This window comes from Tachyglossus aculeatus, chromosome 8 (assembly GCF_015852505.1).
Source record: "Tachyglossus aculeatus isolate mTacAcu1 chromosome 8, mTacAcu1.pri, whole genome shotgun sequence".
In the NCBI taxonomy this organism is placed as follows: domain Eukaryota; kingdom Metazoa; phylum Chordata; class Mammalia; order Monotremata; family Tachyglossidae; genus Tachyglossus; species Tachyglossus aculeatus.
The window spans coordinates 4,729,347-4,873,525 of NC_052073.1; the positions used below are offsets into that span (position 1 = coordinate 4,729,347).

Here is a 144,179-nt window from a genome sequence, read left to right on the forward strand (position 1 = left end):
ATGTGGGATTATGCATCCTTCCCTCCCCCGTCCACCGGGGTTTCATATAAACGTTTATTCATATAAATATCTGTCTCCCCTTCTAGACTGTAAGCTCTTTGTGGTGAGGGAATGTGTCTGTTATGTTCATTCAATTGCATTTATAGAGCACTTACTGCGTGCAAAGTGCTGTACTAAGTACTTGGGAGAGCCCAATGTAACAGTAAACAGACACATTCCCTGTGCACAATGAACTACAATCTACAGGATGAGCGTACAGTCTAGAAGCTGTGTCGTACTCCCAAGTGCTTAGTACAGTGCTGTGCACACAGTAAGCGCTCAGTAAGTATGAATGATTGATTGACTGACTCAGCAGATATGACTGACTGATTGATTTTGGGGGTGGCTCGTGTTGGTCGCATTTCTCACCCTTGATGCGGGCTGAAAGGTGGCGAAGGATGACGCGTCTCGCAGGAGGAAGCAGCCCGTCTCCGTTCAGTCTGGCTCTTTGTCTGGGAACCTGGGACTTCCTGAAAACTGTGTAAATAGAAACCACACTTCTTCATGTTTTGCTAATGTCTGCCTTCTGGCCTATGCTAATTTCTCCATTACTAATGCAGGCGGCGATCGCTCAGAACAGGATTACGGCATGATTATGATTATTAGTTAACATTTACGGGCTTCTTCACTGTACTCTTGGAGAGGCAGGAAGGACCCGGGGGAATGCTCTGTGTACCCTGGCCTGTTCATTCAGTCGGACTTACTGAGCGCTTATTGTGTGCAAAACACTGTTCTGGCCTGTTGTAGTGTTCAGATAGGCTGGGATGAAATGGGGGTAGACACGTCTCTTGGTATCAATCATTCGTATTTTTTGAGGATTTACTGTGTGCTGAGCACTGTAATAATAATAATGGCATTTATTAAGCGCTTACTATGTGCAAAGCGCTGTTCTAAGCGCTGGGAAGGTTACAAGGTGATCAGGTTGTCCCACGTGGGGCTCACAGTCTCAATCCCCATTTTACAGATGAGGGAACTGAGGCCCAGAGAAGTGAAGTAACTTGCCCAAAGTCACACAGCTGACAACTGGCAGAGTCGGGATTTGAACCCATGACTCCTGACTCCAAAGCCCGTGCTCTTTCCACTGTGCCACGCTGCTTCCATTATAATAATAATAATAATAATAATGGTGTTTGTTAAGTGTGTATTATGTGTCAAACAGTGGTCTAAGCGCTGGAGTGAATACAAGCTAATCAGGCACAGTCCCTGTCCCACATGGTGTTCCCAGTCTTAATCCCCATTTTCCAGCTGAGGTAACTGAGGCTCAGAGAAGTGAAATGACTTGCCCATGGTCACGCAGCAGACATGTGGTGGAGCCAGCATTAGAAACCAGGTCCTACTGACTCCCAAGCCATCTCTATCCATTAGGCCATGCTGTGCTAAGTTCTTGGAAGAGTACTCTAGACTGTAAACTCATCTCTAGACTGTAAACTCACCTCTAGACTGTAAACTAATTGTGGGCAGGGGATGTGTCTGTTTATTATTCTATTGTCCTCTCCCAAGTGCTTAGTACAGTGCTTTGCAAACAATAAGCACTCAGTAAATACAATCGAATGCAATATAATGGAGTTGGAAGACACTTCCCTGCCCACAATGAGCTTGCTAGAGTTGTAAGGGAGCTTTCGTAGGGAAAAAGACACCCAACCCAGCCCTAAGAGAGACCTCCCCCAGCCCTGCTTGAACGCGATGTAAGGGAAAGCTCGGGTTGTCCCCTCCGAGGGATTTATTTGAGGGAGGCTGGCCTGCTGGGGATCAGGGGCTGAGTAAGGGAGAACAAGGACCGGCGTCTGATGCTGAGGGGGAGAGACGGATGTCCTATTTTCCCCCTCATATCATTTTTTTCCTTGTCCTTCTTTGGGACCTCTCTAATTTCTCCACATCGCTCTTAAAATAACCTGATAAGGTTTTGGCCATTGCTGATTATGATTATGACTCCTCACCCTCGGCTTCAAGGCTGTCCATCACCTCACCCCCTCCTACCTCACCTCCCTACTCTCCTTCTCCAGCCCAGCCTGTACCCTCCGCTCCTCTGCCACTAACCTCCTCACGGTTAGGCCTCGTTCTCGCCTGTCCACCATTGACCCCCAGCCCACGTCATCCCCCTGGCCTGGAATGCCCTCCCTCCCCACATCCACCAAGCTAGCTCTCTTCCTCCCTTCAAGGCCCTACTGAGAGCTCACCTCCTCCAGGAGGCCTTCCCAGACTGAATCCCTCCTTCCTCTCCCCCTTGACCCGCTCTCCATCCCCCCGCCTTACCTCCTTCCCTTCCCCACAGCACCTGTATATATGTATATATGTTTGTACGTATTTATTACTCTATTTATTTTACTTGTATATAATCTATTTATTTATTTTATTTTGTTAATGTGTTTTGTTCTCTGTCTCCCCCTTCTAGACTGTAAACCCACTGTTGGGTAGGGACCATCTCTATATGTTGCCAACTTGTACTTCCCAAGCACTTAGTACAGTGCTCTGCACACAGTAAGCGCTCAATAAATACGATTGAATGAATGAAAGAATGAATGCTGAGAACGGTGGAAGCATTACATCCTAACCTTCCTTTCTCATCCATCCTCTCTCCACCCGAGCTAGGAGGGGGACCCAGCCCCTCCGGAGCAGTGAGGGAGAGCCGGTGATGGAGCCCTCTGGAAAACGGCTCCTGGGTCGGGCAGACTACCGTATGACATCATTATGTTAGGCGAGCAGAGCTTAACAGAATGACGTCACATGGAACAGCAAACAGGAAGCAAAATGGCCTAGTGGCCTGGGAATCAGAAGGTTCTAATCCCAGCTCCGCCACTTGTCTGCCGTATGACCTTGGACAAGTCACTTCACTTCTCTGGGCCTCAGTTACTTCATATTTAAAACGGGGATTAAGATTGGAGCCCCATGTGGGACAGGGACCCAATTATCTTGCATCTACCCCAGTGCTTAGTTCAGTGCCTGGCACATAATAAGCGCCTAACAGATACCATAAAAAAAAATCTGTTTGCCACAAAAGTGGAGTCATTCATTCATTCATTCAATCGTGTTTATTGAGCGCTTATTCATTCATTCTTTCAATCGTATTTATTGAGTGCTTACTGTGTGCAGAGAACTCTTCTAAGCACTTGGGAAATACAAGTAGGCAACATGTAGAGACAGTCCCTACCCAACAACAGCTCACAGTCTAGAAGGGGGAGACAGACAACAAAACAAAACATGTAGACAGGTGTCAAAATCGTCAGATCAAATAGAATTAAAGTTATATGCACATCATTAACCAAATAGAATAGTAAATATGTACAAGTAAAATAGAGTAATAAAACTGTACAGATATATACAAGTGCTGTGGGGAGGGGAAGGAGGTAGAGTGGGGGGGATGGGGAGGAGGAGAGGAAAAAGGGGGCTCAGTCTGGGAAGGCCTCCTGGAGGAGGTGAGCTCTCAGCCTTTGAAGGGAGGATGAGAGCTATCTTGGTGGATGTGAGGAGGGAGGGCATTCCAGGCCAGGGGAAGGACGTGGGCCGGGGGTCGACGGCGGGACAGGCGAGAACCAGGTACAGTGAGGAGGTTAGTGGTGGCAGAGGAGCGGAGGGTGCGGGCTGGGCTGGAGAAGGAGAGAAGGGAGGTGAGGTAGGAGGGGGCGAGGGGATGGATGGACAGCCTTGAAGCCGAGAGTGAGGAGTTTTTGCTTGATTCTTAGCTCGACAGGCGGCCACTGGAGATTTTTGAGGAGGAGAATAACATGCCCAGAGCGTTTCTGCACAAGATAATTCTGCACAAAGATAAAGCTAATCTGCACAAAGATAATCTGCTTACTGTGTGCAGAGCACTGTACTAAGCACTTGGAAAGTACAATTCAGCAATAAAGAGGGACAATCCATGCCCACGAAGTTTTGCGTGTGCAATGCAGTCGGCTAAGCTAATATGGCATGTGATGGGGGTGCAGAAGGTAAGCACCTTCGCAAGGGCAAGAGAACTGGAGAGAGGAAACCGATTAAATAGCCAGCTGCTATTCCAACTGGATTAGCTCGTCTCTACCCCAGCGCTTAGTACAGTGTCTGACACATAGTAAGCTCTTAACAGATACCATTAAAAAAGTCAGCAACAACAAAAAAACCTGCCTCAGCCTCTACAAAAGAGTTGATCTTGGGATCAACTTTACATAGAAATTGTTTTGCCTCTGCTTCCTGGATCTAGGTTAGGCTGGGCCCTGAAGTCAACTTTTTTAGTAGGAAAAGAAGTATTTCTGGGCTGAATTTCTTTATTAAGTCATTAATTCATTTTCATATTATTTGTGTATCAATTTAATTTATTCATATTAATGACAGTCTCCCCCTCTGAATGGTAAGCTCGTTGTGGATAGGGAAAGTGTCTTCCTACTCTGTTATATTGTACAAGGGCTTAGTGCTGTGCTCTTAAGCGTTCACTAAATACCACTGATTGATTGATGAATATTCAGGCGTCAAGAAGGGCCAGGGTTAGGACGTAATCCTTCCACTGTTCCCAGCAATAACCAAAACCTTATCAGAGTATTTTAAGAGCAATGTGGAGAAATTAGAGAGAGTCCAGGGAAGGACAAGAAAAAAATGATTTAGGGAGGAAAATAGGGCCTCTGAAGAACGATGAAAGAAAGTGGGATTGGCTAGCCTTAAGAAGGGAAAGCTAAAACATAATAGCCAACTTCAAGTCTGTAAAGTACTACTATAAAAAGAATGCGGATCCTAGAAAATAGGCTTATTACATCAAGAGAAACTCTGATTAGACATATGACAGAACTTCCTGGCTGTTGGGAATGATCCAATCCTAGGACAGGAGTGGGGAAAAGGGGAATCTCTGTTCCCAGAAAACTTAAAAACAGAATTGACACATCCTTCTTCTTGAATGGGAGACTTGCCTGAAGCAGTGGGCTGGACCTAATGACCCCTAAAGTATCATCTGTTCTAATCCCGGGTCCGCCACTTGTCAGCTGTGTGACTTTGGGCAAATCACTTCACTTCTCTGTGCCTCAGTTGCCTTGTCTGTAAAATGGGGATGAAGACTGTGAGCCCCACGTGGGACAACCTGATTACCTTGTATCTACCCGAGCACTTAGAACAGTGCTTGGCACATAGTACGTGCTTAACAAATACCATTATTATTTGTTGGATTCCACCAGAGGCAGGAGTAATTCTGCAAGTATGGAATTGTCGGAAAAGACAGCACGGCAAGAGGCTTCTGAGGAGAGGGAGGCCCAAGTCAGGGATCAGTTGTTTGAAAATAACGCTCGTCACTGGAACTTTTTACAGTAATGGTATTTACTGAGTGTTCACAGGAGGCAAAATGTTTGGTTTGGTTCAGACTGGTTCCAGGTAGTGGTTTGTGTCTGCTTTCACCTCCTTGGAATATTCCGAGGAGACCGGAGGAATGTAATCTTAGATGCAGATTCATTTCCATCAGGTAAGCACTGAGAACAGTAATACCCAAATTGGATTTTATCTGCAATAGCATAATTCAGGCAACATGACAGATGGTGAGATGAGAAAAACCTAAATGATAACCGTCAGGTCAAGTACTTCAACTCCATCATTCTAGGACTCACAACTCTTAATTAATACGACAAGGCCATCTGTCTGAGCCTCACCCGGAAAAGTTTTAATTGATCATTGGCGACTCTGGTTTTCCTCAAACTGAAGGAGCGCAGCAAACTCCCACATTTCCCAAACAGAAATTAGAAGTAAGCATAAAGGGTTTCCCCGATGTATAAACCTTTCCCCATACCAGGATTTCTCTGGGACTTCTCTGGTTTGATGATAAAATAACGATGGTATTTGTTAAGCAATTACTGAGTGCCAGGCTCTGTACTAAGCGCTGGGGTGGATACAAGCAAATCGGGTTGGACTCAGTCCCTGCCCCATGTGGGGCTCACAGTCTTAATTCCTGTTTTACGGATGAGGTAACTGAGGCACAGAGAAGTGAAGTGACTTGCTCAAGGTCACACAGCAGACACATGGCAGAGCTGAGATTAGAACCCATGACCTTCTGACTCGCAGGCCCACGCTTTATCCATTGCACTAAGTACTTGAAGAGAGCACAGTGTGGCTCAGTGGAAAGAGCACACAGATTAAGACTGTGAGCCCCATGTGGGACAACCTGATTACCTTGTATCCCCCCCCCCCCCAGCGCTTTGAACAGTGCTTGGCACATAGTAAGCACTTAACAAACACCATCATTATTATTATTATTTTCTGCCTCGGCTTAACCGTACAGAACTTAGCATTTCCTTGAGTTTTTGCCACTTGGCTAATTTACTGTATTAAATGCTTTAACGACTGCAAGGGGGTAAACGATTGTGTTAGTGGTGGAACCAAAAATAATACATACATTAGTATCCCAAAAAGGTCAGAGTGATCTCTTCAGACCTATTAAATTCCCACTGAAGAAGTGGTTTCCAGAGCATGATTGTTCCAGCCCATTTGGTGTGGTGTGTTGTATTGAGCCCTTGGGAAGCTGAGAATCAATCAATCAATCAATCAGTCGCATTTATTGAGCACTTACTGTGTGCAGAGCACTGTACTAAGCACTTGGGAAGTACAAGAGAATCAACGGACTGAAACTGGGCGGGTTTGCTAAAGATTCGGTAGTGCCTCTGCAGGCAGTGTGGCCTAGTAGATAGGGCCTGGAAGAACCTGGGCTCTGATCCTGGCTCCACCACTCATCTGCTGTGTGACCTTGGCCAAGTCATTTAACTTCTTTGTGCGTCAGTTACCTCACCTCTAAAATGGGGATAAGACTCGTGAGCCTCACGTGGGATCTGTTCTGCCTCCAACCTGATTAGCTTGTATCTATCCCAGAGCTTAGTACAGAGCCTGGCTCTTAGTAAGCTAAGGTTAACAAAGACCGCACACAGAAAGGAGGATTTGAGGGGCACCGAAGAAACAATGTCATAGACTTGAGTTTGCCCTAGGAGAAACTGAAAAATTAATAAAGGGTGGAGACAGAATTCAGTTTTCACTCCCCTCTTCACACCTCCCCTCTCTGAAAATGTGCCAAGTTCCAAGGGGGTTCTGACAAAGCCCCAGATACAGAATCTTTGCCATTGGGAATCAATTATTTTGCACCCGAGTAGCAGGAAATCTTCTTTTATATCTAAAAATTTCCTTTTACCATTCTCCTAGCTAAATGGTTGCTCTACTCCCATCCATGTCCTTCTGGCCCATGTACCTCGAAGACTTCCTGCTACTCAGGGGGAAATTTCCTTTGACCATTCTCCCGGCGAACAAATCTCCCTCTCTTTTTCCTATATATGTCAATTTCAATTATCCTGGTATTTGATGCATTCAAAAAATGGAGGAAAATCTAAGTAAAAACAAGACAAAATCAGGTGGGGTTTGGGAGATCTGATTGTTTATTTTGGGGGAGGAGAGAGAGAGAGATTATATACAATGAAACCATTAAACTCGGATTTGCCATAAGGCAAGATGGTAATGCTCCAACATTATGAAGAGCAAAACTCCACAAACACATTATATTTTAAACACTTCATCTACTTAACAAACTATGTACATTCTTCTGCTAAATAAGATGAATTGGGATTCAAGAAGGAGCACATCCTGACAAATCTCCTCCTAAAGGCATCCATTAATATAAATCAACAGTAGCAATTTTGTTTGATCATTTATTTGCAAGAATCATTAAGGTTTATTAGCATAATTATTCCCTGTGGGATTTCATGTCACGCAAATGAAAAATGGCATTATCAATATTTAAAAGATAAGTGTGTAATGTTCGGAGTACTTAAACCGTCATCTGCAGGTGCTGACCAGCTGCAGCAAATTAGATTAGATTTGGGTATTTTCCCCGAACCAAAGGAAAATGGTTCGGTTGCAACTGCTTCCGTTTTGCCAAACGATAAAAATGCCATTTTGTAAACTAGCTTCCACCAAACAGTCCAACTAGCTCTTGTGGTTCTGTGTGACAGCGGATACTTTCATGGCTTGTTTCTTTGCTGTCAAAAATAGACCACCAGTCCCATCAGCAACTGGGATTAATCCGAGGGTTTATCCCTGGAAATTCTTGTCTTCCCTCCTCCTTTCCAACTCCTTCCTGTCCCGGGTAGTTTGACCTTCTGGCTCTAGGCTTGGGTGGCAGCAAAGCAGTCGGTTTTTCCTTAACTCAAGTGGGGATCACCAGTCCCTCCTTAACAATGAAACATTGTTTGTCATGGTAACTGATCAAGGGTAGACATGTTCTTCAAATTAAGTGACAGACCATCGGAGACAACTGCAGGCAAGATCCGGTTAATTGATAGCAGAGGCCTTGTTACCTGACGATGATAATCCTTCGATAACACCCAAGGGCCCGGTGGAGATTTCAGTGGTTAATCTTGGGCACTGAGGGATCAGTATATATAATGGTAACAGTGCCAAGCACTGTTCTAAACGCTGCGGTAGATACAAGTCAATCAGGTTGGACACAGTCCCTGTCCCACATGGGGCTCTCACTCTTAACCCCCATTTTACAGATGAGGGAACTGAGGCCTGGTAGAATCGACTTGCCCAATGTCACACAGCAGACATGTGGCACAGCCAGGATTAGAACCTAGGTCCTTCTGATTCCCAGGGCCGTGCTCTATCCCCTAAACTACGCTGTTCCTCTAGTCAGGTGGTTGTACAGTGCCTCAGTGCTTGGTACATTCATTCATTCATTCATGAACCAACCCCCGTTCATTCAATTATATTGAGCGCTTACTGTGTGCAGAGCACTGTATTAAGCGCTTGGAAAGTACATTTCAGCAAGAGAGACAACCCCTGCCCACAATGGGCTCACAGTCTAGAAGGGGGGAGACAGACGTCAAAACAAGTAAGCAGGCATCAACAGGAGTGCCTCGGCGCTTAGTACAGTGCCTCAACACTTAGTGCAGTGTCTGGCACATACTAAGCGCTCAACAAATACAAAAAAAAAAGAAAAGAGGGGCTTGTAATGAAAATCCCCTATCCTGACAAGTTAGAAGCTTTCTCCAGGCACCCTCCCAACTCAGGCTTTTGCTTCCCCTCCCACCTCTCTCACCCTGCCTTCCTATTCCTCTCCCTGCCATGCGGAAGAAAAACCACCTAAATGACATTGGAAACACGAGAGATGCCCAAAGGACTTGGATTGAGGCAGTCAGTCAGTCGATTATATTTACTGAGCGCTCACTGGGTGCAAAGCACAATAGAACAATGTAACAGACACATTCCCTGCCCACAACAGGCTTATAGTATAAAGGAGGAGACTGATATCAATGACAGATATGTACGCAAGTGCTGCGGGGCTGGGAGGGGGATGTTGAAAGGGAGGAAGTCAGGGTGATGCAAAAGGAAGGGAGAGGGAGAAGAGGATAGGAGGGCTTAGGGAAGACGGGCCTTCAGTAAGGTTTTGAAGGGAGGGGAGAGTCGTTCGTCTGTTGGATATGAAGAGGGAGGGTGTTCCAGGCCAGAAGCAGGACGTGGGTGAGGGGTGGTGGACTGGAGCAGTGAGAAAGAGAGGCAGCCACCTTAGGGTGCACCATGAAGTGGGGGCAGTGGCTGAAAGTGGGGAAAATTCACCAGCCCGGAGATTTTCTTCTGCGAGGTCAGGGACGGCAATCTTTCCCTGCCACTCTGAATCCTGAAGCTGGCCCTGATGCTGAGGAGACCACGAATGAATTTATTAATTTCTCTAACTATTACCGGTTCTGACTTCCTCCTCAGTTCCGAGAGACAATTACCTTCCTCCCTTCAAAGCCTTGTTGAAGGCCCATCTCCTCTAAGAGGCCTTCCCTGACTAAGCCCTCCTTTTTTCTTCTCCCACTCCCTTCTGCTTTGCCCTGACTTGCTCCCTTTCTTCATCCCTCACTCACAGCCTCAGAGCACTTATGTTCACATCTGTCATTTATTCATTTCTATGATTGTCTGTCTCCCCGTCTAAATTGTAAGCTTGTTGTGGGGAGGGAATGTGTCTGTTATATTGTTAGAATGTGTTCTCCCAAGCGCTTAGTACAGAGCTCTGCACACAGTAAGCGCTCAGTAAAGACGACTGACTGATTGAGATCATGTAGCTAGCAGCTTCTCCCTGTGTGTCTGGCAAACCCCTACCTCTTAGACTGGGAGCCCGTGGTGGGATGGAACCATGTCTGAGTTATTGTCAACGTATTCTCGCCAGGGCCTAGTACAGGATCGCCCACACTGTAGATACTGAATAAATGTCATTAAAAGATAGTACTCCTGAATTCCTCAGAAGTCTTCTAGTTCAGAAAAGAACACTTTGGCCTCTTTCAAATGCCTTCATTATTAGAAATGAACACATTACCTACTAATACCCCATTTAAGAGCACTGTAGTTTTTAAATAGCGCTGGGGGGAGATACAAGGTAATCAGGTTGTCCCACGTGGGGCTCACAGTTTTAATCCCCATTTTACAGATGAGGTAACTGAGGCACAGAGAAGTTAAGTGACTCGCCCAAAGTCACATAGCTGACAAGTGGCGGAGGCAGGATTAGAACCCATGACCTCTGACTCCCAAGTCTGGGCTATTTCCACTGAGCTATGCTGCTTATAATTGACAGTATAATTGAATGTACGTATATACACTACGTAAGTGTTGGCGTGACTGTATCTATGGAAGACACACAGGTGCTAAGCTTTTTTTAAAAATAGTATTTACTAAGCGCTTACTATGTGCCAGGCACTATATTAAGCACTGGGGTAGATACAAGCTTATCAGGTTGGATACCTGTTCCACGTGTGGCTCACAGTCTTAATCCCCATTTCACAGATGAGGCAACTGAGGCCCAGAGAAGTGAAGTGACTTGCCCAAGGTCACACAGCAGACAAGGAATGGAGCCGGGATTAGCAGCCAGGTCCTTCTGACTTCCAGGCATGTGCTCTAACCATTAGGCCACGCCGCTTCAGCCTTGAGCCGAAAGGCTTATTATAATGGTATTAGTGAAGCGTTTACTATGTGCCAGGAGCTGTTCTAAGCACCTTGACACCAAGTCCAGGCTTTGCAACAGGTTGCAAATGTTCAGGGAGTTTTCTGGGTGATGGGGAGGGGCTACTTTTGGGGCAGGAAACATGAATTCAGTGACATCTGCTCCCCTTTCTCCTAGCCCCTCTTCAACCCACCAGCCCATTTCAAAATACGTTTGGATTTCACCTTTACTACAAACTACTCGGTTTTCACTGGAATCTTCATGGGAAGAGCATCTGGCAAGACAAAACAAAATGATCTTTCCTTGACTCCCTTAAACGTGTTCCTTGGCGTTTCCTCGAGTTATGGAGTTGGAGAGTGTCTAGGTGCTGTGCGTTGTGGATCTGTGGGAGATGAGCCGTTTTGCATTTTTATAAGTATTAAAGAACAGTAATGTACCCATTCTGTCCCTATTTAAGGGGAAACACCCGTGCATATGCCACCCTCCAATGTTGCCACTTCATCCCATTAATATTCATGCGATGCAAAGCTTTACAAAGAAAGACAGTTGTGTTAAAGGCTGGAGGTATCAGGGAGAGATACTGGCTTGTGATGTTAATTGCTGGACATAGATTTCTTGGCCTTCTCTCTACATCCTCCCTCAATCATATTTATTGAGCACTTACTGTGTGCAGAGCATTGTACTAACTGCTGGGAAGTACAAGTCGGCAACATATAGAGATGGTCCCTACCCAACAACGGGCTCACATTTATGTACAAAAGTTCTGTGGGGCTGAAGGAGGGGAGATTAAAGGATGCAAATCCAAGTGCGAAGGCGACTCAGGAGGGAGTGGGAGAAGAGGAAATGATAAACGTCTATCTTCTCCAGAACAATGGAGCCTTTCTGTTCGAGTTCTCCCACAGAGTTGGAACGAGTAATCGGCCCCGTCTTTCCGGGCAGATGTTTTAAAGCTGTCTTTGCAGGGTGAGCATCGCTTGGAAAGTCTCTCACTTTGAGTCAGCCGGATTTGATGTGGAAGACTGAAATGGAGCCCGCAAGTGTTTGACTCAGATCATACCATCCACCAATTCCCTGGAGCTGTGAAGGCGCAGGTCAAATTGAGCAACAGATTTGTGAATCAGCATGGTCTGTGCTGCCTTGGGGCAGGGTTCTTCATGTTGTAATAATAATAATTGTGGTATTTAAGTCTGGGTGAGTCCTGCAATGTGAGTTTTCCTCAGATCCCTCATGTGAGGGATTTTTTTTATGGTATTTGTTAAGCATTTATTATGTGCCAGGCACTGTACTAAGTGCTAAGGTAGATACAAGCTAATTAGGTTGGACACAGTCCATGTCCTACATAGGAATTCCCAGTTTTAATCACCATTTTACAGTTGAGGAAACAGAGATCTAGAGAAGTGAAGTGACTTGTCCAAGGTCACAAAGCAGGCAAGCGGGAGTCGGAAGGACCCAGGTTCTAATTCTGACTCTGCTACTTGCCTGCTGTGTGACCTGTGGCAAATCACTTTTCTTCTCTGGGCCTCAGTTTCCTCATCTGGAAAATGGGGATTCAATATCCATTCTACTTAGATTTTGAGCCCTGTATGGGACGGGGACTGTGCCTGTCCTGATTATCTCGTATCTTCCCCAGTGCTTAAAACAGTGGTTGACACATAGTAAGGGCTTAACAAATACCAGAATTATTATTATTACTACATGCCAAGCCCTGTCTAAGTACAATGATAGGTACAAGATAATCAGGCCAGACCCAGTCCCTGCCTACTCAGTCTAAGTAGGAGGGAGAACAGGTATTAAATCCTCATTTTACAGATGAGGAAACTGAGGCCCAGAGAAGTGAAGTCACCTGCCCAAGGTCACACAGCAGGCAAGTGGCAGAGCTGGGATTAGAACCTAGGGCCTCTGACTCATTCATTCAATTTGTATTTAGAGAAGCAGCATGGCTCAGTGGAAAGAGCCCGGGCTTTGGAGTCAGAGGTCATGGGTTCGAATCCTGGCTCCGCCACTTGTCCGCTGTGTGACTTTGGGCAAGTCACTTCACTTCTCTGGGCCTCAGTTCCCTCATCTGTAAAATGGGGATGAAGACTGTGAGCCCACGTGGGACAACCTGATCATCTTGTATCCCCCCCAGCGCTTAGAACAGTGCTGCGCACATAGTAAGCGCTTAATAAATGCCATTATTATTATTATTATTATTTATCGAGCACTTGCTACAGCAGAAGCAGCGTGGCTCAGTGGAAAGAGCATGGGCGTTGGAGTCAGAGGTCATGGGTTCAAATTCCAGCTCCACCAATTGTCAGCTGTGTGACTTTGGGCAAGTCACTTCACTTCTCTGTGCCCCAGTTACCTCATCTGTATAATGGGGAATAAGACGGTGAACCCACCGTGGGACAACCTGATGACCTTGTAACCTCCCCAGCGCTTACAACAGTGCTTTGCACATAGTAAGTGCTTAAGAAATACCATCATTATTATTATTATTATGTGCAGAGCACTGTACCAAGACTCCCAGTCCTTCGCCAGGCCACTAAGCCACACAACTTCTCTTACCTCCGGCCACGACTCCCCTCACCCTTCTCTCCCTCTGAAATGGAAAGCTGGCTCTTGGAAGTTTGTGGAGCCCTTTGGAGATCGAGGACTGCTTCGGAAGATACTTACTGGATCTCTGAGAAACAAAAACAGTTTCACACGGGACTGTCCAGTTTTCAGCTTCACATGTCTGCCTTCCTCCGTGAGATCCAGATAGTTCAAGTCTTCCTGGAATCAATTAATCACTCAGTATTAATTGAGCACCTACCATTTGCATAGCATTGCACTAAGTGCTCGGGAGAGCTCAGCGAGGAATCCTGGAGGCTAGAACCGGATTTTCTAGGCAGAAACCAATCCACTTTTTGTTGAGTCGACTGAAAAGGGTTGAGTTTTTGTCTTTTTTTTTGCCCGCAGTCTGTGGCTTTGTTACTAAAAGGGCCTGCCTATAAATTGTTGCCCGGGGACACATTTTTTCTTGCACTAAAGAACAATTAAGTCTTCCTTTTTCTGCCTTAATTCTATGAGTTCAGTGACACTGCTGGTCCCTTGGTTACCAAGACTGCCACTTCATCCATTTCCAACATCCAGAAGAAGCAGGCCAGTTTTTCTTTGAGAGATCTAGGTCCTTTGCAGATCGATAAACCTGTTCAGGCGTTTGACTTTTTCTTGTTAGTCCACATTCATCTTTTCATCCAAAGGCGGCAAATAACCTCACAGGGAAGACCTGTGTGCCTGCCTCACTATGGCTTATAGAGTTGTCAACCCATGGCAGTCCAAAACCTTCAGCTCATCTGGAGAGAGCGTGAGTCTGCTCCAAGGATCAGGAAACAAAGATAACCACGTGATGCTTTCTTTCTGAACGCCTTTCATCATCATCATCAATCGTATTTATTGAGCGCTTACTGTGTGCAGGGCACTGTACTAAGCGCTTGGGAAGTACAAATTGGCAACATATAGAGACAGTCCCTACCCAACAGTGGGCTCACAGTCTAAAAGGGGGATACAAAACCAAACATACTAACAAAATAAAATAAATAGAATAGATATGTACAAGTAAAATAAATAAATAAATAGAGTAATAAATATGTACAAACATATATACATATATACAGGTGCTGTGGGGAAGGGAAGGAGGCAAGATGGAGGGGATGGATAGGGGGACGAGGGGGAGAGGAAGGAAGGGGCTCAGTCTGGGAAGACCTCCTTCTGCTGCCTTTTTCCACTGATGGTAATAATAACAACAACAATAACAATAATTGTGGTATTTAAGTGCTCACTATGTGCCAAGAACTGTCCTAAGCACTGGGGTTGATACAAGGCCATCACAGCGACCCTGTCCCACATAGGGTTCAAAATCTAATTAATTGAGTAAAATAATTATTTTCCTCCAGATTGGGAAGGAGACAATGTGGCCTAGTAGAAAGGCCACAGGCTGGGAGTCAGGAGATTTTTTGGGGCAACCGTTTTTGTTTGTGTGTTTCATTGTTTTTTGTTTTTAACGGTACTTGTTCAGCATTTACTATGAGGACTCTAATCTCGGCTCCTCCCCCAGCAAGCTGTGTAAGCACTTAGTACAGTGCTCTGCACACAGTAAGTGCTTAATGAATATGATTGAATGAATGAAGCTGTGGGATGTTGGGCAAAGCCCTAAACCTTTCTGGGCCTCTGTTGCCTTGTCAGTAAAATGGGAATAAGATACTTGCTCACCCATCTTAGATTGTGAGCCTTAGTCTGGCTTCTCTGGCTTCAATGGCTTTCCCTAGATTACTCTGGAGGGGGTGTCTCAAGGCAGCCTGGATACCCTGAGATTTTTCAGGTAGATGGGAAGAGAGCAAATTAAAAAAAAAAACAACAAAAATAAACTGAAGTCCTATTTTTTAATGATATTAAGTGCTTACTTTGTGCCAGACACTGTACTAAGCGCTGGGTAGATTCAAGCTAATCGGGTTGGATACAGTCCATGTCCTACACGGGGCTCACAGTCTGAATCTCCATTTTACGGATGAGGTAACTGAGGCCCAGGGAAGTGAAGTGACTTGCCCAAAGTCACCCAGCAGACAAGTGGTGGAGCCAGGATGACAGCCCAGGTCCTCTGACTCCCAAGCCTGGGCTCTTTCCACCAGGCCACACTGCTTCTCATGTTAAAGCAGCATGGCCCAGTGGAAAGAGCGCGGGCTCTGGAGTCAGGGGTCATGGGTTTGAATCCCGGCTCTGCCAATTTCCAGCTGGGTGACTCTGGGCAAGTCACTTAACTTCTCTGTGCCTCAGTTCCCTCATCTGTAAAATGGGGATGAAGACTGTGAGCCCCCCGTGGGACAACCTGATCTCCTTGTAACCTCCCCAGTGCTTAGAACAGTGCTTTGCACATAGTAAGTGCTTAATAAATGCCATTATTATTATTAAAGTGGCTTCTCCTTCTGCTGGACAACCGCTCTGAAGCCAAAGCAGAAAACAGCCTCCAACCCATGGATTTTACCTGAATATAGAGAGATGTTTTTCCTCATTTAATTAATTCAGGCCAACAAAGGGAACGGAAACATCTTTTGCTAAAGGGTTTTTGTTCCATCCCCCAGCTCAGGTCCCAGATCTCTCTCTTAACTAAAGAGGATGGGAATCTACAAACTCAATCAGTCATATTTATGGAGTGCTCACTGTCTGCAGAGCACTTGGTAGAGGCCAATAGAACAGTTGAACTCCAACTGTGAGGTCTGGTAGGGTGAACTGGAGTCTTAAGGTACTGTCTCAGAGCGAGGAGCACCATGAGTAACTTCCCAAAGTCCTTCCTGGGGGCATAGGTTGCTTTCTTATCCCCTTTGAGTAACACATATCCCTCAGAGAGAGTGGACTGGAATAAAATGTAAGGCCAGGCTGTCCACTTCAGGTGAAGGGTTACTTGAATGTGCTTGAGAATCTGCACACGTGCCATGTTTGCTGAAATGTCCCTGTGGCTTAATTTATGCTGGTAAAACTAGCAGGGCATTAAAAGTAAGAGTTTTTGAACATAAAGTGCCATAAGGTGTGGGGATAAAAAAAATCCCTGGTTGCAAAATATTTTTCGCGTTATAAACACACTGCAGCAAATTTGAAGTTTATGGGAATATAGGCTGTAATGAGACCCCAAAGACGGGAAACCTGGAAAACGTTCTCCAGCGGGAGGTAATCCGAGTGTTTTTCCTACACGTTATCCCATGAGGGAAAAGTGGGGAAAAAAGGATTTTTAGATTTACTCTATGTCTGCTGCAGTTTTCCAGTAGGGAACAAATGCTGCTTTAGCAGTATTTTGGATTGTGAATTGGTTTTCTATTTGTGCCTTGCACATTCAGGTTTTATTGGTGAATAGAGAGAGAGACAGAGAGAAAGAAAGAAAGAGAAAGAAAGAAAGGAAAGAGAGAGAAAGAGAGAGAGATAAAGGAAAGAGAGAAAGAAAGAGAAAGGAGAGAGAAAGGAGAGAGAAAGAGAAAGAAAGGAAAGAGAGAGAAAGGAAAGAGAGAGAAAGAGAGAGAGAGAAAGGAAAGAGGAGAAAGAAATAAAGGAGTGAGAGAAAGAAAGGAAAAAGAAAGGAAAGAGAAAGAAAGAAAGGAAAGAGAGAAAGAAAGTAAGGAAAGAGAGGGAAAGAAAGAAAGAGAGGACAGAGAGAGAGAAAGGAAAGAGAGAAAGAGAAAGAAAGAAAGGAAAGAGAAAGAAAGAAAGGAGAAAGAAAGAGAGGAAAGAGAGAGAAAGAAAGGAAAGAAAGGAAACAGAGAAAGAAAGAAAGAAAAAAGAAAGAAAGGAAGGAAAGAGAGAAAGAAAGGAGAGAAAGAAAAATAAAGAAGAAAAGAAAAAAAAAGACACAAGGTACCATACTTTAGGAGTCAAGTGTTCAAGGATGTCACTATTGAAGCTATGATTTTGTCTGTTTGCCAGAGTGTAGCTAACTGGTGTGCTGCGTGTGATCGACAACCCATTTTATATTGTACACCTCCAGTTTTCTGTTTGTTCTGCTGTAGTATTCAGGCAAAAAGGATCACAGTCCTTTACCCTGGAGCCTCAGTTGGAAGAGTCCCATCACTCTACTTTTTTTTTTTTTACTGGATGGCAGGCAGGTTGGTTTTCACCTGCTGCTGCTACTTTCTCCCAACTAGCCCCCACCTTAGCCTATCACTGTGGTTTCACTTTGTTTTTTCCCTTGAAATATTTCTTTTGGCCTCCCATGGTTACCCCACTTGAGACCCAAACAGCCCTTATTATCATCAGTATTTACTGAGCGTCTCTGTGTTCACATCTTTTTCACCAGACCACATTGCCTCATAAAAAACTTACAGTCTGATGGGGAAGACACACTAGCATGAATGATAAACATACAATAGGTACTGGAACGAAAGCAAGTATACAAATCAGAAAAACAAAATTAAGCCATGGCTGTCGTATTCTGCCACTATTCACGCTCCTCTCAGATCTTGTCTAGTGAAGTTATGCTCCATCAGGAATATTTATTGAGCACATGTTATGTGCAGAACATGGTAATAAATGCTGAAGGAAAGTTATATTGTCTCTGCCCACCACAAGAACTAAAAATCAAAAAATAAAGGGGGGCATGGGGAGGACTGAGCTCGAGCCTGGGAGTCGGAAGGTCATGGGTTCTAATCCCGGCTCTGGTACTTGTCTGTTGGGTGACCTTGGGCAAGTCGCTTCACTTTTCTGTGCCTCAGTTACCTCATCTGTAAAGTGAGGATTGAGACTGTGAGCCCAGGTGGGACAGGGACTGTATCCAACCTGATTTGCTTGTGTCCACCCCAGCACATAGCACAGTGTCTGGCACATAGTAAATGCTCAACAAATACCACAATTATTATTATTATTATTCTTCTTTGGTGATGGTGGACTGGATTTCTGGATTTCCCTATTTCTGAACTTGTCCTGCCTTTTGTTGTATAGTGTCCCACCGTTTAGGTGGGGTTTGTGGAACTGCCATAGAAACCCGATGTGGCACCTGTGATTATCCCAGGTGTCACAGCTGCATTAATTCATTCAATCATATTTATTGAGTGCTTACTGTGTGCAGAGCACTGTACTAAGCGCTTGGAAAGTACAATTTGGCAACAGAGACAATCCCTACCCAACAACGGGCTCACAGTCTAGAAATAAGTTAGACACTGGACCTGAGCTATAGTCAGTTTGGTCTGTAGTTCAAGAGTAGAGTTCTAGTGAGATCTCTGATAGTTCCTTTCTATATTCTCATTCCATGACTGACATTTTCAAGCCTGGAAGAGTGAGTCTAAAACGGCTTTTGTTTTCACCAGTCAGTCACAAACATTTACCGAGTACTTACTGTAAGCAGCACTCTTAACAAAGAATTTGGGAGGGTGCAGTAGAATTAATCTATCAGTCAATCATTGCTATCTAGACTCTGAGCTCAGTTGTCTAGACTGTGAGCCCCTTGTTGGGTGGGGATTGTCTCTATTTATATAATTTATATAATTTACATAATTGCTAGCAGACCATCCTTTTCCTCAGGTTTACAATCTAGTGAGGGAAGTCAGGGCCTGACATTAAATTTTAGTTGGCATCAGTTTATCGAACATATCTCTTGATCAATCCCTGGAAATAACTATACCGGAAAGGAAATTAAATGTGGGAGAGTAAAAAAACTGGAGGGCCTCCATTGGATAATAATAATAATGATGGCATTTGTTAAACGCTTACTATGTGCCAAGCACTGTTCTAAGCACTGGGATAATAATAATAACAATAATAATAATAACAATAACAATAATATTGGCATTTATTAAGTGCTTACTATAATAATAAGAATGGCATTTATTAAGCACTTACTATGTGCAAAGCACTGTTCTAAGCGCTGGGGGGGGTTACATGGTGATCCGGTTCTCCCATGTGGGGCTCACAGTCTTCATCCCCATTTTACAGTTGAGGTAACTGAGGCACAGAAAAGTCAAGTTACTTGCCCAAAGTCACACAGCAGACATGTGGTGGAGCTGGGATTCGAACCCACGACTTCCGACTCCAAAGCCCGTGCTCTTTCCACTGAGCCATGCTGCTTCTCTATGGATAAAGAACTTTGATCTGTGATTATTCATCTTTATTTTCATTATTAATATTATTATTCATTATTCTTCATCTTCATTTTATTAGTGATGTGTAAATAGCTATAATTCTATTCCAACTTGTACTTCCCAAGTGCTTAGTATAGTGCTCTGCACACAGTAAGCGCTCAATAAATTCGATTGAATGAATGAATCTTAAAGTCTTCCCGGAAAATCAAGGAGAATTGAGAAGCTGTTGAATCCATTTTTTTTTTTATCCTTGGTGTTTAAAACACTAAAATATCACAAGGGCAGTAAAAGGAAATTCTGGGATCCTTTAGAGGGACATGGTTGCTATGGAAACCACTTCCTCACCATCACCAGTGATATCCAGTATGTCTTTCTCTGATTTGTTATTGTGCCATGTGTGAATATGAATGGAGACAGAGAGGAAGGCACTAAAAGAGTTTAAAATGTTGTGAAGAATGTTTTATCCAATTCTGTTAATTTTCCAGCTGTAATAGCGGTCGTTGTGATACAGCATTTATTGAGCTCACTCTTCGTATGAGGCCCAGTACTAGATGTTTAGGAAGTACACAATAATAGAGTAACACATTCCCTGCCTGCAAGAAATTTACACTTTAACAAACAGGGGAAGTGAATATAAAAAATTTGCCACACTATCAAAATATATGAATTGAGGAGACATATAATAATAATAATAATGGTATTTGTTAAGCACTTACTACGTGCCCTGTTCTAAGCGCTGGGGAGGTTACAAGGTGATCAGGTTGTCCCACGGGGGGCTCACAGTTTTAATCCCCATTTTACAGATGAGGTAACTGAGGCCCAGAGAAGTTAAGTGACTTGCCCAAAGTCACACAGCTGACAAGTGGCGGAGCTGGGATTTGAACTCATGACCTCTGATTCCAAAGCCTGGGCTCTTTCCACTGAGCAACGCTGCTTCAAAGACTGTGGCAGCGGTGGGACATGAGTGCCAAGGAGGGAGTCATGGCCTAGTGGGTAGATAAGAAGGACCTGGGTTCTAGTTCAAACTCTGCCGCCTGTCTTCTGTGTGACCTTGGGCAAATCACTTTCCCCTCCCCACAGCACTTGTATATGTTTGTACAGATTTATTACTCCATATATTTTACTTGTACATATTTACTATTCTATTTTTGTTAACGATGTGCATATAGCTATAATTCTATTTATTCTGATGGTATTGACACCTGTTTACTTGTTTTGTTTTGTTAATAATAATAATAATAATGTTGGCATTTGTTAAGCGCTTACTATGTGCAAAGCACTGTTCTAAGCACTTGGGGGAATACAAAGTGATCAGGTTGTCCCAGGTGGGGCTCACAGTCTTAATCCCCATTTTACAGATGAGGTAACTGAGGCTCAGAGAAGTTAAGTGACTTGCCCAAAGTCACACAGCTGACAATTGGCAGAGCTGGGATTTGAACCCATGACCTCTGACTCCAAAGCCCGGGCTCTTTCCGGTGAGCCACGCTGCTTCACGCTGTTTTGTTGTCTGTCTCCCCCTTCTAGACTGTGAGCCCGTTGTTGGGTAGGGATCATCTCTATATGTTGCTGACTTGTACTTCCTAAGTGCTTAGTACAGTGCTCTGCACACACTAAGCGATCCATAAATATGATTGAATTAATGAATACAAGATAATCAGGTTGTCCCACATGGGCCTCACAGTCTTAATCCCCATTTTACAAATGAGGTAACTGAGGCACAGAGAAGTTAAGTGGCTTGCCCAAGGTCACACAGAAGACAAGTAGCAGAGCCGGGATTAGAACCCATGTCCTCTGACTCCCAAGCCCATTCTCTTTCCACTAAGCCACGTTGCTTCTCTTTGTATTGATGTCTGTCTCCCTTCTAGACTGTAAACTCGTTAAGAGCAGGAAATCAATCAATCGTATTTATTGAGCGTTTACTGTGTGCAGAGCACTGTACTAAGCGCTTGGGAAGTACAAGTTGGCAACATATAGAGACAGTCCCTACCCAACAGTGGGCTCACAGTCTAAAAGGGGGGAGACAGAGAACAAAACCAAACATACTAACAAAATAAAATAAATAGAATAGATATGTACAAGTAAAATAAATAAATAAATAAATAGAGTAATAAATATGTACAAACATATATACATATATACGGGTGCTGTGGGGAAGGGAAGGAGGTAAGATGGGGAGATGGAGGGGGGGCGAGGGGGAGAGGAATGAAGGGGCTCAGTGTGGGAAGGCCTCCTGGAGGAGGTGAGCTCTCAGTAGGGCCTTGAAGGGAGGAAGAGAGCTAGCTTGGCGGATGGGCAGAGGGGGGGCAATGTCAATTTATTATTGTATTGTACCTTTCCCAAACCCTTAGTAGAGTGCTCTGTTTAGAGTGCTCTAAAAGGTATATATGTATATATGTTTGTACATATTTATTACTCTATTTATCTATCTATCTATTTACTTATTTATTTTACTTGTACATATCTATTCTATTTATTTTATTTTGTTGGTATGTTTGGTTTTGTTCTCTGTCTCCCCCTTTTAGACTGTGAGCCCACTGTTGGGGGGTGACTGTCTCTATGTGTTGCCAACTTGTACTTCCCAAGCGCTTAGTGCAGTGCTCTGCACATAGTAAGCGCTCAGTAAATACGATTGATGATGATGATGATGATGATGCTCTGCCCACAGTAAAGTGCTCGATAAATACAGGAGCAGCACGGCATAATGGATAGAGCATTGGGACTGGAAGTCAGAAGGTCATGGAGTCTAATCCCAGCTCCTCTACTTGCCAGCTGTGCGACCTTGGGCAAATCATTTCACTTCTCAGGGCCTCAGTTCCCTCACCTGTACAATGGGGATGGAGACTGAGCCCCGTGAGGGACAGGGACTGTGTCCAACCCAATCTGCTTGTAATAATGATGCTAATAACTATGGTATTTGTTAAGCGCTTACTATGTGCCAAGCACTGTTCTAAGCACTGGGGGAGATTCAGGGTAATCAGGTTGTGCCACTTGGGGCTCATAGTCTTCATCCCCACTTTACAGATGAGGTAACTTATCCAACCCAGTGCTTAATACAGTGCCTGGCACAGAGGAAGTGCTTAACAATTACCACCATTATGATTAAATATGATTGAATGAACACCTTGCCCCCTCCTACCTCACCTCCCTTCTGTCCTTCTCCAGCCCAGGCCGCACCCTTCGCTCCTCTGCTGCCGCTAACCTCCTCACTGGGCCTCGTCCTCTCCTGTCCCGCCATCGACTCCCGGCCCACGTCCTTCCCCTGGCCCGGAATGCCCTCCCTCCTCACATCCGCCATACTAGCTCTATTCCTCCCTTCAAAGCCCTACTGAGAGCTCACCTCCTCCAGGAGGCCTTCCCAGACTGAGCCCCCCTTTTCCTCTGCTCCTCCTCCCCTCCCCATCGCTCCCACTCCCTCCCTCTGCCCTCCCCCCCTCCCCACAACACTTGTGTAGCAGCGTGGCTCAGTGGAAAGAGCCCAGGCTTGGGAGTCAGAGGTCATAGGTTCAAATCCCGGCTCCACCAATTGTCAGCTGTGTGACTTTGGGCAAGTCACTTCACTTCTCTGGGCCTCAGTTCCCTCATCTGCAAAATGGGGATTAAGACTGTGAGCCCCCAGTGGGACAACCTGATCATCTTGTAACTTCCCCGGTGCTTAGAACAGTGCTTTGTACATGGTAAACGCTTAATAAACACCATTATTATTATTTTGTACACATTTAATACTCTATTTTATTTATTTTATTAATGATGTGTATAGATCTATAATTCTATTTATCTATTCTGATGGCATTGACCCCTGTCTACTTGTTTTATTTTGTTGCCTGTCTCCCCCATCCTAGACTGTGAGCCCGTTGTTGGGTAGGGACCATCCCTATCTGTTGCCTACTGAGAGCTCACCTCCTCCAGGAGGCCTTCCCAGACTGAGCCCCTTCCTTCCTCTCCCCCTTGTCCCCCTCTCCATCCCCCCATCTTACCTCCTTCCCTTCCCCACAGCACCTGTATATATGTATATGTGTTTGTACATATTTATTACTCTATTTATTTTACTTGTACCCATCTATTCTATTTTATTTTGTTAGTATGTTTGGTTTTGTTGTCTGTCTCCCCCTTCTAGACTGTGAGCCCACTGTTGGGTAGGGACTGTCTCTATATGTTGCCAGCTTGTACTTCCCAAGCGCTTAGTACAGTGCTCTGCACACAATAAGTGCTCAATAAATATGATTGATTGATTGATTGATTGGAGTCAGAGGTCATAGGTTCAAATCCTGGCTCCACCAATTGTCAGCTGTGTGACTTTGGGCAAGTCACTTAACTTCCCTGTGCCTCAGTTACCTCATCTGCAAAATGGGGATTAAGACTGTGAGCCCCCAGTGGGACAACCTGATCACCTTGTAACTTCCCCGGCGCTTAGAACAGTGCTTTGCACATAGTACGTACTTAATAAACACCGTTATTATTATTTGTACACATTTAATACTCTATTTTATTTATTTTATTAATGATGTGTATAGACTGTGAGCCCACTGTTGGGTAGGGACTGTCTCTATATGTTGCCAACTTGTACTTCCCAAGCACTTAGTACAGTGCTCTGCACACAGTAAGCGCTCAATAAATACGATTGATTGATATCTATAATTCTATTTATTCTGATGGCACTGACCCCTGTCTACTTGTTTTGTTTTGTTGCCTGTCTCCCCCTTCTAGACTGTGAGCCCATTGTTGGGTAGGGACCATACCTACCTGTTGCCAACTTCTACTTCCCAAGCGCTGAGTACAGCGTTCTGCACACAGTGCTCAATAAATATGAATGAACTGATGAATGAATCAATCAATCGTATTTATTGAGCGCTTACTGTGTGCAGAGCACTGTACTCAGCGCTTGGGAAGTACAAGTTGGCAACATATACAGACAGTCCCTACCCAACAGTGGGCTCACAATCTAAAAGTGAATGAATGAATGAGTGAAGGGGGGGCGGTTCACAGTCTCAATCCCCATTTTTCAGCTGAGGTAAATGAGGCCCAGAGAGGTGAACTTGCCCAAGGTCACACTGCGCAGGCGCGACCCGGCTGAGGGAGGGCAGCGCGCCCAGCTTTTTCATCCGGGTCCTTCCCGCCGAGCCCGCGTTGCTAGGATACGAGCAGCCGGAGGAGGGAAGGGGCGGGCGGAAGACGCGCCCGCGGATTGGTCCGTTTGGCCGGCCAATGAGAGGCCGGGCATCCGGGCTTTTGCGGAGGACGGTCTCTCGTTGCCAGGGCAACGGAGCATCAACAGGACCGAGCGCGGGAGGCCCGGAGAGGAAGGCGCTCCATCCCGCCCGCGATGGTCAGTGGGGCCGGAGAGCCCTCCATCCTTCCCTCACACTTTCCCCCGGGAAAAACGCCCTTCCTTGCTCCTTAATAATGATGGCGTTTGTTAAGCGCTTACTATGTGTGCGAACCACTGTTCTAAGCGCTGGGGGGGATACAAGTTGGTCAGGTTGTCCCACGGGGGGCTCCCCATTTTACAGAAGAGGTAACTGAGGCACAGAGAAGTGGACTGTGAGCCCACTGTTGGGGAAGGACTGTCTCTATATGTTGCCAACTTGGACTTCCCAAGCGCTTAGTACAGTGCTCTGCACACAGTAAGCGCTCAATAAATTTGATTGATTGATTGAAGTGACTTCCCCAAAGTCACACAGCCGAGAAGTGGCGGAGCCGGGATTAGAGCCCATGACCTCGGGTTCCCAAACCCGTGCTCTTTCATCGTCATCGATCGTATTTATTGAGCGCTTACTATGTGCAGAGCACTGTACTAAGCGCTTGGGAAGTACAGATTGGCAACATCTAGAGACAGTCCCTACCCAACAGTGGGCTCACAGTCTAAAAGGGGGAGACAGAGAACAAAACCAAACATACTCACAAAATAAAATAAATAGAATAGATATGTACTGAACCGTGCTGCTGCTTGTAGATAATAGTAATAATCGGGGGATTTGTTAAGCGCCCACCATGTTCGTGACAACCTGATTACCTTGTATCTACCCCAGCGCTTAGAACAGTGCTTGTTCCATAGTAAGTGCTTAACAAATGCCATTATTATTATTGTATTGTATCCTCCCAAGCGCTTAGGACAGTGCTCTGCACACAGTAAGTGCTTAAGAAATACAATTGAATGAATGAATGAATGTGAGCTTGTTGTGGGCAGAAATGTGTCGGTAGTTGTAGTGTGTTCTCCCAAGCGCTTAGTACAGTGCTTTGCACACCGTAAGAGCTCAATAAATACGACTAAAAAAACCCCACCCAATCAACCGATCAGTGGTATTTATTGAGCGCATATGGTGTGCGGAGCACTGGGCTAAGCGGTTGGGAGAGTGCGGTGCAACAGAGCTGAAGGGGCCGAAACCCTCCTTCGCCCTTTTCCTCCATCCTCGTTTTAGGAGGAAAATCCTCCACTGAAATACAAGGGAATCTTAGCTCCAGAATGCAGGAAGGCCGGGACCCCGTAGGAAGGTGGGGTGGGGGGGCCGGGGTCGCGTCTATTGATCGTGATATCACTTGGCCTGACTTTTTCTGACATAATAATAATAATTGGCATTTGTTAAGCACTTACTATGTGCAAAACACTGTTCTAAGTGCTGGGGAGGATTCAGGTTGTCCCATGTGGGGCTCACAGTCTTAATCCCCATTTTACAGATGTGGTAACTGAGGCCCAGAGAAGTTAAGTGACTTGCCCAAGATCACACAGCAGACATGTGGTGGAGTCGGGATTCAAACCCATGACTTCTGACTCCAAAGCCCATGCTCTTTCCACTGAGCCACGCTGCTTCTCTATGGGGAGGGAATCCAACAGTTCCCCCATCCTTGCTTCTAATGGTAGCATCCGATCATTTTTTTCAAAACTAGTGAAATTTAGCCAAAGTAATGCCATTTTTTGACCTGAAGATACAGGTCAGGTTTGAACAAAGACTTGGAGGCTAGCGTCCCAGATCACTGAGGTCTTCAGCCTGGGGCTGTGACTTCCGTGAGTGCTATCTGTGGAAAAAAATAAAATATCTGTAATTTATTTATTTGTATTGATGTCTGTCCACCCCCACCGTCTAGACCGTAAGCTTGTTGTGGGCAGGGAATGTGTCTGTTTACTGTTGTCCTCTCCCAAGCGTTTAGTGAAGTGGTCTGCACACAGTAAGCGCTCAATAAATACGATTGAATGAATGAATGAATGGAAAGGATCCATCAGTCATATTAATTGAGCACTTGCTGTGGTGTATGGCACTCTCCCAAGCGTTTAGTACAGTGCTCTGCACACAGTAAGTGCTCAATAAATACAATTGCATGAATGAATGAATGGAAAGGATCCAACAGTCGTATTAATTGAGCACTTACTGTGTTATATGCTCCCAGGGGTTTAGTACAGTGTTCTGCACACAGTAAGAGCTCAATAAATACAATTGAATGAATGAATGAGTGGGAAAGATCCATCAGTCGTATTAATTGAGCACTTAGTGTTGTACCCTCCCAAGCACTTAGTACAGAGCTCTGCACACAGTAAGCGCTCAATAAATACGAATGAATCATCATCATCGATCGTATTTATTGAGCGCTTACTGTGTGCAGAGCACTGTACTAAGCGCTTGGGAAGTCCAAGTTGGCAACATATAGAGACAGTCCCTACCCAACAGTGGGCTCACAGTCTAAAAGGGGGAGACAGAGAACAAAACCAGACATACTAACAAAATAAAATAAATAGAATAGATATGTACAAGTAAAATAAATAAATAAATAAATAGAGTCAGAAGGACCTAGGTTCTAATCCCATCTCCGCCACATGTCTGCTGCATGATCTTGGGCAAGTCACTTAACTTCTCTGTGCCTCAGTTACCACATTGGTAAAGTGTATCAAAGTTATTCTTATTCATCATCATCAATCGTATTTATTGAGCGCTTACTATGTGCAGAGCACTGTACTAAGCGCTTGGGAAGTCCAAATTGGCAACATATAGAGACAGTCCCTACCCAACAGTGGGCTCACAGTCGAAAAGGGGGAGACAGAGAACAAAACCAAACATACTAACCAAATAAAATAAATAGAATAGATATGTACAAGTAAAATAAATAAATAAAAAATAGAGTAATAAATATGTACAAACATATATACATATATACAGGTGCTGTGGGGAATGAATGAATGGAAGGGATTCATCAATCATATTGAGCACTTACTGTGTGCAGAGCACTGTGCTAGGTGCTTGGGAGAGTACAATATCACAGAAGTGATAGAAACGTGAGCGTACAATGAGCTTACAGCCTAGAGGAATAATTGGGAGCCTTGGAGAGTTTCCCGTAGGACCTTTTGAGGGCTTTTGAGGAATTGGCTTATTAAGGATGAAACCGCCTCCCTTAAATACCATTGTTTTCGCATTTTAGGCTTTCTCAGGAAAGATGCAGCCACTGACCTCCATTCAGCAGCATAAGAAAGCAATGATAGAAGAACATCAGAGAATCTTGGACAGCCAAGCACAGGAGAAGCTGGAGAAAAAAATGAAGGAGCTGAAAGCGGCGATTTTAAATGAAGAACGCGTTGAACGGAAGCGAGTCCTCAGATCCCTCCAGAAAGAGCAGTGCGAAATGGAAATGGAAGAAGCCATTCAAAAGGTGAGTTCTTCAGGCAGTGGGCAGGATCACCTTTACAACCTTCCCCTGCTGAGGAGGCAGGCACGTCCGCAGTGTGGCTCAGTGGAAAGAGCACGGTTTTAGGAGTCAGAGGTCATGGGTTCTAATCCCGGCTCCGCCGCTTGTCTCCTGTGTGACTTTGGGCAAGTCACTTCACTTCTCTGTGCCTCAGTTGCCTCATCTGGAAAATGGGGATTAAGACTGTTAGCCCCAGGTGGGCCAACCTGATTACTTTGTATCCCCCCCAGTGCTTAGAACAGTGCTTGGCACATAGTAAGTGCTTAACAAATGCCGCCATCATCATTATTATTATTATTATCCACAGAACGTTCACATTGGACTTCGTATAGATTATACACTTGGACTTCATTTATTTTATTTTGTTAGTATGTTTGGTTTTGTTCTCTGTCTCCCCCTTTTAGACTGCGAGCCCACTGTTGGGTAGGGGCTGTCTCTATATGTTGCCAAATTGTACTTCCCAAGCACTTAGTACAGTGCTGTGCACACAGTAAGCGCTCAATAAATACGATTGATGATGATGATGATGATTTAGATTATACACTGAAGTCCTCCATGTGTAGTTGGCCAGTTGTATTGAGTGCTCACTGTGTGCAGAGCACTGTGACTGAGCACTTGGGAGAGTACAGTACAACAAACTAATAGCTCAGCTCTATGTGTGTATCATTTATATCCCACAGCATTTACTTTAAATTCTAATAATAGAACAGAAGTAGAAGTTGTTGTTGTTCCAATAGTATTTAGTGAATGCCTACCAAGTGCAATGCAGTGTACTAAACACTTGAGAAGTACAAATGAATAATAATAATTGTGGTATTTGTTAAGCGCTGACTATATGCCAGGGACTGTACTAAGCGCTGGGTTGGATACGAGCAAATCAAATTGGACACAGTCCCCTTGTCACTTATTAAATTCTAATAATAATAGAACAGAAGTAGAAGTTGTTGTTGTTCCAATAGTATTTATTGAATGCCTACCAAGTGCAATGCAGTGTACTACACACTTGAGAAGTACAAATGAATGATAATAATTGTGGTATTTGTTAAGCACTGACTATATGCCAGGGACTGTACTAAGCGCTGGGTTGGATACGAGCAAATCAAATTGGACACAGTCCCCTTGTCACTTATTAAGTTCTAATAATAATAGAACAGAAGTAGAAGTTGTTGTTGTTCCAATAGTATTTATTGAATGCCTACCAAGTGCAATGCAGTGTACTACACACTTGAGAAGTACAAATGAATGATAATAATTGTGGTATTTGTTAAGCACTGACTATATGCCAGGGACTGTACTAAGCGCTGGGTTGGATACGAGCAAATCAAATTGGACACAGTCCCCTTGTCACTTATTAAGTTCTAATAATAATAGAACAGAAGTAGAAGTTGTTGTTGTTCCAGTAGTATTTAGTGAATGCCTACCAAGTGCAATGCAGTGTACTAAACCCTTGAGAAGTACAAATGAATAATAATAATCGTGGTATTTGTTCAGCGCTGACTATATGCCAGGGACTGTACTAAGCACTGGGTTGGATACGAGCAAATCAAATTGGACACAGTCCCCTTGTCACTTATTAAGTTCTAATAATAATAGAACAGAAGTAGAAGTTGTTGTTGTTCCAGTAGTATTTAGTGAATGCCTACCAAGTGCAATGCAGTGTACTAAACCCTTGAGAAGTACAAATGAATAATAATAATTGTGGTATTTGTTAAGCGCTGACTATATGCCAGGCACTGTACTAAGCGCTGGGTTGGATACGAGCAAATCAAATTGGACACAGTCCCCTTGTCACTTGGAGCTCACAGTCTCAATCCCTATTTTCTACTGCATCCCTACTGTTCCTATTATTATTATTATTATTAAGTTCTGGGGTGTAGGAACTGCCAGGTGTTTGGGTTAGGGATGTGCAGAGGCTGAAGATGAGGGATAAAATAGTCTTAATAATAATAATAATAATGGCATTTGTTAAGCGCTTACTATGTGCGAAGCAGTGTTCTAAGCGCTGGGGAGGATACAACGTGATCACGTTGTCCCATGTTTGGCTCACAGTCATAATCCCCATTTTCCAGATGAGGTCACTGAGGCTCAGAAAAGTGAAGTGACTTGCCCAAGGTCACATAGCAGACACGTGGGGGAGCCGGGATTAGAACCCATGACCTCTGACTCCCGAGCCCTAGCTCTTTCCACTGAGCCACGCTGCATTCATTCAATAGTCTTTATTGAGCGCTTATTACAGTGTGCAGAGCACTGGACTAAGCACTTGGGAAGGACTAGTTGGCTTGAAGAGTCCAGTCCCGGGTGTCGGGGGGAGGATGAGGTCTGGGATTAAGAATTTGGAGTAGGGGGGTCCCTACAAGTCTTGGCCTTGATTGTCTGATAAGGAGAGGAAGAAACGTCCTACTGCTTTTTTATTTTCTTTTTTTATTGATATTTGTTCATTCATTCATTCAGTCTATTTATTGAGCACTTACTGTGTGCAGAGCACTGTACTAAGCGCTTGGGAAGTACAAGTTGGCAACATATAGAGATGGTCCCTACCCAACAGCAGGCTCACAGTCTAGAAGGGGGAGACAGACAAAACGAAACATGTGGACAGGTGTCAAGTCATCAGAATAAATAGAAGTAAAGCTAGATGCACATCATTAACAAAATAAATAGAATAGTAAATATGTGCAAGTAAAATAGAGTAATAAATCTGTACAAACATATATACAGGTACTGTGGGGAGGGGAAGGAGGTAGGGCGGGGGGGATGGGGAGGGGGAGAGGAAGGAGGGGGCTCAGTCTGAGCACTCACTGTGTGCTAGGCACTATACTAAACTCTGGGGTAGATAATAATAATAATAATAATGGCATTTATTAAGCGCTTACTATGTGCAAAGCACTGTTCTAAGCGCTGGGGAGGTTACAAGGTGATCAGGTTGTCCCACATGGGGCTTACAGTCTTAATCCCCATTTTCCAGATGAGGTCACTGAGGCACAGAGAAGTTAAGTGACTTGCCCAAAGTCACACAGCTGACAAGCAGCGGAGCTGGGATTAGAACCCGGGACCTCTGACTCCCAAGCCTGTGCTCTTTCCACTGAGCCACGATAATCCGGTTGGACACAGTCCCTGCCCCACAAAGGGCTCACAATCTTAATACCGTTTTACGGATGAGGAAACTGAGGCCCAGAGAAGTGAAGTGATTTGCCCAAGGTCGCAAAGCAGACAAGTGGCAGAGCTGAGATTAGAACCTAGGTCCTGCCAACTCTCAGGCCCGGGCTGTATCCACTATAGGCCACGCTGATTCTCCCCAATGGAGAGAGGGGAGAACTATTCATTGTGTGTCTGTTTATTGCTATATTGTACGCTCCCAAGTGCTTAGTACAGTGCTTTGCACACAGTAAGCGCACGATAAATGATTGAATTCATTCATTCATTCAATCGTATTTATTGAGCGCTTACTGTGTGCAGAGCACTGTACTAAGCACTTGGGAAGTCCAAGTTGGCAACATCTAGAGACGGTCCCTACCCAACAGCGGGCTCACAGTCTAGAAGGGGGAGACAGACAACAAAACATATTAACAAAATAAAATAAATAGAATAAACATGTACAAATAAAATAGAGTAATAAATATGTACAAACATATATACATATATACAGGTGCTGTGGGGAGGGGAAGGAGGTAAAGTGGGGGGGATGGGGAGGAGGGGGAGAGTGAATGCCTAAGAGGTGTGTGGATTTGGAGTCGGTAGACAACGGCTCAGTGAAAGGGGATTAGCAGTAATAACTGTGGTATTTGTTAAGCGCTTACTATGTGCCAAGCACTGTTCTAAGCACTGGGATAGATACAAGGAAATCAGGTTGGACACAATCCCCTGCCACATGGGGTTCACAGTCTCAATCCCCATTTTTCAGTTGAGGTAACGTAGGCCCAGAGAAGTGAAGCAACTTGCCCAAGGTCACACAGCAGACAAGTCGCAGAGCCGGGATTAAAACCCATGACCTCCAGATTCCCAGGCCTGTGCTCTATCCACTAAGCCCTGCTGCTGTGATACTTGTGAAGCATTTACCATGTATCGAGCACTCAAGTGCTGAAACAGAAGCAAAATAATCAGATCAGACACAGTCCTTGCCCCACAATCCCGGGGCTCACAATTTAGGCGCTGATACAGTTTCCACCTTGGTTTTTCTGGGCATCTGCTTATCCAGTAGTTTAAAGGGCTTGTTCTAAATTTTTAAGTGGAAACATCATTTGGGTAGAGTTGAAAAGTTCTGTTAAAGCTTTACTAGAACAGCTAGCGCAATGAAACCGTCTGCAAAAAAAGTCCGCTTTGGGGAAAAGTAGTCTAAAATCGTTTCTGGGGGTTTTCTCAGGCAGAGGAAAACAAAAGGCTAAAGGAGCGCCAGCTGGAACAGGAAGAAAAGTTGGCTACGGAATTGGCCAGATTAAAGCACGAGAGTCTCAAGGATGAGAAAATGCGGCAGCAAGTCAGAGAAAACAGGTATTTTTTCGGGTCAAAAGCAAATCCTTTGAAATTGTATTTTCAGAAGAGCGTCACATAGAGATTTTTCATCAAGAGAACTAGGTGGGGTTATGAATTCAAGCCCCAGATGTGAAAGGGAGGGTAAAGAAAGTATTTTAAATAGTTGCGCCTGAGTATATTCCACATTTAAAAAGTAAGTCTTTTGCTTTAGGCAGGTACAAATCTTTGCTAGTTGCATTCTTTAGCTTGTGGGAATTGGGCAAAGCATCAGTCTTGTGCCACAGCTCTATCATCATCATCATCATCATCATCATCATCAATCGTATTTATTGAGCGCTTACTATGTGCAGAGCACTGTACTAAGCACTTGGGAAGTACAAATTGGCAACATATAGAGACAGTCCCTACCCAACAGTGGGCTCACAGTCTAAAAGGGGGAGACAGAGAACAAAACCAAACATACTAACAAAATAAAATAAATAGGATAGATATGTACAAGTAAAATAAATAAATAAATAAATAGAGTAATAAATATGTATGTAATTATTTTGAATATTTTGAATATCGAAGTGTTCTGAAGGGGGACGCGGTGAAAACGAAAAGTATGTTGGGCAAGAAACATGCTACCAACTTAAAAGGAAAAGTATTAGATTTCACTGTTTTTCTTTTAATAGCACCGAATTAAGAGAACTGGAGAGAAAATTGAAGGCGGCTTACATGAATAAAGAAAGAGCGGCCCAGATTGCTGAAAAAGAAGCCATAAAACTTGAAAGAATAGTAAGCTCATTTTTTTTTTTGCTCTGCTGAGACTTCTCACAAAAAAAAAAGAACTGCATTCCCAGAAGAACTCCCTAGTTAGATGGCTCTGGGGATTCTCTGCTTATTCTCTGCGTAGCTTCTTAGATTCTCTGCTTAGAGAAGCAGCGTGGCTCAGTGGAAAAGAGCCCGGGCTTTGGAGTCAGAGGTCATGGGTTCAAATCCCGGCTCTGCCACTTGTCAGCTGTGTGACTTTGGGCAAGTCACTTCACTTCTCCGGGCCTCAGTTCCCTCATCTGTAAAATGGGGATTAAGACTGTGAGCCCCCTGTGGGACAACCTGATCACCTTGTAACCTCCCCAGCGCTTAGAACAGTGCTTTGTACACAGTAAGCGCTTAATAAATGCCATTATTATTATTATTATTGTCTCTGTGTTCCGACGGTCTGCAAGAAAATTGTTGATTGTGCATTAAGCCGCCCCACTTGAAGGCAGAAAGTTGTCCTTGGCATTGGAAGACGGCTGTAATAATTGTGAAATGGCCCCTCATCATCATCATCAATCGTATTTATTGAGCGCTTACTATGTGCAGAGCACTGTACTAAGCTCTTGGGAAGTACAAATTGGCAACACATAGAGACAGTCCCTACCCAACAAGTGGGCTCACAGCCTAAAAGGGGGAGACAGAGAACAAAACCAAGCATACCAACAAAACAAAATAAATAGAATAGATATGTACAAATAAAATAAATAAATGAATAAATAGAGTAATAAAGATCATATTCTGTATGATCTTGGGCAAGTCACTTAGCCTTTCTCGGCCTCAGTTTTCTCCTCTGTAAAATGGGGATAAGATGCCTGCTCTCTCCACCTCTTAGATTGCAAGCCTCATGTGAGTTAGGGACCGTGACTGATCAGATTATCTTGTTTCTACCCCAGGGCTTGACCCAAAGTACCTACTTACTCAATTCATTCATTCAATAGCATTTATTGAGTACGTGCATGTGGCTGAAAAGAGTTCTTACCAGTCGTGCGGACCCCCAGGCCGCCTGTCCCGGGTTTGGGCTGCTGTGATGGCTGTCGGCAGCATCTTTTTTGTTTTCGCCTCTCAGCGTCGTGATCCTGTCCAAGCTTCTGCTCGAAAAGCACTCGTCCTTTCGGGATTTCAGCGGGCCAGCCTGCTGATCCTTCCACCGGTCCTCCTACTTGCCCATCGCCAGTACACCGCCTTTCTTTCAGGTGTGATGGCGCATTGCCTTTTCACCGCCCCCTTAGAGGGTTTTCTTGGTCACCCGAGTTCAGCTCCTGAGACAGCGGTTTTTTTAAAAATAGTATTTGTTAATAATAATAATAATAATAATTGTGGTTTTTCTTAAGCGCTTACTATGTGCCAGGCCCTGTATCCACTAGGCCATGCACGCTAGGTAATAATAATAAATAATGATGGCACTTATTAAGCGCTTACTATGTGCAAAGCACTGTGCTAAGCGCTGGGGGGTTACAAGGTGATCAGGTTGTCCCACAGGGGGGCTCACAGTCTTCATCCCCATTTTACAGATGAGGGAACTGAGGCACAGAGAAGTTAAGTTCCCTTCAAGGCCCTACTGAGAGCTCACCTCCTCCAGGAGACCTTCCCAGACTGAGCCCCCTCCTTTCTCTCCCCCTCGTCCCCCTCTCCATCCCCCGCCTTACCTCCTTCCCTTCCCCACAGCACCTGTATATATGTATATATGTTTGTACATATTTATTACTCTATTTATTTATTTTACTTGTACATATGTATTCTATTTATTTTATTTTGTTAATATGTTTTGTTTTGTTCTCTGTCTCCCCCTTCTAGACTGTGAGCCCACTGTTGGGTAGGGACCGTCTCTGTATGTTGCCAACTTGTACTTCCCAAGCGCTTAGTACAGTGCTCTGCACACAGTAAGCGCTCAATAAATACGATTGATTGATTGATTGATTAAGTGAGTTGCCCAAAGTCACACAGCTGACAGTTGGCGGAGCCGGGATTTGAACCCATGACCTCTGACTCCAAAGCCCAGGCTCTTTTCCACTGAGCCACGCTGCTTCTCATATTATTATTGTTAATAATAATAATAATAATAATTGTGGTATTTCTTAAGCGCTTACTATGTGCCAGGCCCTGTATCCACTAGGCCATGCACGCTAGGTAATAATAATAAATAATGATGGCATTTATTAAGCGCTTACTATGTGCAAAGCACTGTTCTAAGCGCTGGGGGGTTACAAGGTGATCAGGTTGTCCCACAGGGGGCTCACAGTCTTCATCCCCATTTTACAGATGAGGGAACAGAGGCCCAGAGAAGTTAAGTGACTTGCCCAAAGTCACACAGCTGACAGTTGGCAGAGCCGAGATTTGAACCCATCACCTCTGACTCCAAAGCCCAGGCTCTTTTCCACTGAGCCACACTGCTTCTCATATTATTATTGTTAATAATTATAATAATAATAATTGTGGTATTTATTAAGCGCTTACTATGTGCCAGGCCCTGTATCCACTAGGCCATGCATGCTAGGTAATAATAATAAATAATGATGGCACTTGTTAAGCGCTTACTATGTGCAAAGCGCTGTTCTAAGCGCCGGGGAGGTTACAAGGTGATCAGGTTGTCCCACGGGGGGCTCACAGTCTTCATCCCCATTTTACAGATGAGGGAACTGAGGCCCAGAGAAGTGAAGTGACGTGCCCAAAGTCACACAGCTGGCAAGTGGCGGAGCCGGGTTCGGACCCGTGACCTCTGACTCCAAAGCCCGGGCTCTTTCCACTGAGCCACGCTGCTTCTCTTGAGCATTGGGGGTAGATAGAAAATGATCGGGTTGGACACAGTCCCCTTCCCACAGACCCTATCTCCGTTTTACAGGTGAGGGAACTGAGGCACAGAGAAGTGAAGCGACTTGCCCGGGGTCACACAGCAGAGAAGTGGCGGTGCTGGGATTAGAAGCCGGGTCCTTCCGACTCACGGGCCTCAGTTTGCTCTACGAGGCCACGCCGCTTCTCACTTGCCTTTTGGCTATCTACTCCAGAGGTGGGGTAGTCTAACCCATCTCCCCGAGGATTAGACTAGACTGAGAGCCCGTCTTCTAGATTGTGAGCCCGTTGTTAGTCTCTATATGTTGCCAACCTGTACTTCCCGAGCGCTTAGTCCAGTGCTCTGCACACGGTAAGCGCTCAATAAATACGATTGAATGAATGAATGAATTAGACATTATTCAGTCCCAGGCTGTCTCCACTAAGCCAAGCTCAGCTTCCTTCTGTAATAATATTGGCATTTGTTAAGCGCTTACTATGTGCCAAGCACTGTTCTGAACGCTAGGGTAAATACAAGGTAATCAGGTTGTCCCACGGGGGGCTCACAGTATTCATCCCCATTTTACAGATGAAGGAACTGAGGCACAGAGAAGTTAAGAGACTTGCCCACAGTCACCCAACTGACATATGAGGGAGCCAGGATTAGAATCCATGACCTCTGACTCCCTCTTACCACTAAGCCACGCTGCTTTTCTAGACCATAAGCTCTTTAGGCAGGGAACGTGTCTACCAAGTCTGTTCTATTCTAATCAATCAATCAATCAATCGTATTTATTGAGCGCTTACTGTGTGCAGAGCACTGTACTAAGCGCTTGGGAAGTACAAGTTGGCAACATATATAGTCCCTACCCAACAGTGGGCTCACAGTCTAAAAGTGCTTAGTACAGTGCACTGCACACAGTAAGCGCTTAGTAAATACCAATGATCGATTCATTGAGGGGAAAGGATGGGCTAAAGCCAAGATCAGCATTACAGGAAAGTGAGAGCGCTTTAAATCAACTTGGCATTAAAATTAAATTAATTTTAATTAAAATAGCACCAAAGTGTTCTAAAGAGACGGTAGTCCTCTAGATTGTAAAGCTCATTGTGGGCAGGGAATGTATTTGCTTATTGTTATATTTTACTGCCTCAAGAGCTTAGGATAGTGCTCGACACACAATAATCGCTCAATAAATACAATTGAATGAGTGAATGAATGAAACCAGTCTCAATTACTCAAATTGCTCAAGCTAAGAATGTAGGTAGCCCACTGAAAGTAGGCTGTTGAACCCTGGATAACTTCAACTTTGAAAACCTGACTTCTCACCAGTGTTTTAATTATTAACAATCCATCAGTTGTATTAGTTACTGTGCGCAGAGCACTGTACTAAGCGCTTGGGAGAGAACAGTGTTACAGAGTTGGTGAACACAGTCCCTGCTCACAACAAGCTTAGAATCTAGAGGGCTTGTACAAATGAAGATATTCTACAGAAATGTGAGAATATTCCTGGTTATCAAATTAGTTATCCAGCTAATTATGAGTAAATAGTACTTTCATATGTAGGGTTAACACTCTAAAGCTGGCTGAAATTTTAAAAGAGTGATTAGTTACACCTGTCATCAATCAGTCATATTTATTGAAAGCTTACTGAGTACAGAGTACGCGCTTGGGAGGATACAGTGTGGCTCAGGGGAAAGAGCACGGGCTTTGGAGTCATAGGTCATGGGTTCAAATCCTGGCTCCGCCAGTTGTCAGCTGTGTGACTTTGGGCAGGTCACTTCACTTCTCTGTGCCTCAGTTCCCTCATCCGTAAAATGGGGATTGAGCCTGTGAGCCCCCCGTGGGACAACCTGATCACCTTGTAACCTCCCCAGCGCTTAGAACGGTGCTCTGCACATAGTAAGCGCTTAATAAATGCCATTATTATTATTATTATTATAGAATACATACACATTCCCTGCCCACAGTGAGCTTATGGTTTAGAGGGGGAGACAGACATTAATATAAATAAATAAATAAATAAACAAACAAATAAATAAATAAATAAATGGCAGATATGGGCATAAGTGCTGTGGGGCTGGGAGGGGGGATAAATAAAGGGAGCAAGTCAGGGCGATGCAGAAAGGAGTGGGAGAAGAAGAAAGGAGGGTTTAGTTAAGGCTTCTTGGAGGAGATGTGCCTTCAATAAGGTTTGAAGCACGGGAGAATAATTGTTGGAGGGATGGCGTTCCTGGCCAGTGGCAGGATGTGAGCAAGAGGTCGGTGAGAGAGACGAGATCGGGGTACAGTGAAAAGGTTGGCATTTGAAGAACAAAGTGTGAGGGCTACGTTGGAGGAGGCGAGTAACGAGGCGAGGCAGGAGGGGGCAAGGTGATCGAGTGTTTTGAAGCCAATGGTGAGGAGATTTTGTTTGACGCGGAAGTGGACGGGCAACCACTAGAGTTTCTTGAAGAGTGGGGAAACGTGGCCTGAACGTTTTTGTAGAAAAGTGATCCGGGCAGCAGAGTGAAGTATGGACAGGGGTGGGAGGTCAGCAAGGAGGCTGATACAGTAATCAAGGCGGGATAGGAAAAGTGATTATTGAATAAACGTGGTAGCAGTTTGGACGGAGAGGAAAGGGAAGATTTTAGTGATGTTGCGAAGGTGGAACTGACAGGATTTAGCGATGGATTGAATATGGGCCATGTGCCATGTGAATATGTGCCAACTTGTACTTCCCAAGCGCTTAGTTCAGTGCTCTGCACACAGTAAGCACTCAATAAATACGATTGATTGATATGTGGGTTGAAGGAAAGAGAGGAGTCAAGGAGAACGCCAAGGATACAGGCTTGTGAGACAGGAAGGGTGGTGGTTCCATCTACAGTGATGGGAAAGTCAGGGGGCATTTGTCTATTAGCTTAAGTCGGGGAGTTCACAACTCAACTCATTCTTTAGCCTCTAATGTCTTTCTTTTAAGTGTACGTGTTCTCGATTGGGAGATCCAAAAGCGAATTCTGTTTCTATCCCAGAAGGACGATGCTATAATGGCCCGGAAGATGAAGGAGGAGCATGAGAGGTTGGTGATGGAAGAAAGCTTGGCAGAGTGTAGACGGAACAGGGAGAAAATACTGTATCACCAAGAATTAGAAAAGCAGCTTGAAGAGCGGGAAAGAAAGAAGCAGGAGGCCTACGAGGAGTACCTCCAAGAGAAACTAATGATTGACGAAATTGTGAGAAAAATTTATGAAGAAGACCAGATGTAAGTTTTGTTTTTATACCAACGTCCCCCCACCTCAATTCTTCCATAATACCTGCTGTCACTGTGTGAGCCGACTAGACTGCTCTGAGAAAATTAGGGAACATTCTCCGGACGACGCTAGTCTGTTGGGAAACCGTCCAACTTGAGGTTGGAAGAAATGGTTGTTGCATATGTGCGTGAGTACTCTAATGCAAGATTTCCTTCGCACGGGGTTTTCTTTTTTTAATGGTATTTATTCATCACTTACGACATGTCAGGCCCCGTCCTTTTGTATGAAAGCAACCCCTGGGCTCTAGAAGAATTGGGTGTATTCAGTAGTTGGATCGAATCTTACGGCTAATAATCATCAACCAGTGGTATTCGTTGAGTGTTTACTGGGTATCGAGCATGGTAAGCTCGTTACGGGCAGGGAATGTGTCTGATTATTGTTGTTTTGTACTCTGCCAAGCGCTTAGTACAGTGCTCTGCACACAGCAAGCGCTCAATAAATATGACCGACTGATTGACTTAAGTGTATGGGAAAGTACAGTACAGTAGGGTTGGTAGGCATGATCCCTGCCCACAATCTGACCTTCAGGCCTGTGTTCGGATCTTCCCCAGCATAGGGTACAACACAGTAAGAGGTTAACAAATACCACAATTATAATCAATATTATTATTAGTAGTAGTAGTAGTGAGGCTCAGGCCTCCCCATTAGAAGAGTGAATACTTGTCAAGGGATGACTAGGTAAATTAAGTTCTTGAAACTTCATGGCCCTCTGAAAACCAGAGGAAATGATTTTTATGTCAGTCCTCACTAGGCATTTATGTTATCATTTGTGTCACCGACACACATTTAACACCTGCATTGGCCTGTTCTTAAAGGGAAAGACAACTGAGGCTGGAGAAAATGAATGCCACCCAGAGATATAAAGAAGAGTTTCAGAAACAACAGGCTCTCTGGAGAAAAAAGAAACGTGAAGAAATGGAAGAGGAAAACAGGAAGATCGTAGAATTTGCTAACCTGAAGCAGCAGAGAGAAGAAGATCGGATGGCGAAAATGCTGGAGAACGAGGAGAAGAGGAAACATCTCCAGAATTTGGTACAAAAAATCAACAGCAAACAAATCTTTAGAGCTTGGGTGTTTGAATCCATCAATCAGTCATATTTATTGAGTGCTTACTGTGTGCAGAGCACTGTACTAAGTGCGCGAGACAGTACAACACAATCACGTTGGTAGACAATCTCCCCGCCCACAATGAATTTACAGTCTAGAGGGGTGTGACAGACATTAATATAACTTATATAACTCTCTCTCCCTCTCATCCCCTTCTCCATCCCCCCCATCTTACCTCCTTCCCTTCCCCCCAGCACCTGTATATATGTATATATGTTTGTATATATTTATTACTCTATTTATTTATCTTACTTGTACATATCTATTCTATTTATTTTATTTTGTTAGTATGTTTGGTTTTGTTCTCTGTCTCCCCCTTCTAGACTGTGAGCCTGCTGTTGGGTAGGGACTGTCTCTATGTGTTGCCGACTTGTACTTCCCAAGCGCTTAGTACAGTGCTCTGCACACAGTAAGCGCTCAATAAATACGATTGATTGATTGATTGATAACTAAATTAATTGCAGATATGGACATAAGTGCTTTGGGACTGAGGGAAGGTGAATAAGGATGCAAATCCAAGTGCAAGGGTGACACAGAAGGGAGTGGGCGAAGAGGAAATGAGGACTTAGCTGGGGAAGGCCTCTTGGAGGGGATGTGATTTTTGAGGGTCTGGGGGCCATGTGGAAACTTTCTTCCTTTTTCCTTCCCAGATTGCCGAGAACCTGGAAAAGACCCAGCAGCACCAGGACGATATGGAACAGATACGCCTCGACTTGTATCAGGAGGAGCAAGCCGAAATCGACCGGCAAAAAATGAAAGTGAGTGCCGGGCTGTGGCAGGGCAGTGACTGCTCACCTGTGGTAACGAACAGTGTAATCAGTTCCTACAAGGCAGGACTACCAACTTTTCACTATTTTTTTGTACAAGCTCTGAATATGTGCCGGCACTGTACTAAGCGGAGTGCTCTGCACCCGGTAAGCGCTCAATAAATACGATTGATTGATTGATTGGAGCAGATACAAGCTAGTCAGGTTGGACACAGTTCACGTCCCCCAGGGGGATCGCCGTCTTAAACCACGTTTTGCAGAAGGGGTAACTGGGGCACAGAGAAGTGAAATGACTTGGCCAAGGTCACACAACAGACAGGTGACGGAGCCGGGAATAGAAGCCAGGTCCTTCTAATTCCCAGGCCCGGGCATTCTCCACTAGCCATGCTCCTTCTCAAAGTCACCCAGCAGGCCAGTGGCAGAGCCGGGATTACCACCCCAGTTCCCTGGCTCTCTGGCCCGTGCTTTTTCCATGAGGCCGTGCCGCTTCCCTTCCTCGGAAAATGTAACCTAAGCCCGTTGTGGGCAGGGAATGCATCTGTTTAGTGTTATACTGTGCTCTCCCAGGCGTTTAATACAGTGCTCTGCACACAGTAAGCGCTCAATAAATACGATCGAACGAATGTACCCCATTCATGACGGTGAAAGGGGCTGAATTTTCCACTTGGCCTGATGTCGGTCCTTGGCTTTGAACAGCGCCTTGTAGGAGATCGGTTTTGCTCATCCTAACTGTGTCTTCTTAGTCCGAAGTGGAAGACAAGATCAGACAGCGCCTGGAGCTGCAGAAAAGTTTCGAAGAGCAATTAGCCTTCAAACGGCTAGTGCTGCAGGCCGCAAGGGAGGAAGAGGAGACTTACAGGCAGAACCTGCTGGCCAAATTTGCCGAGGACGATCGACTGGAGCTGATGAATGCTCAGAAACAGAGAATGAAACAGCTCGAACATAAAAGGGCTGTAGAAGAGCTTATCGAAGAGCGTCGGAAACAGTTCCTGGCAGACAAGGTAAGGAAAGAATCGACGCCTATTTGTCTATTTGTCTATCCAGCGCTTAGAACAGTGCTTTGCACGTAGTAAGCGCTTAATAAATGCCATCATTATTATTATTATTATTATTATTTGACCTTTGGGGAAAGCTTTTGTTCCGAGCGGAAGTGTGTTGGGATAAAGGGCAGGAATCTGTTTTTATGCCGTAGGTGGTTTGAGTCTTTTCCCCTCAGGGACACTTAGCTTCCCAGTTGAGTTTCCTTTCGTTGCGTGACCGGGGCGAGGAAAACGTAATAATAATAATAACTGTGGGGCTTGTTAAGCGCTTACAGTATGCGCCAGGCACTGTACTAAGCGCTGGGGTGGGTACAAACCAACCGGGTTGCAGTCCCTGCCCCACGTGGGGCTCACAGTCTCAATCTCCGTTTTACGGATGAGGTAACTGGGGCCAAGAGAAGTAAAGCAACTAGCCCGTGTGGTCACACAGCAGACGTGTGGTGGAGGCGGGATTAGAACCCATGACCTTCTAACTCTCAGGCCCGTGCTCTGTGGCTTCCTCATCAGCCCCAGTGGGGTAGACCGGGAGACTCTAAAATCTGGAGGTCTCCGGTGTGTCGAACCAGGCCCACACACCTCGACAGGGTTCGCTCCCACTATGTCCGTGTGTCTCCCGTGGGAATGGGATTCTGACTGGATTGGCTCTTGGCCCAAGGAATGTTTAGACTAGGAGGCCATCTGGAAATTCTTCAGGTGACACGGGTAGGACCTCGGTCTTTTTGAAGTCCTCTATCCCTCCTTAGTCCGTTGAAGCCATGGGGACTGTGGGAAAGAGATGGTCCTCCCCCCCAGTCCTATTGCTCCCCAGATTCCAGAACACCCCCATAATAATAATAATAATAATGGAATTTTTCTAAGCGCTTCCTATGTGCCAGGCCCTGTACTAAGCGCTGGGGTGGATACAAGCCAGTCGGGTTGGATGCAGGGGCCCTGTCCCACGTGGGCCTCACCCTCTCATTCCCCTCACCGTCTCATTGTCCATTTTACAGATGAGGAAACTGAGACACAGAAGTGAAATGACTTGTCCACAGCCCTTAGTAGAGTGCTTGACCAACAGTAAGCGCTTAACAAATGCCAGAATTATTAGTATTATCTGTGGGATAGGTGTCACAGGACAATAGTCAAAAATCACTCAGTTTCTTGACATTTGTGGGATTTTTAGTAATGGGGAGGGGGTGTGCTGGAGGAGTAATAGTATTGTAGCATTTATTGAGCACCCATTTACCAAGCACATGGAAAGTGCTTTTTTAGACTGTGAGCCCACTGTTGGGTAGGGACTGTCTCTATATGTTGCCAACTTGTACTTCCCAAGCGCTTAGTACAGTGCTCTGCACACAGTAAGCGCTCAATAAATATGATTGATTGATTGATTAAAGAGTAACAAAGTGATATGTTCCCTGCCTACAAGGAGTTTACCCTCTAATGGAAGAGACAAACATAAAAATATCTACAACTTGAGTGGTCAAATTAAATAAATTGAGGGGATATCCAAATTCATTCACTCATTCAATCGTATTTATTGAGTGCTTACTGTGTGCAGAGCACTGTACTAAACACTTGGGAAGTACAATACAAATGGAGATCTGCTTAATTTATTTATGATCTTATATGCATAAGAAGGGTGTAAATAAGTTCACAAGTACCTGTGGTGATGGACAATAATAATAATAATAATAATAATGTGATATTTGTTAAGTGCTGATTATATGCCAAGCACTGTAGGAGATACAAGATAACGAGGTTGGACACAGTTCCTGTCCCACAACAGGCTCACAGTCTTTTAATGGTTGTGGAAATAAAAGTTTCAGGGTTTGAATGTGTGACTTGAAATTCAGCAGGCAGAAGCCTAGCCAATCCCAAATTTCATTTAGAGTCTCCCAGTGTCAGAGTCCATCAGTGATAAACATCGTAACGTGGGATTGTGTTGGTATTTGTTCATCTCAAAAACTACATGGACAGCAAAGGAGAGGAGGAGCTCTCTGGATGAAAGGAAAGGCTTTTGAGCATCTAAAAAATAAATAGGCAGATAATCTACTGGTCTGAATTTGCTCTGTTAAAACATCCATTCCCCTAGACAAACTCCAAGGAGAATAATCACGGCTTTGGTTGTTTTTCCAGGAACGTGAATTTGAGGAAATGCGGATGCAGGAAAAAAGAGAAGGATGTCTCAGGGCAATTATTGAGGAGGAAAGGCAAAAATTACTCCAAGAACATGCTGCAAAACTACTGGGCTATCTCCCTAAGGTAAGGGAAATTGAACTTGAAGGCTAACGTCTCACAGTATCTTATTCCCATCCCTGTTTTCTCTTTCAGCAAGAGTCGCTATGAAACTAAATTACGTCACATTTTAAAAGTCCAGTGATCAGGTACTCAGTCAGTCGAACAATGGAATTTACTGAGTGCTTACTGTGTGCAGAGCACTGTACTAAGCGCTTGGGAGAGTACTACTCCTCCCCCTCCCCATCCCCCCCCGCCTTACCTCCTTCCCCTCCCCACGGCACCTGTATATATGTTTGTACATATTTATTACTCTATTTATTTTACTTGTACATATTTATTCTATTTATTTAATTTTGTTAATATGTTTTGTTTTGTTGTCTGTCTCCCCCTTCTAGACTGTGATCCCACTGTTGGGTAGGGACCGTCTCTATCTGTTGCCAACTTGTACTTCCCAAGCGCTTAGTACAGTGCTCTGCACACAGTAAGCGCTCAATAAATACAATTGATTGATTGATGGGTTGATTCCCAAGCGCTTAGTCCAGTGCTCTGCACACAGTAAGCGCTCAATAAATACGATTGAATGAATGAATGAATGATACAACAGACACATTCCCTGCCTATATTGAGCTTACCATCACATTAATGTAAATAAACAAATTACAGATAGGGACATAAATTCTGCGGGGCTGGCAGGGTCGGGGGAGGAATAAAGGGAGCAAGTCAGGGTAACGCAGAAGGGAGTGGAAGAGGAAAGAAGGGATTAATCAATCAGTCAATCAATCGTATTTAATGAGCGCTTACTGTGTGCAGAGCACTGTACTAAGCGCTTGGGAAGTACAAGTTGGCAACATATAGAGACGGTCCCTACCCAGCAGTGGGCTCACAGTCTAGAATCAATCAATCAATCAATCGTATTTATTGAGCACTTACTGTGTGCAGAGCACTGTACTAAGTGCTTGGGAAGTACAAGTTGGCAACATATAGAGATGGTCCCTACCCAACAGTGGGCTCACAGTCTGGAATCAATCAATCAATCAATCAATCGTATTTATTGAGCGCTTACTGTGTGCAGAGCACTGTACTAAGCGCTTGGGAAGTCCAAGTTGGCAGCATATAGAGACAGTCCCTACCCAACAGTGGGCTCACAGTCTAGAAGGGGGAGACAGAGAATAAAACCAAACATATTAACAAAATAAAATAAATAGAATAGATATGTAGAATCAAGGAGGGCTCTCGGAGGAGAGGTATCTGAAGGCTTTGATTTGGGGGGAGAATCATCGTCTGTCAGATTTGAGGAGGGAGGGCATTCCTGGCCAGAGGCGGGATGCGGGTGAGAGATCAGTGGAGAGACAGACGCCATCAAGGTACGCGATCAAGGTTTCTGCACAAAGACGATCCGGGCAGCGGCGTGAAGTATGGATTGAAGTGGGGAGAGACAGGAGGATGGGAGATCGGAGAGGAGGCTGATACAGTAATCCAGTCGGGATAGGATGAGAGATTGAACGAGCAGGGGAGCGGTTTGGATGGAGAGGAAAGGGCAGATCTTGGCGATGTTGCGGAGCTGAGACCGGCAGGTTTTGGTGACGGCTTGGATGTGAGGGGTGAATGAGAGAGCGCAGTCCCCCCCCATCTTACCTCCTTCCCTTCCCCACAGCACCTGTATATATGCATATATGTTTGTACATATTTATTACTCTATTTATTTTACTTGTACATATCTATTCTATTTATTTTATTTTGTTAGTATGTTTGGTTTTGTTCTCTGTCTCCCCCTTTTAGACTGTGAGCCCACTGTTGGGTAGGGACTGTCTCTATATGTTGCCAATTTGTACTTCCCAAGCACTTAGTACAGTGCTCTGCACATAGTAAGCGCTCAATAAGTACGATTGATGATGATGACGACACCAAGGTTGCGGGCTTGTGAGACGGGAAGGATGGTAGTGCCGTCAACGGGGATGGGAAAGTCAGGGAGAGGGCAGGGTTTGGGAGGGAAGATTAGGTTAGCATTAGAGAAGTGAAGGGTGTCAGCTGGGTTGGAGTAGGAGCACAGCAGGGTGAGGTAGGAGCGGGCCAGGTGATGGAAGGCTTTATCATCAATCGTATTTATTGAGCGCTTACTATGTGCAGAGCACTGTACTAAGAGCTTTAAAGGAAGCTCGTTGTGGGCTGGGACTGCGTCTTCTTTATTATTATGGTGAACTCTCCCAAGAGCTCAGTACAGGCCTCTGCACCCAGGAGGCCCTCAATAAATATGACTGATTTACTGACTCAAGCGCTTAGTACAGTGCTCTGCACATAGTAAGCGCTTAATAAATACGATTGATGATAAAGCCAATGGTAAGGAGTCTCTGTTTGCTGCCGAGTTGTCAGAGCACTAAAGTGGAGCTGGAATTAGAACATGCAGGTCCTCCGACTCCAGGCTCATGCTCTTTCCATTAGGCTGCACTGCTTTAGGATGAGTTTCCTTTCTAGCCCCTTTCCTCTAGGCAAGCATCATCATCATCATCATCAATCGTATTTATTGAGCGCTTACTGGGTGCAGAGCACTGTACTAAGCGCTTGGGAAGTACAAGTTGGCAACATCTAGAGACAGTCCCTACCCAACAGTGGGCTCACAGTCTAAAAGGGGGAGACAGAGAACAAAACCAAACATACTCACAAAATAAAATAAATAGAATAGATGGGTACAAGTAAAATAAATAAATAAATAAATAAATAGAGTAATAAATATGTGCAAACATATATACATATATACAGGTGCTGTGGGGAAGGGAAGGAGGGAAGATGGGGGGGATGGAGAGGGGGATGAGGGGGAGAGGAAGGAAGGGGCTCAGTGATATCCTAAATAGGGTGACTCACATCTCTAATAACAGTAGTAACAATGGCGATATTTGTTAATTTTACTTGTACATATCTATTCTATTTATTTTATTTTATTAGTATGTTTGGTTTTGTTTTCTGTCTCCCCCTTCTAGACTGTGAGCCCACTGTTGGGTAGGGACTGTCTCTGTATGTTGCCAACTTGTACTTCCCAAGAGCTTAGTACAGTGCTCTGCACACAGTAAGCGCTCAGTAAATACGATTGATTGATTGACTGATTGATTAAGCACTTAATGGAAAGAGCACAGGCTTGGGAGTCAGAGGTCATGGGTTCTAATCCCTGCTCCGCCACTTTCATTCAGTCGTATTTATTGAGCGCTGACTGTGTGCAGAGCACTGTACTAAGCGCTTGAGTGTCAACTGTGTGACTTTGGGCAAGTCACTTAACTTCTCTGTGCCTCAGTTACCTCATCTGTAAAATGGGGATTAAGACTGCGAGCCCCACGTGGGATAACCTGATTACCTTGTATCTCCCTCAGCGCTTAGAACGGTGCCTGGCACATAGTAAGCGCTTAACAAATACCACCATTGTTATGATTATTACTAAGCGCTGGGGTGGATACAAGCAAATCGGGTTGGACACGGTCCCCGTCCCACGTGGGGCTCACAGTCTCAATCCCCATTTTACAGATGAGGTAACTGAGGCACAGAGAAGTTAAGTGCCCAAGGTCACACAACAGACGAGTGGAAGAGCCAGGATCAGAACTCATGACCGGCTGGTTCCCAGACCCATTCTCTATCCACTACACCATCCTGCTTCTCTGCTGAGAAGCGGCGAGGCTCAGTGGAAAGAGCAAAGGCTTTGGAATCAGAGGTCATGGGTTCAAATCCCGGCTCCGCCAGTTGTCAGCTGTGTGACTTTGGGCAAGTCACTTCACTTCTCTGGGCCTCAGTTACCTCATCTGTAAAATGGGGATGAAGACTGTGAGCCCCCCGTGGGACAACCTGATCACCTTGTAACCTCCCCAGCGCTTAGAACAGTGCTTTGCACATAGTAAGCGCTTAATAAATGCCATCATTATTATATTATTATTACTGCTGCTCAGGCTTTATAGTTGCCTGAGAAACCAATATACTGGAACACCCAATGCGTGTTCATCACTTTGGCTATAAAATACCATCTGAATTCAAACAGATGTTGAATGAACTGCATAGCTTAAGTTGAATGCGAAATGCATTTAAAAACTTGGACTCATAATTCCATATTTTCAGTGACTTGATACAATACCGGCTTTGAAGAATTCATGTAGAAATGCTTTGCTCCTGTCTTCCTGCCTTGAAGGTCGAGCTGATGTTTTAAGTTGCTGACTTGGCTTTTAAAATAGTCTCTTCAGAAATGATGGAAAACGATTAAATGCTGAATCTACGGTCAAATTTGGTCCTTTCCTTAAACCTGTCATTTTCTACGATCCTCTGTGAAATGCGAAACGGTGGAGGACAAGTTAATCTTGATGAGTTTATTCAGCTCCAACTAGAACTCCTCTGTTTTGACAGGGCTGTTTTTTTCGGAAAACAAATCTATAATATTGATGTTGGTGCTTTTTCCCCAAAGTGCTGCAAAAACAAAAAAAAAAATCTATTTTATGCCAAAATGGAAAGATTGCTGGACTTCAGGTTGTTAGCTATGTAGGCTCTGTGGCATGTCACAGAGTCAAAAATTGATCATTTTGTCTTTTGGGGGGGCTGTATTATTTTTGAGAATATCTTTTCCTTTTCCTTTTCCTTTTCCTTTTCCTTTTCCTTTTCCGTTCATCCTCACTGGGCTCTGGTGACCATGGTCTTTTGGTAGGGGACAGGTGAAGCCAACAATCTGACCCCCTTTCTGGCTCAAAGTGGCAGGATGGAGTAGATTCGGCTTCCTGCCGCCCTTCCCCCCAAAAGCTCTGAGGATGAAAGCTTTTGTACATATTTACTATTCTATTTATTTTGTTAATGATGTGCATGGCCTAGTGGAAAGAACACAAGCCTGGGAATCAGAAGGAACTGGGTTATAATAAATGCCATTATTATTATTATTATTATTATTATTATTATTATTATTATTATTATCTTGTAGCTACCCCAGCGCTTAAAACAGCGCTTTGCACATAGTAAGCGCTTAATAAATGCCATTATTATTATTATTATTATTATTATTATTATCTTGTATCTACCCCAGTGCTTAGAACAGTGCTTTGCACATACTAAGCGCTTAATAAATGCCATTATTATTATTATTATTATTATTATTATTATCTTGTATCTACCCCAGCGCTTAGAACAGTGCTTTGCACATAGTAAGCGCTTAATAAATGCCATTATTGTTATTATTATTATTATTTAGCTTTAATTCTGTTTTTCTGGCGACTTGACACCTGTCCACATGTTGTGTTTTGTTGTCTGTCTCCCCCTTATAGATCACGAGCCAGTTGTTGGGTAGGGACCGTCTCTATATGTTGCCAACTTGAATTTCCCGAGCGCTTAGTACAGTGCTCTGCACACAGTAAGCGCTCAATAAATACGATTGAATGAATGAATGAATGAATGAAGCTAATGAATGAATGAAGCTAATGACTTCGCCCCCGTGGTGTCAGTCTTTTGGGAGGGATGGCTTGCTCCCCCAATCCCGCAGTAATGATATTATGGTATTTGTTAAGCGCTTCCTATGTGCGAGGCACTGTACTGAACACTGGGTGGATACAAGCAGGTCGGGTTGGACACAGTCCCTGTCCCACTTGGGGCTCATAGTCTCATTCATTCAATCGTATTTATTGAGCGCTTACTGTGTGCAGAGCACTGTACTAAGCACTTGGGAAGTACAAGTTGGCAACATATAGAGACGGTCCCTACCCATGAGGTAACTGAGGCCCAGAGAAGTGAAGCAGCATGGCTCAGTGGAAAGAGCATGGACTTTGGAGTCAGAGGTCATGGGTTCGAATCCTGACTCTGCCACTTGTCAGCTGTGTGACTTTGGGCAAGTCACTTAACTTCTCTGGGCCTCAGTTCCCTCATCTGTAAAATGGGAATGAAGACTGTGAGCCCCCCGTGGGACGACCTGATCACCTTGTATACCCCCCAGCGCTTAGAACGGTGCCTTGCACATAGTAAGCGCTTAATAAATGCCATTAAAAAAAAAAGTGACTTGCCTAAGGTCACACAGCAGACAAGTGGCGGAGCCAGGATTAGAAGCCACGGCCTTCAGATTCCCAGGCCTGGGCTCTGCCCACTACGCTGTGCTACTCACTAACTGGGACACGACCAGCTTCAATGATTTCTAGAGCTTGGCCTTCAAGAGAAGCAGTGTGGCTCGGTGGAAAAGAGCCCAAGCTTTGGAGTCAGAGGTTGTGGGTTCAAATTCCGGATCTGCCAATTGTCAGCTGTGTGACTTTGGGCAAGTCACTTCAGGCAGAAACTCCTCACCCTGGGCTTCAAGGCTGTCCATCCCCTGGCCCCCTCCTACCTCACCTCCCTTGTGTCCTTCTCCAGCCCAGCCCGCACCCTCCGCTCCTCCGCCGCTAATCTCCTCACTGTACCTCGTTCTCGCCTGTCCCACCATCGACCCCCGGCCCACGTCCTCCCCCCGGGCCTGGACTGCCCTCCCTCTGCCCATCCTCCGCCAAGCTAGCTCTCTTCCTCCCTTCAAGGCCCTACTGAGAGCTCACCTCCTCCAGGAGGCCTTCCCACACTGAGCCCCTTCCTTCCTCTCCCCCTCGTCCCCCCTCCATCCCCCCCATCTTACCTCCTTCCCTTCCCCACAGCACTTGTATATATGTATATATGTTTGTACAGATTTATTACTCTATTTATTTTACTTGTACATATCTATTCTATTTATTTTATTTTGTTAGTATGTTTGGTTTTGTTCTCTGTCTCCCCATTTTAGACTGTGAGCCCAATGTTGGGTAGGGACCGTCTCTGTATGTTGCCAATTTGTACTTCCCAAGCGCTTAGTACAGTGCTCTGCACATAGTAAGCGCTCAATAAATACGATTGATGATGATGATGATGAAGTCACTTAACTTCTCTGGGCCTCAGTTACCTCATCTGTAAAATGGGGGTGACGACTGTGAGCCCCCCGGGGGGACAACCTGATCACCTAGAAACCTCCCCAACGCTTAGAATAGTGCTTTGCACATAGTAAGCGCTTAATAAATGCTATCATTATGATCATCGATTTTTGCATACGAGAATACTTCGATATGATTCCTTGAAGGCTTTGGCAAATGTGTGGCAAACCGAGAAGCCGACTTTTGGTTCCAAAAGAAATCATACATTCCAGGATCCTAAGCAATTTTATGGACCGTGAGCCCACTGTTGGGTAGGGACTGTCTCTATATGTTGCCAACTTGTACTTCCCAAGCGCTTAGTCCAGTGCTCTGCACACAGTAAGCGCTCAATAAATACGATTGATGATAATAATAATAATAATAATGGCATTTATTAAGCCCTTACTATGTGCAAAGCACTGTTCTAAGCGCTGGGGAGGTTACAAGGTAATCAGGTTGTCCCATAGGGGGGCTCACAGTCTTCATCCCCACTTTACAGATGAGGTAACTGAGGCCCGGAGAAGTGAAGTGACCTGCCCAAAGTCACACAGCTCACAAGTGTGTGAGTAGAGAAGCAGCGTGGCTCAGTGGAGAGAGCACGGACTTTAGAGCCAGAGGTCATGGGTTCAAATCCGGGCTCTGCCGCTTGTCAGCTGTGTGACTTTGGGCAAGTCACTCAACTTCTCTGGGCCTCAGTTACCCCATCTGCAAAATGGGGATGAAGACCGTGAGCCCCCTGTGGGACCACGTATACCCCCAGCGCTTAGAACAGTGCCTTGCACATAGTAAGCGCTTAATAAATGCCATTATTAATTAATTAAGTGGCGGAGCTGGGATTTGAACCATGAGCTCTGACTCCAAAGCCCGGGCTCTTTTCCGCCGAGCTACGCTGCTTCTCAGCAGCATCAGTCGTAAAAATGATGACATTTTTACGAACCCAAAGATAATTTGTAGAGCATTTCATCCTTTTTTCATTCCAGGGCGTTCTGAAACATAATGAAGATGTGGACTTGCTGGGCGAAGCGTTTAGGACAGTGTATCAGAAGGGAAGCGAAACATCTCCAGGAGAAAACTGATCTTGGCCTGTGGTAAAATGGATTTTTTTTTGTTAGACCACTAGAGGGCAGCGTAACTTCGCCTGTGGTTCTTCACTTCTTCGTGGCTTTAATACTGAAAATTTGTGTGAAATTCTTACAAAAGCGAACATCTGTATATAGGTGGAAGTGACCAAACTAGTTTGTCAATAAATTATTGGAAAATATGCCAGCCGAGAGATGAGGTCTTTTTTTCCCCAATGGTACTTGTTAAGCATTTTACACTGTACTAAGCACTGGGGTGATAATCATCACCCAGTGCTCTGCACACAGTAAGCGCTCAATAAATACAATTGATTGATTGATTGATCTATCGTATTTATTGAGCGCTTACTATCATCATCATCATCATCATCAATCCTATTTATTGAGCAATTACTATGTGCAGAGCACTGTACTAAGCGCTTGGGAAGTACAAATTGGCAACATATAGAGACAGTCCCTACCCAACAGTGGGCTCACAGTCTAAAAGGGGGAGACAGAGACCAAACATACTAACAAAATAAAATAAATAGAATAGATATGTACAAATAAATTAAATAGAGTCAAAAAATATGTACAAACATATATACATACATATATACATATATATACATACATATATATACATATATACATATATATATACATATATACTATGTGCAGAGCACTGTACTAAGCGCTTGGGAAGTACAAATTGGCAACATATAGAGACAGTCCCCACCCAACAGTGGGCTCACAGTCTTAAAAGTCTAATAATAATAATAATAATAATGGCATTTATTAAGCGCTTAGTATGTGCAGAGCACTGTTCTAAGCGCTGGGGAGGTTCCAAGGTGATCAGGCTGTCCCACAGGGGGTTCACAGTCTTCATCCCCATTTTACAGATGAGGGAACTGGGGCACAGAGAAGTTAAGTCACTTGCCCAAAGTCACACAGCCGATAAGTGGCGGGGGCCAGGATTGGAACCCATGACCTCTGACTCCAAAGCCCGGGCTCTTTCCACGGAGCCACACTGCTTCTCTAATAATAGCATGGCTCGGTGGAAAAAGCCAGGGCTTTGGAGTCAGAGGTCATGGGTTCAAATCCCGGCCCCCACCACTTATCGGCTGTGTGACTTTGGGCGAGTCACTTCACTTCTCCGAGCCTCAGTTCCCTCATCTGGAAAATGGGGATGAAGACCGGGAGCCCCCTGGGGGACAAACTGATCACCTTGTAATCTCCCCAGCGCTTAGAACAGTGCTGGGCACATAGTAAGCGCTTAATAAATGCCATCATTACCCTTCTAGACTGTGAGCCCACTGTTGGGTAGGGACTGTCTCTATATGTTGCCAACTTGTACTTCCCAAGCGCTTAGTACAGTGCTCTGCACACAGTAAGCGCTCAATAAATACGATTGATTGATTGATTGATTAATAATGATAATGATGGCATTTGTTAAGCGCTTATGTGCAAAGCACTGTTCTAAGCACTGGGGGGGATTCAAGGTGATCTGGTTGTCCCATTTGGGGCTCACAGTCTTAATCCCTATTTTGCAGATGAGGTAACTGAGGCTCAGAGAAGTTGTGACATTAGTAATAATGTTGGTATTTGTTAAGCGCTTACTATGTGTCAAGCACAGTTCTAAGCACTGGGGCGAAACAAAGTAATAATAATGGCACTTAAGTGCTTACTATGTGCAAAGCACTGTTCTAAGCGCTGGGGGGAAACAAGGTAATAATGGCATTTATTAAGTGCTTACTATGTGCAAAGCACTGTTCTAAGCGCTGGGGGGAAACAAGGTAATAATAATGGCATTTATTAAGCGCTTACTATGTGCAAAGCACTGTTTTAAGTGCTGGGGGGAAACAAGGTAATAATAATGGCATTTATTAAGCGCTTACTATGTGCAAAGCACTGTTTTAAGCGCTGGGGGGAAACAAGGTAATAATAATGGCATTTATTAAGCGCTTACTATGTGCAAAGCACTGTTCTAAGCGCTGGGGAGGTTACAAGGTGATGAGGTTGTCCCACAGGGGGCTCACGGTCTTCATCCCCATTTTCCAGATGAGGTAACTGGGGCCCAGAGAAGTGAAGTGACTTGCCCAAAGTCGCACAGCTGACAAGTGGCGGAGCCGGGATTTGAACGCTTGACCTCCAACTCCCAAGCCCGGGCTCTTTCCACTGAGCCAAGGTAATCAAGGTTGTGGGGGGGGGTCACAGTCTTAATCCCCATTTTACAGATGAGGGAACTGAGGCACAGGGAAGTGAAGTGACTTGCCCAAAGTCACACAGCTAATTGGCGGAGCCGGGATTAGAACCCATGACCTCTAACTCCAAAGCCCGGGCTCTTTCCACTGAGCCACCCTGCTTCTCAAGCTCATCAGGTTGGACACAATCCATGTCCCACATAGGGCTCACAGTCATAATCCCCATTTAGTACAGTGCCTCGGTGCTTAGTTCAGTGCCTGGCACATAGTAAGCACTTAACAAATACCATAACTACTATTTTACAGATGAGGTAACTGAGGTGGAGGGAAGCCAAGTGACTTGCCCAAGGTCACACAGCTGACAAGTGGCAGAGCCGGGATTAGAACCCAGGACCTGCCACTTAGGCCATGCTCCTCTTAATGTATAGCCTTTGACTCTCTGACAAAAAAAGTGGCACCAGTAATGATAATTGTGGTATTTGTTAAGCGCTTACTATGGGCCAGGCACTGTACTAAGTGCTGGGGTGGACACAAGCAAATAGGGTTGGACACAGCCACTGTCCCAGGTGGGCTCACAGGCTCAATCCCCATTTTACAGATGAGGGAACTGAGGCCCGTAGAATCAATCAATCAATCAATCGTATTTATTGAGCGCTTACTATGTGCAGAGCACTGTACTAAGCGCTTGGGAAGTACAAATTGGCAACACATAGAGACAGTCCCTACCCAACAGTGGGCTCACAGTCTAAAAGGGGGAGACAGAGAACAGAACCAAACATACCAACAAAATAAAATCAATAGGATAGAAATGTACAAGTAGAATAAATAAATAGAGTAATAAATATGTACAACCATAGAAGTGAAGTGGCTTGCCCAAGGTCACACAACAGACAAGAGGAGCAGCGCGGCTTAGTGGAAAGAGCACGGGCTTGGGATTCAGAGGTCATGGGTTCTAATCCTGACTCCGCCACCTTTCTGCTGTGGGACCTTGGGCAAGCCGCTTCACTTTTCTGTGCCTCAGTTACCTCATCTGGAAAACGGGGATTAAAACCGTGAGCCCCGCGTGGTTCAACCTGATTACCCTGTATCTACCCTCGTGCTTAGAGTAGCGCTTGGCACATAGTAAGCGCTTAACAAATACCATACTAAGTGGCAGAGCAGGCCTGTGCTCTATCCATTATGCCATGCTGCTTTTCAGAGATTTAATGGAAAGAAAAGTCCTTGCAAAAAAGATGGCAGAGAGGAGGAAGCTTTCCTTGGATTGGTTATATCATGCTTCCTTCGTCACCCGTTGCGGAAGAAGCCGTACTGCAGGCTGATTTTGTGACAAGGCCATCGTGATGGGTCAAGCGCTTAGTACAGTGCTCTGCACACAGTAAGCGCTCAATAAATACGATTGATTGATTGATTGATGGGTGAAGTGGTGGGGTCTTCCCTGTAATTGGCCAAAACAACGTGCCGGATAAGCACCCCACGGGAAACTTGGGTTTTCCTGAAGATGGAAAGCGGCGTGGCCTAGTGGAAAGAGCCCGACCCTGGGAGTCAGAGGACTTGGGTTCCAATTCCGGCTCTGCCAGTTGCCTGTTGTATATATGTATATATGTTTATACATATTTATTTATTTTACTTGTACATAGCTATTCTATTTATTTTATTTTGTTAGTATGTTTGGTTTTGTTCTCTGTCTCCCCCTTTTAGACTGTGAGCCCACTGTTGGGTAGGGACTGTCTCTATATGTTGCCAATTTGTACTTCCCAAGTGCTCAGTCCAGTGCTCTGCACATAGTAAGCGCTCAATAAATACGATTGATGATGATGATGTTGTATGTGGCCTTGGGCAAGTTACTTAACTTTTCGGCGCCTCAGTTTCCTCACCTGTAAAATGGGGATTCAATCCTACTCTAATTGCGGTCCCCATGTGGGAAAGGGAATCTGTCCAACCGGATTACCTTGCATCAACCCCAGTGCTTAGTAATAATAATAATGGCATTTATTAAGCGCTTACTATGTGCAAGGCACTGTTCTAAGCGCTGGGGAGGTTGCAAGGTGATCAGGTTGTCCCACAGAGGGCTCACAGTCTTAATCCCCATTTTTCAGAAGAGGTAACTGAGGCCCAGAGAAGTGAAGTACTTCACTTCAGTGAAGTACTTCAGAAGTGAAGTACAGTGCTCTGCACATAGTAAGCGCTCAATAAATACGATTGATTGATGAAGTGACTTGCCCAAAGTCACACAGCTGACAATTGGCAGCGCTGGGATTTGAACCCATGACCTCTGCCTCCAAAGCCCCTGCTCTTTCCACTGAGCCACGCTGCTTCTCTACAGCGTCTGACACATAGTAAGCGCCTAATAAATGCCATAATTCTTATTACTATTATTTGTCAGACTTGCAAACGAAAAGCAGGCCCAAGTGTGGCTCCTTTTTCCTGCAAGGTGGGGTCAGAGCCAAGCTGAAATAAGGATGCGGGAGCTCATCATGGAGATCGTCGAAGGAGCGGAGAGTGCGGGAGAAGAGGGAAAGCTGGGATCGGTTCCCTCTTTCCCCAACCACCGGCCTGCGAGAAAAGGGAAAGAGGAGAAGCAGCTCTACTGAGGAACTAAGATCCACATCTCAAGGAAGTTTCCAATTCCGGAATGGAAATGTGCACATTGGGCCACTCCGGAGGCTGTGCCCCAGGAGCAGGGGATTTATTGAGCGCTTACTTTGTACACAACGCTGTACTAAGCGCTTGGGAGAGTACGATACCACAAAATCAGCAGGCACATTCCCTACCCATAACAAACTTCCAGTCTAGAGCTCCTGGCCTTTCCTTGGAGTTGCTGCTGTTCTAGTGTACTCTCCCAAGTGCTTAGTACAGTGCTCTGCACACACGGTAAGCGCTAAATAAATCGTCATCATCAATCGTAGTTATTGAGTGCTTACTGTGTGCAGAGCACTGTACTAAGCGCTTGGGAAGTACAAATTGGCAACATATAGAGACAGTCCCTACCCAACAGTGGGCTCACAGTCTAAAAGGGGGGAGACAGAGAACAAAACCAAACATACTAACAAAATAAAATAAATAGAATAGATATGTACAAGTAAAATAGAGTAATAAATATGTACAAACATATATACATATATACAGGTGCTGTGGGGAAGGGAAGGAGGTAAGGTGGGGGGGATGGAGAGGGGGGCGAGGGGGAGAAGAAGGAAGGGGCTCAGTCTGGGAAGGCCTCCTGGAGGAGGTGAGCTCTCAGTAGGGCCTTGAAGGGAGGAAGAGAGCTAGGTTGGCGGATGGGCGGAGGGATTGGGGGCATTCCAGGCCCGGGGGATGACGTGGGCTGGGGGTCGATGGCGGGACAGGCGAGAACGAGGTACGGTGAGGAGATTAGCAGCAGAGGAGCGGAATAAATACCATTGCTTAATTGACAGGCAGAGCTGAAGCCTGATGGACTCGCATGGAGGCTACAGGTAAGCATATTTATAATAATAATGGCATTTGTTAAGCGCATACTATGTGCAACGCACTGTGTTAAGTGCTGGGGAGGATACAAGGTGATCAGGCTGTCCCCCGTGGGGCTCAGTCTTAATCCCCATTTTACAGATGAGGGAACTGAGGCCCAGAGAAGTGAAGTGACTTGCCCGAAGTCACACAGCTGACAATTGGTGGAGCCGGGATTTGAACTCATGACCTCGGACTCCCAAGCCCGGGCTCTTTCCATTGAGCCATGCTGCCCACTATTATAAATAATCACGAACCACACCTCCACAAAGGCTCTCGGCAACATTTTAATATGCAAAATTGAAACAAAACGAAAATTTTCAGGGGCTTGACAAGTCATTAGAAAAGGTTGTTCGATCTTCAACTGTGGTTTCGTTTTTTTACGCTACTAGGACAACAAAAGTTACTGTCCCTTTCAGTGACTAGGACTGGTGATAGTTTCATACATTGCCACAAGTAAAAATGCTCCAACAGCAATGCACGACAGAAGTGTGGAAAAGTAATGATTCCTTTGCCTTTTTAAATTCTTGTGCAAAAACCGTTAAGCATTTACCACACTCTTTAGCATCATATTCATGCTGAACAGAATTCAGCTGAATGATAAACCAAATGTAACTTTATCTATTCTTGACATTTTTAGCCCGGATTGTTTTCATCCACATTCTCTAGCTTTTCCCCCTCGATTCTCAAGCAAGATGCAATAATCCTTTAAAAACTGAAACATTTCAAAAAACTTACAAATTCTAATCAAGTACTAACATCTTCAACTAACTAGTGCAGGCAAATGAAACAGTAATTAGGTACGCTCAGCTGTCAGAGGCATTGTCCCATTTCAGGATTTTCATAAACTCCTCTTCAGAGAATGATAACATCTTGGCAGTTTCTATCTCCATCTATGAAAAGAAAAACCCCACAATAATATTACTCACGTATAAGCCACCAGAATATCAGACTAAACCATAACCTACTACTGTGAGATGAGTTTGGGGCAAGGACCGTGTCTGATGTGAATATCTTGTATCTTCTCCAGTGCTTGGCACATAGTAAGCACTTAGCAAATACCACTATTATTAATATTATTCATAATAGTAATCTGAAATTATAAGCATCAAATGATTATAAATAAGGTAGTAACTAAAGACAAAGGTGATGGAGAACAGTACAGTATAGTTTGATGGAACTTTCCCCCTGGGACTTTTAACTTTTTCTGCTCCAAGCATAAACAGTGAGAAGGGAGATTAATGGCCCTTGTCCTGGGGATTGGTTGGGTGCTTAATAGGTGCCAGGCACTATACTGAGTGCTGGGGTTAATCATCATCATCATCATCAATCGTATTTATCGAGCGCTTACTATGTGCAGAGCACTGTACTAAGCGCTTGGGAAGTACAAATTGGCAACATCTAGAGACAGTCCCTACCCAACAGTGGGCTCACAGTCTAAAAGGGGGAGACAGAGAACAAAACCAAACATACTAACAAAATAAAATAAATAGAATAGATATGTACAAATAAAATAAATAAATAATAAATAGAGTAATAAATATGTACAAACATATATACATATATACAGGTTAATATGAGATAGGCAGGTTGGACGCAGTCCCTGTCCCACTTGGGGCTCACAGTCTTAATCCCCATTTTACAGATTCATTCATTCATTCATTCAATCATATTTATTGAGCGCTCACTGTGTGCAGAGCAGTGTACTAAGCAATTGGGAAGTACAAGTCAGCAACATATAGAGACGGTCCCTACCCAACAACGGGCTCACAGTCTATAAGGGCGAGACAGACAGCAAAACAGTATACGTTTGTACAGATTTATTGCTCTATTTATTTTACTTGTACGTATTTACTGTTCTATTTATTTTATTAATGATGTGCATCTACTATTTTATTTTATGTGCACATTTTATTTGTACATATTTATTTTATTTTGTTTTGTTTTGTTGTCTGTCTCCCCCTTCTAGACCGTGAGCCCACTGTTGGGTAGGGACCATCTCTATAATGTTGCCAACTTGTACTTCCCAATCGCTTAGCACAGTGCTCTGCACACAGTAAGCGCTCAATAAATACGATTGAATGAATGAAAACAAGGCCCAGAGAAGTGAAGTGACTTGTCCGAAGTCACACAGCAGACAAGTGGTGCCCAGGCCCTCGGAGTCCCAGGCCCGGGCTCTTTCCACTACGCCACGTTGTTTCCAGGAGCTTGGAGAAGCAAAGCCTCTCTCGGGTTTTGGCATCCACCTGCTAAACTAACCCTCACTTTCCCTCAAACACATTACACATCACAGTCCCACCTCCACGAACTGATCTAAAACCCCACTTGAAGCTATTGCAATTTTTGGCCTACTCCGCCAGCGTGGCAAATTACATCAGCTCCCCAACCGCTGGTAGGACAAGGCTATCTTTTTAATGAAATGAAACATTTCAGAATTCATAATAACAAATCAAGCTATTGAGTTATCTTTCCAGGAGGGGAGGGGAGGTTTTAATGCCATTAAATGAGCAGTTGGCCTCTTTAATCAAATTTAAATGGACTTTGGTCTGCAGCATCGACCCATCAGGGCAACTCTGACCAGGCTGAAAAATGTGTAAAGAAAGTCTGTTCAATAAGTCGCCCAAATTCTTGTTCTCTGTCTACCCCTTCTCGACTGTGAGCCCACTGTTGGGTAGGGACTGTCTCTATATGTTGCCAACTTGTACTTCCCAAGCGTTTAGTACAGTGCTCTGCACACCCTAAGTGCTCAATAAATATGCCTGACTGGATGAATGAATGAATCTACACAGCCGGCTGCATTCTGTGACCTCAAGTTTATGGAAATCTGCAGAAATCTGTTAGTTCGTGTCGAGGAAGCAAGTGTCCATTTGCAGTAGCAGAATGGAGTCAAATCTCCACAAGGAAGGGATCGGGCCTCCTGTTTGTGGGTGGGAATACGGGAAGGTTATTCGATTTTATCAGTTGCTCGCCGTTTTGTTTACCGGTTTACACTTTAGCTCTAAACTCTCCTTCTTGCTTCGGTACCGTGCACACAACAGTATACACATCTGAAACTGATAACTAACATTTCCCAGCTGGGTAAAAAAGTGTTAAAAATAACTACAAAAAGTTACTCGGGGGAAATCGAGATACTGCAGAATGCCTTGCGGCTCACAGAATCATCTGAGAAGTGAAATATTGGTTACCTGGAATTTTATCGAGACGGACATAACTCACCTTTTGTCTTTTTAAAATGTCAATTAATTTTTGCTGTTTTTTAAAGACAGACACCAATTCTCCTTTCTCTTTTTCCAGATATTTTTTCTCTTCTTTTAGCAGTTCTATTTGTTGGTTTTCTTGAAAGTTTGCATCCTAAAAAGGAAGAACACAAGGAGTCGCCTGCTTCTTGGTCTTTAAAATATCCGCGCTGTCAGAATGAAAAATAAATTAATCACTGGTATTTGCTGACTGCTCACTGGGTGCAGAGCACTGCATTAAGCACAATACAACAGGGGTAGATAGACGCCTTCCCTGCCCACAAGGAGCTTACAGTTTAGATGGAGAATCAGACGTTAAAATAAATGACAGATATGTACATAAGTGCTGCGGGGCTGAGAGTGGGGTGAATATCAAGTGCTTATGGGGTCTCAAGTACACAGGTGATGGAAGGGAGAGGGAGTAGCAGAAATGAGGGGTCAGTCGGGGAAGGCCTCTTGGAGATGGGATTTTAATAGGGCTTTGAAGGAGGGGAGAGTGGTGGTCTGTCATTTAAGAAGGGGGAAGGAGTTTCAGTCCAGAAGGAGGATGTGGGCGAGGGGACAGCGGCGAGAAAGATGAGACTGAGATACAGTCAATTGGTTGGCGTTAGAGGAACAAATTGTGTGGGCTGGATTGTAGTATGAAGTCAGGTGAACTGACTGAGTGCTTTGAAGCCGATGGTAAGGAGTCTGTTTGACATGGAGGTGGATGGGCAAACACTGGAGGTTCTTAAGGGGTGCGGAAACATGGACTGAATGGTTTTTGGTTGTTGCTTTTTTCCAGAAAAATAATCTGGGCAGGAGAGTGAAGCGAAGACCTGAATGGAGAGAGGCAGGAGGCGAAGGAGGTCAGCAAGGAGGCTGTTGCGGTTGTCAAGGTGGGATATAATAGATGTTTGGATCAGGGTAGTAGCAGTTTGGATGGAAAGGAAAGGGAGGATTTTAGCCACGTGAAGGTAGACCCCATAGGATCTGGTGACACTGAATATGTAGGATGAATGATGATGATGATGATGATGGCATTTATTAAGCACTTACTATGTTCAAAGCACTGTTCTAAGCGCTGGGGAGGTTACAAGGTGATCAGGTTGTCCCACGGGGGGGCTCACAGTCTTCATCCCCACTTTACAGATGAGGGAACTGAGGCACAGAGAAGTTAAGTGACTTGCCCAAAGTCACAGAGCTGACAATTGGCGGAGCCGGCATTTGAACCCGTGACCTCTGACTCCAAAGCCTGGGCTCTTTCCACTGGGACACGCTGCTTCTCCAAATGGAAGGGCTCAGTTGAGGATTCATTCATTCATTCATTGAATTGTATTTGAGCACTTACTGCGTGCCAAGCACTGTACTTAGCGCTTGAAACAGTACAAAATAGCAATAAACAGACACTTCCCTGCAAAACAGTATGCCAATGAAACCCCTGGAGACGAATAACAGTCTAATCCCAGCTCTTCCTGGAAACCAGCTTCTTTCTGTGGATCCAATCCTTTCACTTCACCATTTTTCCCAAGATCTTCTCCAAGTCTCACCTTCTACAAGGCTGCTCTGGCCTCCAGGGAGCTTGGAAGCAGCTGGTTATGGTTCTTCTACTACGAACCATTCATATACATGATTACTGTTCAGCCACCTCAGCATTCTTTCAACAAAATCATTTCGGCTCCTTTAGCCTTTTCCTCGAGGGCCTTATTTCCCAACCCTGTAATCATTTTCACAAGCGTGTGGCCACAAACCATTTCAGTTCCAAGTTTCACTGAAATTGTTTTCCACAATCTGGATGAGAAACAAGACAACTTAGGATTCAGGGGAAAAGCTTAAGTATAAATCTGATCTATACCCAAACGCTTTTGTTTCTCTATCAATGAACAGATTATTAAATATCCCTGGAGGGTAGCTTTCCAAGCCTACCAAACAGCATATCAAATCACCATGAATTAGTACAGGGTTTTTCACTAGTTTATTTTCGCCAGAGCCTGAAATGAGTGGCCCTCAGAAAGCCTGGCCTTAGGAGGAGGTTGGAAAAGTGAAAGCCCAAATCCCACTTTTGAATTTGTCTAAGACAACCAACCCCACACTACACACATTCAAACGGGATGAAGAAAACCCGTACAATCAGTTTTAACACAGTGATGCAGCATCAGTTTGGGGAGCAGACTGTTTGATTTTTCATGATCTCTTGAAAAAATAACTTTAATTCTGCATGGTTTCCCCCTGAATCCAATTTCCCATTCCTTTGAGCAGTCTTCCAGACTCCCTCCACTACATAAGCTCTTAATACAGTGTTTTGCACACAGTGCTCAATAAATACGACTGAATGAATGAATACATCCACATCTCTCTGAAAACGTGGAGACCATTCGTGGATCTGGTACTCTAACAATGCCCTGACCGACGCAGAGTATGGCAGAATGAAGACGTCCTCCTTCCCGCACGTGAAATAACTGAAATCTTTTTGAATGGCAGGGGGGGTGAACAATGAGTGTGCTGGGCTATGGTTTCCCCGCCCCGACAGTGCCCAGCACTGGGAGTCTCTGCTCTGCAGTCACCTTATTTCTAATGGCTGCTGGATGGTCTTGTCACCCAGCAATGCTTCATTATACTTCCAAAACATCTCTCCTGTTCCCTTTCTTTAAAGGTCCCCTTCTTCAGCTCACTTGGCAGTAGCTGTTTGGGAATGTCATCCCCGCCCGACTCCTCACGTTCCCCTCTCAGTGCAGAAAGGATGGGGTGAGTTGTTCCAGGGCTGTGCCTCAGAACCCCAGGCTTGACCTCACCCTCTGATGTGAGCCCACTGTTGGGTAGGGACCGTCTCTATATGTTGCCAACTTGTACTTCCCAAGCTCTTAGTACAGTGCTCTGCACACAGTAAGCGCTCAATAAATATGGTTAAATAAATAATAAATGTAAATAAAGGCCCAGGGCTCTGATGGGCCCCACCACTTTTATCGGGAAGCCTCAGTATGACAGTGACTCTGGGTCTCACCGCTCTTAACAAGGGGCCGCTCAAAGCCATCTGTGGCCCACGAGATCCACACGGGCACAAGCCCATCAGGACTTTCTCAGTTTTCCAGGGGGGCCTCAAGTTTACTCCAGTCCAGGCTCGCCCAGTCGGTCCCAGTTAGATTAATTATCCGGCCTCGGCCTTCCCAAAATGGGAGTTTTGAAGGAATGATACCCAGGCCTCCAGCTCGGACCCTACGTATCTGGAGCCAAGGCCCTGCTCTACCTTTTTTGGCTGGCGACGATTAGATTCCGAAACCATTTTTTGACCACGAATGACGATGCTTATTTTGCACGATTAATCTTTCTACTGTACCTTGGTAGTCTGCTTCAGTTTCTCCAACTCCTGCTTATGCTTTCCGGCTTCCTCGAGAGCTCTATTCAGGCGAACCTCCGTTGCATTTTGACTGCTCGATGCCTGTTTCTGAACTTGTTTTAGACGCTCTAATTCCTGCAAAACAGACTCAAGTCAGGATCAAATATTTTGAAAGCACTACGCGTGCTTTCAGAAGTGTGTGTTCTATCATTTCTCGTTTCATTTCCATTTCTGCGGTATAAAGAATTTCTGCTAAGGGAAGGTCCTCCCTTAAGTAAAGCACCTAAAACGACAAATGAGCAGAGTCATTTTGGAGAAACTGAAAAAAAAAAACCACAGCGAAACCATACAAAACCCTTCCCACAGAAACCACATGAAGGCTGATCTCTCCCAGCCCGGCCAAATGGACTTTTTGCAAAACTATGCGGCTAGGATGTCTTCTATCGGCATCATGACCGTCTTCTGTGGGCAGAGCACCATCTCGGTGCTCAGTTTCTTGAGGGAGGAGGGGGACAAAAAGCTCCGTAACTGTGTAGGAAGCATTCTGCAAAAACAAGATGGAAGTTGGAAGACCAAAAACGTTGTTGATAGACGCGGGATATCCTGCTTTAGCCAATGGGCGGAGACCGGGATGACGGAGTGATGGACCTAAGGAGGGATGGAGGCGGCGATTCATTCATTCATTCAATCGTATTTATTGAGCGCTTACTGTGTGCAGAGCACTGTACTAAGCGCTTGGGAAGTACAAGTTGGCAACATACAGAGACGGTACCTACCCAACAACGGGCTCACAGTGTAGAAGGGAGAGACAGACAACAAAACAAAACATGTAGACAGGTGTCAAAATTGTTAGAAGAAATAGAATTATAGCTATAAAAAACAATGATGGCATGCAGGAAGCTGATTGGTTCTCTAGTTCCGGGGGGGTCCAGCACTGTCTGCTGAGATCGGCAGGGGAGGGGGAAGAGTCAGGGGAAGGGGGTTGCTGATTTATTGCTCCAGCTTCTGCCCTGAAACCAGATTCACCATAGATTCTGGGGCTCTAGGCTCATGGGAGAGGGCTTGCCAGCTCTACCCCTCCAGAGTCCTAGCTTTCAACACCCAACGGAGTGCTTGGCATCCAGTAAGTGCTGAAAAAATATCGCTGATTGATTCAGGTAGCGTTTAGCTTATCTCCGTGAATTCCTTTTATTTTCTCTGTCTGAGCTGTTTTACGTGGAAACTTCATCATCATCATCATCATCAATCGTACTTATTGAGCGCTTGCTATGTGCAGAGCACTGTACTAAGCGCTTGGGAAGTACAAATTGGCAACATATAGAGACAGTCCCTACCCAACAGTGGGCTCACAGTCTAAAAGGGGGAGACAGAGAACAAAACCAAACATACTAACAAAATAGAATAGATATGTACAAGTAAAATAAATAAATAAATAAATAGAATAATAAATATGTACAAACATATATACAGGTGCTGTGGGGAAGGGAAGGAGGTAAGATGGGAGGACGGAGAGGGGGACGAGGGGGAGAGGAAGGAAGGGGCTCAGTCTGGGAAGGCCTCCTGGAGGAGGTGAGCTCTCAGCAGGGCCTTGAAGGGAGGAAGAGAGCTAGCTTGGCGGATGGGCAGAGGGAGGGCATTCCAGGCCCGGGGGATGACGTGGGCCGGGGGTCGATGGCGGGACAGGAGAGAGCGGGAAACTTGAAGCTGGGTCCCGCGGTCGATCAAAACCTAACGCGCCCGGCGTCGGAATGAACGCTCCAACATTGCCACCACTGAACCCCTTCATTTGGGTTTGAAGCTGGTCAATTTGAGACTCTCTTCTCCTCCTCCTTGATCGGCAATTACAAGATGCAAGTTCTTGCTCTGTCGAGGAAGCTCCTGAATGAATTCTGAGCTCTCCCGTCTGGGGGAATCCTTAAACTTCCACTGGCCCCACCACTACCTCGACCTATTTAGTGGACGAGGTTCCACACTTCCTCACGGAGCCAGGAGCCTCATCGGGGCCTCCGTTCAGGGGAGAGGCTGGAAGGAGAAAGCCTCGCTAGTCCCCAAAGCAGCATTTAGACTGTGAGCCCACTGTTGGGTTGGGACTGTCTCTATATGTTGCCAATTTGTACTTTCCAAGCGCTTAGTACAGTGCTCTGCACATAGTAAGCGCTCAGTAAATACGATTGATGATGATTTCAGTTCGGGATGGAAAAAGAACCGGGCTGGCGGCCACTAGCCCGAACTTATTTTTCCGTCTGAGCACCCTCCCTATCTTCTTGGTGTAGACCGTCCAAATCCACTTTCTAACCTCCAGGATTATCTTCCTTGAACAGAATCTCATTATCTATCGCCAGGTTGCAGGCTTCTCCTACAGTCTTTGTGCAAACCCTTAACAGGGAACCAAAACTGAGGCTGGGCAAATGGCCACATTTTTCCATTCTTTCCCTTAGTCTGTGCAGAACAACAGTCTTTCTGCAGAACAAGCAAACCTCAAGTCCCCAAATCAAACAGTACAATCCACGTGGATTTCCGGCCCGCTCAGCCAACACCAGACCGAACCACCTTACAACTGGTCTGTTGAAGTCTGTTTCGGCAGGTGCTGGGATAAGACGAAGAGGACCGCCACCACACGTTTCAGGGTTTTCGAAAAGAAAGTCTGAAAAATGAAATCGTGTCTTTCAGCTGAGTGAGCTGCATCTCAGTTTACCATTCAGCGCATCGAGAATCAATCAATCAATCAATCAATCGTATTTACTGAGCGCTTACTATGTGCAGAGCACTGTACTAAGCGCTTGGGAAGTACAAATTGGCATCACATAGAGACAGTCCCTACCCAACAGTGGGCTCACAGTCTAAAAGGGGGAGACAGAGAACAGAACCAAACATACCAACGAAATAAAATAAGTAGGATAGAAATGTACAAGTAAAATAAATAAATAAATAAATAGAGTAATGAATATGTACAACCATATATACATGTACATATACATGTACATATACATATGTACAACCATGTACACGAGAAGCAGCGTGGCTTAGTGGAAAGAGCACAGGCTTGGGAGTCAGAGGTCATGGGTTCTAATCCCGGCTCCGCCCCTTGTCAGCTGTGTGACCTTGGGCAAGTTCACTTAACTTCTCTGTGCCTTAGTTACCTCATCTGTAAAATGGGGATGAAGACTGTGAGCCTTACATGGGACAACTCTGTATCTCCCCCAACACTTAGACCAGTGCTTGGCACATAGTAAGCGCTTAACAAATACCAACATTATTATTATTATCTTTAGGAAGCAAGCTTCTGCCTCAAGATTCTCCCTCTTCAAGACACTGATGCTGTTTCTCATCATTTACCTTGGAAAAAAAAGTCAAGGCCGTCTCAATAAGCACAACTGCTTTCAAGGATAAAAACATCTTAATTTAGCTAATGACATCCAGCCACAGAAAAATCCGTACTTTGGGAGGCAGTTCCCTAGCGCTTAGTACAGTGCTCTGCACACTGCAAGCGCTCAATACATATGATTGAATGAATGAACCTGGCTTCCTTGCACCCTTTTGCACAGCTTTGTTTCAAAATAGTACTGCCAAGAATTTTCTCGTGAAAGGCCGGTTTTAAATAATAATAATAATAATAATGATGGCATTTATTAAGCGCTTACTATGTGCAAAGCACTGTTCTAAGTGCTGGAGAGGTTACAGGGTGATCAGGTTGTCCCTCAGGGTGCTCACAGTCTTAATCCCCATTTTACAGTTGAGGGAACTGAGGCACAGAGAAGTGAAGTGACTTACCCAAAGTCACACAGCTGACAACTGGTGGAGCCGGGGTTTGAACCCATGACCTCTGACTCCAAAGCCCGGGCTCTTTCCACTGAGCCACGCTGCTTCTCTAAAACCACCAAAGGGATGCTTCTCATACAGTGGTCTCTCCCAACTCGACCAGTCTGTTTTATTTGAAAAATTGATCTCTGGATCTGAGTCATTTGAGAGCGAAACATGTGTTGTTCTTCATGTGGATCACAAACAAACCAAGTTGCGTGTGTGTGTGTGTGTGTGTGTTCATACATTCAATCGTATTTATTGAGCGCTTACTGTGTGCAGAGCACTGTACTAAGCGCTTGGGAAGTCCAAGTTGGCAACATATAGAGACGGTCCCTACCTACCAGTGGGCTCACAGTCTAGAAGAAATAAATGGCATCATTAATAATAATAATGATAGCATTTATTAAGCGCATCATTAATAATAATAATGATAGCATTTATTAAGCGCTTACTATGTGCAAAGCGCAGTGTGTGTGTGTGTGTGCAAACATCCCATCTGCTCTCCCCAGGGTTCTGCACAGCTTTGGGGGCAGAAGTTACGTGGAAGAGCAAGACTGTTTGGGCCCCTCCCAACATGGAGGTTGCTTCCCAAATCTAGTCTCTTGGCACAGCCTACGGAATCTTTATGACAAGTGGATTCACTGCAGGGCAACTTTACGAATCATTCCTTGGCAACTTCCATTAGCCCTTCTGGCTGTTTTCAGTCTTTCGGCTCGCCTAAAATTCTCCCTGCCTTCCCACGGCTGACCTCACAACCTGAGTCGTGGAGAGGGTCGAAACTGTCAGACAAAAAGTCCCATAGCATTTAGCAGGTTTTCTCTCCTTTCCAAGAGGTTGTGTGCTCTTTACTCTATGAGACAGAGACCCCCTTTACTTACCTTCTTCATCCCAAGCGCTTAGTACGGTGCTCTGCACACAGTAAGCGCTCAATAAATACGATTGATGATGATGATGATGATGATTCAAGGCTCCCCCCCATCTTACCTCCTTCCCTTCCCCACAGCACCTATATATATGTATATATGTTTGTACATATTTATTACTCTATTTTACTTGTACCTATCCATTCTATTTATTTTATTTTGTTAGCATGTTTGATTTTGTTCTCCGTCTCCCCCTTTTAGACTGTGAGCCCACTGTTGGGTAGGGACTGTCTCTATATGTTGCCAATTTGTACTTCCCAAGCGCTTAGTACAGTGCTCTGCACATAGTAAGCGCTCAGTAAATACGATTGATGATGATGATGATGATTCAAGGCTCCCCCCATCTTACCTCCTTCCCTTCCCCACAGCACCTGTATATATGTACATATGTTTGTACATATTTATTACTCTATTTTACTTGTACTTATCTATTCTATTTTATTTTGTTAGTATGTTTGGTTTTGTTCTCTGTCTCCCCCCTTTTAGACTGGGAGCCCACTGTTGGGTAGGGACCATCTCTCTATGTTGCCAATTTGTACTTCCCAAGCGCTTAGTACAGTGCTCTGCACATAGTAAGCGCTCAATAAATACGATTGATGATGATGATGATGATCTCCTATGGCCCTTTCCCAATTGTCTTTAAAATTGCCAGGGTTTCGCCAGTTCTAAAACAGCTGAACCTTGGACGCCACTATTTCTCCAGCTCTTCCCATTTCTTTTCACCCATCCAAGGCAAAATACCTCATCCAAACAGCCCATGCCTTCAGATCCATTTCCTCTACACCCACATGACGCTTCATCCATCATCATCATCAATCGTATTTATTGAGCGCTTACTGTGTGCAGAGCACTGTACTAAGCGCTTGGGGAGTACAAGTTGGCAACATATAGAGACAGTCCTTATCCAACAGTGGGCTCAAAGTCTAAAAGGGGGAGACAGAGAACAAAACCAAACATACTAACAAAATAAAATAAATAGAATAGATATGTAAATAAATAGAATAGATACTGACCCCCAGGTTCCCCACTCTGCTGGAGCTGCTCTCACTAAGGTCACCTCTTCCTGACCCAAGCTCAAGAACTGTTTAACATTTATCCTTCTCAACCCTTTTCCTGCACTAATCACTCATTTTTTAAAAATGGTACTTGTTAAGCGCTTACTCTGTGCCAGGCACTAAGTGCTGGGGTAGATACAAGATCAGATTAGACACAGTTCTGTCCCCCATGGGGCCATAGTCTTAATCCCCATTTTACAGATGAGGGAACTGAGGCCCAGAGACGTCAAGTGACTCGCCCAAGATCACACAGCAGATAAGAGGCAGAGCAGGAATTAGAGCTCAGGTTTTTCTGAATCCCAGGCCTGTACCAGGCTTTGAAGAAGGCGAGAGCTGTGTTTTGGAAGCTGGGAGAGGTGACCCTGGGCTTGTAGGCAGGAAAACAAGGCCCACGTGAAGGAAAGAACACCCCAGGATTACCTTTTCCATGGCAGCCAGTTGCTGCTCAAACTCGTCACGTTTCTTCCTTGCCTCATCCATCAGGGTTTTGTATTTTTCCATTTGAGACTGTTGGGCACTGGCCGTCTGCTGCAGCTTAGCCCGTTCTTCCTCCACCTCCTTAACACGGGACACCAGAGTCTGAGTTATGTCCTCCTATATGTGAATTTGTTAACGGGATAAAAGTATTCGTTTTCACACAAGATTTTTCCCGTAACTTAAAACTCCGAAACCCTGGATCGGACTGTCACGACCGAACAACCCACATTTTCACGTCAGAAGCCAGAAGCAGAATTTCTGCTCGGGCCGTTTTGACTATCGTGCAGAGAGAGGCTTTAAGGCTGCAGTATGACTCAGAAATAGAAACATTTTGATTGAGACCTAAAAATGTTTGTGAGACTGTGAGTGCAGAAATGAATGCGTGCAGAGAGGAAGCAATTCCAAAAGGGTTAGCAGAAGTTCTCACTGAGAAGGGTTAGTGAGAAGCAGCGTGGCTCAGTGGGAAGAGCCCGGGCTTGGGAGTCGGAGGTCGTGGGTTCTAATCCCGGCTCTGCCACTTGGCAGCTGGGTGACTTTGGGCAAGTCACGTCCCTTCTCTGTGCCTCAGTTCCCTCATCTGTAAAATGGAGGTTAAGATTGTGAGCCCCACGTGGGACCACCTGATCACTTTGTATCCCCCAGCGCTTAGAACAGTGGTTTGCACATAGTAAGCGCTTCGCAAATGCCATCATCATCATCATCAAGTACGTGGTAGGCGCCCTGTCGGTGTGGCAAGGTAAGCTTAGGATAATAATAATAATAATAATAATAATGGCCTTTATTAAGCGCTTACTATGTGCAGAGCACTGTTCTAAGCGCTGAGCCTGGAGGGGACAGTCTGTCACCATCAGCAGTGCAGAACCCGGTTGCGACGTAAACTGCCTAAATCCAGGCCGGACTGTCTGAGCGAAGCCAAACCAAGCAGCCCAAGGGCTAGGCCTCATGAATTCTGCCAGGGTCGGCCATGGATCTCCACAGGCTTTCCCCTTCATGCAATCCCATCTTGTCTGTCAGTCGATCGTATTTAATGAACGCTTACTGTGTGCGGAGCACTGTACTAAGCGCTTGGGAGAGGACGACGGAACAATATAACAGACACACTCCCTGCCCACAGTGAGCTGACACTCGAGAGGTGGGGACGGACATTAAAATGAACAAATAAAATGACCGACAAGGACGTAAATGCTGTCGGGGTGGGGGATTTAGAAAGGATGGAGCGGAGCACCTAACCCAGTAATTGTGCTGCTGCCTCAGTTTTGCTGCTGAGACACTCAGCTCCCGAACAGTGCAGGCTAAGCCAAACCGACCAAGAGGCCCTTGGGCTCTAGACTCTTATCAATCAATTGGATTTATTGAATGCTTAGTACAGAGCACTGTATTAAGCGCTTGGAGATCATCATCATCATCAATGGCATTTACTGAGTGCTTACTATGTGCAGGGTACTGTACTAAATGTTTGGGAGAGGGCAATAATAATAATCATCATCATCATCATCAATCGCATTTATTGAGCGCTGACTATGTGCAGAGCACTGTACTAAGCGCTTGGGAAGTACAAATTGGCAACATATAGAGACAGTCCCTACCCAACATTGGGCTCACAGTCTAAAATAATAATAATGATGGCATTTATTATGTGCTTACTATGTGCAAAGCACTGTTCTAAGCGCTGAGAAGGATACAAGGTGATCAGGTTGTCCCATATGGGGCTCACAGTATTAATCCCCATTTTACAGATGAGGCTACTGAGGCACAGAGAAGTGAAGTGACTTGCCCAAAGTCACACAGCTGACAAGTGGCAGAGCTGGGATTTGAACCCATGATCTCTGACTCCAAAGCCCAGGCTCTTTCCACTGAGCCATGCTGCTTCTCTAAGACTGAGCTAACACCTTCCCTGCCCACAATGAGCTTACAGTCTAGAGGGTGACTGGTGATTTCAGAGCACGCATGGCTGAATGCTCAAGCAGAAGTCTATTGAGATAACTTATGGGACATTCCATTTTTCTAGCCATTTTGGCAGTAGCGATGGTGATTTTCTGTTGGTCTGAGTGCCACACCCTGTTCTGAGCACTTGGGAAAGTAAGGGTGTGAAAACACGACGGATGTATTCCCTGCCCACGAGATGTTCTGAAGAATAATAATGAACAATGGTGTTTGTTAAGCGCTTACTATGTGCCAAGCACTGCTCTAAGCGCTAGGGTAGATACGGGGTAATTAGGTTGTCCCAAGTGGGGCTCACGGTTTTAATCCCCATTTTACAGATGAGGTACCTGAGGCACAGAGAAGTTAAGTGACTTGCCCAAAGTCACACAGCTGATAAGTGGCGGAGTCGGGATGAGAACCCATGACCTTTGACTCCCAAGCCTTTGCTCTTTCCACTTTGCCACACTGCTTCTCCAAGTTCTCTTGAACCTGGGCAAAACTGCTTCTTAAAACTTGAGTTTCTTGGCTCAGAGAGATGTACTTGAAAAACCCACACCTCGTGAACTTCATCACAACTGAAAAAGCACTGGCACTGCGGATTGACCGTTCAATCACCCATGCTCTGAAGGAGAAACGACGGAGACGTCATCCCGCTGTGAAGCCCACCCTGAGCCTAACTAACCCGCTTGTTCTTTTCTGCCAAAGACCACTGGGGAGTCTGTGCTGGGAACCCGCACGATGCTTCCATCCCATGGCTTCCTTGTCTAGGATGTCCAGGGATTTAGGCTCCACGGTTGGTTTCTCCCAATATGGGAGCGGTTCCAGCCTGCCCTGCCCCTCCCTAGCTCGAGACCAAGACAGCCAGCACAGGGCCACACTGCATCAGAAAGAACCGTGCCAACCTGGATTTCAGCCAAATGTCGCCAGGCCCGACTACGCCAAACACGGACTGGGAAAATTGGGAGACTTGGAATGGAGCGCCAACACTTTCCCTGGCGGCTTGTCCACTTTCTAACCCGGCACCCGGCTACCCGTGACGGTCTGGAAGGTTCCCCAGCAAAGGTAAAAAAATAATAATAATCTGATGACGGCTTACCTTTTTATTGCACTCGTGGACTACGGTATCCAATTCCTCCTGCGTAACCCGTAGCTTTGCCTTGAGAAGTCTGATCTGGGCTTCTGGGAATTGAAATGTACTGCTTAAATTGTGTATCTTAAATGACATTTTAACTTAAGATCCTCCCTCTCTCCTTCATCCCATTCCCAATCAGGACTTTCTCCCCGCTGCCCCGGCTCTCAGGGAGCCCGGGCCTGTGGCATCTCCCCTCCCCGGCTCTGGCCAGGCTTTCCTCCCCCTTCCCATCTGGGGGGCTCACCTGCCGAAGGAAATACCTCCAAGGCATCAGAGCTCCCTGCACTTGCCCCCCTCCAATCCACCCTCCATAACCTAATGTTCAGGGGGTGGGGGCACCCCCTGGGTCAGCTACGTGGTTTCAAGACCAACTTGGCTAGCCGACCGGCCGATTGTAAGCAGATCTACGGGGGACAACTGGTGTTGTACAGACCTGCAGGGAACAACATCAGCTAGCGGCAAGGGGAAAGGCCCCTGGGGTTTTTTATAGCAACTTAGCAGGGGTTGGACAACGGTACGGTACGGTACAAAGGCTTAGTACAATGCTTTGCACATAGTAAACGCTCAAAAAATACCACTGATTGATGATATGTTGCTCAGAACAGGGTACAGTGGCCAGAGGCTCTGGGCCTCCTCGTTAAACGGAGAGCTTACCCCTTGACGACTGCCGCTCTAGGCAAAATCCCTCACGCCCCACTACCCATCAGCCTGCACTCTGGGATCTGCCGACAACCCCCAGGAGCAGGGAAGAGGAAGGCTTGGGACAAGAGGCGGGAAGACCTGATACGTTGCCACTGCAATTGGCTCCTTCTGTCCTCCAACCCATCTTTACTGCACAGGGCCATCTTGGCGACCAGTAGCTTGGCCCTAACAGAAACGCATTCTGATCTTCCCGATCTCTAAGTGCTTGGGAGAGGTGTTCCCCCTGCTGTGGTCCCACGTGGATTTTCCTATCAGAAGATTAGCTTCAAAACCCAATGTGTCTAGCATCAAGAACTGTCCCTGTTCACTGCTCCCCGTCCCCGCCATTTTAAAGGACTTCACTAGAGAATCAGTTATCACCGCTTTCCCCAAGTCCACTGCACAGTTCATGCTGGGAATGTGAAGGCAAAGTGGGAAGTGAAAACAGGTCAATATAAATGTGATAGAATTGATGAGAGGAACATCCCTAGGAAATATGGGGTCTCTTTAAAACAGTTACTTCACATATTAATGTTTTATGACAACGCATAAATATTTCATTCCACTTTTACTATTTTTATGATGCCATCGTAATCTGTTTCCCTAAATCCCTTCTCGGTGGAGTTGTCAAAAAACTCACCATCACATGAAGACACATTACCTGATCCAATGTCTCTGCCAGCACCAGGGAATATATCGTCTACGTTATTAGAAAAACCTTCCCCATCAAGTGTTCCTTCAATGTTGCTAAACGTCTTTGCAAGAGAAAAGTCTGTAATGTCTTCTAGGATGGCACCATCATCAGCAGTTTGTAACTCAGCGCTTCTTGATCGTACAGTGAAAGCAGATAAAAAGAAGCTTGTTTTATTTCATTCAAGTGACATGTCCTAAACACTCCAAAATGTAGAAAAACACATTATTTTAAATCCCAATGGGCGTACAGTATCCAAGTAACTTGCCAGAAGTTTTAGTCTTTCCAAACATTAAAAAAACTTTGAGTATTTTGTTTTCTAATTCTACAAAGCTAGCAACCACACTTGATCTTCTGACTTTGGCCCCACTGAACAATTACCTCATTTGTAAAATGGGGACGAAGACTGTGAGCCCCACGTGGGACAACCTGATTACCTTGTAACCTCCCCAGCGCTTAGAACAGTGCTTTGCACATAGTAAGCGCTTAATAAATGCCATTAAAAAAAAAAATGGGCTCTTCATAGCAGAGAATCCACTAACGTGTGCACCTTGGACTGTGAGTCCCACATGGAACAGGGACTGTGTCTGACATTATTAGTTTGTATCGCCCCAGTGCTTAAACAGTGCTCGGCACGAAGTAAGTACTTAACAAACATCATCATTATTGTTATTATTTGAAAACACAGCCTCCTTTCCAGATGGGGAAGTCATCACTTCAACAGAGATGGTGAATAAAGCAAAGGAACCGCAAGCAGAGAGGGGAGGCACATGTTAAGACCCCCAAATTGGTTTTGCCTAAAAGTGTGAAACCTGGAGAAGCCAACACCATCACTAATAACAAGAGAAGAGTCAGAGGCCTGATTATGGAAATTATCTGGGCACCTCATTGTTGTCAGTTGTAGCTGGATTCTGGCTGGAGTCTTTTTGGACCGAATCTCTGACAAACCGTACTAACCTGCCACTTCCTCAATTAGAAAACGGCCTTGTCTGCAACATAGCACACAGAAGCTCTGCTCTTTGCTTCACATCGGATCTGGGAAAAATGGCCGGGAACAAGATCCGGATTTCTACAACAGAAAGCTGTTGAAATTCCCAGTGGGCACGGGTTCGTGCATCTACCAAGCACACCTGCCTGCCCTGAGGAGTTCATCAAGATTATCATGATTGGTTTGGCCGATCACATCAAGCTGAAGGTGTTCGCTGTCTGTCCCCTTCGCTTTTCGATGAAGCCAAGCTCAAAGGCAAAATTAGAGATCGGGAAGATCAGAATGCATTTCTGATTCCCCGGAAAGCACTTCCCAATGAACAAGCTGCGTGCATCGTCAGAAGTTCTTGCAGTGATCATTCAGAAGCTGGAACGTGTAATGTCCAGGAAGCACTTACACAAGAAGATGGGTGATTTGAACAGCTTCGCGGAATTGGAATTGGCACAGACCTATGGACTGACTAGAAGCCACGGAAACCAAAAAATCCACAAAAACCCTGAGCAGTAACCCAGGGATGAAGCCTACACTGAGAAGCTTCTATACACCAGGGATGATGTGGAAGCAAAGTAGAAGGAGGATGACTTAGCGGAAAGACCATAGGGCTGGGGGGCAGAGGACCTGGGTTCTAATTCCGCTACTTATAATAATAATAATGGCATTTATTAAGCGCTTATTATGTGCAAAGCACCGTTCTAAGCACTGGGGAGGTTACAAGGTAATCAGGGTGTCCCACGGGGGGCTCACAGTCTTAATCCCCATTTTACAGATGAGGTAATTGAGGCACAGAGAAGTGACTTCCCCAAAGTCACACAGCTGACAATTGGTGGAGCTGGGATTTGAACCCATGACCTCTGACTCCAAAGCCCGTGCTCTTTCCACTGAGCCACGCTGCTTCTCTACTTCCCTGCTGTGTGACTGTGGACAAATCACTTTAACTTCCCTGTGCTTCAGTTTCCTCCAAGGTAATTGGGGATTAAATACCTGCTTTCCCTCCCACTTAGACTGGGAGCCCCATTTGGGATAGGTACTGTGTCCACCCTGATTATCTTGAACGTCCCCCGGCACTTGGTACAATGTTTGGCACCCAGTAAGCACTTAAAATACCGCAATCATTGTTATCATTATTACTGTTGCATTACAGTAACATTGATTCTGTTACTTCATGGAGTATGTGTGAGGACACTTTATAACAGCAGGCTATCCAAGCAGGTACTTGCCGTTTAGAGAGCTGAAATAGGACAACTGCAAAATAGCCATTTTAAAGAGATAGTGAAGCACAAGCTCAAATGGTGTTTGACCTCAGCATGCTGGTTGATAATAATAATAATGATAATAGTGTTTGTTAAGCGCTTGCTATGTTCCAAGCACTGTTCTAAGTGCTGGGGGGAGATACAAGGTAATCAGGTTGTCCCACATGGGGCTCGCAGTCTCAATCCCCATTTTACAGATGAGGGAACTGAGGCCCAGAGAAGTGAAGTCACATAGCTGACAAGGGGCGGAGCTGGGATTAGAACTCAAGACCTCTGACTCCCAAGCCCGGGCTCTTGTCACTGAGCCACGCCGCTTCCCAGCATGGCAGGCAGACAAGTCTGGGTTGTAGCAAGTAAGAACAGAGTGCCTCTCCTGAAGCAGAAATTCGGAAGGAGAAAGAACCAAAAAACGAATGCTGCCGATTGTCCGTGTGACTGTGCAGCAATGAACGATCTTTAGAGGGGCACAGCGTAGCAGGGAGAAGGCTGTTTGGGGGCCTCAACAACCACCTGTTCTCTGTCTCCCCCTTTTAGACTGTGAGCCCACTGTCGGGTGGGGACTGTCTCTATATGTTGCCAATTTGTACTTCCCAAGCGCTTAGTACAGTGCTCTGCACATAGTAAGCGTTCAATAAATACGATTGATTGATTGATTGACAAAGTTCACTGTCAGCAGCATCGTCCACAATCATAAGGGAAAAGACAATTTCATCAGATCAATCAATCAATCAATCAATCATATTTATTGAGCGCTTACTGTGTGCAGAGCACTGGACTAAGAGCTTGGGAAGTACAAATTGGCAACATATAGAGACAGTCCCTACCCAACAGTGGGCTCACAGTCTAGAAGGGGGAGACTTCTGAGTGCAGAGCACTGTACTAAGCGCTTGGGAAGTCCAAGTTGGCAACATATAGAGACAGTCCCTACCCAACAGTGGGCTCACAGTCTAAAAGATGTCCGGCCCTTAGAACAGTGCTTTGCACATCGTAAGCGCTTAATCATCATCATCATCATCATCAATCATATTTGAGCGCTCACTATGTGCAGAGCACTCTACTAAGCGCTTGGGAAGTACAAATTGGCAACATATAGAGACAGTCTCTACCCAACCGTGGGCTCACAGTCTAAAAGGGGGAGACAGAGGACAAAACCAAACATACTAACAAAATGAAATAAATAGAATAGATATGTACAAGTAAAATAAATAGAGTAATAAATATGTACAAACATATATACATATATACAGGTGCTGTGGGGAAGGGAAGGAGGTAAGATGGGGGGACGGAGAGGGGGACGAGGGGGAGAGGAAGGAAGGGGCTCAGTCTGGGAAGGCCTCCTGGAGGAGGTGAGCTCTCAGCAGGGCTTTGAAGGGAGGAAGAGAGCTAGCTTGGCGGATGGGCAGAGGGATTGGGGGCATTCCAGGGATCCCTGGAGAAACTTCAGTATTGTGGCTGGATGTCTTCAAGGACGATCTCTGCGCAGTGCTGCTGTCTTCTAGATTCTGCCTCTAGTTAAGAAGCCTGGTGTTGCTCTGTGGCTTATATTCGCCTGAAGGGAGAAGCCACTTGCAACTTTGGGGAAGAAGCTGGAGAGGTTTTTCCATTAGGAACTTGGGATAAAAAGAGCTGCTTGTATCGCCCATGCACGTTTTCCAAAGGGGCCATTTCACTGAAGGCCATGAAGTCTGATGAAACTGAGTGCTGTGAGAGATCGCCAAATCAGTTTCTCAAAAGTATCTACTTAGCGCCTGCTTTGTAAAGAGCACTGTACCGAGCACTTCAGAGAATACGGACAGAGTTAGGATGCACAATCTCTGCCCTTAGGGATCTTACAGTCTAGAGGAAGAGACAGACTCAAAGTGATTTACAGATACAAGAGAAAACAAAAACGAAAGTTTCTAAAAGAACTGACGATGCAGCATGTCTGATACAAAGTAGTGTGTGTAACTGGAGCTGGAGAAGTATTAACCTTAACCACTGACAATAATTTCAAGAACAGAAAAACAGTACTTTAAAAGAAAACAAAACGGTTCTGTACCTTGAGGGTGCTTTCTTTCCCTTAGTCCTAGATTGTAGCTTGTTCTGCCCTGTAGCTCCGGGGGCATGTTTTTTGTTCTTTGTTTGCTAGGAAAAATTAAAACCAAGTACTTCATTTCAAATAATTTTGTTAAAAAAATCTTTCTGTGCTGTTCAACCTAAATTAAAAGCGATTAAAATGATCTTTTCTTACAGCAGTCAGGGAAACATTTCCTCGATCATAGAAAAATGAATATTTTGACTCCTCTCAAAGTCTAGAATGAAGCCCTCCAGCGTGGGAAGCGGCTGGATCTGTCTCCACCATTACAGAACGAGCGAACGTTGTCTAGAAGACGAGCAAAAGTCTTCTAGACTGTGAGCCCGTTGTTGGGTAGGGACTGTCTCTATATGTTGCCGACTTGTACTTCCCAAGCACTTAGTCCAGTGCTCTGCACAGAGTAAGCGCTCAATAAATATGACTGAATGAATGAATGAATGGAAAGTGTGGCAAGTTCGAGTGCAGAGTCATTAGGGTATGTTGTTTCTACATCTACCAGATGAAGGCTTTGCAAAATTTTGCCACCACAGTGCCTGCGCCTTTACTCAGCTAGACCTTTGCTATTCTTCTGTCCCTCCGTGATGCTGCTGGTTCGCGGCATTTGAGTGTGAACATCAGTTTGCCCAACAGAAGAGCTATTAATTGGATGGAGTTTTCCTCTCCACTCCCATCATCATCATCATCATCAATCGTATTTATTGAGCGCTTACTGTGTGCAGAGCATTGAACTAAGCGCTTGGGAAGTACAAATTGGCAACATATAGAGACAGTCCCTACCCAACAGTGGGCTCACAGTCTACAGGGGGAGACAGAGAACAAAACCAAACTACTAACAAAATAAAATAGAATAGATATGCACAAGTAAAATAAATAAATAAATAGAGTAATAAATACGTACAAACATATATACATATATACAGGTGCTGTGGGGAAGGGAAGGAAGTAAGATGGGGGGATGGAGAGGGGGATGAGGGGGAGAGGAAGGAAGGGGCTCAGCCTGGGAAGGCCTCCTGGAGGAGGTGAGCTCTCAGTAGGGCCTTGAAGGGAGGAAGAGAGCTAGCTTGGCAGGTGGGCAGAGGGATTGGGCATTCCAGGCCCGGGGGAGGACGGGGGCCGGGGGTCGATGGCGGGACAGGCGAGAACGAGGTATGGTGAGGAGATTAGCGGCAGAGGAGCAGAGGGTGCGGGCTGGGCTGGAGAAGGAGAGAAGGGAGGTGAGGTAGGAGGGGGCGAGGGGATGGACAGCCTGGAAGCCCAGGGTGAGGAGTTTCTGCCTGATGCGCAGATTGATTGGTAGCCACTGGAGATGTTTGAGGAGGGGAGTAATATGCCCAGAGCGTTTCTGGGCAAAGATAATCCAGGCAGCAGCATGAAGTATGCTCCCAAAGACTGGCTCTTCTGAGCATAGAGACTCCATCAGTCTTGGCCGTCCCCCCACCTCCATTCTTAAAAGTTCTTCCCTGATTTGTGGAAGCTGATGATTTCACTGGTATGTTTCTTATCCTCTCGTTACAGGTCAATTTTCTTGACAAATGAATTTGGGACCAGAACCTCGTCAGCGCAGATTTGGGTCAGACAAACCATCCGTTGTGACCAAAGCAGGTGAAACAAAAGAGACTTGCAAGAACTGTGATTACAATGAACCCCCACCCCTAATAATAATAATAATTTTGGTATTTGTTAAGCGCTATGTGCAAAGCACTGTTCTAAGCGCTGGGGAGGATATAAGGTGATCAGGCTGTCCCCTGTGGGGCTCTCAATCTTAATCCCCATTTTCCAGATGAGGTAACTGAGGCACAGATTAGTTAAATGACTTGCCCAGAGTCACACAGCTGACAAGCGGCGCAGCTGCCTGGCATGCAGTAAGTGCTTAACAAATACCATTAAAAAAAAGAGTTTCCCTTTAATTACCAACCAGGGATCTATATCCATGTTTCTATTTATATTCATCTCTGTTGTTTCAACCTGCATAATTTTTCCTCTAAAAACATATTATGGACCTCTTGACCATAAATGAACCCAAATCCTTCTTGAACCTCTCGATGTTTTCTACCTGCATAGCGTCCAATGGTAACGCTTGAAATGTTTTCATTTACTCCCAACAGGAGAAATAAACCCCGCTAAAAGCAATGCGTTTGTTCACTTTTTAATCTTGTGTAATAAGTTTCAAAATGGACTTGTAATCTCAAAGTAAGTCATCTGATCTAGTGTAAGTAGAAAAAAAAAACCCTTCTTCCTCAGGGAAAACTATCCCAGTACCTTAGCATTTGAAGGAGGAAGAATTGAGCCTCCAGAAGATTGCAGATCTCTAGAGACGGAAAGGGACAGAAAAAGAATGGTTAGCCCTGACAAGGAATCCACAGAGCCATACATTTAGAAATAAACAATACTCTCACCTTTTGAGTTAACTCCATTCCTGGTCTACTAATTTTAAATTGCGTTTATATGCTACTAAAATGAGTGACAAATAATAACAGCACTTCTGCTTTGTAAAAATATATTTTTACTGGACTCATTTCATTTAGGAAAACAAAATCTACTATGAAGAACATCTGCTAATAACACAGAGCCATACATTTAGAAATAAACAATACTCTCACCTTTTGAGTTAACTCCATTCCTGGTCTACTAATTTTAAATTGCATTTATATGCTACTAAAATGAGTGACAAATAATAACAGCACTTCTGCTTTGTAAAAATATATTTTTACCGGACTCATTTCATTTAGGAAAACAAAATCTACTATGAAGAACATCTGCTAATAACCCTGAAAAATGGTCAAGTGGCAGGTAGCCCTTCAACGTGAGAAAGCAACAAATGCCCTTACAGTTTACCTAAAGAAGTGTGACCTGGGGCAAGTCACTTCACATCTCTGGACCTCAGTTCCCTCATCTGTATAATGGGGATTGAGACAGTGAGCCCCATGTGGGATGGGGACTGTGTCCAGTTCGACTGTTTCCACCCCAGTGCTTAGTACAGTGCCTGGCACTTAACAAATAGCACAATAATAATAACTATTATTATCATCCAAGGTAAACAGGGAAATGTAAACAATTGTTTTCGTCCCTTTACTTCTTACCCTGTTTATCCAATGTTTCTTTTTCCTCAGGAATGCATCTGCTCTGGCATACCAAAAATAATAGTATAATACAGTAAACTTCACCGAATACATTCCTAAACCATCACCAAAGCTGGTTCCTGGCTACGGGAAAAACCCTGACTCCAGGACTCATATTATGACCCGCAACCCAGAGTCTTAAATGCATCCACGGGGCACCCCAAACACCTGACTGGCTGAAAAAAGAAAAAAAAGGACACGGGCAGGGAACCTGGACTTCTAGAGTTGAGATAGGGCCACAATCCATGGGCTTAGGGTATGGGGTAGGGGAAAACCTGAAGCTATATTTCTGCTATTCCACTGGAGAAGGCGTCAAAAGGCTGTGCCCCAGTGCACCAAAGCTGATTCACTTTGTGATCTAATGAAACTGAGTGCTGTGAGAGATCGCCAAATCAGTTTCTCAAAAGTATCTATTTAGCGCCTGCTTTGAACAGAGCACTGTACCGAGCACTTCAGAGAATACGGACAGAGTTAGGATGCACAATCTCTGCCCTTGGGGGTCTTACAGTCTAGAGGAAGAGAGAGACTCAAAGTGATTTACAGATACAAGAGAAAGCAAAAACGAAAGTTTCTAAAAGAAATGACGATGCAGCATGTCTGATACAAAGCAGTGTGTGTAACTGGAGCTGGAGGAGTATTAACCTTAACCACTGACAATAATTTCAAGAACAGAAAAACAGTACTTTAAAAGAAAACAAAACTGTTCTGCAAAGAAGAAGAAGGGATTTCCATTTCCTTAGGCTAGCTCCAGGCTAGCACCACAGAGCCGGGCCTGAGTTTGAGGACTGACAACCAGAGAGAGCAATCGCCTTCACCTAAGCCACTGAAATAGCAATGCACCAATGAAGTGGAGCGCCATGGGTGAGCAATTATTTTTTTCAGTTTTGCACCCGGGAAGCCAAATGAATTCCCACTCTCTCCATCTTCTTCTTGCTGACCTAAAGCCGCAGCCCCAACAATGAAAGGAAAACATGTGCTAAGCCATTCGAGCCTGTCCTCAATTCTCCTTCTGAAAAACTCTACCACTTCCTGTGGGATTACTGCAGCCCAAAGTGTGAAACTCTTTCAATATCCCCTGCCATGAATGAGTTCAAAAATGAGTTTCTGAAATGCACACACGCTTCTGTGTCGGTCCCAAGACAGGCCAGTAATCTCAAGACGGTTCTCTCCCACGGGATTTCTGTTATTCCTTGCTCGGACTAAGTATAAAAATACTACACCAGCAAGCTTTCTTGAACTATTTCAGCACATCGTCTCTTTTAGTACTTCTGAGTTCTGGATAGAGAAGCAGCGTGGCTCAGTGGAAAGAGCACGGGCTTTGGAGTCAGAGGTCACGGGTTCAAACCCCAGTTCCGCCAATTGTCAGCTGTGTGACTTTGGGCAAGTCACTTAACTTCTCTGGGCCTCAGTTACCTCATCTGTAAAATGGGGAGTAAGACTGTGAGCCCCCCGTGGGACAACCTGATCACCTTGTAACCTCCCCAGCGTTTAGAACAGTGCTTTGCACATAGTAAGCGCTTAATAAATGCCATCATTATTATTATTATTATTATAGAATCCATCATTTGAGGTTTGTGAGAATGTGCTGAAATGAGATGGATTGTGGTTAGGAAGTTGGGTCAACTGAGAACCAAAACCCTACATCACCTATCCAATTCACAAACATAACTTCCTACACCTGTTTATCCATGCTCAACAAAGCCCATTTCAGAATTTTTCCTGAACATAAAACTCCATGAAATCTGAGAATAGAATCTAATTCTCCCTATTTTAATACTAACAACCCTGAGGGCAGGGGGAATATTTGGCTACAAGTGCTTATGTTCACTTGTCTTTGCTTTTCTGAGGATTCAGCAGTTTGGATGAACAAATGCTACTGTTATAAGGGTAATGCTTTTCGTAAACATGTCTACCAACTCTGTTGTAGTTTCACAAGCCCTAGAGGGGCTGGTGTAAAGACCATGAATCCTCATGATAAGCAAGCTTTCCATATACCAGAGTTGGATTAGCTGCATACAAAAAACCTACTGAATAATAATAATAATAATAGTGGAATTTGTTAAGCACTTACTGTGTGCCAGGCACTGTACTAAACTCTGGGGTAAATAGACAAGATAATTGGGTTGGAAGCAATCCCTGTCCCACATAGGGCTCAGAGGGGGTAACTGAGTCATACAGAAGTTAAGTGACTTGCCCAAGATCAATCATTCAATCGTATTTATTAAGCGCTTATTGTGTGCAGAGCACTGTACTAAGCGCTTCACACAGCAGAAAAGTGGCAGTACTGGGATTAGAACACAGGTTCTCTGACTTCCAGGTTTATGCTCTTTCTGCTAGGTCATGCTGCTTCTCTAGCTGAAATAATTTAGTTAAAATAAGAGAGTAGGCAACACATCACTGTTAAATCCTCTGGTTTTCATTACAATGATCAACTTAAATATTTGCAACTGTCCTCCTGCCAGTTACATTTATTTTATTCGTTCTTTTAGTTTCCATCCTTTTCTGATATTGCATGGTAATCCCTGAATCCCCTTTTGATCCTACATAGTTTGGAAGGATTCAAGATCAAGGAGAATGCCCTAACAAGAAACTGAAAGAGAACAAGGCAGAGTTGTTATTTCTTGGGGAATGCACTTTAGGCACCTCCAACTCACTACTCTCGCAAAAGAGATGCTTCATAAATGCTGCTAGCATTTCAACTGATTTCTGTCATTTCCTGCTTCTTATCTGTACCCTGGATCCTTCTGATTTCCTTTTTGGCACTAATGACAATTAGAGCCAGGCTGTCTAGAGACCACAGAGGCCCACAGCGAAGTTGAGAAAAGACAGAAGAGAAGACTACTTTGAGAAATAAGCTTGCTTTTTGTCCAATTCCAACAAAGTCTGTTTGGCAGGTTTGGATGACAATGCTGTCCAGTAGAAAAAAAAAAATGAGCTGGGAGTTAGAAGGCCTGGATATTGATCCAGTGGTGCTGCTACTAACAATTTGGCCATGGCAAAGCACTTCACCATTCTGCACTTCATTTTCTCCAACTGTAAAATGGGTATATTATCAATCAATCGATTGTATTTACTGAGCACTTACTGTGTGCAGAGCACTTGGGAGAGTATGATATAACGTAACAGAGTCAATAGTCACGTTCCCTGCCAACATCAAGCTTACAGTCTAGAGTTATTAAAAATAACACTTGTCCTTGCTTACCTCCTTGGGTGTAAAGAGGATAAAATCAATCAATCGTATTTATTGAGCACTTACTGTGTGCAAAGCACTGTCCTAAGCGCTTGGGAAGTACAAGTTGGCAACATATAGAGACAGTCCCTACCCAACAGTGGGCTCACAGTCTAGAAGGGGGAGACAGAGAACAAAACCAAACATATTAACAAAATAAAATAAATAGAATAGATATGTACACGTAAAATAAATAAATAGAGTAATAAATATGTACAAACATATATACATATTGCCGCCTTCAGCACAGTAAAGGGACATGTTGCACCCACATAATTCCCTTCTTGTTTTAACTGCTCTCCTGTACCAAGTAGGAAGTTACATAAGTAGAAAATATCTACATCAGCTCCTTTAGATTAGTATTTGAATTCTCAACTGTTTCCTGAAAATAATTTTAATAGCTAAATCTATTATGTACTGGTGAAGTTTTCAGAAATTCTGACATTTAACCTTGTTATAATTAATTGACTTCCTGCAACAGATATATAAATTCGGAAAAATTTGGGGAGATTTAAAAAGAATCAATATTTAATTAGAAAAACAAACTTTTTGGTGGGGAGGGTGTCGGGGGATGCAGGGTAAATAATCAAGAGCAAGTGAGAAACACAATGACCTAGTTGAAAGAACATGGTCCTGGGATTCAGAGGACCTGTGTCCTAATCCTAGCTTCACCACTTATTTCATATGTGATCTCAGGCAAGTCACTTACCTTTTCCGTGCCTCAATTACCTCATTTGTAAAATGGGATTAAGACTGTGAGCCCTAAAATGAGAGGACGTGTGTGAAAGTACTTTGGAAAAAGACAAAAAAAAAAACCCAAAGTATCAAACATGATTTTCCCAGTGCCGAAAAGTACTACCTGGTATGAGTAAATCAGCCACTTTGAGTCGACCACGAATGCTTCCAGATTGCCAGGGTTGGTGTAGTGTGTTGGTACATTGTGTATACCCCGCATTTTTACATTTCAGTCTTAGTACAGTGCTCTGCACACAGTAAGGGTTTAACCCATATGATTGAATGAATAAAAGCAGAGATACGCTTCACCGAACGTGCCTAGCTTGCTACCACAGAGTCAAATGAGGCCCTTGGCAAAGTAGACTCAATATAAAGCCCAAGGCCCTACATTATTATTCTAGTAAAGCCTTCAATTCTCTTACATAGTCCCTCCTTCAACCTTACATGATCACTCACATCCCAATCAATCCTATCCCAGCATGTCCCTAGCCAGGCATCTCTGCTCCATCATGATCTCTTCACCTTTCTTTCCTGGTCACGCAATTCCCCATTATATATTGAAGGCTCTGATGGTAAAGTTCGAAACTGCCCCGAAGTCTTCCAGCTATGGTCCTCTGCTCGTAAGCAGCCTCGACTGGGATGGCAAAATTAGTCCTGCGAGTTCTGTGGCCGCTGGCCTTCTAGCCAAGGCACACGGGAGGCAGATCAGGGCCTCATCCCAGGCCTTACACGGTGAATTCTTTCAGGGATCCCCGTTTGCCCTTTTTGTCAAGGTGGGTTTGGGGCGGGGGAAAGGGATTTAAACATAGGTATGGTGAGAAATCATCCTTATCATCCCTAATGGCACTTATTAAGCATCTTTTTATGCAAATAGTGAGCTGAGAGATAATAATAATAATAATGGCATTTATTAAGCGCTTACTACGTAAAAAGCACTGTTCTAAGTGCTGGGGAGGTTACAAGATGATCAGGTTGTCCCACATGGGGCTCACAGACTTAATCCCCATTTTACAGATGAGGAAACTGAGGCACAGAGAAGTTAAGTGAGTTGCCCAGAGAGAGATGCCTAAAAAGGTAGTCCCCAAGAGTAAATCTACCTCACTCTAACATACAGAATAGATGCCCATTGCTGATCCGTTGCATCTGCTCTTAGTTTCACCCAATAGTGGTTTTTGGTCCCTCTTCTTACAACAAGCCCTTCATTTTCCCTATCCACCCCCTCCCCTGGCATTGAATATCAACTTCGCTATGTACCCTTTAATCTCTTTTATGCATACTCCAGCCCCACAATACTTATGTAAATATTCGTATACTCCATTTCCCTTATGCCTAATCTATTTTAATGCCTGTCTTCCCCTATAGACTCTAAGCTCTTTCTGGGCAGGGATCACATCAATCAATCAATCAATCAACCGTATTTATCACATCTACCAAGGCTGTTATATTGTACTTTCCCAAGCCTTTAGTACAGTGCTCTGCACACAGTGAGCATTCAGTAAATACCACTGCAATCACCTCCCACTAGACGGGTCTGCTTGCCACCACCACCACCATTTCTCAGTTAATTGTGTTTACATCGTAATTATTGTCCAGCGCTAAGACCTCTAATTCCTCCTGCTTATTTCCTAGGCTCTTTACATCGGTGTGTCCTTGTGAGTGATCGCGGATTGTCCCTTCCCTTTTCCTCCTTGTTACCTTGTTGATCAGATTAGAATTTCCCAAGTCTGTTGGAGAGTTCGTGCCTTCCCTCAGATCACCGGGAATTTCAAGTACCTTTGTTGAGCCATCAACAATGCCTGTTCACAAGTTAAGTCGCCTTACCTCAAATTGTCGTCTTCTTCGGTAGTTAATTTAATCTGAGATGAAATCGTTCTAGACAGTATCTCCTGTTGCTCTTTCTAACCAGAAAGAAAGAGAGTGTAAAAGCCACAGCATTGGAACAGACCACAAATCCTTCTGCATAGCTGATTTTTCAGCCTCATTTGGCGACTCTGGGTATTGTGGAAACTAAGGACAATTATGGCAAGAACCACCTGGGAGGGCAGCCTTCTTGCTCAATTCTAACCAAAATAAGGTTGCGTGCAGCCAAGTCACTGGGAATCCAGAGACAGCTACCTAACCTAAACTAGTCTCTGGGCAACTTTCAACATTTTCTCCGGCCAGAAATGAAAAATTACTACTAATGAACAAAGTGTCCCACCAGTGGACTCTGCCAGGTCATCCCGGCCTGACGCACCTTTGGAACAGAATCTTTCAGCCCCAAAATAGCATGAGATTGAACTGGATCAGAACTTGATAAGCCTCTAAGACCAAAGTTATGCTCTCCTGAATATTTCCCACTCTGCTCCGAGTCATGCTTTCCACCTCACTCACCCATCAGACTACCCCGCCTCAAGCTATTTTTAGTAACCTCCATCAAGTGAGGTAATCCGCATGGCTGCTCTAAAATATTCATCTCGGAGAAAAAAATCATTATAAATTATTCAACTTGGTGTTATATCTCTGCTAAGAGATCCGAAATGGAAGGCCCTCTTTCAAAGACTAACAGCATCCTACCTTGTCGTCGATGATTAAATATTCAAAAAAAAGGTTACGAGGCAAAGCTAGTCTCAATATTGCATTTCGAAGTCTTACTACGTTTACTCACAATTACTCTGTCAGCCTGGTGAACCAGTTCTAGTGTTTTTGCATCCAGTTCCGCATTTAACCGTCTAAAACGAGAAAAGGATTAACAATCAGGCTCTCCCAAAGCACATCAAATTTGAGAACATATGAAATAGAATATTGATTTTACTAACCAGCAACTGACCAATCGCTTCAGCAGTGCGAGAGAGAGTACTGAGGAATCTTACAGTGAGAAACCTACTTTCAAAGGGCCCCGCTGGGGATTCGTGACCGAATCAATAGAAACTGATGAGGTATATTAAGAGCTGGAGATCTAGAAGTGTGGTTCAGAAACCACGGAAGGCATCAAAGAAAAGCCTCACATCTCCTTTGGAAATGAATACAGTTTTACAATACAGGATGAGCCGAAATCAAACTGAGAAAGAATCTGAATTAAAGGAATCACTCAGCTACTTTTTTTGTTTCGAGTGAGAAAAAAAATGCAGGAGTGGCAGGAAATGCATTCTTAAATATGAGGGGTGAAGTCACGGAGGGCAACCATCACACGGTTCCTCAGAGCGTACTTCGTTGTCAGTGACGGAGCCAGCGTACTGAATTATTAGTTGGACCAAGAATGGTATTTCGGAAACCTTGTCCCGGAAAGCCCCAGCACCCAGAATATATCTCACGACCTTTAAAACTTTGGGAAGCTGGACCCTCACAGAACCGGAACAGAACTGGAAGAGGGGGCTACATTTAGGGCTGGGGGCTGCTAGTGGCGTCCATGTAGGCTTGGGGGCTAGAAATTGCAGGCTTTGAGATTTTGCGAGACCTTCCCCAGCCCACTATCTGCTTACCTCCTCTCCGGCTACCTCCCCAAGACCTCCATCCCTATTGCTTTTCAAGCACGATTGGGAGTGGCACGGAGACGCTCTCAGAGAGGTCATCACGTTTAAAAGAAAACAATGTCTGTAGGGGCCTAGAAAGCCCACACCTGATGCTTCGCCAGGGACACCGATACCAATGCCTGTCACTGCTGTACCTAAATACCTCAAAGGATTTTTCACTTCCAACGCCACCCTACCTGAATAAAGAACGCACAATAGACAACACAATAGCTACACACTAAGAAGCCACACAAAATTTTACAGTACTTGGGGGAAAGGTTTCAGTGAGAATCTGAGTTGCTGAGTTGTTACTGAAATCGGGTCTAAGTCAGTCTACAAATGAATAAAGAATGAACCCAGGACAGCTCGCTTTATCTGGAGTCTGACCTACTCAGGGCAAAGGGTTTATCGTTACTTGAAGCATCAGTATGTCAACTGAACTCCCTTGACAAAGTACAGGATATTCAACTACGGCTAAGACCCATTACCAGCCCCAAGAGAAAATGCTAGTTGGAAAAGCTTTCTCCAGCATTAGAATGTCTTCTACTGTCTATCCCTAAGGACATGGAAAGTGGAGGGAGAGGTGAGAGATTTAGGAGGTGGGAACAGAACAGCGAAAGGGAGAGGACAGAGCTTTAGGAGGAGAGAATAGAGCAGGAGAGGGAGAGAAGCACAAAGGAACAAGAATCTGTGACTGTGAGATCAACGTGGGATATGGACTGTGTCCAGCCTATTTAGCTTGTATCTACCCCAGCACTTAGTACAGTGCCTGGCAGGTAGTAAGCACTTAAATCCATAAAAAAAACATGGTGAAGGGGTTGGGGGGTGGGCAGGAGGATATGGAGGGAATGGGCATGGGACAGGGTGAGGGTCATTCATTCAATGGTATTTACTGAGTACTTACTGTGGGCAGAGCACTGTACTAAGCGCTTAGGAGAGGACAGTACAACAATAAACAGACATGCTACCTGCCCACTACAAGCTTACAGTCTAGAGGCGGGGGAGACAAACAGTAATTAACTAATTATGGCATTTGTTATGCTCTTACTATGCACCCTGCACTATTCCAAGGGCTGGGGTAGATAGTCGTTCAATTCATTCAACTGTATTTTTTAGGTGCTTACTGTGTGCAGAGCACTGTACTAAGCGCTTAGCACTGTACAAGTCAATCAAGTGGGACACTCCTTGTCCCACACAGGGCTCCCACTCTTAATCCCCATTTTCCAGAGGAGGTAACTAAGGCCTGGGGAAGTGAAGCCCTAGCCTGTAAGCCCATTGGGTAGGGACTGTCTCTATTTGTTGCCAGATTGTACTTTCCAAGTGCTAAGTACAGTGCTCTGCACACAATAAATACGACTGAATGAACTGAATGAATGAACGAAGCGACTTGCCCAAGGTCACAGAGCGGACAAGTGGTGGAACCGGGATAATTGGGATTCGAAGTCAGGTCCTTCTGACTCATTCGTTCATTCCATCGTATTTATTGAGCGCTTACTGTGTGCAGAGCACTGGACTAAGTGCTTGGAAAGTACAAATTGGCAACAGATAGAGACAATCCCTACCCAACAACGGGCTCACAGTCTAGAAGCGGGAGACAGACAACAAAACAAAACAAGTAGACAGGCATCACCTAGGCCTGGGCTCTTTCATTTATTCATTCAATCGTATTTATTGAGCACTTACTGTGTGCAGAGCATCAATCAATCAATCGTATTTATTGAGCGCTTACTGTGTGCAAAGCACCGTACTAAGCTTTTGGGAAGTACAAGTTGGCAACATATAGAGATGGTCCCTACCCAACAACGGGCTCACAGTCTAGAAGGGGGAGACAGACAACAAAACAAAACATGGAGTCAGGTGTCAAAATTGTCAGAACACACTAGGCAACACTGCTTCTCTGCCATCAGTACAGTGTGGCTCAGTGGAAAGAGCACAGGCTTGGGAGTCACAGGTCGTGGGTTCAAATCCCAGCTCTGCCAATTGTCAGCTGTGTGACCTTGGGCAAGTCACTTAGCTTCTCTGCGCCTCAGTGACCTCGTCCGTAAAATCAATCAATCAATCAATCGTCTTTATTGAGCGCTTACTGTGTGCAGAGCACTGTACTAAGCCCTTGGGAAGTCCAAGTTGGCAACATATAGAGACAGTCCCTACCCAACAGTGGGCTCACAGTCTAAAAGGGGGAGACAGAGAACAAAACCAAACATACCAACAAAATAAAATAAATAGGATATGTACAAGTAAAATAAATAAATAGAGTAATAAATATGTACAAACATATATACATATATACAGGTGCTGTGGGGAAGGGAAGGAGGTAAGATGGGGGGATGGAGGGGGGACAAGGGGGAGAGGAAGGAAGGGGCTCAGTGTGGGAAGGCCTCCTGGAGGAGGTGTGCTCTCAGTAGGGCCTTGAAGGGAGGAAGAGAGCTAGCTTGGCGGATGGGCAGAGGGATTGGGGGCATTCCAGGCCCGGGGGATGACGTGGGCCAGGGGTCGATGGCGGGACAGGCGAGAACGAGGCCTAACGGTGAGGAGGTTAGCGGCGGCAGAGGAGCGGAGGGTGCGGGGTGGGCTGGAGAAGGAGAGAAGGGAGGTGAAGTAGGAGGGGGCCAGGGGATGGACAGCCTGGAAGCCCAGGGTGAGGAGTTCCTGCCTGATGCGCAGATTGATTGGTAGCCATTGGAGAGTTTTGAGGAGGGGAGTAACCTGCCCAGAGCGTTTCAGGACAAAGACAATGGGGATGAAGACTGTGAGCCCCACGTGGGACAACGTGATCACCTTGGATCCTCCCCAGTGCTTGGAACGGTGCTTGGTACATAGTAAGCGCTTAACAAATGCCATCATCAAGGAGGCCTTCCCAGACTGAGCCCCCTTTTTCCTCTTCCCCTCCCCACCCCCCTAGCCCTACCTCCTTCCCCTCCCCACAGCACCTGTATGTGTGTTTGAACAGTTTTATTACTCCATTCATTTCACTTGTACATATTTACTATTCTGACAACTGGCGCTGTGGGGCTGGTCAGAGGGAGAGGAGGGGGGAGAGACGGCCTTTGGTTTGGGGGTGAAGCGCCTGAGGCGGGTGAGGTGATGGCGGGCCCGAGGCCTGCTCCGCCACACCAACCAGCCCGGGCCTCCCGGCTCCTCGGGCAATGAGGAGGCTCTGACAGGGGAGGGGAGGCCGGGCCGGAGGCCAGCGGAGGAGGAGGAGGAGGAGGAGGAGGAGGAGGAGGAGGAGGAGGAGGAGGAGGAGGAGGAGGAGGCGGCGGCGGCGGCGGCCTCGCTTTGGGGGTTTCGGGGCGGGCCTTACTTATACTCCTCCTCCTTGGCGAGCAGGTCTCCGGGCGGGTTGGGCGAGGCCTCGGGGGGGGTCTGCCTCTGAAACGGGACAAAGCGCGCTCAGCCCCCGATTAGGGCCCCCGCCCCCTGACCCGGCGCCCCCGGCCCGGCCCCCTGACCCTGCCCTCTGACCCGGCCCGACCCTCCCCCCCCCCGGGCTCCAGCCCCGCTACCCGGGTAGCCGGGGGGCAACCAGGAGAGCCCCGCCGCCGGCCCGGCCTTCCGTCCGCCATTGCCCCGCTCCTGCTCCTGCTCCTGCTCCTGAGGCTGCTGCTGCCTCCCCGTTCCCATGGAAACCACCAACGGACGCGAGCGTGCCCGCCTTTTCCACCCTGCCCTCCCCTCTCAGCCTCCTCCCTGGCTCCCTCCCTCCCTCCTTCCCTCCAGCCTCCTGCGTCTCCACCCCCCCCACCCGCCTCAGCCTCCTCCTCCTCTCCCCCACCCTCAGCCTCCCCTCTCAGCCTCCTCCCTGGCTCCCTCTCTCCTTCCCTCCAGCCTTCTTTCTCTTCCCCCTCAGCGTCCACTCTCCCCTATCCTCAGCCTCCCCCTACTCTCCCCCACCTTCAGCCTCCACTCTCCCCTTCAGCCTCCCCCTACTCTCCCCCACCTTCAGCCTCCACTCTCCCCCTCAGCCTCCCCCTACTCGCCTCCACGCTCCCCCTCAGCCTCCACTCTCCCCCCATCCTCCTACTGCTCTCCCTTACTCTCAGGCTCCACTCTCCCTCTCATCCTCCTGCTGCTCTCCCCTACCCTCAGCCTCCACACTGCCCCTCAGCCTACACTCTCCCCCTCAGCCTCCTACTACTCTCCCCTACCCTCAGCCTCCACTCTCCCCCTCAGCCTCCACTCTCCCCCTCAGTATCCTACTGCTTTCCCCTACCCTCAGCCTCCACTCTCCCCCTCAGCCTCCTCCTACTCTCCCCCACTCTCCCCACCCTCAGCCTCCACTCTTCCCCTCATCCTCCTACTGCCCTCCCCTACCCTCAGCCTCCTACTGCTGTCCCCTACCCTCAGCCTCCACTCTCCCCCTCAGCCTCCACTCTCCCCCCCATCCTCCTACTGCTCTCCCCTACCCTCAGCCTCCACTCTCCCCCTCAGCCTCCTGGTGCTTTCCCCCACTTTCAGCCTCCACTCTCCCCTTCCCCCTAGTGCTCTCCCCCGCCCTCCTTAGCCTCCTAGTTCTCTCCCCACTCCCCTCAGCCTCCTAGTGCTCTCCCCCCACCCTCAATCTCCATTCTCCCCTTCCTCCTAGTGCTCTCCTCTACCCTCCTCAGCCTCCGGGTGCTCTCCTCCACCCTTTGCCTCCACTTTCCCCTTCCCCCTAGTGCTCTCCCCTACCCTCCTTAGCCTCCTAGTTCTCTCCCCACTCCCCTGAGCCTCCTAGTGCTCTCCCCCATCTCCATTCTCGCCCTTCCTCCTAGTGCTCTCCTCTACCCTCCTCAGCCTCCTAGTGCTCTCCTTCACCCATTGCCTCCACTCTCCCCTTCCCCCCTAATGCTCCCTCCTAGTTCTGTCCCCATTCCCCTCAACCTCCTAGTGGTCTCCCCCACCCTCTTGCCTCCATTCTCCCCCTTCCCCCTACTGCTCTCCCCCACCCTCCTTAGCCTCCTAGTTCCCTCCCCACTCCCCTCAGCCTCCTAGTGCTCTCCCCACCCTATACCACCATTCTCCCCCTTCCTCCTAGTGCTCTCCGCCACCTTCCTTAGCCTTCTAGTGCTGTCCCCCACTCTGCCTCCACTCTCCCCTTCCTCCTAGTGCTCTCCCCCATCCTCCTTAGCCTCCTAGTTCTCTCCCCACTCCCCTCAGCCTCCTAGTGCTCTCCCCCACCCTCTGCCTCCACCCTCCCCTTCCTCCTAGTGCTCTCCCCCACCCTCCTTAGCCTCCTAGTTCTCTCCCCACTCCCCTCAGCCTCCTAGTGCTCTCCCCCACACTCTGCCTCCGCCCTCCCCTTCCTCCTAGTGCTCTCCATACCCTCTTTCATTCAGTCAGTCAGTCATATTTATTGAGCGCTTACTGTGTGCATAGCACTGTTCTAAGCACTTGGGAAGTACAGATCGGCAAAATATAGACTCCTCAGCCTCCTAGTGCTCTTCCCCACCCTCTGTCTCCACTCTCCCCTTCCTCCTAGTGCTCTCCCCTACCCTCTTTAGCCTCCTAGGGCTCTCCCCACCCCCTCAGCCTCCTAGTGCTCTACCCCACCCTCAACCTCCACTCTCCCCTTCCTCCTAGTGCTCTCCCCCACCCTCCTCAGCCTCCTAGTGCTCGCCCCACTCTCAATCTCCATTCTCCCCTTCCTCCTAGTATTCTCCCCCACCCTCTCAGCCTCCTAGTGCTCTCCCCCATCTCCCTCAGCCTCCTCTCTCCCCTTCCTCCTAGTGCCCCCTCCCACCCCCCTCAGCCTTCTCTCTCAACCCCACCCCAAAGTGCTCCCCTTCCCCACCCCAACTCAGTTTCTTCTCTCTCCCCCTCCCTCCCAGTGCTCTCCCATCTCTGGCCTCCTCTCAACTGAGTCATGGGACTTGGTCCAACTCTGGGCCCTGAAGGGAATCCAGGCCCTCACAGAGAGCAGCGGTGGGTTGCAGTACCTCCCCTCTTACTCCTCATCCCAAATTTGAACGGAATGAGCACTGGGTGACACGTAAAGAATTGTTTTTTCTGTTCTGCCTGGAGTGCCTGAAGAGGAGAACAATTTGGGCTCCATTATTAGGGATGGGATGGGCATGGGCTGTGGCCCCGATCCTAAAAGAAATAAAGCAGCCAGATGCTTCTCTCCACAGGGCCAAGACCAGAGTCCGACCCGCCGGCAATCAACACTCCTGGACCACTGAGCTTCAGTTGGCCCTTGCCTACCCATTCTTCCTCAAGGGCCGTCGAGTCCTTTCCAACCCATAGAGACTCCATGGACACACCCTCTTCAAGTTGTCCCATCTTCTGTCATAAAGTCGTACTGGTATGTGCATCCATAAAGTTTTCTTGGTAAAGATATGGAATTAGTTTATTAATAATTAATAATAATACTGGTATTTGTTAAGCACTTACTGTGTGCCAGACACTGTTCTAAGCGCTGGGGTAGATACAAGGTAATCAGGTTGTTCCACGCGAAGCTCAAAGTCTAAATAGATGAGGTCACCGAGGCACAGAGAAGTGACTTGCCCAAGGTCACACAGCAGACATCGGCGGAGCCAGAATTGGAACCCACGTTCATCGGACGCTTACTATGTGCAGAGAGCCCTGTACTGAGCGCTTGGGAGAGTGCAGCGCATGCGGCTGGAAACGTGTCTACCTGCTCTGCTATATTCTACTCTCCCGAGTGCTTAGTGCAGGGCTCTGCACACAGTAAGTGCTTAGTGATTGACTCCATCATTTTCCCCTCTGTTTCTTTCTCTCCCTGTTTCTCTATTTCATTCTCTCTGCATCTCTCTACAACTTTCTCTTTGTCTCCTTCTGACTTTCCTTTCCTTTCTCTGCCTCTTTAGCCCACATTCTCAACCTCTCTGTTTCTGTCCCTTTCTCTCCACCTCTTTGTTTCTGGGTGTCCTCTACTTTTCAGTAGTAGTAATACTGACAGTAGAAGTTGTCGTAGTAGTTGTAGTAGTAATAGTGAAGGTATTTATCATCAATCGTATTTATTGAGCGCTTACTGTGTGCAGAGCACTGTACTAAGCGCTTAATCGAGATCCCCCTGGATGCAAAGCACTGAACTAAGCACTTAGGAAAATATAACCGAGCATTGCAACATGTTCCCTTCCCACAAGTAATTTATCCCGTAACAGGGGAGACAGATATAAAAAATATTTACAAATAGCGTAATCAGAAGTGACTCTACAGTTTATTGTACATAGATACGTAAGTGATTGAGGTGGGGGGGGCTTACAAATAAATAAATATGTAAGTGCTAATTCTGAATTATTTTCCTGTCTTTTTGACCCTGCCCTTTGGAGGATACCACTTTAAGTTCTGGAAAATATGATTAGCTTTCTCCAACATCCCTTTTTTCTCTATCCATTACCGACCTCTCATCAGCAAAATTATCCAAACTCTTGGTGAACCTATTGATATTGTCTAGCTCCAGAAATTCCTGTCAAATATGTCATTTAAAGGGAGAGACCTCCAAAAGATTAGTTGACCTCAAAACAAGAGATGATTGCAAATTACCATATTGGAAACACAAAAACATACTCTCCTGAAAATACACACTGGTTTAAAAATGAAGGAAAAACTGAACAGGGGTTTTTAACTGAACCCAGAGATTTGAAAAATTGCTGGCAACACTTTTCCTTAATTTTTAATGCTCCACTCATTCCAAATAGAATATACGAGGTTAAAGATAGGTAATCCACCCGTGGCACATTTTTTCCCAGCAGGATCCACATTCAAGAATATCTCATGTATAGATTCATAAGTCTAAGTAACAACCCGCTCTGTTTTGAAATAATGCATAATGACGTTGAAATTGTTTAAAAGAAATCTGCTCAGTGAGCTTTACTAGCATTTGGCCGAGGAGTCGTAGAAAACAAAACAGGATTGTATTTAATTCTTAATCTTTCGCTGTATTAAAGCTTTATCACTTTGACTGTGTCTTGAACCTCTTAACCTAACGGTAGCAGTTCATTCCCCAATTTTACTCTGGTAACCGGGTAGAAAATAGGTTTGTAGTCGAGCAAGCAGCCAATGGAATTAAAGACTACGTAGCTCAAAATCTACTTGGAAACAACACACAGTAGGAAATGTGGATGTCGAAGACATGAGCAGTATTATTTGGGGGCAGAACCTCATTTTTCACTCAAAAGGAAATATTTTAAAAATACATTTACAACATAAATAACCGTTTTAAAATACATAATTGCAGTAGGTTCATTTAATAGACCTACCAACTTCTTTCCTCTAGTGTAATAATCATTACTCGTGGTTTACGCATCGTAGTTTTAATTTAGAAATGCTGAAAGCACAAAGTTTTCAACAGAGCGTCATTTAAGCACGCTGAAAACACATATTCTCCAAATTCAAATTGTGAAAAACAGTCACCATCTGGCTAAGGGGCTTACAGTGATCTCCGGATCATACTTCTCAGAGCACCATCCCTAGAGGCACTCAATAAATATAATTCTGAGTCAGACCTCTACGAAACCCACTTCTCTCAGATGTCCTTTTCTGAGTTTGTTTAACAAACTCTCAAATCAGATAAGTGTTTTCAACCCATGTTCTTAACTGGCATATTTGGTGACACAAACCATTACACTTTTCCCCATTTGGGATTAGGTTTCGTTCTGTGGGTAAATCATTGTTCTAGAGCAAAGGCTCTTTATGACGAAATAAAAGAGTCTAATTTTAGGAGATTCCATCATACTGGCATTCTTCAAATGGAGGTCTTGGGAAAATATTTAATTGACTGATTCAAAGGAGATTAATTAAATAGCATTAGTAGTAGCATTTATTGAACATGTGTTTGGTGCAGTGACCTGCACTAGGTACTTAGGAAATATAAGCTCCTTCCCACAAGGCGCTTACACTGATGGGGGAGACACACACAAAAAAATATTCACAACTGGAGAAATCAAAAAATTAATAAAATGGAGGGTTTGGAAGGTTTTCTGAAAATGACTTAAGAATTGACTACTGACTGTGTTTCTAGTACATTTTAATACATTTAAATGCCCACAAAATCTTTCTCCCTGTCCCCAAAGATTGAGATGTATATCAATCAATCAATGGTATTCATTGAGGGCCAACTGTACTAGGCGCTTGATAAAATACGGTATGATAGAGCTGATAGACGTAATCCCTTCCCACGAGGAGTTTACGGTCTTCAGGGCAGGGAAATACAAAACCCTGTTCTCTGCCACTCCTACTTCTCTGTTGTTTTCTTCCTCTCTTCCCCTTCTTTCTCCTCTCTTCCCCTTCTTTCTCCTGCCCCTTTTCTTTTGTTTCTTTCTTAGGGGATTTGTTGTTATGTGCCAGGCACTGTACAAAGCTCTGGGGTCGATACAAGATAATCAGGTTGGATACCGTCTCTGTCCTACATAGGGCTCCCAGTCTCAATCCCCGTTTTACAGATGAGGTAACTGAGGCACAGAGAAGTGAAGTGACTTCCCCAAGGTCGGAGCTAGGATTAGAACCCAGGTCCTCTCACTTTCAGGCCCTTGGTCTTTCCACTAGTCCACACTGCTTCAATCACTCTGCCCTTCACCCACCTCCCCTTTCCTCTCAGTGTTTCCCTCCTCTTTTACCCTTCCCATTCCATTTTCTTCCCAGTATCCGTTCCTCCCTTTGCCTCTGTCTTTCCCCAACTCCCCTCTTGACACATTCCCGCATTATCACTTGTGCTGCAGACCCCAATTCCGAGGAGAAGACTTGTTGGTGAGGATCATGGCTCCTTCCCCGCCCTCCCTCTGGAGATTTTGGAGTCCTAGGGGCTTGTTTGGGAACATTAAAAATTCCCACGATAACTCTAGCTCCCACTTCTGGAGCCTGGCGTCCCTCTGGGCCTAGTGGATAGAGCATGGGCCTAGGAAAGCGCGTAGTACAGTGCTCTGCACACAGTAAGCGCTCAATAAATACAATTGAATGAATGAATGAATCAGAGAGACCTGGGTTCTAATCCTGGTTCCGCCACTTGTCTGCTGTGTGACCTTGGGCAAGTCATTTCACTTCTCTGGGCCTCAAGTTCCTTCTTCTGTAAAATGGGGATTAAGACTGTGAGCCCGATGTGGGGCAGGGACTATGTTCAGCTTGATTAAGTAGTAGTTACCCCAGCACTCAGAACAGCGCTTGGCACCTAGTAAGCGTTTAACAAATACCACCATTAAGTAAACAGTTCCTGGCACACAGTCACTTCACTTCTCTGTGCCTCGGTTCCCTCATCTGTAAAATGGGGATTGAGACCGTGAGCCCCATGTGGGACAGAGACTGTGTCCAAACTAATTTGCTCGTATCCATTCCAGCACTTAGTACGGTGCCCGACACACAGTAAGCACTTAAAAAAAAGTCATTTAAAAAGAAAAAAGGACTGGAGCTGGAGTTCTTCCTTGGGTTCCATGACAGTATGGGAGATTTCATTTGTTTCAGAGCACATTGGGCGTATTTCCCTTGTCGATCACTCTCCTCCCTCCCTTTTCCCCATAGCTCTTCGAAACCACAGTCTTCACTATCCCCCCTGGGTTTGGATAAAGTCATGGACAAAACATCGGTAGTGGGTTCTTGTGGGAGAGGGCTAGGGATATAGAATGAACGTTAAGGTTGGAAGCAACCAGTTCTAATAGAAAGATAGCCGAAGTTAGGAGATCCGGGTTCTATTCCTAGATCTGCCTCAGATCTGCTGTGTGACCTTGGCCAAGTCATTTAACCCCTCTGGGCCTGTTCCCTCATCTGTAAAATGGGGATAAGACACACACTCATTCCTTCCTTCATTCAATCGTATTTATTGAGCCCTTACTGTGTGCAGAGTACTGTACTAAGCGCTTGGAAAGTTCAATTTGGCACTCTCCCTATCAGACTGTGAGCCCCGTGTGGGCCAGGGACTGTGTTTTATCTGATTATCCTGCATTTACCCCAGATCTTAGCACAGTTCTTTGGCATACTGTTGTTGTCTTATGCTGTCGAGTCGTACCCACAGCAATGCCATGGATTCATCTATTCCATAATGTCTCACCTCCATCTGCAATTGTTCTGTTGGTGTATCCATAGAGCTTTCTTGATAAAAATACGGAAACGGTTTACCATCGCCTCCTTCCACGTAGTAACAATAATAATAATAATAATAATGATGGTATTTGTGAAGCGCTTACTATGTGCAAAGCACTGTTCTAAACCTGAGTTTCCGCCCTTGATTCTCTCCCGTGCCACTGCTGCCCAGCACGGGTGAATTTTGACTTGTAGAAGATGGCCTGCCACTTACTAGCCACTGGCCAAGATAAAAATGGAATGGGTAGGCCTCTGCTTGACTCTCCCTCCCTTCGTCGAGACTGGTAGTGTACTGGAAACTCTCCAGGTGTGACCCTGAGAGGGTATCTTTGGCATATAGGAAGCATTAATAAGTATCATAATTATTATTACGTCAAAGAAGCTTTCTCCAAGCATCCAGTTGTCACTGTCAACGGCAGAATCCTGGGCTGGATTAGTGGATTATTGGTCTGATCCAATAATGACATTTCTTATGTTTATAAAATGAAAATATTAGTAAACTGCCGATAGGAATACCTTAAATATTCCCAACTCCTGCTCCCCCTTCCTCTGGCTGAATAAAATGCCAAGGCTGGTGTTATAGAGTCTGAAAGCAAATCCTCGATTTTATTATGGTGGAAGGGTTCACTGAAAGCGTGGCAAAATATGTTAAGAATACCATTCGACTCGTACCGGCCCATCGAAGATTCATAGATGATGCCAGGAAATATGGTGTGGCTAGTAAATCAGTAATCCAGCCATCGAAGGAATTCCCTGGACATCAGCTCAACCTTTTCCCCTTAATAAGAAATAATCACCTCTCAGGAGTTGAAACCTTGTTGCCCTTAAGTACTTTAAAATACCTTCCAGCCACCCAGCACTTATATAAACCATTTATACTCCACTATTTCTCCTATCTGTAATTTATTTTAATGTCTCTCTTCCCCTGTAAACTGTAAGCTCCTTTTCTTTCCTTTTTTTTTCTGTGAAGTGCTTACTACGTGCCAGGCACTGTACCAAGCGCTGGGGTACATACAAGTTAATCAGGTTGGACACAGTCCATGTTCCGCAAGTGGCTCACAGTCTTAATTCTCATTTTCCAGATTCATCGAATCATATTTATTGAGCGCTTACTGTGTGCGGAGTACTGTACTAAACTCTTGGGAAGTACAATTTGGCAACAAATCGAGACAATCCCTACCCAGGCTCACAGTCTAGAGGCCCAGCGATGTGAATCAATCAATCAATCAATCGTATTTATTGAGCGCTTACTGTGTGCAGAGCACTGTACTAAGCGAAGGTTACGCAGCAGACGAGTGGTGGAGAAGGGATCAGAACCCAGGTCTTTCCGACTTCCAGCCCGGGCTCTAACCACTAGACCACACTCATGCTCTTTGTGGGCAGGGTTCACATCTACCAACCCTGTGAACACAATAATAATAATAATAATAATAATAATGGCATTTATTAAGTGCTTACTATGTGCAAAGCACTGTTCTAAGCACTGGGGGGATACAAGGTGATCAGGTTGTCCCACGTGGGGCCCACAGTCTTAATCCCCATTTTACAGATGAGGGAACTGAGGCCCAGAGAAGTGACTTGCCCAAAGTCACACAGCTGACAAGTGGCAGTGCAGGGATTTGAACCCATGACCTCTGACTCCAAAGCCCAGGCTCTTTCCAATGAACCACGCTGCTTCTCAGAAGGTCGCGGGTTCTAATCCCGGCTCCGCCGCTTGTCTGCTGTGTGGCCTTGGGCAAGTCACTTCACTTCTCCAGGCCTCAGTTCCCTCATCTGTCAAATGGGGATTGAGACTGTGAGTCCCAAGTGGGACAAAAACGGCGTACAACCCGATTTGCTTGTTTGTATCCACCCCCGAGCTTAGTAGAAGCAGCGTGGCTCAGTGGAAAGAGCCCGGGCTTTGGAGTCAGAGGTCATGGGTTCAAATCCCGGCTCCGCCACATGTCAGCTGTGTGACTTTGGGCAAGTCACTTCACTTCTCTGGGCCTCAGTTACCGCATCTGTAAAATGGGGATTAAGACTGTGAGCCCGCCGTAGGACAGCCTGATCAGCTTGTAGCCTCCCCAGCGCTTAGAACAGTGCCTTGCACATAGTAAGCGTTTAATAAATGCCATTATTATTATTAGTAGTAGTAGTAGTACAGCGCCTGGCACATAGTAAAGCGCTTAAAAAATACCACAATTATCCTTATTATTATTAAGTGCTCAATAAATACCACTGATGGACTGATGAGCATTTTTATACACTCACAGTTATTTGTGTGTGGACGTTTCTAAGGTCCAACAGTGTGGAGGTAAGTCTCAGAGCTTTTCTGGGCCATCATCGGTAGACAGGTGATTTACAGAACAGTGGGCCTGCGAGGTTTTGCAAATAAATTCCTGGGTTTGTTTCCCCCCCTTCCTCTACTTCTGAAATGCGGTATTACTGTTTTTAAGTACCAGTGTTCATGTCTCAAGTCACACACGGTCTCCAGAGGATCACGAGCTATTTTATTTATCTATTCTATTATAGATAATCTATAGATTACCTATAGACTATCTATTCTATTTATTTTATTTTGTTAGTATGTTTGGTTTTGTTCTCTGTCTCCCCCTTTTAGACTGTGAGCCCACTGTTGGGTAGGGACTGTCTCTAGATGTTGCCAACTTGGACTTCCCAAGCGCTTAGTACAGTGCTCTGCACACAGTAAGCGCTCAATAAATACGATTGATGATGATGATGATTTTGATAAGGCATTCGGCAAAACAGCGACTCCGGACTTCGTTATCAAGCCACGTGCCCGCTTCCACAGTTTCGTATATCTTGGTTTCATTGTGGTTACTGTTGATCATTTCTGGGGCAAATCCCATGCTTGAAAACTTATATATCTGTATCTATCTACTTTCTCTTCAACATACATGTACATATATATGCACACATATATGTTGAAGAGAAAGACGAAGCCCTTGAGATGACACAGGGGAGATGCTCCTTTGTTTCTAGGAGCCTGGGAAGCCTTTTCTTGAAGATAAATAGAAAGGCTGACACAGTGTGATCATCACGATCTCGTAAAATATGAATTCTGAAAGTAATTTTTCAAAATGGGTGCCAGGTTTATCCAGGACTAGGTTGTGTACATATCTATTCTATTTATTTTATTTTGTTAGTGTGTTTGGTTTTGTTCTCCGTCTCCCCCTTTTAGACTGTGAGCCCACTGTTGGGTAGGGACTGTCTCTAGATGTTGCCAACTTGTACTTCCCAAGAGCTTAGTACAGTGCTCTGCATACAGTAAGCGCTCAATAAATACGATTGATTGATTGATTGATTGTGTACCTATCTATTCTATTTGTTTTATTTTGTTAGTATGTTTGGTTTTGTTCTCTGTCTCCCCCTTTTAGACCGTGAGCCCACTGTTGGGTAGGGACCGTCTCTATATGTTGCCAACTTGTACTTCCCAAGAGCTTAGTACAGTGCTCTACACACAGTAAGCGCTCAATAAATACGATGGATTGATTGTGTACATATCTATTCTATTTATTTTATTTTGTTAGTATGTTTGGTTTTGTTCTCCGTCTCCCCCTTTGAGACTGTGAGCCCACTGTTGGGTAGGGACTGTCTCTATATGTTGCCAACTTGTACTTCCCAAGAGCTTAGTACAGTGCTCTGCACACAGTAAGCGCTCAATAAATACGATTGATTGATTGATTGATTGATTGTGTACATATCTATTCTATTTATTTTATTTTGTTACTATGTTTGGTTTTGTTCTCTGTCTCCCCCTTTTAGACTGTGAGCCCACTGTTGGGTAGGGACGGTCTCTATATGTTGCCAACTTGTACTTCCCAAGCGCTTAGTACAGTGCTCTGCACACGGTAAGCGCTCACTAAATACGATTGATTGATTTATTGATTGTGATTTACCTTCTTACTGGCCTTTCCTCAAACTGAAAGTGCTATCTTGTAGCTTCTCCAGAAGAGTCCGTAAAGACATTTGTGTTTTGTTTCACGATCTGGGTTTATTCATTTCGGTGTCATCCTTCCTAACCTAATCCAAACAATCATGTTGGCTCAACAATCTAAGCATATTGAATCCCCCAAGCACAGTATTTCCCCCCGATAATACTCTGATTACAGAAGCTTTTATGTTTGCAGGGAAAGAGGGCATTAAACTCTAAATATCATCAGCGCGGTAAAAAAAATCACGTTATCTTGAGAACCGCTAGCCTTAATCCGTTTAATATGCAGGTGTTTGGGAATCAGGGTCAGCAGAGACTGTGATAAGGAGAATGGTCAGTCTGTCAATGGTATTTATTGAGCACTTACTGTGTGCAGTAAGCCCTTGGGAGAGGACAGCAGAAAAATAATCAGACACACTCCCTGCCCACAGTGAGCTTACAGTCTAGACAGGGGAGACGGGCATTAGGGTGTTCTTGGGATCCTGATCTGGAGTGATGTTAACGCTGATGAGTTGGATGAAAACGAACCCGGTTTTGATATTTTGGGCCCCCTGCAATGGCAAGAGCATATTGAGAAGCAGCGTGGCTCAGTGGGAAGAGCCCGGGCTTTGGAGTCAGAGGTCATGGGTTCAAATCCCAGCTCTGCCAATTGTCAGTTGTGTGACTTTGGGCAAGTCACTTAACTTCTTTGTACCTCAGTGACCTCATCTGTAAAATGGGGATTAAGACTGAGAGCCCCCCTGTGGGACAACCTGATCACCTTGTAACCTCCCCAGCGCTTAGAACAGCGCTTTGCACATAGTAAGCGCTTAATAAGTGCCATTATTATTATTATTATTATTATTATTATTATTATTAAAGTCGCTCCCGGCCCCATCCCCGGCTCTTCCCCCCATCCCTTCCACACCCCTCCTCCCCATCCTTCCCGCACCCCTCCCTCCCACTGCCCTATAGCTCTTAGGACAGATGGTGGCATCGTTTTTAATTAAGCTCGTGTATTGGGCCGGTGAAGCACATGTGTTTGCCACGGTGGCTAGTCGGGATTAGGCCCGTTTTGGGTTGGGTTGTTTTTTTGTTTTTTGCTTTTTAATCCCGGTATAAATGATGCCGGCTCCCCTTCCAGTCTCGCTGAGCATCTCACAAGACCCCAACTTGACTCCTCTGTTTACCTCTCTCATTTCTAGGCCTTCCCAGACTGAGCCCCTTCCTTCCTCTCCCCCTCGTCCCCCTCTCCATCCCCCCCATCTTACCTCCTCCCCTTCCCCACAGCACCTGTATATATGTATATATGTTTGTACATATTTATTACTCTATTTATTTATTTATTTATTTTGCTTATACATGTCTATTCTATTTATTTTATTTTGTCAGTATGTTTGGTTTTGTTCTCCATCTCAATCAATCAATCAATCAATCATATTTATTGAGCGCTTACTATGTGCAGAGCACTGTACTAAGCGCTTGGGAAGTACAAATTGGCAACACATAGAGACAGTCCCTACCCAACAGTGGGCTCACAGTCTAAAAGGGGGAGACAGAGAACAGAACCAAACATACTAACAAAATAAAATAGGATAGAAATGTACAAGTAAAATAAATAAATAAATAGAGTAATAAATATGTACAAATATGTCTCCCCCTTTTAGACTGTGAGCCCACTGTTGGGTAGGGACTGTCTCTATATGTTGCCAACTTGTACTTCCCAAGCGCTTAGTACAGTGCTCTGCACATAGTAAGCGCTCAATAAATACGATTGATTGATTGATTGATTGATTTCTTCGCTCGAATTTCCACAGCCACGGCTTTAGCCGACCGATCGGGAATTGTTTCCTCAAAGTGCAGGCCCAAACTGTTGCCTCCGTCTTCGGGTAAAGCTCTCAGTCAGTCAGTGCAACAGTTATCAATGCCGTAAGGGAACTGGAGAATGAAAATATATTTTCGTAGATCAAGTTAAACGCGATAGCCAAGTGCGTTAAAACATCAGGGGTTTCTCAGTGCCACCTTTGTTAGCCTCACCGAGACCCACCGTTTACGCGTAATCCGTATAACACGCTTCTTCTTATGTTACATGAAAGACAGCTAATCCCCAAAACTGGGTACATTAAAGCCTCCCTCCTCCCCAAATCCTCCCTCCGTGGCTTTGTTCCACAGGAGAAGTCTATTGAAATTTAATAAGAAGCGAGTTATCAATCAGGGTGAATGTTTCACGGGAGGACGATTGTGTCTATTCTTCCCCGCGTCCTCCCCCGTCCCCTTAATTCCTCATTCACACCATTTAAAGAATTTATAGATCAGGGCTGCAGAGTGAGATTGGGACCCCATTATACTCTCCCAAGTGCTATGACAGTGCTCTGCGCACAATAAGGGCACAACAGGCCCTTAGAAGAGAAGCAGCGTGGCTCAGTGGAAAGAGGACGGGCTTTGGAGTCAGAGGTCATGGGTTCAAATCCCAGCCCTGCCAATTAGCTGTGTGACTCTGGGCAAGTCACTTCACTTCTCTGTGCCTCAGTTACCTCATCTGCCAAATGGGGATTAAGACTGTGAGCCCCCCTTGGGACAACCTGATCACCTTGTAACCACCCCAGCGCTTAGAACAGTGCTTTGCACATAGTAAATGCTTAATAAATGCCATCATCATTATTATTATTATTATTATTAACAAAATGCTATTAATAATAACAGTTAGTGACTTACTGTGTGCCAGGCACTGTACTAAGCACTGGGGGTAGATATAAGATAATCGGGTTGGACACAGTCCCTGTGCTGCATAAGATGGGCAGGGAATGTGTCTACCAGAAGCAGTGTGGCTCAGTGGCAAAGAGCCCGGGCTTTGGAGTCAAAGGTCGTGGGTTCAAATCCCGGCTCCGCCAATTGTCAGCTGTGCGACTTTGGGCAAGTTGCTTCCCTTCTCTAGGCCTCAGTTACCTCATCTGTAAAATGGGGATGAAGACTGTGAGCCCCCTGCGGGACAATCTGATGACCTTGTAACCTCCCCAGCGCTTAGAACAGTGCTTTGCACATAGTAAGCGCTTAATAAATGCCATCATCATCACCATCATAAGGCTCATGGGATCAACCTTCATTTTACAGATGAGGAAACTGAGGCCCAGAGAAGTGAAGTGGCTTGCCCAAGGTCACACAGCAGTCAAGTGGCGGAGGCAGGATTAGAACCCAGGTCCCGTGATTCCCAGGCCCGGGCTCTTTTTGCTAAGCCGTGGTGCTTCCCACGCACACTTCGTTCCTCTAATGCTAACCTTCTCACTGTACCTCAGTCTCGTCTATCTCGCCATCGACCTCTCGCCCACATCCTGCCCCTGGCCTGGAACGCCATCCCTCCTCATATAATAATAATAATAATGGCATTTATTAAGCGCTTACTATTTGCACAGCACTGTTCTAAGCGCTGGGGAGGTTACAAGTTGATCAGGTTGTCCCACGGGGGGCTCACAGTCTTCATCCCCATTTTACAGATGAGGCAACTGGGGCCCAGAGAAGTGAAGTGAGTTGCCCAAAGGCACACAGCTGATAAGTGGCAGAGGTGGGATTTGAACCCACGACCTCTGGCTCCAAAGCCCGGGCTGTTTCCACTGAGCCACGCTGCTTCTCACAGTCCATCCCAGTGCTAAGTACAGCGTGTGGCACATAAGTAATCGCTTAACTAATACCCTCATTATTATTATTATTATTACTACTATGAGGTATAAGCGCTTAGAACAGTGCTTTGCACATAGTAAGCGCTTAATAAATGCCATCATCATCATTATTATTACTAGAAGCAGCGTGGCTCAGTGGAAAGAGCACGGGCTTTGGAGTCAGAGGTAACGGGTTCAAATCCCGGCTCCACCAATTGTCAGCTGTGTGGCTTTGGGCAAGTCACTTCACTTCTCTGGGCCTCAGTTACCTCATCTGTAAAATGGGGATTAAGACTGTGAGCCCCCTGGGGGACCACCTGATCACCTTGTAACTTCCCCAGCGCAGCAGACACACAGCAGACATGTGGCGGAGTCGGGACTCGAACCCATGGCCTCTGACTCCAAAGCCCGGCCTCTTTCCGCTGAGCCACGCTGCTTCTCTATTGGGGATTAGGACAGTGAGCGCCATGTGGGACGGGGATTGTGTCCAACCTGATTGGCTCGTATCCACCCCAGCGTTTAGTACAGTGCTTGGCACTTAGTAAGCACTTCGCAAATGCGCAATTATTATTATTATTATTATTATCGAGCTAGCGGGAGAAGAAGGTTGGTTGGTGTGCACTGCGGCATAGTAGATAGAGCCCGGGCTTGGGAGTCAGGAGGTCAGGGGTTCTAATCCCGGCTCTGCCACCCGTCTGCTGTGTGACCTTGGGCAAGCCACTTCACGTCTCTGTGCCTCAGTTCCCTCATCTGTAAAATGGGGATTAAAACTGGGAGCCCTAATCCCAGCGCTTAGAACAGTGCCTGGCACATAGTAAGCGCTTAACAAACACCATCATTATTAATAATAATAATGAAAAGGGCACTGCTGTCCTCTGGCAGCTGACAGCTGGATCCTCAAGGATCCCTTCCCCACTGCACCTGTATATATGTATATATGGTTGTACATATTTATTACTCTATTTATTTATTTTACTTGTACATATCTATCCTATTTATTTTATTTTGTTGGTATGTTTGGTTCTGTTCTCTGTCTCCCCCTTTTAGACTGTGAGCCCACTGTTGGGTAGGGACTGTCTCTATGTGTTGCCAATTTGTACTTCCCAAGCGCTTAGTACAGTGCTCTGCACATAGTAAGCGCTCAATAAATACGATTGATTGATTGATTGATTGATCAAGGGCAAGTCCCCATCGTGACATATTCCCACCCACGATGGCTGGTGGTAGCCATTTCCCTCTCCTTCTTCCTTGGACGGAGCTGCAGGAAGCCGTCTGTCTCTACGTGTTGCCGATTTGTACTTCCCAAGCGCTTAGTACAGTGCTCTGCAGGCAGTAAGTGCTCAAGAAATAGGATTGGATGAATAAATGAATGTTCGCCCCCGAGGATGCCACATTTGCCCTTGGCAGTCGAAGTTCAACTCAGCGAGCTTCTTGTTTGTTTTCCTTCCAGCGGAAACTTCCCGGAGGACACCGGCGGATTGTTCCGCGCCGGCCGCATTGGACCGATGGCCGGAGGGGCTTCACCTCACCCCCCCCACACACACAACCACAGCCCGTTGCCGTGGGGACCAATCAATCAATCAATCAATCAATCGTATTTATTGAGCGCTTACTGTGTGCAGAGCACTGTACTAAGCGCTTGGGAAGTACAAATTGGCAACACATAGAGACAGTCCCTACCCAACAGTGGGCTCACAGTCTAAAAGGGGGAGACAGAGAACAGAACCAAACATACCAACAAAATAAAATAAATAGGACCAGTGGTAGTTGCCTCCATTTCCTCGAGCTGTGGGAAACACAAAACAAAAACAAAATGAAATTACCCGTGGCTTGAGTTTCCCGGCAAACCACCCAAATGCCCACGGAAAAGAAGACGGCCGAGGCTGCCAGGGGCAAACCCAACCTCAGGTTGGCATTCATTCATTCATTCATTGTGGCATCTATTAAGCTCTTAACTCCGGGCAGAGGACTGTACCGTCAGATCTACTGGCAGCGCATGGGGATAGAGCACGGCCTGGTAATAATAATAATAATAATGATGGTATTTGTTAAGCATTTACTATGCGCAAAGCACTGTTCATTCATTCATTCATTCAATCGTATTTATTGAGCGCTTACTGTGTGCAGAGCACCGTACTAAAGCGCTTGGGAAGTCCAAGTTGGCAACATCTAGATACGGTCCCTACCCAACAGCGGGCTCACAGTCTAGAAGGGGGAGACAGACAACAAAACCAAACATATAAACCAAATAAAATAAATAGAATAAATACGTGCAAGTAAAATAATTCTCTGGGCAGACAAGGCGTACCCATTTCGAACCATACTGTCCTAAGTTGCTGGGGAGGTTACAAGGTGATCAGGTTGTCCCACTGGGGGGCTCACGGTTTTAATCCCCATTTTACAGATGAGGTAAGTGAGGCACAGAGAAGTGAAGCGATTTGCCCAAAGTCACCCAGCTGACAAGCGGCGGAGCTGGGATTTGAACTCATGACCCCTGACTTTAAAGCTCTTGCTCTTTCCGCTGAGCCACGCTGCTTCTCTAGGAGTTTACGGTCTACCAGGGGAGACAGGTTGTCCCACATGGGGCTCCCAGTCTTCATCCCCGTTTTACAAATGAGGGAAATGAGACCCAGAGAAGTTAAGTGACTCACCCAAAGTCACACAGCAGACAAGTGTGACTTTTATTTATTTATTTTTTAAAATTTATTTTACTTGTACATATCTATTCTATTTATTTTATTTTGTTAATATGTTTGGTTTTGTTCTCTGTCTCCCCCTTCTAGACTGGGAGCCCACTGTTGGGTAGGGGCCGTCTCTATATGTTGCCAACTTGTACTTCCCAAGCGCTTAGTACAGTGCTCTGCACACAGTAAGCGCTCAATAAATACGATTGATTGATTTTTAAAAAAATGGTAGAACCGGGATTAGAACCCATGACCTCTGACTTCCAAGTCCGTGCTCTTTCCACTGAACCACGCTGCTTCCTAATGGTATTTGGTATTATAATGGTGTTAATTAAACATCTACTCTGTGCCACGCAGTGTAATAAGTGTTAGGGTAGATATGCTGATGATGGCATTTATTAAGCACTTACTATGTGCAAAGCACCGTTCTAAGCGCTGGGGAGGTTACAAGGTGATCAGGTTGTCCCATAGGGAGCTCACAGTCTTCATCCCCATTTTCCAGATGAGGGAACTGAGGCCCAGAGAAGTGAAGTGACTTGCCCAAAGTCACACAGCTGACAATTGGCAGCGTAGAGAAGCAGCGTTGCTCAGTGGAAAGAGCACGGACTTTGGAGTCAGAGATCATGGGTTCAAACCCCGGCTCTGCCAATTGTCAGCTGTGTGACTTTGGGCAAGTCACTTCACTTCTCTGTGCCTCAGTTACCTCATCTGTAAAATGGGGATTAAGACTGTGAGCCCCCTGAGGGACAACCTGATCACCTTGTAACCTCCCCAGCGCTTAGAACAGTGCTTTGCACATAGTAAGCGCTTACTAAATGTCATCATTAATTGGTGGAGCCGGGATTTGAACCCATGACCTCTGACTCCAAAGCCCGGGCTCTTTCCACTGAGCCACGCTGCTTCTCCGATATGAGATCATCAGACTGGATACAAGTTCCTGTCCCACATAGGGCTCACAGTCTTAATCCCAATTTTTCAGATGAAGGAACTGTGGCCCAGAGAAGCGAAGTGACTCGCCCAAGGTCACACAGCAGACAAGTGGCAGAGCTGGAGTTAGTGATGGTGGTATTTGTTAAGCGCTTACTCTGTGCAAAGCACAGCTCAGGGGGGGATACAGGCAAATTGAATTAGACAGTCCTTGTCCCACGTGGGGCTCACAGTCTCAATCCCCATTTTACAGATGAGGTAACTGAGGCACAGAAAAGAGACTAGCCCGAGGTCACGCCACAGACAAGTGGTGGAGGCAGGATTAGAACGCCGGTCCTCCGACTCCCAAGCCGGCTCTCTCTCCACACCGCTCCGATGGGGCCGAAGGTTAGGGGAAGGGCAACTGTAGAAATGCCGCCGAGCGCAGTCATCATCATCATCATCATCAGTCGTATTTATTGAGCGCTTACTGTGTGCAGAGCACTGTACTAAGCGCTTGGGAAGTACAAATTGGTAACATACAGAGACAGTCCCTACCCAACAGTGGGCTCACAGTCTAAAAGGGGGAGACACAGTCTGTCAGGGAGGCAAATGTGTTGACTTCCTGGGCCAGGTTTGGAGGGGGGATTAATAGCCCGCGCCTCCCTAAATAATAATAATAATAATAATGGCATTTATTAAGCACTTACTATATGCAAAGCATTGTTCTAAGCGCTGAGGAGGTTACAATAATAATAATATTTGTTAAGCGCTTACTATGTGCAAAGCACTGTTCTAAGCGCTGGGGAGGTTACAAGGTGATCAGGTTGTCCCACAGGGGGCTCACAGCTTTAATCCCCATTTTCCAGATGAGGTCACTGAGGCACAGAGAAGTTAAGTGACAGCTGGCGGAGCCGGGATTTGAACCCATGACCTCTGACTCCAAAGCCCAGGCTCTTTCCACTGAGCCACGCTGCTTCCCCATAGGTGATCAGGTTGTCCCACGGGGGGGCTCGCAGTCAATCCCCATTTTACAGATGAGGTGACTGAGGCCCAGAGAAGTGAAGTGGCTTGCCCAAAGCCACACAGCTGACAGCTGGCGGAGCCGGGATTTGAACCCCTGACCTCTGACTCCAAAGCCCGGGCTCTTTCCACTGAGCCACGCTGCTTCCCCATAGGTGATCAGGTTGTCCCACGGGGGGGCTCGCAGTCAATCCCCATTTTACAGATGTGGTAACTGAGGCCCAGAGAAGTGAAGTGACTTGCCCAAAGTCACACAGCTGACAAGTGGCGGAGCCGGGATTTGAACCCATGACCACTGACTCCAAAGCCCGGGCTTTTTCCACTGAGCCACGCTGCTTCCCCATAGGTGATCAGGTTGTCCCACGGGGGGCTCGCAGTCAATCCCCATTTGACAGATGAGGTGACTGAGGCCCAGAGAAGTGAAGTGACTTGCCCAAAGCCACACAGCTGACAGCTGGCGGAGCCGGGATTTGAACCCATGACCTCTGACTCCAAAGCCCGGGCTCTTTCCACTGAGCCACGCTGCTTCTCCATAGGTGATCAGGTTGTCCCACGGGGGGCTCGCAGTCAATCCCCATTTTACAGATGAGGTGACTGAAGCCCAGAGAAGTGAAGTCACTTGCCCAAAGTCACACAGCTGACAAGTGGAGGAGTCGGGATTTGAACCCATGACCACTGACTCCAAAGCCTGGGATCTTTCCACTGAGCCACACTGCTTCCAGAAACTTGCCTCCGAGTGCACTCTGCCATCCCTGCTAATATTAGTACCGTGCTTCAAGTTAGGTTCGCCCCATGCAGGAATTTCCACTGGAAAATTCCTTCGGAAAAAAAAAACATGTGCTTTCCAACGTGATTCCAGTCAGGGATTCCTAAACCTGGACCTGCTGGGATCGGCCCCTGAGAGATCGACCTCCCCACCCCAAGTGCTTGTACCCACCCCGGTGCTTAGTACAGCGTGTGGCACATAGTAAGCACTTAACGAATACTTAACAGAGAAGCAGTGTGGCTCAGTGGAAAGAGCCTGGGCTTTGGAGTCAGAGGTCATGGGTTCAAATCCCGGCCCTGCCAATTGTCAGCTATGTGACTTTGGGCAAGGCACTTCACTTCTCTGGGCCTCAGTTACCTCATCTGTAAAATGGGGATGAAGACTGTGAGCCCCCGTGGGACAACCTATTTGTTACTCTATTTATTTATTTATTGTTACTCTATTTATTTATTTATTGTTACTCTATTTATTTATTTATTGTTACTCTATTTATTTATTTATTTTACTTGTACTTATCTATTCTATTTTATTTTGTTAGTATGTTTGGTTTTCTTCTCTGTCTCCCCCTTTTAGACTGTGAGCCCACTGTTGGGTAGGGACTGTCTCTACATGTTGCCAACTTGTACTTCCCAAGCGCTTAGTACGGTGCTCTGCACACAGTAAGCGCTCAATAAATACGATTGATGATGATGATGATGACAACCTGATCACCTTGTACCCTCCCCAGCGCTTAGAACAGTGCTTTGCACATAGTAAGCGCTTAATAAATGCCATAAAAATACTATTATCATGCACTTACTATGCCAGAGCACTTTACTAAAGGCTTGGGAGCATCCAATATAAAATGGTGATCCAAACTAGGAGCTTACGGTCTATCAGGGGAGACAGATATTCACATAGATTAGGAATAGGGGAAACAGTAGAACATGAATAGTAGAACAGGGACTGTCCATAACCTGATTAAATTGTATCTATCCCAGTACTTAGAACAGTGCTTGGCACATAGAAAGCGCTTTAACAAGTATTATTATTATTATTGTTATTATTATTATTATTATTTCCAGACTTGGGAGGGGACACAAAAATTCTGGAGCAATTGTGGGGGTTTAGGGTACGCAGAAGATATTCTGAGCCCCCCGTGGGACAACCTGATCACCTTGTAACCTCCCCGGCGCTTAGAAGAGTGCTTTGCACATAGTAAGCGCTTAATAAATGCCATTATTATTATTATTATTATTATATTCTCCAGACTCGGGAAGATTCAAGCTGAATTGGGCAGACTTCCACGAAAGGGCTGCCACACGACATCATCTTTATCGCTGTATTGTACTTTCCAAGCGCTTAGTATGGTGCTCTGCCCACAGTAAGCGCTCAATAAATATGATTGAATGAATAAATACAATTGATTGATTGATTGATTCATTCAATCATATTTATTGAGCGCTTACTGTGTGCGGAGCACTGTACTGGGCGCTTGGGAAGTACAGGTTGGCAACATATGGAGACGATCCCTACCCAACAGTGGGCTCACAGTCTAGAAGCACATATAGTAAGCACTCAATAAACACCACTCATTGTTTGATTCATTTTTTTTAATGGTATTTGTTAAGCACTTACTATGAGCCAGGCGCTGTACTAAGCATTGGGATGGACGGCTATTCCGGTTGAACATAGTCCATTGCACCCCTGGGGCTCATCATCTTAGTCCCCATTTTTCATATGAGGTAACTGAGGCATCTGTCCATCCGCCAAGCTAGCTCTCTTCCTCCCTTCAAGGCCCTGCTGAGAACTCACCTCCTCCAGGAGGCCTTCCCAGACTGAGCCCCTTCCTTCCTCTCCCCTTCGTCCCCCTCTCCATCCCCCCATCTTACCTCCTTCCCTTCCCCACAGCACCTGTATATATGTATATCTGTTCGTACATATTTATTACTCATTTATTTATTTATTTTACTTGTACATATCTATTCTATTTATTTTATTTTGTTAGTACGTTTGGTTTTGTTCTCTGTCTCCCGCTTTTAGACTGTGAGCCCACTGTTGGGTAGGGACTGTCTCTATATGTTGCCAATTTGTACTTCCCAAGCGCTTAGTACAGTGCTCTGCACACAGTAAGCGCTCAATAAATATGATTGATGATGATGAGGCACAGAGAAGTGTGACTTGCTCAAGGTCACACAGCAGAAAGTGGCGGAGCCGGAATTACTCTATTTGCTCTATTTTATTTTACTTGTACATATCTATTCTATTGATTTTATTTTGTTAATATGTTTTGTTGCCTGTCTCCCCCTTCTAGACTGTGAGCCCGCTGTTGGGTAGGGACCGTCTCTCTATGTTGTCAACTTGTACTACCCAAGCGCTTAGTACAGTGCTCCACACACAGTAAGCGCTCAATAAATACGATTGAATGAATGAATTGAATGAATAAATGAATCATCATATTAAGCTGGTGCAGCATTGTGACATCACAGGGTCCCGTTTTGGGGGAATGCTTTCGCTTGCAACCTTTCTGGTGGAATTGGGAGCTCGGGCGAGGAGAAATCAGGGTCAGAGTCCGCAGGCCTAAAGGCCCTACTGAGAGCTCACCTCCTCCAGGAGGCCTTCCCAGACTGAGCCCCTTCCTTCCTCTCCCCCTCACCCCCCTCTCCATCCCCCCATCTTACCTCCTTCCCTTCCCCACAGCACCTGTATATATGTTTGTACATATTTGTTACTCTATTTATTTATTTATTTATTTTACTTGTACATATCTATTCTATTTATTTTATTTTGTTAGTATGTTTGGTTTTGTTCTCTGCCTCCCCCTTTTAGACTGTGAACCCACTGTTGGGTAGGGACCGTCTCTAGATGTTGCCAACTTGTCCTTCCCAAGCGCTTAGTCCAGTGCTCTGCACACAGTAAGCGCTCAATAAATACGATTGATGATGATGATGATAAAGCTGGAGTTAAAGATCTGACCACTGCCACGGCAAGGGACCGGCGGCCAAGTCGCAGATTTCACCGAAATGGCTCGTGAGGCCTTGATCTTCAGCCTCGTTGACGTGGAAAATCTGGATGGAAAACTCCAGAGTGCAGATTTCTAAGGTTCCCTGGCAGCGGGGCCGGACTGGGAAAATCCCCGATGGACTCCTGTCCTTTTGGGCCGCTCTGGGTATGTCTGGCTCTGAGCCGGGTGGAAGTAAAGGAATTTCCACTCATTAAACTCGTTATTCATTAGAGAAGCAGCCTGGCCTAGTGGACACATCCGCCAAGCTAGCCCTCTTCCTCCCTTCAAAGCCCTACTGAGAGCTCACCTCCTCCAGGAAGCCTTCCCACACTGAGCCCCCTCCATCCTCTCCCCCACTGCCTTACCTCCTTCCCCTCCCCACAGCACCTGTATATATGTTTGTACAGATTTATAGCTCTATTTATTTTACTTGTATGTATTTACTGTTCCATTTATTTTGTTAATGATGTGCATCCATTATTTTATTTTATGTGCACATTTTATTTGTACATATTTATTCTATTTATTTTATTTTGTTACTATGTTTTGTTTTGTTGTCTGTCTCCCCCTTCTAGACTGTGAGCCCGCTGTTGGGTAGGGACCATCTCTATAATGTTGCCAACTTGTACTTCCCAAGCGCTTAGTGCAGTGCTCTGCACACAGTAAGCGCTCAATAAATACGATTGAATAAATGAATGAATCTAGCTTTATTTCTATTTATTCTGATGACTTGAGACCTGTCCACATGTTTTGTTGTCTGTCTCCCCCTTCTAGACTGTGAGCCCGCTGTTGGGTAGGGACCATCTCTATAATGTTGCCAACTTGTACTTCCCAAGCGCTTAGTACAGTGCTCTGCACACAGTAAGCGCTCAATAAATACAATTGAATGAATGAATGAATCTAGCTTTATTTCTATTTATTCTGATGACTTGAGACCTGTCCACATGTTTTGTTTTGTTGTCTGTCTCCCCCTTCTAGACTGTGAGCCCGCTGTTGGGTAGGGACCATCTCTATAATGTTGCCAACTTGTACTTCCCAAGCGCTTAATACAGTGCTCTGCACACAGTAAGTGCTCAATAAATACGATTGAATGAATGAATGAATGAATGAATAATAATGATGGCATTTGTTAAGTGCTTACTATATGCATAGCACTGTTCTATGCTTACGCTGGGGGGATACAAGGTGATCAGGTTGTCCCACGTGGGGCTCACAGTCTTAATCCCCGTTTTACAGATGAGGGAACTGAGACTCAGAGAAGTTAAGTGGCTTGCCCAAAGTCACACAGCTAAGTGGAGGAGCTGAAATTAGAACCCATGACCTCTGACTCCCAAGCCTGTGCTCTTTCCACTGGGCCACGCTGCTTCTCTAAGGGATGAAGAAAGGCAGTGAGGCAGGGCGACACAGAAGGGAGAGGGAGAAGAGGAAAGGGGGGCTTATTCAGGGAAGGCCTCTTGGAGGAGACGGGCCCTCAGTAAGGCTTTGAAGATGGGAGAGTAATTATCTATCCGTGTTGATAGGGACGGCGTCCTACCAGATTACCTGCCCAGCGCTTAGTACAGTGCCCGGCTCAGAGAAAGAGCTTAACAGGTACCAGAAAAAAATACAATTGATTGATTGAGTGGTCGGGGGAATTCAATAGCTATGGAGTAAGAGTGGTAACAGTCTAGATTGGAGGGTTTTAATGGCTTTCCCTTTGACAATTACTCTATTTATTTATTTATTTTACTTGTACATATCTATTCTATTTATTTCATTTTGTTAGTATGTTTGGTTTTGTTCTCTGTCTCCCACTCTTTGACTGTGAGCCCACTGTTGGGTAGGGACCTTCTCTATATGTTGCCAACTTGGACTTCCCAAGCGCTTAGTACAGTGCTCTGCACACAGTAAGCGCTCAATAAATACAATGGATTGATTGATTGACTGATTATATAATGCTGCGGCCCACAGGGTAAAGAAATGATGTCACACTGAGCAAGAGGGCAAACTATTTTTTTCCCAACCTCAGGGCAGTTAAGAGAAGCAGCGTGGCTCAGTGGAAAGAGCACGGGCTTTGGAGTCAGAGATCATGGGTTCGAATCCCGGCTCCGCCACACGTCTGCTGTGTAACCTTGGGCGAGTCACTTAACTTCTCTGAGCCTCAGTTCCTTCATCTGTAAAATGGGGATGAAGACTGTGAGCCCCACGTGGGACAACCTGATCGCTTTGTATCCCCCAAGCGCTTAGAACAGTGCTTTGCACATAGTAAGCGCTTAACAAATGCCAACATTATTATTATTATTATCCGAAGTCACCTCTTCAGTCAGATGAGAAACAGCCTCCCTATTACTTTCAGTCAGAATGAGGCCTCCTGTTTGTGCATAAACACGCTTATCGAGTTTTCTTTCCCGCAGAAATTCACAATGGACTCAACCCTCCGACTTTCTCTGCATTTTGTTATCCAAAGAAATAAGATCCCAATTAAGTGCTGAGCTACACAAATGAACCCCCCAGTTATTTGCTTTGAAAACAAGTCTCCCCAGACCGAAATCTTTCTTGTTTTGGTTAGTCATCAGTAGAGCTGCTAATTTTATACGCATCCCAACCCGGCAAGAAGCGACACCAACACAATTCATTGAATGCAGAGCATTTGATAAATGAAAATTGGAGCCATATGTGAGAAGGGCCCACTGTCCTGTTACGTGGCTTTTCTCTCTCTTTTAACTAAGCCACCCACACAGTCATGACAGTCACATAATCCCACAACTCTGATCCACATAAATTTAGTTCAATTTCCTGAGATTTTGATGATCTCAATTTAGGGATCTATTGTTGGCTGGCAGACTGCTTCCAAGAGCCTGCAAGAGCACGGGCTTGGAAGTCAGAGGACCGAGTTCCAATTCTGGCTCCGTTATTTGTCTGCTGTGTGACCTTGGGCAAGTGGCATAACGTCTCTGGGGCTCGGTTACCTCATCTGTAAAACGGGGATTAAGACCACGACTCCCATGTGGGACAGGGACTGTATCCAACCTGATGATCTTGTAGCTATCCCATAACTTGACACATAGTAAGCGCTTAACAAATACCAGTATTATTATTATTATTTTAACCACAACAATTTTACTTGTACATATCTGTTCTATTTATTTTATTTTGTTAGTATGTTTGGTTTTGTTCTCTGTCTCCCCCTTTTAGACTGTGAGCCCACTGTTGGGTAGGGACTGTCTCTATATGTTGCCAACTTGTACTTCCCAAGCGCTTAGTACAGTGCTCTGCACACAGTAAGTGCTCAATAAATACGATTGATGATGATGATGATGAGTCTAGCAGGGGTGGACTGCTGAGTGGAACTGTGGCGGGACTCCCCCTTCTAGACTGTAAGCTCATTGTGGGCAGGGAACGTGTCTCTTAATTGTTTTATTTTACTCTCCCAAGCGTTTAGCATATATATGTATATATGTTTGTACATATTTATTACTGTATTTATTTATTTTACTTGTGCATATCCATTCTATTTATTTTATTTTGTTAGTATGGTTTGGTTTTGTTCTCTGTCTCCCCCTTTTAGACTGTGAGCCCACTGTTGGGTAGGGACCGTCTCTATATGTTGCCAACTTGGACTTCCCAAGCGCTTAGTACAGTGCTGTGCACACGGTAAGCACTCAATAAATACAATTGATTGATTAGCACAGTGCTCTGCGCACAGTAAGCTCTCGATAAGTGCGATTGACTGACAAAGTCTCCCCACTCTACCATTTTAGGCACTTAAAGAAGGAGCTTGGCCTGCTAATAATAATGATGGTGTTTGTTAAGCACTTACTATGTGCTAGGTACTGTTCTAAGCACTGGAGTAATAATAATAATAATAATGTTGGTATTTGTTAAGCGCTTATTCTGTGCCAAGCACTGTTCTAAGCGCCGGGGGGATACAAGGTAATCAAGGTTGTCCCACGTGGGGCTCACAGTCTTAATCCTCATTTTACAGATGAGGGAACTGAGGCACGGAGAAGTGAAGTGACTTGCCCAGAGTCACACAGCTGGAAAGTGGTGGAGCCGGGATTAGAACCCACGACCTCTGCCTCCCAAGCCTGTGCTGTTTCCACTAAGCCATGGTGCTTCTCCAACAAAATGATGGCATTTGTTAAGTGCTTACTATGCGCCAAGCACTGTTCTAAGCACCGGGGGGATACAAGGTAATCAAGGTTGTCGCACGTGGGGCTCACAGTCTTAATCCTCATTTTACAGATGAGGGAACTGAGGCACGGAGAAGTGAAGTGACTTGCCCAGAGTCACACAGCTGGAAAGTGGTGGAGCCGGGATTAGAACCCACGACCTCTGACTCCCAAGCCTGTGCTGTTTCCACTAAGCCGTGCTGCTTCTCCAACACAATGATGGCATTTGTTAAGTGCTTACTATGCGCCAAGCACTGTTCTAAGCGCCGGGGGGATACAAGGTAATCAAGGTTGTCCCACGTGGGGCTCACAGTCTTAATCCTCATTTTACAGATGAGGGAACTGAGGCACGGAGAAGTGAAGTGACTTGCCCAGAGTCACACAGCTGGAAAGTGGTGGAGCCGGGATTAGAACCCATGACCTCTGACTCCCAAGCCTGTGTTGTTTCCACTAAGCCGTGCTGCTTCTCCAACACAATGAAGGCATTTGTTAAGTGCTTACTATGTGCCAAGCACTGTTCTAAGCGCCGGGGGGATACAAGGTAATCAAGGTTGTCCCACGTGGGGCTCACAGTCTTAATCCTCATTTTACAGATGAGGGAACTGAGGCACGGAGAAGTGAAGTGACTTGCCCAGAGTCACACAGCTGGAAAGTGGTGGAGCCAGGATTAGAACCCATGACCTCTGCCTCCCAAGCCTGTGCTGTTTCCACTAAGCCGTGCTGCTTCTCCAACACAATGATGGCATTTGTTAAGTGCTTACTATGCGCCAAGCACTGTTCTAAGCGCCGGGGGGATACAAGGTAATCAAGGTTGTCCCACGTGGGGCTCACAGTCTTAATCCTCATTTTACAGATGAGGGAACTGAGGCACGGAGAAGTGAAGTGACTTGCCCAGAGTCACACAGCTGGAAAGTGGTGGAGCCGGGATTAGAACCCACGACCTCTGACTCCCAAGCCTGTGCTGTTCCCTCTAAGCCATGCTGCTTCTCCAACAAATTGATGGCATTTGTTAAGTGCTTACTATGTGCCAAGCACTGTTCTAAGTGCTGGGGGGGAATACAAGGAGATCAGGTTGTCCCACGGGCTCTTTCCACTAAGCCATGCTGCACTGGTAGATCAATCAATCATCATCAATCGTATTTATTGAGCGCTTACTGTGTGCAGAGCACTGTACTAAGCGCTTGATAGACTCGGGCCTGGGACTCAGAAGACTCAGGTTCTAATCGTGGCTCCGCCACTTGTCGGTTGCGTGACTTTGGGCAAGACACTTCATTTCTCTGTGCCTCAGTTACCTCATCTGTAAAATGGGGATTCAGACTTTGAGCGCCGTGTGGGACCGGTGCTGTGATGAAACGCGATTTGCTTGAAGCCACTTCATTTCTCTGTGCCTCAGTTGCCTCATCTGTAAAATGGGGATTCAGACTTTGAGCGCCGTGTGGGACCAGTACTGTGATGAAACCCGATTTGCTTGAAGCCACTTCATTTCTCTGTGCCTCAGTTGCCTCATCTGTAAAATGGGGATTCAGACTTGGAGCGCCGTGTGGGACCGGTACTGTGATGAAACGCGATTTGCTTGAAGCCACTTCATTTCTCTGTGCCTCAGTTACCTCATCTGTAAAATGGGGATTCAGACTTTGAGCGCCGTGTGGGACCGGTACTGTGATGAAACCCGATTTGCTTGAAGCCACTTCATTTCTCTGTGCCTCAGTTGCCTCATCTGTAAAATGGGGATTCGGACTTTGAGCACCGTGTGGGACCGGTACTGTGATGAAACCCGATTTGCTTGAAGCCACTTCATTTCTCTGTGCCTCAGTTGCCTCATCTGTAAAATGGGGATTCAGACTTTGAGCGCCATGTGGGACCGGTACTGTGATGAAACCCGATTTGCTTGAAGCCACTTCATTTCTCTGTGCCTCAGTTGCCTCATCTGTAAAATGGGGATTCAGACTTTGAGCGCCGTGTGGGACCGGTACTGTGATGAAACCCGATTTGCTTGAAGCCACTTCATTTCTCTGTGCCTCAGTTACCTCATCTGTAAAATGGGGATTCAGACTTTGAGCGCCGTGTGGGACCGGTACTGTGATGAAACGCGATTTGCTTGAAGCCACTTCGTTTCTCTGTGCCTCAGTTACCTCATCTGTAAAATGGGGATTCAGACTTTGAGCGCCGTGTGGGACCGGTACTGTGATGAAACGCGATTTGCTTGAAGCCACTTCATTTCTCTGTGCCTCAGTTGCCTCATCTGTAAAATGGGGATTCAGACTTTGAGCGCCGTGTGGGACCGGTACTGTGATGAAACGCGATTTGCTTGAAGCCACTTCATTTCTCTGTGCCTCAGTTACCTCATCTGTAAAATGGGGATTCAGACTTGGAGCGCCGTGTGGGACCGGTACTGTGATGAAACGCGATTTGCTTGAAGCCACTTCATTTCTCTGTGCCTCAGTTGCCTCATCTGTAAAATGGGGATTCAGACTTGGAGCGCCGTGTGGGACCGGTACTGTGATGAAACGCGATTTGCTTGAAGCCACTTCATTTCTCTGTGCCTCAGTTACCTCATCTGTAAAATGGGGATTCAGACTTGGAGCGCCGTGTGGGACCGGTACTGTGATGAAACCCGATTTGCTTGAAGCCACTTCATTTCTCTGTGCCTCAGTTGCCTCATCTGTAAAATGGGGATTCAGACTTCGAGCGCCGTGTGGGACCGGTACTGTGATGAAACCCGATTTGCTTGAAGCCACTTCATTTCTCTGTGCCTCAGTTACCTCATCTGTAAAATGGGGATTCAGACTTTGAGTGCCAAGTGGGACCGGTACTGCGATGAAACCCGATTTGCTTGAATCCACTTCAGCGTTTAGTACAGTGCCTGACACATAGTAAGTGCGTAACAGATAACTACAAGCATTTGCTTCGAGCAGTGCTTGGCACATAGTAAGAGCTTAACAATCAATCAATCGTATTTATTGAGTGCTTACTGTGTGCAGAGCACTGTACTAAGCGCTTGGGAAGTACAAGTTGGCAACATATAGAGACAGTCCCTACCCAACAGTGGGCTCACAGTCTAAAATCTATAATCTATATTATCAGAATAAATAGAAGTAAAGCTCTACAACCGCAATACAATTTAGTTCAGCGGTCCGCACCACGTAAAGCATTTTCCATGGAAATGGGAAGATCAAGGTGGAATTTGAGAAGCAGCATGGCACGGGCCTAGGAATCAGAAGGACCTGGGTTCTAATGAATGAGTACCTCACTCCCACTCCTTTTCTCTGCTTTTACTCTATTTATTTATTACTCTATTTATTATTACTCTATTTATTACTCTATTTATTACTCTTATTTTATTTGTACATATTTATTGTATTGATTTTATTTTGTTAATATGTTTGGTTTTGTTCTCTGTCTCCCCTGTCTAGACTGTGAGCCCACTAGCCCACTGTTGGGTAGGGACTGTCTCTATGTGATGCCAATTTGTACTTCCCAAGCGCTTAGTACAGTGCTCTGCACATAGTAAGCGCTCAATAAATACGATTGATTGATTGATTGATTTGCACACAGTAAGCGCTCAATAAATACGATTATTATTATTATTATTATTATTATTATTAGTTTCACATTGTTAGTCCGGGTGGCCGAAAATGTAAATTTGTTTTTGTTTTGTATGTCGATGTTATTACCGGTATTTGTGGAAAGAGTATAGGATTGGCAGTCCGATGATGTGGGTTCTAATTTGCCCTCCACCTCTTCTCTTGCTGTGCACCCTTGAGCAAGTCATTTAACTTCTCTCTGCCTCAGTTTCCTTTTCTGAAAAGTAGAGGTTAAATAGCCATTCTCCCACTACCAGAGATTAAGTCCTAAGTGCTTAGTAATAGTAATTTTGGTATTTGTTAAGCCCTTACTATGTGCAAAGCACTGTTCTAAGCGCTGGGGAGGATACAGGGTGATCAGGCTAGTGCTTAGTACAGTGCTAAGCGCTTAGTACAGTGCTCTGCACACAAGCGCTCAATAAATATGATTGAATGAATGAAAGAACAAGGACTGTGTCCAATCGGATGGTAATACATCTTCCCCAGTGTTTAGCTCAGTGCTTGGTGCAGAGTAGGCTCTTAATAAATATCATGATTATTACCGTGAATATCAATTATTACATCATTACTACTATTAATAATAATAATTCATGGACGTCAGGTCATAATGGGCTACTGCAAAGTCAGGGATTTTAGAAGAATGAATGTCAAAAAAAGGAAACATTACGCAGATTCTTCAAACGTATTTTGGTGCCATCCCTGGCAATAAGTAGCTGAACTCGGCAGACTATTGCTGACACTAAGGATGGCATTATTATGATTTTTATTAATGGGATTTTTCAAAGAATCTCGTTACCATTTTTTATAGCCGATGTGTTTTCATTTTACTTTCTGGGACAGGGTATCAGCGCGGCTTTCACGTGGGGGATTCGGGAGGAAACGCGGTGGTGAAATCTAACAAATAAATAAATAACGCATAAATAAAGTGAAGAGGGAGGCAGTAGGACATCTAGGACTCTGCCCGCCATTACGCATTTGCGAAGCCGTTGTCAGACGTTATTAAGTTGTGTTATAAATAATGAAGCGACAAACACATTAGTTGTGAAAAAGAAATGGCAGCAGGCGGCCCCGAGGGCTGTTGCTGGGAAGGAAAATGTGTGAGATGCTAGAAAAGGGGGAAAAAACGCTAAAAGAAGATTCCTTTGTTAATATGTTTGGTTTTGTTCTCTGTCTCCCCCTTCTAGACTGTGAGCCCACTGTTGGGTAGGGACTGTCTCTATATGTTGCCAACTTGTACTTCCCAAGCGCTTAGTACAGTGCTCTGCACACAGTAAGCGCTCAATAAATACGATTGATTGATTGATTGAAAGAAAAAAGTTGAACACAGTCCCTGTCCCAAATGGAGCTCACAGTCTTAATCCCTATTTTACAGATGAGGTAACTGAGGCACAGAGAAGTAAATAATAATAATAATAATAATGGCATTTAGTAAGTGCTTACTATGTGCACAGCACTGTTCTAGGCGCTGGGAGGCTACAAGGTGATTAGGTTGTCCCACGGGGGGCTCACAATCTTAATCCCCATTTTACAGATGAGGGAACTGAGGCACAGAAGCAGCGTGGCTAGAGAAGCAGCGTGGCTCAGTGGAAAGAGCCCGGGCTTTGGAGTCAGAGGTCAGGGGTTCCAATCCCGGCTCCACCACAAGTCTGCTGTGTGACCTTGGGCAAGTCACTTAACTTCTCTGAGCCTCAGTTACCTCATCTGTAAAAATGGGGATTAAGACTGTGAGCCCCACGTGGGACAACTTGATCACATTGTATCCCCCCCAGCGCTTAGAACAGTGCTTTGCACGTAGTAAGCACTTAACAAATGCCATCATTATTACTATTATTATTATTATTAAGTGACTTGCCCAAAGTCACACAGCTGACAAGTGGCGGAGCCGGAATTTGAACCCAGGACACCTGACTCCAAAGCCCGCATGCTTTCCACAGAGCCACGCTGCTTCTCTAAGTTAATCAATCATATTTATTGAGCACTTACTGTGTGCAGAGCACTGTACTAAGCGCTTGGGAAGTACAAGTTGGCAGCGTATAGAGACAGTCCCTACCCAACAGTGGGCTCACAGTCTAAAAGGGGGAGACAGAGAACAAAACCAAACATACTAACAAAATAAAATAAATAGAATAGAGAGGTACAATTAAAATAAATAGAGTAATAAATATGTACAAACATATATACATATATACAGGTGCTGTGGGGAAGGGAAGTAGGTTAGGTAGGTTAAGAGATTTGCCCGGTCACACAGCAGACCAGAAGCGGAGCCAGGATTAGAACCCAGGTCCTTCTGACCACCAGACCCAGAGCCTTGCCAGAAAAAAAGCATTTTGCCTTGGGCCTGAGTCGGAAAAGATGAGGAGGCTAGAGGCTTTATGCCAACCAAGAGCCTGCAGGACTGGACATTTAATTTTAAACTGTTCCAAGCACTTCATCAACAACTGTGGCCCCCAGAATGCCTTTGCAAAGCTGTAAGTGTCCTAGGATATGCTTTGTCCTAGCACAACTTGTGTACACAACGACTTTTGTCCACACCCCGGCCCTCCTTTAAATCTTTATCTCTGTTTAGAGTTGGAGTGAATCAAATGGAGACTGGGTGGTGCAATCGTAATTTATTCCCCTGTGCCTGGGAAGTCCAAAATTCCTTGGGGAAAGCTAGGGATTATTCTTCTGTACAGAAAGAAAATTTCAGTATCTTGGTAGACCACTTTGTCTCGGGAGAAATTTGCTGTTCATTCATTCATTCATTTTATTGTATTTATTGAGCACTTACTGTGTGCAGAGCACTGAACTAAGCGCTTGGGAAGTACAAGTCGGCAACATGTAGAGACGGTCCCTACCCAACAACGGGCTCACAATCTAGAAGGGGGAGACAGACAACAAAACAAAGCAGGTAGATAGGTGTCAAAATCACCAGAACAAATAGGATTATTGCCAACTTGTACTTCCCAAGCGCTTAGTACAGTGCTCTGCACACAGTAAGTGCTCAATAAATACGATTGATGATGATGATGATGATGATTAAAGCTATATCCATGTCATTAACAAAATAAATAGAATAGTAAATATGTACAAGTAAAATAAATAGAGTAATAAATCTGTACAAATATATATATATATATACAGGTGCTGTGGGGGAGGGGAAGGAGGTAGGGCGGGGGGAATGGGGAGGAGGAGAGGAAAAAGGGGGTTCAGTGTGGGAAGGCCTCCTGGAGGAGGTGAGCTCTCAGTAGGGCTTTGAAGGGAGGAAGAGAGCTAGTTTGGTGGATGGGCAGAGGGAGGCCATTCCAGGCCCGGGGGAGGATGTGGGCCGGGGGTCGACGGCGGGACGGGCGAGAACAAGGCCCAGTGAGGAGGTGAGTGGCGGAGGAGCGGAGGGTGCGGGCTGGGCTGGAGAAGGAGAGAAGGGAGGGGAGGTAGGAAGGGGCGAGGGGATGGACAGCCTGGAAGCCCAGGGTGAGGAGTTTCTGCCTGATGCGTAGGTTGATTGGTAGCCACTGGATATTTCTGAGGCGGGGAGTAACATGCCCAGAGCGTTTCTGCACAAAGATGATCCGGGCAGCAGCGTGAAGTATGATTGAAGTGGGGAGAGACAGGAGGATGGGAGATCAGAGAAGAGGCTGATGCAGTGGTCCAGACGGGATAGGATGAGAGATTGAATGAGCTGGGTAGCAGTTTGGATGGAGAGGAAAGGGCGGATCTTGGCGATGTTGCGGAGGTGAGACCGGCAGGTTTTGGTGACGGATTGGATGTGTGGGGTGAACGAGAGAGCGGAGTCGAGGGTGACACCAAGGTTGTGGGCTTGTGAGATGGGAAGGATGGTAGTGCCGTCAACAGTGAGGCATAGAGAAGCTAAGTGACTCGGCCAAGGTCACGCAGCAAGTGATTGGTGGAGGCGGGATAAAAACCCAGGTCATCTGACTCCTGAGCCTGCACTCTTTCCACTAGTACAAAACAAAACAGAACTGAGAGACATCTACCTTTTTGTAATGGTTGGACATGGTCCCTGTCCCACATAGGTTTTACAGTCTTCTTCAACTGCTCCCCTGCTGTGACCACCCTTGTCCAAAACATTATCACTCCCTTAACCTATTGTTTGGACCCTCCTACCCAGGTAACTTCCCCCATCACACCCAGAACCTCCTGACTCCAAATCCCTTTTTCTCTGTTTAAATCTTCCTACCCTCTGAACCTATGGCCCACCTCCTGGATTCTGCCTGGAACTAACTCGGGGGCTGGGGGGAGTGACTCCCCGTTGTCCTCTGCCCACAGCAGGTGCTCAGTAAGTACTGTTGATTGACTGATGGAAGCTCAAATACCCTCTGCCTTGAGAAGGACATAGGCAGCGCCCTGCCAAGAGTCCTTTAAAGGGCTTTAAAAAGAAGCCAGAGGCAGTCTAGAGGGAGCCTGCCTCTCAGCTGGGGGGGAGTTCAGGGTTCTTGAAACTCTGGAGATACTTCTGCAACAAATACTCCCGGAAAATAAGCCAACTAATCAATCAATCGTATTTATTGAGCGCTTACTGTGTGCAGAGCACTGGACTAAGCACTTGGGAAGTACAAGTTGGCAACATATAGAGACAGTCCCTACCCAACAGTGGGCTCACAGATTAAAAGGGGGAGACAGAGAACAAAACCAAACATACTAACAAAATAAAATAAATAGAATAGATATGTACAAGTAAAATAAATAGAGTAATAAATATGTACAAACATATATCCATATATACAGGTGCTGTGGGGAAGGGAAGGAGGTAAGATGGGGGGGATGGAGAGGGGGACGAGGGGGAGAGGAAGGAAGGGGCTCAGCCTGGGAAGGCCTCCTGGAGGAGGTGAGCTCTCTTATAATCAACTAATTATAAAAAGGTGGAGGCCTCGGAGTTCTTTCGGCCTAGTGGAAAGAATGTGGGCTTTATTGAAGGCCCGTCTCCTCCAAGAGGCCTTCCCAGACTAAACTCTCATTTCCTCTTCTCCCACTCCCTTCTGCGTCGCCCTTGCACTTGGATTTGCATTCTTTACTCACCCTTCCCTCAGCACCAAAGCACTTAGAAGCAGCATGGCTCAGTGGAAAGAGCCCGGGCTTTGGAGTCAGAGGTCATGGGTTCAAATCCCGGCTCCGCCAATTGTCAGCTGTGTGACCTTGGGCAAGTCACTTCACTTCTCTGGGCCTCAGTTACCTCATCTGTAAAATGGGGGTTAAGACTGTGTACCCCCTGTGGGACAATCTGATCCCCTTCTAACCTCCCCAACGCTTAGAACAGTGCTTTGCACATAGTAAGTACTTGATAAATGCCATTATTATTATGTCCATATCTGTAATTACTTTATTTTTATTAACGTATGTCACCCCCTCTAGACTGTAAGTTTGTTGTGGGTGGGGAAAGTGTCTACCAACTTGGTTATATTTTACTCTCCCAAGTGCTTAGTACAGTGCCCTGCTCACAGCAAGTGCTCAATAAATGTGATTGATTGAAGATAGGAACAAAATCCATGACTACAAGGGTCAAAATACAAAATACAAGGGTTGATGCAACTTTTTGCCATTATAAAGACTACAGGCGAAGCTTTTCCGTACCCACCATACCTTATCTTATTTTGAGGCAGTAAAAATCTTTAGCCGTCGTTGATGTGGAAAAGTTATTTTCCCATATTGCTCAAGAGGGCCAAATATAACCTCAGTGTTATTTACAGAGCATAAATGGATGAGGGTTTTTTTTAGCATTAAAACAAAGCGTTGCAATTAACTTAGCTGTAAACAAGCACATTGTTTTCAAGAGGGGCACTCTCTAGTTAGTTGAGTATTTGACCTCACTGAATGTGCCAAATGTATATCAAATTATGGCATCTAGTAAGCTTTTGATAAAACAGAGCTGATATGGTAAAGCTCTCTTGGCTCATTTAATGCTTCAGGGTGCATTTCAGTCCCTCTTTGTGTTGAAGGAATTTGGTTCCCCTAATACCAAACTTCTTACTTGGCCTCCTTCTCTCCTGTTTCGCTCTGGCCTGGAACTTCATCCCTCTTCATATCCAAAATATCCACCCCTCTTCCCACCTTCAGAGCACCACAAAAATCCCATCTCCTCCAGGAAGTTTCTCCCGACCAACTTCTCATCTCCTCACCCTATTTTCCCTCCTTTCTGCCTTGCTTATGTGTTTGGGCCACCCTACCTTCTCCATAGCGTGAATGTACAAATCCTTAATATTCTATTGCTTCGTCATCTGTAGTTTATTTTAATGTCTGTCTCCCTGACTAGATCACAACTCCTTTTTTATGGTCTTTGTTAAGAGTTTACTTTGAGCCAAGTCTAAGCGTCGGGGTAAATCCAATTTAATTAGGTCGGACACATTCCCTGTCTTAAATGGGGCTGACAGTCTAAGAAGGAGGGAGGACAGGTATTGAATCCCTATTTTAGTTGAGGAAACTTGAGGCACAGAGAAGTTGAATGACTTGTCCAAAGTCACACAGCAACCAGTTGGCAGAGCTGGGATTAGAATCCAGATCCTTTGGCTTTCAGGCCCATGCTCTTTCCAACGGGCCACCCTGCCATAAATGTTGCCTTTTCATGGAGCACCTACTGCACACGTTTGACTGGTGCTAAATATGTTCCTTGCTTCATCCTGAATCATGAAAAATTAACTTAGAAAAATCACAATCTCTTAGAATTGACGTGCTATGGACTCGTACAGTCATTTTATTCTCCTGGGGATGATTATTCGACGGGGAGTCCAAACTCTGTTCAGCTCTTCAGAGCGAACCAACCCTAATGGCTCATTCTTGCTGCTATAAGAATATTGTTATATTGTACTCTCCCAAGCGCTTAGTACAGTGCTTTGCACATAGTAAGCACTCTGTAAATGCAATTGAATGAATGAGATTTAAGATCAGTATTTTAGCACCCACTCCACAATGCTCTGCACATCATTGGAGCCCAAGAAGCACCGCTGCTTGATCATGTGAGAATTTAAATTAGTCAATGATGTATACATACATATGTACATGTGCTGAGCTGCAAATCACTGAGCTGAGTACTTTAATTCCTTCCTAAGAACGCAGGATACCAGATATGGATCTGACCTTACTGTTAATGACAGGTCTCACTGTGCATATGTTGAAAAACAAGACACAAGAAAATAATTGTCCTTTACTAATAAAGCAGTGAGTTGTTCTGGATTGCTATCTGAATCAGCTAGGTCCTGGATCAACCAAATGAAATGAAACCTGTGGCCAATCTTCACTAAAATAATAATAATAATAATAATGGTATTTGTAGATTGATGTTAAGAGGAGTGCAGTGTGCACATTGGGTTGTAGTTGGAGATCAGTGAGTTTAGGTAATAATAATAATAATTGTATTTGTTAAGCACTTACTATGTGCAAAGCACTGTTCTAAGCGCTTGGGAGAGTACAATATAACAATATTCTTATAGCAGCAAGAATGAGCCATTAGGGTTGGTTTGCTCTGAAGAGCTGAACAGAGTTTGGACTCCCCGTCGAATAATCATCCCCAGGAGAATAAAATGACTGCACGAGTCCATAGCATGTCAATTCTAAGGGACTGCAATTTTCCCAAGTTAATTTTTTATCTATCTCAAAAATTGGAGTATTAAGTTAAAGAGATGCTTATAGTTTTCGAATTCAGGAATTATTCCTTCTAAAGTAATGCTGAACAGTTGGAAAATCAGAAAAGGAGCCAAATTCTGCAGCATGGTGGGAGTCTGGGAAAGGAAGATTTACTTGCTCAGAGAAATCTGTTATTTGGTTTGAGGAGAAGGGTGATATGGATTAAATGACTTTTCAGAAAAACGTTCTGGGGAACAGAGAGGGGAGAGACAGGATTCAGGGAGGAACCTAATGCAGTAGGGAAATAATGATAATAATAATAGTAATAATTTTGGTATCTGTTAAGCACTTACTATGTGCAAAGCACTGTTCTAAGCACTGGGGTGGATACAAGGTGATCGGGTTGTCCCATGTGGGGCTCACAATCTTAATCCCCATTTTACAGATGAGATAACTGAGGCCCGGAGAAGTGAAGTGACTTGCCCAAAGTCACCCAGCTGACAAGCTGCGGAGCCGGGATTTGGACCCATGACCTCTGACTCCTAAGCCCGTGCTCTTTCCACTGAGCCATGCTGCTTCTCCTAATGAATGTGTGGACGCAGTTTGGCGGAATACAGCGTGGAAAGCATCACTTTTGATGGACAAGGGAGAGATTTAGAATTTAAGATCCACCTTCCATGGATTCTTCTTGATTTCTAGTTCCCTAGAAAATTAAACTCCGGGATATTTTGTCCTAAGCAAATTTAGCTATAACTCCACATGTCATTTTTAAACGAAATTAGCTATCCTCTGTTGATCTCTTGATTAATACTACGCGACACATATCTGCAGAGAGATATATAGATCAGATGTAAACTCTAATGAATTTGGCGTGCGAAGCAAACCAAATCACCTCATCGCCATGAATGATCAATGACTTTTACCAACTGCGAGCATGTTATCGACTGGTCCGATTGACTTATTTCCTAAATCCACTATAGAAAATCATTGCCTTTCTTCTCCTAAGTAAACCTTGTCATAAATTGGAGTATTCAGTTGAAGAGATGCCTGTAGATTTCTTGTCATAAATAAAAGCTTTCATCTGGAAAGTTAGAAGATGCTGACTAAACGCAAATCTAGTTCATCCTACCTAAGGACGAAGCTGAATATAAAGCCGAGCCATTCCCCACTTCTTAACTACAGTTGGGTTTGAAATAAATTATATTTTTTAGAAGACGTAATGATTGAAGGCCACTGTAATTTTGGAAAGTCTACCCTTCAATCCAGAATTAAGTCCAAAGCCCTAACAGAGAAGCAGTGTGGTCTAGTGGCTAGAGCTTGGGCCTGGGAGCCCGAAATGACCTGGGTTCTAATCCCGGCTCATCCTCTTGTCTGCTGTGTGACCTTGACTAGACTTCTCTGTGCCTCAGTTATCCTTCATCTGTAAAATGGGGATTAAGACTGTGAGCCCCATGTGGGACATGGACTGTGACCATCCTGATTAGCTTGTATCTGCCTTACTGCTTAGTACAGTGCCTGGCACATAGTAAACATATATATATATACACACATATATATATATATATATTTGAACGTATTTTTTACTCCATTTATTTATTTATTTTATTTGTACATATCTATTCTATTTATTTTATTTTGTTAGTATGTTTGGTTTTGTTCTCTGTCTCCCCCTTTTAGACTGTGAGCCCGTTGTTGGGTAGGGACTGTCTCTATATGTTGCCACCTTGGACTTCCCAAGCTCTTAGTACAGTTCTTGCACACAGTAAGTGCTCAATAAATATGATTGAATGAATGAATGAACAAATACCATAAAAAACCCATCCTAAAAGACTTAAAACTCCTTCCAAGAGTAAGGATTACGCTACTACTTATTTATATATATATATATTTGAACGTATTTGTTACGCAATTTATGTATTTATTTTATTTGTACATGTCTATTCTATTTATTTTATTTTGTTAGTATGTTTGGTTTTGTTCTCTGTCTCCCCCTTTTAGACTGTGAGCCCGTTGTTGGGTAGGGACTGTCTCTATATGTTGCCAACTTGGACTTCCCAAGCGCTTAGTACAGTGCTTGCACACAGTAAGCGCTCAGTAAATACGATTGAATGAATGAATGAACAAATACCATAAAAAACCCATCCCCAAAAGACTTAAAACTCCTTCCAAGAGTAAGGATTACACTATTACTTATATATATATATATATATATATATATATATATATATGTATATAGATATAGATATAGATATATATTTGAACGTATTTGTTACTCCATTTATTTATTTATTTTATTTGTACATATCTATTCTATTTATTTTATTTTGTTGGTATGTTTGGTTTTGTTCTCTGTCTCCCCCTTTTAGACTGTGAGCCCGTTGTTGGGTAGGGACTGTCTCTATATGTTGCCAACTTGGACTTCCCAAGCGCTTAGTACAGTGCTTGCACACAGTAAGCGCTCAGTAAATACGATTGAATGAATGAATGAACAAATACCATAAAAAACCCATCCCCGAAAGACTTAAAACTCCTTCCAAGAGTAAGGATTACACTACTACTTTATATATATATATATATAAATACGTTCTTGCACAGTGCTTGCACACAGTAAGTGCTCAGTAAATACAATTGAATGAATGAATGAACAAATACCATAAAAAAACCCATCCCCAAAAGACTTAAAACTCCTTCCAAGAGTAAGGATTACACTACTACTTATTTATATATATATTTATATATATTTGAACGTATTTGTTACTCAATTTATTTATTTATTTTATTTGTACCTATCTATTCTATTTGTTTTGTTTTGTTAGTATGTTTGGTTTTGTTCTCTGTCTCCCCCTTTTAGACTGTGAGCCCACTGTTGGGTAGGGACTGTCTCTATATGTTGCCAACTTGGACTTCCCAAGCGCTTAGTCCAGTGCCCTGCACACAGTAAGCACTCAATAAATACGATTGAAGGAATGAATGAACAAATACCATAAAAAACCCATCCCCAAAAGACTTAAAACTCCTTCCAAGAGTAAGGATTACACTACTACTTATTTATATATATATATATATATAATATATATATATATATTTGAACATATTTGTTACTCAATTAATTTATTTATTTTATTTGTACATATCTATTCTATTTATTTTATTTTGTTAGTATGTTTGGTTTTGTTCTCTGTCTCCCCCTTTTAGACTGTGAGCCCGTTGTTGGGTAGGGACCGTCTCTATATGTTGCCAACTTGGACTTCCCAAGCGCTTAGTACAGTGCTTGCACACAGTAAGCGCTCAATAAATACGATCGAATGAATGAATGAACAAATACCATAAAAAAAAACCCATCCCCAAAAGACTTAAAACTCCTTCCAAGAGTAAGGATTACACTACTACTTATTTCTACTTATATAAAATTATTTCAACATGCACTGGGAAATATCTTATTCCTACCCGATTTATCTTTAAAACCTTAACACATTGTCCATAAGAATGAAATAGTGGCTACATCCTAGTCCACATATGGTTGCACTCTGATGATACTGCATTCGTAAATATTTTCCTGTTCAATATCTTCAACCTCTCTTTCTCATTCAGAAATTGTTAGGTTGTGAAGCCAACTCTCCAGACTATCACAGTTTTACTATTTTCTACACTTTGGGGGATTTTCCTGCCAGGAATGTTCAAACTTTTTTTTTTTTCCAAATCAAATATAGCTGCCAATAGAGAAACTAGAACCGAATAACAGATTTCTCTGAGCAAGTAAATCTTCCTTTCCCAGACTCCCACCGTGCTGCAGAATTTGTCTCCTTTTCCGATTTTCCAACTGTTCAGCATTACTTAAGAAGGAATAATTCCTGAATTCGAAAACTATAAGCATCTCTTTAACTGAATACTCCAATTTTTGAGATAGTGCTCCTCCAGAATTACTCAGAACTTTTCTTCCAAAGTATTGAGCTGCAATGTTTGGTTTTAAAAAGTGTGTATTTTACTGAAATATCCAGGTGGTCTCTAACCCATTTACTTGGCTACTTGGGAAATAGTTGGGTATTTCTTAGGTCCAAATATCATTCCAATATTGACCCATTACATAGCACTGGAGGAGATACAAGGTAATAAGCAGCGTGGCTCAGTGGAAACAGCCCGGCCTTTGGAGTCAGAGGTCATGGGTTCAAATCCCAGCTCCGCCACTTGTCAGCTGTGTGACTTTGGGCAAGTCACTTCACTTCTCTGAGCCTCAGTTCCCTCATCTGTAAAATGAGGATTAAGACTGTGAGCCCCCGATCAACCTGATCACCTTGTAATCTCCCTAGCACTTAGAACAGTGCTTTGCACATAGTAAGCGCTTAATAAATGCTATCATTATTATTATTATTATTATTCTCTGGGCCTCAGTGACCCCATCTGTAAAATGGGGATGAAGACTGTGAGCCCCCTGTGGGACAACCTGATCACCTTGTAACCTCCCCAGCGCTTAGAACAGTGATTTGCGCATAGTAAGCGCTTAATAAATGCCATCATTATTATTATTATTAATAAGGTTGTCCCACATGGGGCTCACGGTCCAGTGTTCTGCACACAGTAAGCACTCAGTAAACACGATTGAATGAATGAGAGCTTAGTACATTCCCGGGCATATAGTAAGTGTTTAACAAATACACTAAAAAAAAAAAAAGGGAGACCAAGAAATAGATTAGAAGACAGAGCCAGTGGCAGCGTGATCATCTTTTGGTGTCTGTGGTGTGGAACGGACCTTCACTTACCCTGGGCCTCAGTTCCCTCATCTGTAAAATGGGGATGAACACTGGGAGCCCCACGTGGGACAACCTGATCACCTTGTATCCTCCCCAGCGCTTAGAACAGTGCTTTGTGCATAGTAAGAGCTTAACAAATGCCATTATTTATCCACCGGATTACCTTGTATCCACCCCAGCACTTAGAACAGTGCTTGGCACATAGTAAGCGCTTAACAAATACCATCGTTATTATTATTATTATCCAGAAATCCCTGGATTGTAATCCCAGTTTTTCCACTTTTCTGCTGCATGACCACAGGCAAGTCGATTAACTTCTCTGTGCCTCGGTTTCCTCTTCTGTAAAATAATAATAATGATGGTACTTGTTAAGCGCTTACTATGTGCCAAACACTGTTCTAAGCGCTGGGGTAGATACAGGGTCAACTGGTTGTCCCACGTGAGGCTCACGGTCCTAATCCCCATTTTCCAGATGAGGTAACTGAGCCATGGAGAAGTTAAGTGACTTGCCCAAAGTCACCCACCTCATAAGTGGCGGAGCCAGGATTAGAACCCATGTCCTCTGACTCCCAAGGCCGGGCTCTTTCCACTAGGATTAAGATGTGAGCCCCACACGGGACATGGACTGTGTCTAACCTGATTACCTTGGATAATTTATACTTCCCAAGCGCTTAGTACAGTGCTCTGCACATAGTAAGCGCTCAATAAATACAATTGATGTTGATGATGATGATCTACCCCTGTGCTTAGAACAGCACCTGGCACATAGTAAGCGCTTAACAAATAACATCAAAATCAATCAATCAATCAGTCGTATTTATTGAGCGCTTACTGTGTGCAGAGCACTGTACTAAGCGCTTGGGAAGTCCAAGTTGGCAACATCTAGAGACAGTCCCTACCCAACAGTGGGCTCACAGTCTAAAAGGGGGAGACAGAGAACAAAACCAACCATACTAAAAAAATAAAATAAATATAATAGATATGTACAAGTAAAATAAACAAATAAATAAATAAATAGAGTAATAAATATGTACAATCGGATATACAGAAGCAGCAGACTTTTCATATAAATAGAGCTGTTCCGCGGAGACTTGTACCTTCATTAGGCCACGTGGCCGTCACTTCCACCGGACAGCACTATCTGAATCATCATCATCAATCGTATTTATTGAGCGCTTACTGTGTGCAGAGCACTGTACTAAGCGCTTGGGAAGTACAAGTTGGTAACATACAGAGACAGTCCCTACCCAGCAGTGGGCTCGCAGTCTAAAAGAATCCATTTATTCATTCATTCATTCGGGGAAGCAGCGTGGCTCAGTGGAAAGCGTGACTGGCTTTGGAGTCAGAGGTCATGGGTTCAAATCCGGGCTCTGCCACTTGTCAGCTGTGTAACTTTGGGCAAGTCACTTCACTTCTGTGGGCCTCAGTTCCCTCATCTGTAAAATGGGGATGAAGACTGTGAGTCCCCTGTGGTACAACCTCATGACCTTGTATCCCCCCCAATGCTTAGAACAGTGCTTTGCACATAGTAAGCGCTTAATAAATGCCATCATTATTATTATTATTATTTGGAGTCAGAGGTCATGGGTTCGAATCCTGGTTCCGCCACTTGTCAGCTGGGTGACTCTGGGCAAGTCACTTCACTTCTCTGGGCCTCAGTTCCCTCATCTGTAAAATGGGGATGAAGACTGTGGGACAACCTGATCACCTTGTATACCCCCAGTGCTTAGAACAGTGCCTTGCACATAGTAAGCGCTTAATAAATGCCATTATCATTATTATTATCCAGCCATGTTTACTGAGCACTTACTGTGTACAGAGCACTGTACTAAGCGCTTGGGAGAGAAGAATATTACGATAACCAGACACAGTCCCTGCCCGCAGTGAGTTTACAGTCCACTTTCGGCTCTGTTCAAACGTGGACTAGGCCTTTCCATAAATCTAGGGCTCCATCCAGCTTTTCCAGGAACAGGCTAGGTAGGATCAGGTTGGGAAACTTTGGCCCCAGCTGCGTTCTCTATTCCCCGCCTCCCTTCATCATCATCATCAATCGTATTTATTGAGCGCTTACTATGTGCAGAGCACTGGACTAAGCGCTTGGGAAGTCCAAATTGGCAACATATAGAGACAGTCCCTACCCAACAGTGGGCTCCCAGTCTAAAAGGGGGAGACAGAGAACAAAACCAAAAATGCTAACAAAATAAAATAAATAGAATAGATATGTACAGGTAAAATAAATAAATAGAGTAATAAATATGTACAAAAATATATACATATATACAGGTGCTGTGGCGAAGGGAAGGAGGTAAGATGGGGGGATTGAGAGGGGGACGAGGGGGATGCCAAATTCACCCATTTCCACAGCATAATTTACACCCTCTTTCCCACCCCCGCCCCGATTTTTGAAATAAAAGATGACCTTTGTAAGCAGCGTTAGCAGCAGGCACTGGGGTAGAATAATAATAATAATAATGACAGTATTTGTTAGTAATGACAGCACTGTTCTAAGCACTGAGGGAGATACAAGGTCATCAGGTTGTCCCATATAGGGCTCACAATCTTAATTCCCATTTTCCAGATGAGGCGACTGAGGCCCAGAGAAGTGAAGTGATTTGCCCAAGGTAAACAGACAAATGGCAGAGCCGGGATTAGAACCCTTGACCTTCTGGCTCTCAGGATCGTGCCCTATCCACTATGTCATGGAGTGATAAAGGGAAGTACAAAGGGAAGTACCGTACTCAGTCCAAGCGCTTAGTACAGTGCTCTGCACACAGTAAGCGCTCAATAAATACGATTGATGATGATACAGTGTCTCACGGTAAATAATGCAAAGTGCTTCGATGAATTCCTAAAATCTGAAAAACTGATCAAAACAAAATAAATTGATGAGTGATTAAGAAATACAATCCCTATGGGTAGTTACTCGAACAAATAGCAATGTAAATTAAGTACCAATAGCAAAGCACTTTGAATTAGATGGGAAAGTGTACCTATGCAAGTACTTTATTTTCAAAATGTTATCTTTCACACCCTATTCAGGAAAAGGATTTATGCTAAACTAAGGGGGGGCCTCACTATCCCTGGGAAATCGATTTTCCCTTATCTAATGCTAAATTGATACTGACTTTCATCATTCTATTCAACCCAGTCAAAAGACCTCAAAGGTTGAAGGGGAGAGGAAGAAAGGTGGTAAGTAAATCCAGTGTTATCTTGAAGTTAGAGGGGTTTAACAGCATTAAAATTCAATAGTGCTATTATGGGGGATGGTTGTATAATAATAATAATAATAATAGCATTTATTAAGCGCTTACTATGTGCAAAGCACTGTTCTAAGCGCTGGGGAGGTTGCAAGGTGATCAGGATGTCCCACGGGGGGCTCACAGTCTTCATCCCCATTTTACAGGTGAGGGAACTGAGGCACAGAGGAGTTAAGCGACTTGCCCAAAGTCACACAGCTGACAAGTGGTGGAGCCGGGATTTGAACCCATGACCTCTGACTCCAAAGCCCGGGCTCCTTCCACTGAGCCACACTGCTTCTCATATGGGAGAAGCAGTACAGACTTCTCCAAGTTTGTACAAACTTGTATGGGAGATGCAGTACAAACAGTGGAAATGTTGCCAACTTGGACTTCCCAAGCGCTTAGTACAGTGCTCTGCACACAGGAAGCGCTCAATAAATACGATTGAATGAATGAATGAACAAGTGAAACCCACTGATATAGCAGTTGTGGCATTTTTTAAATAATAATAATAATGGCATTTGTTATTTTTTTATTATTTTTTTTCCAAGCTGAATGAAAATGTCTTCAAATTTCAGCTCAGTTTTCACAATAATCCCAAGAAAAGGATGACTGGCCAGTGTTCTCCCAATTTCATAGAGAATCTGAAATGAAATAACAGTAAATGTTACCACTCAATTGTATTTATTGAGCGTTTATTGGGTGTACGGGACTGTAGTTAAGTGCTTGGGCGGGTAATAATAATAATGATGATGATGGCATTTATTAAGCGCTTACTATGTGCAAAGCACTGTTCTAAGCGCTGGGGAGGTTACAGGGTGATCAGGTTGTCCCACGGGGGGCTCACAGCCTTCATCCCCATTTTCCAGATGAGGTAACGGAGGCACAGAGAAGTGAAGTGACTTGCCCAAAGTCACACAGCTGACAATTGGCGGAGTCGGGATTTGAACCCATGACCTCTGACTCCCAAGCCCGTGCTCCTTCCACTGAGCCACGCTGCTTCTCTAGTAGTAAGTAACAGAGTTGGTAGGCACATTCCTGTTGCTCAAGGAGCTTGCCGTCTAAAAAGGGAGACAGACATTAATATACATAAATAAATTACACGGACAGGTACATAACTGCTGCAGACCTGAGGGAGGGGCGATTTCCAGCACTTAGAACAGTGCTTTGCACATAGTAAGCACTTAATAAATGCCATTATTATTATTATCCAAGTGCAGGGATGATGCAGAAGGGAGCGGGAAAAGAGGAAATGAGGACTTAGGTGAGGAAGGAAGGAGGAGATGTGCTTTTAATAGGGTTTTGAAGGTGGAGAGCGTGATCATCTGTTGGCTAAGAAGAGGGAGGGCGTTCCAGGCCAGAGGCAGGATTCATTCGTTCATTCATTCAATCGTATTTATTGAGCGCTCACTGTGTGCAGAGCAGTGTACTAAGCGCTTGGGAAGTGCAAGTTGGCAACATATAGAGACGGTCCCTACCCAACAACGGGCTCACAGTCTAGAAGGGGATAATAATGGCATTTATTAGGCGCTTACATGTGCAAAGCACTGTTCCAAGCGCTGGGGAGGTTACAAGGTGATCAGGTTGCCCCACGGGGGGCTTACAGTCTTAATCCCCATTTTACAGATGAGGGAACTGAGGCCCAGAGAAGTGAAGTGGCTTGCCCAAAGTCACACAGCCCACTGTTGAATAGGGACTGTCTCAATATGTTGCCAACTTGTACTTCCCAAGCGCTTAGTACAGTGCTCTGCACACAGTAAGCGCTCAATAAATACGATTGATGATGATGAATTGGCAGAGTCGGGATTTGAACCCATGACTCTGAGCACTCCAAAGTCCGTGCTCTTTCCACTGAGCCACGCTGCTTTTGTTGTCTAACAATGTTGTTAGACATCAGACAGTGTTAGACAATGTTGTCTAAGGATGTGAGCCAGGGGACAGCAGCAAGTGGACTGGCATTGTCAAGGGCCTAGTACAGTGCTTTGCACAAGGTAAGTGCTCAATAAATACCACTGACTGACCGAATAAATGTTGGCTACAGAAATCTAGACATCTACCCCTAAGGTCTGATCAACGTGGGCATTTTTCCTCGCCTAAAAACACTGGCCACAAACTGAATCCCTCTGCCCATCCGCCAAGCTCGCTCTCTTCCTCCCTTCAAGGCCCTGCTGAGAGCTCACCTCCTCCAGGAGGCCTTCCCAGACTGAGCCCCTTCCTTCCTCTCCCCCTCGTCCCCCTCTCCATCCCCCATCTTACCTCCTTCCCTTCCCCACAGCACCTGTATATATGTATATATGTTTGTACATATTTATTACTCTATTTATTTATTTATTTATTTATTTATTTATTTTACTTGTATGTTTCTATCCTATTTATTTTATTTTGTTGGTATGTTTGGTTCTGTTCTCTGTCTCCCCCTTTTAGACTGTGAGCCCACTGTTGGGTAGGGACTGTCTCTATGTGTTGCCAATTTGTACTTCCCAAGCGCTTAGTACAGTGCTCTGCACATAGTAAGCGCTCAATAAATACGATTGATTGATTGATTGTACGTATTTTTTACTCTATTTATTTATTTTATTTGTACCTATCTATTCTATTTATTTGATTTTGTTAGTATGTTTGGTTTTGTTCTCTGTCTCCCCCTTTTAGACTGTGAGCCCACTGTTGGGTAGGGACTGTCTCTATATGTTGCCAATTTGTACTTCCCAAGCGCTTAGTACAGTGCTCTGCACATAGTAAGCGCTCAATAAATACGATTGATTGATTGATTGATTGATTGTACATATTTTTTACTCTATTTATTTATTTTATTTGTACCTATCTATTCTACTTATTTGATTTTGTTAGTATGTTTGGTTTTGTTCTCTGTCTCCCCCTTTTAGACTGTGAGCCCACTGTTGGGTAGGGACTGTCTCTATGTGTTGCCAATTTGTACTTCCCAAGCGCTTAGTACAGTGCTCTGCACATAGTAAGCGCTCAATAAATACGATTGATTGATTGATTGATTGTACATATTTTTTACTCTATTTATTTTATTTGTACCTATCTATTCTATTTATTTTATTTTGTTAGTATGTTTGGTTTTGTTCTCTGTCTCCCCCTTTTAGACTGTGAGCCCACTGTTGGGTAGGGACTGTCTCTATATGTTGCCAATTTGTACTTCCCAAGCGCTTAGTACAGTGCTCTGCACATAGTAAGCGCTCAATAAATGCGATTGATTGATTGATTGATTGATTGTACATATTTTTTACTCTATTTATTTATTTTATTTGTACCTATCTATTCTACTTATTTGATTTTGTTAGTATGTTTGGTTTTGTTCTCTGTCTCCCCCTTTTAGACTGTGAGCCCACTGTTGGGTAGGGACTGTCTCTATATGTTGCCAATTTGTACTTCCCAAGTGCTTAGTACAGTGCTCTGCACATAGTAAGCGCTCAATAAATACGATTGATGATGATGATGACTATGGATCTGGCAATGCAGGACCATTATTTGAATGACTAGATTGAATCAACAGGAGTATGACACGCGGGAATCAAGAAGTAAT

At 45.0% G+C, this 144,179-nt stretch overlaps 2 protein-coding genes across 4 annotated transcripts; one reads left to right on the forward strand and one right to left on the reverse strand.

Annotated features, from left to right (window-relative positions):
• The first annotated feature begins 24,764 nt into the window (after positions 1 to 24,764).
• MNS1 (meiosis specific nuclear structural 1) lies at positions 24,765 to 52,811 on the forward strand. The gene is made up of 10 exons (XM_038750466.1): positions 24,765 to 24,844; positions 27,925 to 28,152; positions 32,546 to 32,673; positions 33,330 to 33,432; positions 39,232 to 39,461; positions 40,326 to 40,542; positions 41,268 to 41,375; positions 42,128 to 42,385; positions 44,543 to 44,668; positions 52,530 to 52,811. The coding sequence occupies exons 1-10, from the start codon at positions 24,842 to 24,844 to the stop codon at positions 52,623 to 52,625; spliced, it is 1,497 nt and encodes a 498-aa protein (XP_038606394.1). The 5' UTR covers positions 24,765 to 24,841; the 3' UTR covers positions 52,626 to 52,811.
• Positions 52,812 to 58,563: 5,752 nt separating this feature from the next.
• Positions 58,564 to 94,013, reverse strand: TEX9 (testis expressed 9). 3 transcript variants are annotated; one of them, XM_038750734.1, is made up of 12 exons: positions 93,919 to 94,013; positions 93,717 to 93,784; positions 89,569 to 89,632; positions 88,743 to 88,819; positions 82,098 to 82,146; positions 79,803 to 79,888; positions 75,497 to 75,657; positions 74,119 to 74,201; positions 71,043 to 71,216; positions 64,844 to 64,978; positions 61,511 to 61,645; positions 58,564 to 59,187 (listed from the first exon to the last, which is right to left on the reverse strand). In XM_038750734.1, exons 1-12 carry the CDS (start codon positions 93,976 to 93,978, stop codon positions 59,101 to 59,103), a joined length of 1,179 nt encoding a protein of 392 aa, XP_038606662.1. In that variant the 5' UTR covers positions 93,979 to 94,013; the 3' UTR covers positions 58,564 to 59,100. The 3 variants fall into 3 exon arrangements, with proteins under 3 accessions (XP_038606662.1, XP_038606663.1, XP_038606661.1); XM_038750735.1 differs by having other exon boundaries at positions 71,043 to 71,180; positions 75,497 to 75,660; XM_038750733.1 differs by having other exon boundaries at positions 75,497 to 75,660.
• Positions 94,014 to 144,179: the final 50,166 nt, after the last annotated feature.

Excerpts from the sequence above, each read along its gene's own strand:
- MNS1 (XM_038750466.1), top strand. Across the intron at positions 33,433-39,231 it reads CCATAAAACTTGAAAGAATA|AAGGACGATGCTATAATGGC; the intron begins GTAAGCTCATTT and ends TTTCTATCCCAG. Across the intron at positions 39,462-40,325 it reads ATTTATGAAGAAGACCAGAT|GGAAAGACAACTGAGGCTGG; the intron begins GTAAGTTTTGTT and ends CTGTTCTTAAAG.
- TEX9 (XM_038750733.1), bottom strand. The coding sequence starts at position 93,978 with ATGGCGGACGGAAGGCCGGGCCGGCGGCGGGGCTCTCCTGGTTGCCCC. Across the intron at positions 89,633-93,716 it reads GCCAAGGAGGAGGAGTATAA|ACGGTTAAATGCGGAACTGG; the intron begins GTAAGGCCCGCC and ends TTCTCGTTTTAG. Across the intron at positions 75,661-79,802 it reads GGAAAGAAAGCACCCTCAAG|AAGCGCTGAGTTACAAACTG; the intron begins GTACAGAACCGT and ends TGTACGATCAAG.